At 38.9% G+C, this 144,179-nt stretch overlaps 3 protein-coding genes across 16 annotated transcripts in view; 2 read left to right on the top strand and 1 right to left on the bottom strand.

The window, feature by feature from the left end:
* Positions 1-41,323: 41,323 nt before the first annotated feature.
* Positions 41,324-89,744, top strand: LOC308177636 (uncharacterized protein). The gene is made up of 3 exons (XM_080555247.1): positions 41,324-41,843; positions 50,974-51,079; positions 85,727-89,744. The coding sequence occupies exons 1-3, from the start codon at positions 41,746-41,748 to the stop codon at positions 85,931-85,933; spliced, it is 411 nt and encodes a 136-aa protein (XP_080411373.1). The 5' UTR covers positions 41,324-41,745; the 3' UTR covers positions 85,934-89,744.
* Positions 47,984-105,363, bottom strand: PPP1R3A (protein phosphatase 1 regulatory subunit 3A). 4 transcript variants are annotated; one of them, XM_080555065.1, is made up of 7 exons: positions 103,993-105,363; positions 99,757-99,959; positions 98,242-98,362; positions 78,526-79,185; positions 57,154-57,212; positions 56,907-57,043; positions 47,984-54,672 (listed from the first exon to the last, which is right to left on the bottom strand). In XM_080555065.1, the coding sequence occupies exons 3-7, from the start codon at positions 98,259-98,261 to the stop codon at positions 52,120-52,122; spliced, it is 3,429 nt and encodes a 1,142-aa protein (XP_080411191.1). In that variant the 5' UTR covers positions 98,262-98,362; positions 99,757-99,959; positions 103,993-105,363; the 3' UTR covers positions 47,984-52,119. The 4 variants fall into 4 exon arrangements, with proteins under 4 accessions (XP_080411191.1, XP_080411192.1, XP_080411190.1 ...); XM_080555066.1 differs by lacking the exon at positions 99,757-99,959 and having other exon boundaries at positions 94,842-98,362; XM_080555064.1 differs by lacking the exon at positions 99,757-99,959.
* Positions 105,364-125,271: 19,908 nt separating this feature from the next.
* Positions 125,272-144,179, top strand: part of FOXP2 (forkhead box P2) — a 439,933-nt gene continuing 421,025 nt past the window's right edge. For 2 of the 11 annotated variants that reach the window (XM_080555100.1, XM_080555109.1), the window contains exon 1: positions 125,278-126,000. The gene's annotated coding sequence lies outside the window, so the exon portion shown is untranslated. Of the gene's footprint in view, positions 126,001-144,179 lie in introns of all 11 variants that reach the window. The other 9 variants (XM_080555114.1, XM_080555101.1, XM_080555102.1 and 6 more) reach the window with 6 other exon arrangements.

Here is a 144,179-nt window from a genome sequence, read left to right as displayed (position 1 = left end):
TAATAATAATAATAATAATAATAATAATAATAATAATGTAACTCTGGAATCCCACACAGCATTTAAAATGAAATAGAAAAGAAAAAAATATCAACTTTAGATAGGAAGGAAGAAATACATATTTAGATTCCTGTCAGGCAAGCATAGGTAGATACCAGAAAAAGAAAGAGAAACATCTCACCTAAGTTTTGGCAGAAGTTTAAGAGTTTGCAAGTTATTTCCTCTTTTCATAACAAAATGGGCAATCATAAGTACAACCCAAAACATCTCATGTTACTCCAGGAAGTGTATCTGAATGAGACGAGCCAACTTTTGAAGGTGCCTCTTGCAGAGACTAGAGGACAGTCTGATGGCCACCTTGTACTAGATTTCTAGGAATAGATGGCTCAAGCTGGCTGAGAAGAGTTCCATGCCAAGAAAAGAATAATGGGAATAGAAAGCAAAGGATAAAAACTACATTAAAATCCTTAAACAACGTCTTCTTCAGTGATGTGCACACTAATGATTACCTAGAGAGCAATCAGACTGCTGTTTTCAACGTCCCTGTCCTTATATCATTTTCCTCCTCCACCAGCATTCTCTTTAAGTGTTTTCTTTCATATTTACTTAATTATTTATTCCTTTAGGTGTTTGTATGTTTTTATCATTAAGACATCAGATACTTAAGTCACTAGGAACACATCCTACTCTCTGGAGTGTTCCTTCAGAACACTTGTCCTTTATCTTATACTTACAAAATGCCTAGTGACACTTGTGGAATAAAGCACATGAATGTTTCATTAAATGAAAACACTTGAAGTGCCAGTGCAATTTCATTTTAGGAAAAAAAAAAAAAAAATGTGTTCCAAATAGATGCAAGCCAGTACTCACTAAAATCAGAGGAAAGATAGACACTGGAGTCATCGGAGTGTTTCAGATATATATATATATATTTTTTTTTTTTTTCAGAAAATACATGTTCAAGAATAAAATTCTGGAAAAAGACATGCCAGCGTGTGGGGGGGTTAATTAGTGGTCCCCATTGCTGTTGATCAATATTGTCTTTGCTGCTGCTTCCGTCCTTATCAGATATGTCTTAGAGATCAATAAATGAGCACCCAGATTTCAAGAATCTCAGTGCTAGTAGGGTTGCAGGGAAGAGCTCTTATCACCAGGCTTGTTTGGAAGAATGATCACAGACTCAAGTCTGTGGTAAAGGTTTAGTCAGGTTTTTCTGCACTTGAACATGACCCTAACACAATTTGAGCAGTAATGATCAGGGTAAGAATTAAAGTCAAACCTGGTCCAAAAAAAAAAAAAAAAAAGTCCTCAACCCTAGAGGAATTCTGTAGGATCCTCTCTTTCATCCTACACATAGTACAACTTTTTTTCTCCATCTTGGTACGGCTTCACAGTTACTAACATGTTAGTAATCATGTTAGTTGTCATGTTAGATGCAGCTTTTCAGCATGTTATTTAATAATTTCACATATCAGTCAGGTTTACCAGCTATACCTTCTGAGCCTTATTATGAGCAATTTGCATGGATCAGCATTCCACTGAGGCTGGCATAGAGTGCACCTGTGTGCATGGGTGGGCTGGTACAAAATCCTTCAGCCAGCAGGTGCACCAGCAAAAAATAGAACTTAACAGTGACCTGCTTTCACTGGTATGAAACTCATTTGGTGTTCATGAAAGTCATGAGGATGTTGTTTGCACTGCTGTAAACACTTAGCTACACAAAACATTTTTTCTAACATTGAGTCCCATGAGATTGCCAGAAGGGAAGAAATATATGAGTCTATACAATAACTGTTTTATACCTTTGTCTACTGTTTACAAACCCTTGTCTGTTATTTACAATGTCCTCCATATATTATCTTTCTCGTTCGAAGAGTGAATCAGGATCTATGTGTGAACACAGACACCTATGTACATTGTAGGCTATCAGCTTATTGATATGTAGCTAAATTCTACCATTTTTACTTACAATGCATAACATTTTACTGCAGAGAGGGTTACACAGGTAGTCAGAGGTATATCCATGCAGTCCTCCTCTCCTCTGCTCATTTCTGTATTTGCTCTGTGTCTCTCTAGAAATCTCAATTTTTGCTTTTAGTTAAGAATTTCAGAGAGGAAAGTAGTTTCAGATACTTAATTTGGTAGATTCTTTTTGCTTAGCTGAAAATTTGGGGAAAATATCAGCTACTAAACATACATTTTAAAAATAATAACTAACTGATTGATTCATCCAGCCCTCAGCCACAAACATGTTTTAGGTCTCTTTCTGATCTTTTCTGTAAAACAACTGCTGCTGAAGGTAAACCTGTCAGAAACACTGTCTAAACACTGAGAGGAGATGTGAGGGACGTGGGGAAAACAAATAACTGAGAGTCATCTCACAGAAGTCAAGGACTTTTCATATGAGTAAAGTTACTCACAAATAGCAAGTGTTTGCAGTCAGCCTTTCATGCTGTAATTCAATCTAACCTCAGAGAAAAAAGATTAAAACTCATTATGTTTTCCTTTGTTCAAGGATGCTTTATATAAAGCTTTCTCCTTGTTCTCTGTTTCTTTCTCTGATAATTACAGCACATATCAAACTCCATAGGTGAGAAGTTTTCAAACACTTTCATAGGGGAGGCCACAACTTAACAGTTGCGGCTTTGCAAGCTGCTTTTCTTCCCACTTGACATTTTGTGGACAAGCTCCCTTCCCTTTACTGAGGGAATAACATCCCAGTGGCAATTGCAGCAGTGGCTCACATGGAAAAGTAATACGAGGAAAGTATTTAATGTATGTGCAGCTGTCTGCAGTGTCACTCTAGCTGGTGGAAACAAGTTGAAGAGATCAACCAGTTATTTGGGAAACACCACTGGCTGATAGGCCACAGTTAGCTCTTATCTACATGTTTATGCAGCTTATCAAGAATTTAAATGTCAAAAAGAAAACCCTTCAGAGAGTCTTTCCAGTTCCCCAGTGTACATCTTCACCCACAAATATCTCATATACTCAGTTCATGTTTCGATTCAAGGGTATTTCCACTAGCTTTGGCCAAAACTCCTGCCAAATGCATGAGTTTTTAAAGAGTTTGGTGATTCTTTTGTTATTTTTGTATATTCTTATGATATTTTTATGGGATTTGTATATTCTGTGAGGCATTTCCTCTTTCCTACTAGCAAAATAATTGGAAGAGCCACTCCACATGATTCATAAAAAGGAAGAAAAATCTGTTCCAAAACTCCAATCCAATTGATAAAACAGATTATAGCATGACAGAAGATGAGGAAAAGACAAATCAGAAGGAAAGGAATGCAGATAACTGAAGAAGGAAGCTAGAGGTAATAGCAAAAAATTGTATGGAGAATTTCTTAAGAGCAATAAATAGGAATAACCGTGTTAAGAACAAAAGGCATAGTTTCACTAGCAAATCATCATCATATAGAATAATAAAGAATTATTAATACATATTTCTCCTCTGTTTTGAAAGAAGGAGGTTAATGAATTCATAATTTATTTCATTTTATATGTCATGGTTTTTATTCATTCAGTCACTGGGGAGCATGTTAAACAACACAATGTCTCCATATCTTCAGGGCCATATAGCTGCAGTCAGGAATGTTAAAAGAAATGGTTTTAGAAAGAAGTGTAAACCCATGTCTTCACTGCACAATGCAGAGAGGGACTGGGCTGCTCAAGTTAGCTGGGGTATCAAAATAGCTGCAACAACCTTCTGGTAGATCTGTTAACCTAGCTGAGAAACAGCCAAATACTGTGCCACAGATAATCAACATCACATTGCACAGAAGAAATCCCAGAAGACTCAAAACATGAATGTCAAACTGATACTTTAAGAACTGGGTGATCCAAGTAGCTATATGGTTAACACATCCAAGATCATAGATAAAGTCCGGATGCAACTGGGGATTACTCAGGTATAGTATCAACATCCCCATTTGTTTGCAAAGCAAAAGACTTATGATATTACCCATTTGATAAAGATGGCTGTAAAATCCTCCAAGCACATCTATGCTAGCAGGTGCAGACTGTCCCCAAGTTTCTTCTACCCAGCTAGGTGCAAACTGCTTTGGCCTGGAAGCCACATAAGTATGTTAGTACACATGCCTGAGCTAGGACAGCAATGGCAGTGTTCATGCATGCACTTTTATGTATATATTCCCCAAGATTTTTTGTGAAAATATTTGTCTCCGGGTAAGAGCCAAAAGAGAAGTTGGGAACCTACAAAGTAGTAGGCGTTGCAACAGCTCCTAAATGTTATGCTTAATTTCCAGAATACATTCAAAACGTAACATGTACTTCCCTCTATTTCCTTTAGAATATATTGAAAACAGGGTTGCATAAGGAAGCTCTGAAATAATCTGTACAGGAAGCACCCTGGGTATAACCAGGAAAGGACTTTAAGCAGGGGGGCAACTGAATGTCATCTCTTGGTCACCAGCATTTGAATGAGAGATGCAAGAGAGCCTTCTGCTGGCTGATGTTGGACTGCCATGGAGCAAAGAAGCCATGAGCCATGGAGTCAGGAGCAGAACCGAGGAAAGGGAGACTGACTATGTTGTGGTGATGAAGGCATGTATATTGGAAAATGTGTCCTGGAATTTAGAACCTGTGATTCATTTTATTTTTCTCCCAAAATCTGTACCTCCAATCTGACTCCTAGATAACAATGATGTGGTTATTTACTGGTTCATTTTTTTAGCAGTCAACTGTATCATTCTGCAGGCTGTGAGAATCCATGTAGTGGGAGTGTATGACTGGATCACTGGGTCAAGAGTAAGCCTGTGGTCGATTTTATGCGATGAGGAAGAACACAAGTGCTGACTTGGAACTAGATATCATCCCTTTAAATGGAGTCCTCTGAGTTGCTAGTCCACCCGAAGAAGTACATACTTTGCATTTTGTGGCCACTTACTTGCATCATGATCCCACCATTACATGTGAGCAGCTCTCTCTACATGAAAGGCATCTGCAATAGAGGTAGTGCTCTGCTTCAGACATGAGAGTTGAATGACCAAAAAGTGCATCTCAGAAAAATTGTGCTGGTCTCTACAACTGCCAACATGACGGAAACAAGCCATGAACTCTCCAATGTAGCTATGTCCCTGAATTTTATTAAATGTTATTGAATAGCTGCATTTTATTAAACCAAACCCTTCAGATGGTTACCCACATAGGAGCCATGGGGTCTGTCCCACAGCCAGCTGTGCATGACCTAAACCCAGGTGGCAGGGGCAGGAAAGATGAATGAAGATTTGGGCAAACTTTTATACCTATGGGAAGAAAGTTTCCTAGCACATGCTTGGGGCAATCTAATGACTTCTCTGTCTTAGGGCTAGAGCTTAGCATCACATTTTTAATCAGAAAGACCCAGCAGAAGCCAGTCTAAGCTCACAGAAACCCAAGAGATAAGTAACATCGAACAGTCTGCAAAGCAATTCCCAAACACCCTTAAATGCCAGTGGCAAATTTGAGTCAGTTAACATGGTGCCAGACCCAAGAAAACCTCATGGCCTGCTGACCTCAGGAGTAAACCCTGCATGTCCAGAACAGTCCTGGGGTCCGGGTCTGCAAGTGACAGTCGTTGGAGGTATCTCAGCCATCGTGGGGCAGTGCTGAGCATGGCAAGACCAGTGCAAGGGACAGCAGCCCAGGACCTATTGCCAGAGCAATGGTGGTGTCTCTCTGAAAGAAGTTTGCTGAGCAAATTTCACTGTGTCCCAGACTAGACAGCTACAGTTTATACATTAACCACTAGATGGCACCTGGTATTTGGCAACAACGTGCCTTTTTAGGCTTTTTTTATTATTATTTTTTTTTTCCTCTCGAGTTGAAGCTAGTACAGCCATGGGAAGGTCTGACAGAACAAACATAAAACTGGCCCCTCATCCGTGAGATCTCCACTGCCACGGGTTTACATTTAAAATTAGTGAGCATCGGATTAGAAAAATACCCTTCAAAACTGACATAATCTCTCAGGTGCCCTGCAAGGAGCCAGCACAGGCCTGGCCTTTCTGCAGCCCTGCTGGCCTGGCTATGCCTGCAGGCACAGGCTGGGGACTCATCTTCAGAGTAGCTGAACGCCTACTGTAGGCAACTATGTGTTTGCATATATTAAATTTTGGGCTACTTGGACTGCTATTTTTTATAATGTTATAAATATATATGTATATTCCAAATGTTGTTTCCTGCCGCTGTTTCCACAAAATCCTGTTCAGTGCAGTGTCGTTATCATGTTTACAGTAGTACCTGAGTTCTCTATTATGCTGAAATTATACCCATTGCTGTGGGTGAATTTCTGGGTTTATTGAAAGACTTTCCTTTTTGCTCCAAGAAATAAAATGTAGTTTCTTGATTGCAAAGGGTCACAGCACTGGAATTTACTTCTCCTCTGCTTTTGGCAACAACAGCCTCTGTGCAAATCTGATAATATGGCTGGCAAATACATGTTAGGTTAGAACACGGTACAGCAGCTGCTGTGCTACTGGTAGTAACTTAGTCAAATAGCTTCAGTAATGTCCAATATTTAGACATGTACTCTTGCAAATACAGTGGGCCTTTGGGGTTCAGGAAACCTGATAAAACAAAAGCAGCTCTCTGATTTTGGACACTTAATATGATAAGGCTAATCATAATAACACTTTTGGAAGGGAAATTCCCAACCCTTCCTGTTATATTAGGACCTAGAAAATGTAAAATAATACTTAAGGCTAAAAGCTTATCAAAGCTGCCTTTTTTCTTTTTTTTTTTTTTTTCCTTAAAATTAAAATTCTGTAGTATTTTCATTCCCTGTTTGCAAGGTGGCTTTCTCTTGTGAAACATCTAGGAGATGTCCAGCTGCCCCAGTAGTGGAAAACTCTGAAGCAAAAGTTCATAAATACCATTAGGAGAGCAATACACTGGGTTGGGTACTGTCTTGGAACTAATATGAAATGTGAGTGCTGAAACTCCTCTCCTGCAATTTGATTCTGATTTCTGATCTGGTTAAAACACTTAGTATTGGTGTTGTTAATGTTTATTACAGTAATGTTTATAAGCCAAATATTGCAAGAGACCCCATTGTGCTAGGCACCGAGAGAGCAGGCACATCCTCTCAGCTGCTGTTTCCCCATCTGTCAAGTGAGGACAATGTGCTTGCTTTATACAAGTACATGAGCACTAATTAATTAATATTTGTAAAAGGGTATGTAAATGCTAAGTATTATTTATGAACAGTATTATAAATGAAGATTGGTGGAGAGCCATGGAGAGAACACCAAGATGACACTGACGGCAGAGAGAGCAGTGCAGGGTGCAAGGATCAGCCTGGAAACAGTAGAAAGGAAGCAAAGTGAAGTAAATGGTTACCAAAGAAGAGACATTTTTGATTAACAAAAAGAAAAAGAGAATGCAGGGGATGTTAACAGTAAACTAGTGAGTTAAAAAAAAAGACACAACAACAACAGCGATCTGGAACTGGATGGAACATGATGGAAATGGTAATAAATAAATAAATAAAGTGAAAAAAGGTGAAAAAATAGACAAGAAGAGCCTCATATTGTATATAATACTGTGACCTATATATACTCTTTATTTTAAAGTAGCTTCTGTACCAGTAGAACCTTAAAGCCTTGTTCAGCATAGCAGAGTATAGATGCTTCAGTGAAGTGATTAGAAATGCTGCACTGTCAAGGTGAGCAAGCGTGTGAGTGTTCATAAGTTTGGACCTCAACATAAACTACAAGGTAATTGACAAAAATGTTATAGACACATAATACTGTGTGATACTACGCCGTATGAGCTGTTCTGAACTTTGTAAATAACTCCATCAAAGGATATTCAAATAAATAGGGAAGGTGGCTCTGGATAGAGCAAACAGTTCATTTTTTGATCACATCCAAAGCCCAAGAAAACATCTGTGGGTACGTCAGTTTTCTTCTATATAGTCTAGGTCAAACGTCTGCTTAACCTTCCTGGTTAGAGAATTGTATTTTAGCAGCACAACAGAACACTGTGGCAGCACATTTTATTACAAATACTGGGAAAATAAATATATGTATTTGTAAATATTCATATTTGATTTTTAAATGTAAAGTTTAGTTTGATTCATTCTCATCAATCAGTTGTTTCCTTGCCAGGAATGTTCTAGCACGCAGCTTTTATTACCATGAATATTCATGAAGTTCAGGCTTTGGAGGTAAAACACTCAGCTAATTCAAGAAAATTGCATTGTGACTTGTAACTTTTACAATTTGCTATTTGAGTTACAGCTGAAAAAGTCAAACAGTGTAATGTCACCTACGCAGGAGACCAAAGCGATGTACGCTGCTTATTGCAAGAACACGCAGTAAAGTGTCTGTGAATGGTCCTACACAAAGACTTATGCAATGAGGAAATAGCCAAATATTTGGAAGGAATGGACAAACAGAATTTTATGATCTGCTCAGACAACTCACAGACAGGCCCAACAGGCAACATTTTCCCAGGAGATTGTTCGTGGAAATTATTTGCTTCATTTCAGTTGTTAACAAGCATGAGCAGCTGAGCTCCACCTCCTCTGCTGCAGAGGAGTGATCTCTGAGATTTTTCTTACCAGCATTACTAGAAAATGAATGAATTAGGTTTGGACAGTTCTCCCTCAGTTATTTCACTGACCCTCAAAACCAGAAGGGTGCTTTGAGTAAATGTAGAGAAAAACATGAAAAATTATATATCCTGACTTGACTTTGATCTTTAAAAATGAGGAGAATTTTATTTTAAGTATATAATAATATTGCTAACCTCTGTTCACTAGGCAATCCTTCCTTTTCACTTGGCTCTCAGTTTGACATATCTCCAGCATGAAATGGACTAAGATTGCCATGAAACTGAAAGCTGTGAGTGTGAAAATTGGGGAATGCATAGACAAATTCTTCTTTCCTTTTTATACATATGCCAGTGAATAGGTCCTCTTTTTTTCTCATTGGTTTTCTGTATTTTTTGGTAAATATTATTATAAACCTAGACTAGAAAGCCCAAAGCAATTTTCTTTAGAGGAATTCCATTAGAGATGCAGAATATCAGACACCAAGAACCAGGCACAGACTCAGCACAGAAATGGTATATTGGGCCTAATTGAAAATTTCCAGAATGATCAGGCCATTTTTTCTACCTACGTTTAGCCAGTGGGGAAACAAGAGAAAATGAGAGATCACTGCAGAGCACTAAAAAACCAGGAAGTATCTGCAAAAGTATTGATTCTGACGTAACTGTTTGGCCACCATGGTGTGTTTAAGGAAGCAAACAGGTGCAGAGGTAAATCTCAGAAAGGATTGGCATGTTGATCTGTAGTTGTTAGGTGTATTGCCTGATCAAAGTAGTGTGAAAAGTCCACCACATTTCTGAAATGTTGTTCAGAAAATAAAATCTAACCGACGAACATAAAGTACAAACATTAAATCCTTTCATTCATAAAGTTTCTAGTGTGAATCTGTTTCTTTGATGCACAATAAACCACTGTAGCTTTGCTACCTGAGACAGACAGGGCATAAAGATGTCTTCTAGAAAAAGTCAATTGCTCATACATTGACAGAATATTCTTGGTAGTTTATATGGCATATTTGCTGCATGTGATGTCTGGACAGAGCGACATCTGAGATGGGTAAGAATAATATTCCTGGATAATTTTGGAGAGCTAAATCCCTCCTTACTTGAGCAAACAATCCCAAGCAAGATGGGCAGGTTTTGATGGGAAAGCAAGGAGCTTTTCGTGATCAGTTTCTGCAGGCTGTAAAAGTATGTGCCAATGCCTACATATTGGCTTCTTTAACAGCCAACTGTCCATTAAATATATCATACTAACCGTGTATATTTTGCCAAGAAACAGAAAAGCTGAATGTCACAGAATCTACTGCTAGTTTATTGCGCACTCAAGTCCTAACTCTTGAGACATGTACAATGTCAGGACTCCTGGGAAGATCTGTGATATATTTACTTCAGTTCAGTTTGTAAGTAGAAAGCAGTAACTGTTACAAATATGTCTGTATACATGGGGTTTAATTAATGGAGGAGGCAATCAAAAGCAAAATAAGTATTGAAGGTCAACAGATGTTTCTTTGCAGCCAAAGCCAGCCCTAGCAATTGCTAATCAAATGCTGCCCAGTGTCTAAAAATATAAATAAATAAATAAATAGATAGATAGATAGATAAATAAAGAGTTATTTGCATTGTATTTGTTGATATTACTGAAAAACAAAGTCTTTCAAATTGCACATTTTGCTAGGTATAATTGAAGAATTTTGAAGATAAGTAAATGCCACAGATTTTACAGAGGTTTTATTGCCAGTGACAGAGAAATGTATTGTTAAATGTAGTTACGTTCAACAAATGAAGAGGAATTAGGAAACTCAGACACTTCTAAAAATATTGATAAGTTACACGGAAAATCAAATAGGAAGGGAATACTTCTGTACTCCTTCGATGATGCTTAACATAAATGAAATTCAGCCTACCTGACTACTCTTTAATGAAATTTTCTGTCAATGTAATTACTCATTACCTAATAATTAAATATCCAAAAAATATAAATAAAGTAAAAAACTAAATACAGAAAAGCTGTATTAGTGTATCACTGACATATCAGTGATCATTAGATCTTAGACTTATTTTTCTATTTTTTCCCGTAATTCATCTACTTATCATAATTTTAATATGTCACCTTTTAAAAATCTTCTTCACTTTGGCCATTTGTAAAGGCAAATGTAAGATAAGAAAGATATTTATATCTGAAGTCTCTAGAAAGCTATTATTCTATTTTGCAACAAAGAATGTCAAACCAAAGGATTTGATTATACTTTTTCACTTTGTAGTCTTTTTTCTGAGTTAAGTATGAAACAAGTGACCATGATTCGGCACATCATTTGTTCATTTATTTTGTATCCACAAGACACAGAGCCATCTACCCACCTCCTTTTATATGTGCTGGTAGGAATATTAGAGACGAATGACATGTTTCTTGCTGCAACATGTGCTTTCCAGGCAGGTTTAGTTGAATCATTTAATGCTAGATCCACCGAGACATCCAGACCCAAAGCCAACCTACTTCATTTCAGATTTGAATATAAAATGAAGTGAGTGTCCCTAGAAAGGACTTTGATAATCAAATAGTAAGTATTTCCCTAAAAGGTAGGAGAATGTATATCTGATTTCCTTGAGGTAGAAAAAGGAGCTGAGCCCTGCTCTGCCTTAAATGATAGGCCTTTTTTTTTTTTTTTATTTTTCTTTAATAAGATGGATGCACATCACAAGTTAGGGATGTTTTTAGAAGAGTTCAATCCTGTAAGTGTGCTTGAGGGATGTTGGGATGTCCTGAGCACATTGTATTGAACTGCTCCCAATATATGAGGAAATACCTTATCTGAGGATTTCAACAACACTTAGGCAAGGTAGAAACCAATCTAGACAGACCTTTTAACACATTCAAAGCCCTCCTTTTTGTAGTGCTTTTTTCTAAGGACTTCAAAACACTTAATAAAATAAAACAAGTAGCATTTCTTCATTTCACTAACAGAGAACCCACAGATGCAGTATTTACCCAGGGCACTTTACCACGTCTTCACACAGCCATGAGGCAATTTCACTCCTAATCCTTCTTTCCCAGCATACTCTAGGTTGTAGTAATCTTACTGTGTTCAGAATTGCTAGCTCAAACACCTTAACTTGTAGAAGCTATTAAAACCAAAAATTAATGTAATGCTTAAATTAGTCATGACCAAAACCTTTGAGATCCTAAAGTTTCTTTTCTATATATATTTTCTTAGGCAAAAACAGAGATATTTTTCTTTGTAGGCTTGGTCGAAGATTTTTTAGATTGCTAGTTTTAAAACTTTTTGAGAAAATAGCAGGAAATCATTGCCTTCCTTTAGAAGAGCAGTTAGGTGAGACAATCATTGCTTCCAAATCTGAAACACAACTTATATATGTACATCCAACTCTACATAGAGATGATGAGGTGCTGTTGAGTAGTGTTGTAATGAAAAATGGCTGAGATGGAAAACTTTGACAGAAAAACAACAACAACAAAATTAGGTGTACTAGCAGTCAGATATCAAATAGTGTAGCAAAGAACCCAACCACTGCTGTTCTATCATAACTCCTAAAATAACCCATAGGAACCCAAGTCTAACTTAATAAGTGACTGGCTTAGCAGATAAACAGGAAATTGATCATAAGTGTCCATATCAAAGTGTGGTGGAAATTATTTGTTTTTGTCAACCTAAGCACAGCCTTGACTTGTGTCAGAAGCAAACTCTCTGGAGAAGCTTTAAGCTCCTATGTTCATGGCAAACACTAATGCAAGCAGTGAAAAACACCAAGAACCTAATATTTTCTGGTTCAATAGAAGTGTTCATCTGAATAATACAGATTTTTATTCTTATATTAAGAAGTTGGAGTCCACAGAAATCCTGGGAATAGCTCTCTCTAAAAAGCTCTTTAAATGTGGCTGGACTGCCAAGTCCTGGCTGGAGGACAAGAAAAAAAGGATTTTTGAAAATCACGCTCAGAAGCCAGTATTTGCAGACTCCTCATTTCACCTGCTGCAGAACTGCTGAGAAGCACTAGCTCTAGCCTGTGCTCAGCTTCTGCATTTGGCACTCCAAAAGCCAAGGCTGAGACAGAAGCTGAGGGCAAGGGGAGCTTTTACATTTCCTTGGAAATACTGAAATGCCTGGCAGAATAATGTTCATAGACTTTTTTTTTCAGAAATCTTTGAATTTATTTATTGATTTATTTATTTTTCTGCCTTCTGGTCACTCTGGATCATGGTGAAATCTGTCTTCTAAATCTGATAACAGTTTGAAAAATGAGATTGAAAAGAGCCCACAGAGGGTGAATTTTGTGGAGCTTTATGGGGATCATTATAGCTGAGCTGAAATAAACAAGCCTGGAGAAATGCCTGCTTTCAATAATGTTGTTCTAAACTATAATGGGAAATCACAACCAGTTTCTACCAAAATCAGCATTTGTGGGGAAGCAATTTTCACCTCTCCTGCTCCCCACTGCACAGTGCTTTCCTGGGTACTGTAGTTGCAGCAGGAGCAAGGGAGCACCAGCCTTGCATCTGGGCCAGCAGCAAGCTCTCCTCAAGCACATGGCCTACACCACAAGAGGGTACAGCCATGCCCCGTTGGGACTGTCCCCTGGGGGACATGTAGCCTCTGCAGGACTGCTGGGAATGGGGCTAGGGTGGGATAGTTGGAACGCTCCTCCTTGGTTCTTACACCCAATTGCTTTTGTTTAATTAGGACCATTTCTGTACCTTTTCCTGTACATGCACATGCACAGAGTTGGTTTTTGGGTTGTCTGCAGCACAAAAATAGCAGCTGGAAGAGATGATCAACCATGGTATGGTCAAAGAGATGTACGAAGAGGCAGCCCAGGGAAAGAGGTAACTAAAGGTGTTGGGAATAGCTGAGGAGGAAATCTCCAATGGTTGTGTCTAGGTGATTATTTGCTGGGATTAAAGTTTTTTTACAACTGGCTAGTTTGGAGCAGGAAACAGAGGTGTGGTTTAGCTGTGCTCAGTCTCATTCTCTTCCCTCCATTTATTCAGAATCTGCTTAGGTTTGGTCTGTGGTGGTGTTGAATTTTCAACCACATTTGCAGCTCTATTTTCCATACATTTGTAGAAAACTAGGATAAGAAATATGCATAAGAATGATTCATAGGCACTAGCACGTAAAGAGACAGGGACAGCTGCAGGCCATAGCTGGAGTGCAGTATGAGCTAAGCATGAAGGCAACAAATAGTGGACATAAAGGAGGCCTGGGACTTCACTCGGGTGGCTGCAAGAGAATGTGTCTTTACAGACCTAAGGCATACCTTGTGTATCCCCACCTGCCCTACATAGAGTAAAATGGGGAGATCTGCAAGATATTCACTAGGGAAAATGGCAACTTGGCTTGTTAGTTAAAATGCTTTATTACCCTTATTAGATATTTAGTACATGGATGAATGAATAAACAAGGCTAAGTGAATAAATGAGTGGCTTGCTCCTGGTGACTGTCATGCATTCTGGATTGTCCTGATCAAAATGAGTAAAGATAAATGCAGGAGACAGACACATGATAACAAATAAGATAAAGAAGTCTAACTTCGTTACATTGTGCCATACAATGGCACAAAAAAAAAAAAAAAAAAAAAGAGGAAAGAAAGAAAGAAAAGAAAGAAAGAAAGGAAAGGAAAGAAGGGAAAGAAGGAAAGAAAGAAAGACAGAAGGACAGAAAGAGAGAAAGAGAGAGAGAAAGAAAGAAAGAGAGAGAAAGAAAGAGAGAGAGAGAGAAAAAAAGAAAGAGAAAGAAAGAAAGAAAGAAAGAAAGAAAGAAAGAAAGAAAGAAAGAAAGAAAGAAAGACAAAGAAAGAGAGAAAAGAAAGAAAGAAAGAAAGAAAAAGAAAAAACACTCCTACTCTGTGTTTGTAGCAATGAATGTACAGCTGAATGCTGGAGGTGGAGAAAATACCATTTTGGAAAGATTCTTAGAGGATGACAGATTTAAATATCAGAAGAGAAAGGACATTCAGAAAACTACCAGTGCTTGCTGCTTGAGGAAGGCTAGGTGTAATATGGGATTTTCTCTCTTCCTTGGAAACAAGCAGACCATTGTCAGAAACTGAATACCATTCTAACTATAATACTGGATTTAGTTTGCACTCTTTTGTTGTTTTTTAATAACAAAATAATTATATTCATATATTGAAGTGTCACAGCAAAAAGAAACTTGAAGCACAAATTTAAATATGATTAGCTTGTTAGTGGTGGGTTTTAGGAGTCTTTTTTTTTTTTTTTCCCTCAGCTCCCATCCTATTTTTTAAAAATTTCTCCAGGGCATGTCATATATAGTGAAAAATTTCAATGGAGGCCCACAGGTATCATTGCTGTTTAGTCAGACATCACATTGGGCTTTAATGGTTTTAGATAGAAGAGCAGATGGAGTGGGTTTGTTCACTAGTCGGTGCCCTTGCCTCAGAGTTCACCTCAAGTTGTTTTCAGAAATTCTCACTTCATGCGCATTACTTATTTATATCATCACTTTTTTTCCCACTTCATAGATAATTGCTACTTAATTGATACTGCCTTTATACAAGCTTCCACAATAGCAAGCAACAAGACACACTGCTAAATAGAGGAATCATTAATCTGTGTATATATTCTGGATTTCCTTTAAAGATGGGCTGGAAATAAGCAAAGTCATTAGTAGTTTGTTTGCAACAGTGTATTTATGAAAGCTCTGTGGAGAATGTGTCAACAGTCAGTATGTAACAGAGCAATTAACACAGTACTTTTGTACTTTTGACTGTTAGCATGGGAGTAAACAGAAGCAGATGTGAAGTGTTTGTGCCGTTAGTATTCACAGACTGTTCTGACATATGCAAATACAACTAATGCTTACAGAGCTTGCAACCCTTATTGTACCATGACCTTACTTACGAAACCCTGGGACAGGACTGCTGCATTTGCACACTTTCCTACTAATTATTAACAATACCAAGATACAACCTTTTTGTTCTTAAAGCATTACAGACGACAATGGTAAAGCTTCATCGATAAATGTACTGATAATGTTATGCATATGCGTTTTGTTTTAAATACTGTTGTGGGTTTTTGTGTGTGTGTGGTTTTTTTTTGGTTGGTTGGTTGGGTTTTTTTGTTTTTCCAATGTAAATAGAGAACAAATGAGGAAGAAGTAATGCAAAATATGTAACAAGAGAGATTCTGAACAGGTATCATCTCTGAAATACTGGGTTAGATCTGATTATATGATCCCAATGAAGTTCTATAGTTAATACATATATCTGATTCTGTGTATTTAGGACAGAACGAAACCTTTCATTGTCACAGTCTTAAAATACATATCTTTCTAAAGCATCTCCAGTCAGGCTGTTAAAATAGGATGCTAACTGAAATTATCTTCTGCCCCATAAGGAAAAAAGGAGAAAAAAAAAAAAAAAGAAAAAAACCCACATATATCATGGACTTGACCTAGTAAAATCACCTGAATTCTGGGAAAAAAAAAAAAAAAGGCTTTGTGTGTTATGTGTTCAGTTATCTTTTCATATGAACTATATATATCTAATATACTTGTAGTTAGTACAGTGATTTTCATTTTCAGATACTTAAACCTAGCTATGATACACAAACAAAGGTCAGAGGAGATTTAATTTTGAAGTTTTATTACAGATATGGGTTTCCGAATTAGGAATTAAACAAAGCTGAATGATAGTACAGAACTTAAAGTAATGTTTGGTATTATGTACTAAATGGAAAATGTTTTGGTTAGAAATAAAACAATTCATGTAAAAACACTGAAAAGAATATTGAAAGGCTATCTTTTCTACCCCCATCTAAAGGCAGAAAGTACATGCAGCTAACCCGAACCATACTGTCTTTTTTCTTATCTTTAAAAACTTACGGGCTCATGAAATTAAAACCCTCTTTTACAAGTACATACATGCTTGTTTCCATTTCTTTTTCCCTCTAGCAAATCAGTTTAATTTCTGTGCTACGGGAATATGTTTTCTCCCTTTTTCTCTCTTTTTTATTTTTTTATTTTTTTGAGGTACCTGGAAAGGTAACCTTTTGAGGAGGTTGAAGTTAATTTTTCAGATTTTGTTTGATTCAGGTTTTTTTTGTAGTTTTGACATCTGAAAAACACAGGTGTTACAGTTAATTGCAGACATTTATTTTCTCATTCAGAAAGCTATATGAAATAATTGTTTTCATAGCTTTCTATTTTTCTTGGCTACCTTTCTTTTCTATTTTATTTATCTATTTAATTATTTAATTTAAAACATATCACTTGCTAAATAAACAGCAGGCTGTGAAGAAATGAAGACCAGGAGTGTGATAGTTAGTAAAGTTGGTTAAAATAAATGCCATTCAGTATCACTTTGCTATTGTACTGCCTAAAATTGGACAGCTGTCTAAATCACAGAAACATTTGGAAGTAAATATTTGTACTGAGAGTAGTCAAGGAGATTGTATACTGTTGTGGGCTGATGCCAAAACAAATACAGTAGATGCGTTTATCTGGGCCCTTTAGTCCAAATGTGCCCTAGGGGTTCGAGCTGTTCTACCATGCACCAAGACTGAGAATGACTTTCTTCCAAGTTTCTGGTTCATATCATCAACTGGCTTGCGTATCTAAATAATCGTTTGTCCACAGCTGCAGGCAATCAGCATTTTGTGCATACAGTATAGATTCCCAAGCCAAATTATGAGATAATGAAAATGCATGTAATTACATGTTGCCATGCTAGTCTAAATATAATTTACACTTGAAAGAAGGGAAAGAAGAAAAGACAGTAACAGGTGAATGAAGAAACAAAAAAATGCATTCTAGAAATCTTTCCTGAACTTGTTTTCCAGCAAAGTAGGTATACTTATTTATGCACTGTTTACTTAAATGATTGTTTGTTAATTAGAAAGTTCAGCTCAGTGGAGAGGTTATGATTTCTATGGTGTTCAGCTGAACATTTGGGGAGAAAAGTCAAACTCGAACTTTGTGATGGCTGACATATTTTCATGTCAATGTGCGATTCTGAAGAATTTCCTTTGAACTTTAATATAAAAAGCCACACTGAAATACTTTTTTCTGTGAAATACAGTGGTTTTTTTTCTGTGAAATACAGTTTTCTGCGTCCTACTACTTATTCCCTTGAAAAGATTTGAATCACTTTTGCTTTGCAGGTGTGAGACATCCGCCTTTTTTTTTTTTTATGCATGATTTCTCACCTTATAGGCAGTCAAGTCATGGCCAAGTCACCATGAAAAATAGAACAGGGACAGACCCATGTTCCCTGCTGCAGAGTGTTCTTACACCTTTTAGATACGTCTGACTTTTAAGACCCTCACTTTTCATTGATGTGCAGTGTATAATCACATGCTTCTTTCATTAGGAGTGCCTATGCAGTGCTGTCTAGAATAGCCGTGCCCAAATTCCTACCTGGGAAAGTTACTCAGGCTGGATACCCAAGGGACTTGTGCTGTGAACTGCCTGCGTCATACAGTAGATCATGCATCAGTTATTTGACCACCTGGCAACCATGGCTTACCACAGGATGTGGCTTATCTCATGGATGATGTGTACTTACCTCCTATCCACTCACACTGCACGTAGGCTTTGGATGAGAAGCAACCTGCTAGGCTTAGAGAGTCTGTTGGGTCTGTGAATGTTATTTGATGTAACTTCTTCTTTAATTTCTTACACAATTTTTAAATGCAGTGCTATTTTAAGCTTTCAGTAATTATTTTTATTGCAGAAAACAAATTGCATTTTCTGAAAGAAGTATTATAATATGAAATGCATAGTCATTCCCAATAACTTGATCTTTCAACACTTCTATGACTAACCTCAAATTATTCTATCTTGTAAATTCTGTTGTTAAAAACTGAAATGCAGAGTTTGGAATGCTTGACCCTGAAAAGTGATTTGTTGCCATAAAGAATAATTAGTGAAAACTTTTCCCAAAGGAACCTTTTTTATGTCATAATATAGATGAATTTGAGGGTCAAATACATGTGCACTGATTTTAGGAATTATTTTACACAGACCTATATGTGCAGTGGACACAATGAAATACTGTTCTTTTGGTTTTGGTTCACTTTTTATGTTCATTTAATATTTTGTTTTCTTGTACATTTTCTTCCACATTTTTGAAAAGGAAATTCAAGAAATTTAATTTCTAGTCATGTTTCCTATAGGAGATATATTTATATACTTCAGTTTATGTATTATTTATTTAATATTGCTTTTGAGTTTTGTTATAACTGCACTATGAAATCAATTTAAATATATTTTCGTGCATTATTATGTTTTGAGCCTGTTCATTATGTAGCTTGAAGGATTCAAATGTACTTTAATTGCTCTTAAGTTTGCAATTATTTTTATATTTCAAAAGTTAGTTACCTATATTTTAGAGTAATGCATGGTATTTCTTGCTAACTTTTGCATTTTCATCATTAAAGGCGTTTTCAGTGACTAACATGATAACAGGATAAAGGTTTTTGAGTTAAAGAGAAATCAAACTTACTATAATTTATTATTTTGAATTGTGTGAATAAACCATGAGATTCTGTCCCTGCCTTTATTTATTACATAAAGTATCTGGAGCAGCATTAAAAGTCCTCATCACACTCGTTGCCCTGCAGCATACAGGCACAAAACAGATGTCTGGAGGCATATTTGCAAAGATGAAGGTAGGGAAAAGGATGAGACCAGAGAGAATTACAGAGTTTAGAACTTCCATGAGAGGTTGCTAGAATGTAGACACTTCCTGTTTGTTACCAGGAATCTTGAGCACATCAGAAATGGTGGTCTTAAAAGCACCTGCCTTTCACCTCTTACAAAGGAAAAGAATTTACGAAGCAAAATCTCCACCACTGGGTATTTTTAGCAGGATTGGATATTCCTGAGTCATTAGCTGAGGTTACACCACAGCTGGTAGATTTGCAAGAAGAATTAGTTCCTCATTAAGCTGTGTTGTTCAATGATCCTGTAGCATCTTCTGAAAACAGAGAAAATAGGAAAGGAAAACTGTTTCTTTGTGGAAACTCCTTCAAATGGTCAGAGCCTGTTCAGAGTCTTCAGGCTGACTCTGAAAAGCCATTAACATTCAATAAAAGATGTGCAGATAGTGAACAACCATGAGCTTCATGGAGGAATTTTGGGAGATATTTTAAGCTTAGACTTCAGCCGTTAGGCTGAGTAATCAACATGGACCCTTTGGCCTTTTTTTGGGGGGGGGGGGGACTTTTTTTTTTTTTTTTGGCATCAATATGCATGTAGCTGCAGAGATCCACGTTGCACATGCCCAAAGAGGACAAAACTAGTCAGAGACCAGGCTCTGTACTACAGCTCAAACATAAGAGCATCGTCTTTGCTCAGTTTCTGTGGATGTGTTCCTGGGCCTGCTGTGGCTGGACTTCATCAGGGAGCTGTGTGTCCACCAAGTATCATTCTCTCATTTGTCTGATGAGCACTTAGCTGTTCCATACAAAGCATAACAGTTTCTCTTACTGTGAGGATGAAAGGATGCCAGTTAACTCTTTTACTCCATTGCCACTCCTGATAACTACAAAGTTCAATGTCAAGAAATGTTCAATGCTCTTTCAGAAATTATTTTTTCTTTTAATTCTCAAATCTCCTCAGATTTAAATATTTAAGAAAATATTTGTTTTTTTTTTTTCTTGCTTGTTCATCTTTTATGCTCAACTAGCCATTTTCATGTTAGTATGCTCAATTTGTGACTGCATTGCAGGTAAAAGGTATGGATATATAGGTTTACAATATAAATTTGTTTAAATGTACTTATAAAGAACGGCAAGGTTCAGGACTTCTGAATGTTAAACCAAGATAGTAATACACTAAAATCAGAGGGATCAGCTGAGTCTCAGGCAATCATACAAGATAGAGATCCAACAGAAGAGCAAAATAAGCTTCTAGCCAAATAGTCTGCACAGACTTGTCTTATATGATAATTTTATCTGTAGATCTTAGACATTAAAAGGAGGCGAAGTATCAGTACCTTCACTTTGCAGCTGGGGAACTGAAGTACAAAAGGACAATGAAACTTGCACTAGTTCAGAGCATAGACTCTGAGTTTCCTGAATTTGGATTTCCTAGTTCAAACACAGTTTTTCAGCCAGCAGTTCTGAGGCAGAGCCTGGGACAGGTCCATGCCAACAACTGCAGCCTCTATAATTCTGCAGGCTCACTGACATGAGCATGCATACAAAAACGCCAAATACCACAATACAGGAGAAATATTAGAAAAAAATAATTTAAAAAAGTTCTCTTTTTTTTAGAGTTTGCAACAGAAAAACAAACCTGCTGAACTACATCTTCTAGTTCACCTGGTCACTTGAAGCCTGCAGTTCTGCTTTGTGACATCATTCTGCCCCAAGCACTGAAGGAAGCAATTGAATATGTTTCTTCCCCCTACTGTCTGCCTACTCTTTTACCAAAATTAACTACCCCATAGTCATTTAGAAAGAAATAGGTGTATGTTCCAAACCTCAGACACTGTAGTTCACTGTCCTGAATGACGACAGCGCAAGCTTACCTTAATTTATGATCTAAACTAATACACTGGACCACATGCTAGACTGTGCAAAATGCGAGCAAATATTCCCCTTTGACATCCCTGTTATGAGGACAGGAAATGCCAAAAGTTAGTGAGAGCTGCAAACTAGGGCAGTGTTGCATTTACTCCTCAAAAGGTGAAGTTAGAGGATATGTGGATATGTTCAGTATTTTCCAACCAGATGAGCCAAATAAAATTCATACACTTGAGAGTACCAGATGAAACAACAGTAGAGCTGTTATTTCTGGAAACTTTCAGAACCCAAGGGAAGTCCCAGAAGACTAGAAGATTACAGCTGTAGTGACCATCTTTAAAAAGAAGGCAAGGAAGTTGTGAAGTTAGAAGATTAGTAAGAAACTATTAGTTTTCCTTTAGGGAATAAAAAAGTTGTAGGCACAAATATGGAACCAAATGATGAGTAAACTTCTGAAAAAAATTAAGGTCAGTAACATCTAGTATGGATTTGTCAAAAGCAAATCAAATCAACCCATCCTAATTGCCCTGTATGACAGCACAAAATAACAGGGTATGGCAGAGAAGAGTGGGTGTCATATATCTTGACTTTAGCACAGCTTTTTGAAACTTACCTCACATAACAATCTTAAAAGACAGACAGGAGAATATTATTTTCTTGGAACTGCTATGTGAAGAGTGAAAAACTATACTCAGAGAGTACTTATTAGTGGTTCACTGTCAGGACTAAGAGGACCCTCAGAGTGGGCTTCCGCAGGGGTCTGTCTTGTTTTGTTACTTTTCAGTATTTTCATAAGTGACCTGGATAATGGAGAAGAAAGGCTGTTTATTAACCTGCAGACTGCATCATGCTGGAAATGCTATAAGGATACCAGAGGACAGGAGCAGGAATTTAAGAGAATTTCCAAAGATTGGAAAAATGATTGTAATGCTGTGTTTTTACAGAGTTCAGTGTCCACTTTTTAAAGTTCATCGTTATTACTATTAAAATCATAATTTTATTCTCATCCAGGCCTTTTATTGGAGTTGTGCATGCTTCCAATACAAAACAGAAACATCCACTATTTCTGTACACTGAAAGAACTGTGGAGTTGTAGACAAAAGCCAGGAGTGTTTTATGAATTGACACTTCAGATAATTTTCTTCATCTTTAATAATTTTACACTCTAAGTCAAAATAAGACTCTCTAGACTATATCTGTAGGAGTATGTGATGCTAAATAGCATAAATTCAGCCTTATGCCTCACTGCCTCAGTGCATACCTTAGGTATAAATACTCTTTCATAAAGGCCTACTGCACAGCATCACTAAATTATATAAACTCGATTAATGTGGAATCAATGGGGGTTCAATTTAGCAACTTGACAAACCTTGGCACCATCCTACATACATTATTTGTACTGCACCATTCTAAGAAACATGCTTTTTCAAAAATAATTTACCTAACTAGCATGAATCACTATCCTGAAAATAAATACAGAGATCCTCTGTGGGTCCTTGATGCCTTCATTTTCATTTGGAACTTTAACATTTATCTCTTCGTTTTATGCCTGTTACATAAAATTATAGTCCCCCCTGGAGACATTAGATTAGGGATTATAAAATCAATGTGGTGTAAAACCATTGTTCCAGCACTTTCGAGCCATCCCCACAGAATGAGAAAAGGGCAGCTGGACCCTGACCCACTATGTGGGACAACATTGTCCTGCAGAACGATCCCTTAAGGAACAGCTAACTTGACAGCCTGAGTAAAGTTAGATAAGGGGTGATATTAGTGTTCACTGAGACATAAATAATTATTCAGCTCACCAAGCAAGGTAGCACTGCACCCTGCAAGACCTAAATCAGACAGCTCAATATGAGCCAAAATGTGCTGGATCCAATGAAGTTTTATCTAGCTTCATTAAGATTCCATACTTTGCAAAGTATAGTTGACTTTCTGTAAAACTAATAATTAGAACTGGCCACATCTGGAAGTATTACATTCTTACAAAGCCTAATATATCTATGTACACAAATACATTATTTTTCTCTGATATAAGCATTAATTTTTTAATCCAGTGACTATTTCTGTATGTATTGTTTTTAAGAGATGACTGAAAAGACTGGCTTGGCATCACTGTTCACCCATGAAATAAGTGTAAGCTGAAATCTTTATTAGGGTAAATAAGAGTATTTCTTTTTAACCCTCCAGATAACACAGCATGACATATATTTTCTATTCAGCTCTGAAAAAGGGCAAAAGTGATAAATTTCCCTACGGAAAACCATACTTTTATAGTTTCTGTCCTAATATACACGACAAAGAAGTTCAGATAATTCAGATGGTTTATACAAACATATGCTTATCCAAACCAGGAGAAAAACTCCAGTTACTCTGAGAGCCATTTGTTTCCTCTCTGGATTTTTATTGACCTGAACATAAATAAAAAACAATTTAAAATTATTTCTTTCTATTAAGTCAACATGAACCCCAGAGCAAAGCTGATTTTTTTCTGACAACCTCAACAGTTTCTGCAACTCATCAACCTCTGCCATACACGTGGCAATGGAAGAACATGAGCATAATGCCACTGCTGCATGTTGTACTGAGAGACAAAAGGTTCAGAGTGTACGGTTTCAATATCAAAATAATTACCTTGTAAAGATGGTTTGATATTGTTTACATAGTGAATTTGGTTGAATTACCGCAACTCAAAATGTTTTTAAACTTAATTTAAAACACCCTTCTGCGTATTTAATTATATAGATGTCATTGTATTAATCAATACAGTGCTTAGGAAGACAGACATCAGCGTTATTTTATAGCTTAAGATTAAGATTGAGAGGTGTTGCTGTGAACAACTAAACATAGCAGACATTTCTTGATAAAAATATTCAGTAAGAGCAGCACAAGAGAGTAGCTATGGTGTGATACCTCTCCTATAACTGATTTCTCATGCTTTCTGGTCTAGTTTAAATCAAAACAAAACTACTGCAAAGGAAACATTTTTTCTATTATTTCATGTTGGCATTTTTTTCTTCAAAAAGCTGTAGGTTCAGAATAGATGTAAAAAAACACATGCTTTCTTTAAGCTTTGACTTCAACAGGGAAAGTCAAGCAGGACAGAACAGTGTCAACTCTCCTGTTGTAAGTCACCAACCAAATCCTAGACAGTGCTTGCCATGGCTCTCTCAGACAGACATTTTCACTTGCAATAGAAATAAAGAGGTTAGGCAGCTGGGATATAGAAATGACTCACCTCATGTTGCCTCTCTTGTCCTCTGCCTAAATCCTGAGCATTTGCTGTGAGGGAGACCCAGTCTCTTGGCTGTCCTAAAGACAATTGCTCATCAAAAGAAAAGGGCTGTAAGGCCTCAAGTGACGGCTAAGTATCTAGCTTCTGACTATACTTTTGAAGTTTGTCCTAATATTTCAATATCACTAAATGATAGCAAAGGTATTTTCTTGCTACCCACAGCCTGCTTCTCTTAAGAGTGGGTTTTCAAGAATTATAGATTTATTGCACCTTGTTACTACCAGAAAAGATGTCCATTTTGCTGAACTTACAATTTATACCCTAAATTCCAGCTTACATCTTCAAAACTTCAACTCAATTAACTCTTAATTTTGTAGGTGTTTGAGTACCCTATCCTGTATGTTAGGGACCAACCCGGGGAGCATGTAAATCAAGAATGAAATACCATGTCTACATATTGTGGGAATATAGGATAGCTCTATACAAAATTCATCACAAGATTTAGACACCAAACTACCTATTCTGACAAAAATACTTTTTTTTTTTCTTTTTTCTTTTTGTCCAAGCAACACAGAAACACAGACTGTAGGGGATGTAGGGTGAAGGGGCTTGGGATTATATTTTGAGATATTGTAGATATCCGTCACTTTCACCAGTGAAGTTCGTATGGTACCAAACTTGAGGAGCTTACCCCAGCATCCTAAATCCACTCAGAAATCCCACAGAAAACATTTCCTAACATTGATAATCAGCCTGGACTCTCTTCTTGTGTTTGGTCCCTATGTCAGCCTTTTATTAAACATAGCTGGGGGAAATGGGAAGAGAAATTTGCTTTCATTAGATTTCACAGTTTCTCCTCAATTCAGCAAATCCTGTGACTGTGCTGGGGGCTGTAGAACAGGAGCTTTTAGCTCATTGTTGAAGAAACTTGTACTGACATCTCTGACTTTCTAGGAGAACACTTCAACACCAGGGCCTAGGGTATTTTATAGTGAAACTTCAACACTTCTCCCAGAATGAACCAACTCCAGAACATAAAAAAGCAAAGCACCCACACTAATATGACCTCCCTTTCAGTTTATTAACATGGGGACAGTGTCACCTTTGCAATAGAGGTTTCAGCCTGGATCTGGCCCCTTTCCAGCAGCATTGAGTAGGGACAGGAGCTCAGCCTGGTCCCACGTCTCATGTGGCTGTGCCCTATGTTACACAAAGCCCACTTTCCTTTGTGAATTTAACTTAGATTTTTAGTTTCAAAAATTACACTTCTAGCTTGTAGTTTTCTCACAAGTGGAGCTGAGAGCAAGGTGGGTAAGCACCAGTAAATTAAGGATACAGCACTGAAGCCATCAGCTCTGTGAAGCAGTTATCTGTGGTTCACATTTCTCCTGTGAACGTGGTGGATGTTGAAATCATTTATATCAAACCTTAATATTTTAGAGAATGAAAAATAAAAAATAAAAAATAAATTTTAGTTAAATAATAGAAATATGTTTTGAATGGATATTTTGTCTAATAAATTGAGTTGCCATAAGGACAGTCTTACAGAGCATCTATTTTTTTTCTCATTTATGACTATATTTCTAAGCAAGGGAATAGATAATACTGAGGATTCCTACTGACATTATTTTATAGTTTTATTAATATTAGCTACACAACGTGTTGAAAAAAAAATCTGAACAGAGAAGTTCACAGTGAAAAATGCTCTTATCCAAAACACTCAGTTCTGAGATTCCAAGAAAAACAAATATTTGGTAGCACATTGAGTCCGTGATACAGCTTACCCTCTAAAAGTGAAGACAAACAGCTGCTGAGAAAGATAAAACAAAATGGTAATTAACAAACAGAGGGACATCAACATAAAATGCAGCTAACAAAAATCATTCTTGGTTACTGAAAATCACACACAGGCTGCTTGACTTTCAAAATATGCATATTTTTTTAAGACCTTTAGCAGACAGTCATTGTGTTTGATGCATTCCTAAGTTTTATATAAAATGTCACATGGGTGTTAGAAATTCAGCCTTCAAAGTGGAAAACTAGTCAATGAAGGATGGGTCCTTCACTGACTGAGGGTCTTCAGTCCCTCAAACTCCTCATGTTGTCTCTGCAAGGTAGAAATTAATGGCACAAATTTACCTAGTGCATAGATCTGAGTGAAACTTTAAAGAGAAATAAAAGGAGGAGCCTGGACAAAATCATGCAGTACAAAAAACTCCAGCTGATTCCACAGTGTCAGCTTTATATCAATGACACCAGTCTTGTTCACTGAAGGACTGCATTGATGTGTAGCTACAGAGAACGTGGACACTGAAATAACCTCACAGGCTATTGGCCAGGAACTTCCAGTGTCATTCATCTTTCATTTCTCCAATAAAACAAGGATTGGTTGCTGAGAGTCCTCCTTTCCATTTGGCATCTTCTGGAAAAATAAAATGGTTCTGAAGCTCAGTGAGGGCTGTGTGGAGCAGCCAGCAGGCAATCACTGACACCATGAGATTTTCCCTAGAGCAACCAGCCCAGAGGTCAGACATGGCACCCCATCCTACAGAAGCGTCAAACTATGACATTTCCCACCTGAAGGAGCACCTACAGTGCATCCTGCCTACAGCAATCCCCTCTGAAGGGCTGAAATCCTCAGCAAAGGGAAATGCTTGCATTCTTGGCATGGTGGTGATCGAGAGAAGGGGCAGGGCGGCTGTACCTTTGTCTGAGAGAGAAAGGCAAGGAAGGCTTTATCAGCCTACCTTTCTGAATGGAGGATGAACACATACTTGTACTTAAAAACTACTTTTAGCAGTAATATGATTATTCCCAGCAGGGGACAGTATATGCTAAAATACAGCAGTATGCACCTAATTATACAATTACACCCACATATTCCCGTCACCCCTTCTTTGCAGTTTTCATCTGAGAAGACAAGCAGAGCTTGAATGCAGCAAGTTTTGGTGCTGGGTACAAAAACTCTCAGTCCGTCTCCTCAAAATCTCAGTTTTCAAGTGTGCAATTGCAGTATAAAGCATCAGCTAAACCCTGCTGAGGGTACACTGCAGTTTTAAGTGAAAACATTAAAAAAAAATACAAATGTTATTACATCAATAGCACATGCGGTATAAATCTTTGAGGCTGGACATGACTATGAGAGCTGAAATATCAAAGACAAACCTGCACTGAGTTTTGTCACTGAAGGATGCACCCTTCATAAGTGGATCAAGGAAAGAGGTGAGCTGTAGATGTAGCCTGACACAATAAGTGCTCAAATGTAATTCTAATACATGGGAAAAAAGAAATGCAAAGGAAAAAAAAATATATACATATATGGCTAATATAAGAGGTTGATAAATATAAGTATCAAGATAAAATTCTATTTATTTTATACTAACTATAAATATAAGCAGTTTGAGTGGAACTAAATATTTTATTAAAATGGGAAGGTTATCTATATATACTTATGTTGCTTCAGTCATATCAATATACTAGCTTTATATGTTGCCTCTATGTTCTAGGATATGTATTTTGGATTTATATATAATCACATAGTCTGGAAAATCAGATGTTCTGCTCTCCAGAGCCTACTTGGGTCATGCATGTTCCTGAATTAATGTGAAGCCCAGTTCCTTTGAACATGTTGACAATATTTATTCATGCAAAGCTACACGGTGAGGTTAAACACTGGTAAACTTGCCAGGGGTGGACAAAAGACTGGATCCAAAACTCAAGACTATGTCAACTGTGAAAATACAAAAGAACAATTTGGTTACTATGCAAACTAGCATTTGAAGTGTCATGAAAGATCTAGTTAGTGAAAAAGTCATGGGGCAGATTGTGCTTTTACTTATGAGGCAGGTTGAGGGGTTGCTTCTGCCACCACTAGGCAAGTAAAGCTTCTGCACCTCTTTCATTTCAAGCACACGACTACACAATTGTGAAAGAACACTCAGGCTATTCCATATGTTCTCCCACTAGTAATTTGACAGGTACTACTTGAAACTCCAACTTCATGGGTGAGAAAGCGGTCTAGTGAATGTTAACAATATTTAGTTTACCTGTACACCTGAACCCAGACTTCTCAGCGTGAAATGGTCAGAGTCTACCAAAAAGGCTGTTCTAAGGACATTCAATAGAAGTTGTATACTTCACAGGTAAAGCAGAAAAAACATTTTGACATCAGGCTCGAATGCCAACAACAGCAAGCTTCACATTTCAAATTTGTGATATGATTTATACGGAGTGATAAACAGGATGGTACAGAATCTTCTCCAATGAAAAATAAAAATGAAAAGACTTCCATATCCCAACCCACAAGCTGAATCTCTCTCCCTCTCTCTGATCTAATGTGTGCTTACTTATTTCTTCATAGTTGAACAGAATGGTAATTGGGTCTTTAATCACTAAAGGTTCATCATCACCACAGAGAATTTTGTGATTGTTCCCTGGACAATATTTAGCTTCTTTTTTTATTTTTTATTTTTTTTGTTGGGGGGGGGGATGTACTGCAACCAGTATTTTTGAAATAAATATAATAGATTCTTCAGATTACTGTTACCTACTTTTTTGTTAAAAAATCTCAGACGAACCATGGATTTTCAGTTGAATACGGTATTTCTACAGGCAAATAAATCTTGATGTTGTAGAAAAGCCATAGATTGCAGACACCATAATCTAACCACACTTTTCCAAAACACCAGAAGTTTAGGATAACTATCCTGATTCTGTGCAGTTAACAGCAGTGGGAACTTTAGCACCAACTCCAATGAGGGGTGGATCAGGCTCTGTGTATGTTGACCTCATCCAAGCACCAGTAAGACTTAGAGCCAACTTTGCATTTCATATCTGAAAGATGATAACCAAAATGAAGATTTCAGGAATATCAATTTGACATGCTACATCAAAGTTGTTCTAGTCTTATATCTTCTTGAGGCTGAAGTAGTAGAAAAAAGCACGGTAAATACAAGCTGCCTTTCTTCCTACACCCCCACCACATGCACACACTTGCTTCGGTTTGAAACTCCAGCAAATAATCTGACAACACAAACATGAACCCTTTAAATGCTGAAAATATCCTGATTACAACAGTATTAAATCTGTGTCCCTTTGCTTGAGAACTCTGGTCTTGACAGGAACTAAAATGGCTCTAAACCTCATCTCTTTTTCAGACAGAATTTCCTAGCTCCTGCTGTGTGGCATCTACCACTAATCTGACATGCCAGAACAGTGGCAGAACAAAGAGAAAACCATTGTAAATGTATTTATTTTCTAAATCTGCATAAAATAAGTATTTCAGGGATGCACTATTCAACCTCTGACTGCAAAGTTTTGTCACCCCTAATCAGTCTTCACCACAGAATTTTATCAGTAAATGCAGAAAGACATAGAAGCATTTCATAACATTAGTCCATATATAGGTAATAAAGTGTGGGTCTGTCTGTATGGGGAAGCTACAACAAAATACAACAGGGAATGAATTTCAAGCACAATAACTGCTGTGTTCTGTCTGTGTAGATGCTCTTCAACACTAAGACATCTTTTTTTTTTTTTCCAGTTTAACTTAATCCATTTTCACAGTGGACTCCTATGGAGGAATTAAGTGTCCACACAGAGAACTATTTCTTAAAGATATTCTGAGATATTTTCCAACTAGACAAGCACTAACTGTTAATATATTTAAAAATATATATTTCCCCACAGTAATAAAATAACAAACCTGAGTACTTTTTCAGAGGAAATTAGAGTTCCTCAGAGACTAAATCACCCCCATCTGCTGTTTTGTAACCCATGTTGTATGGCAGCCTCTCCTACTTAGACATGCTAAAACAGTGCATGAACAAAGAGCAACTCTGGCACATGCATACATTTCCCAAATTTACATAAAATTAGAATTTTCAGAATGCATAATGTGCCAGCCATCTCAAAGTATTGTTAGCCTGACTTGCCTTTGAACTAGGTTGGTACAGTATTGATTATATATGAAAAAGGATGTTACCTTCCCTGTAGTATATGCTGTATTGCAGAAAATGTGCTAAAATTTTAAAAAATGTGCCAGACTGTTCATATAAAGTGGCATTCAGAAAGCAGGTGTGTATTTTTATATTTTTTTTCCACTTCAGAATCAATTTCTTCATCAAGCAAAAAAGCTTTCCATTCCTGGAAAATATGGAATATAAACAGCCAGACATATTCCTTGAAGCTGAGCAATCTTTTTCACTGACCAGAATGGCTTGCACATTGCCCATCAGGATGGGAATCAGCCAGCGAATCACATCGGTTCTTCTAGTGGGACATTTTAGATACAAGTATGATGAGGCTATCGTGAGTGTTACTTAGTGTCAGAATTTTAGATTACTTCATAATATCTAGAAACTCACAGTATGAATTGCTCCAGGTCTGGCCTAATGAGTGTTACCGGCATATCACATCTTTATTGCTGTTATTTTTAAGACAGATATGTGAGAAGAGGGACTGCATGGAGAAAGCATTTGCCTCCATTAAGAGTAGAGTAAGCTAGCACGAACCGTATCCTGCCTGTTGAGGGTGTAATGTGAGATTTATTGTGAAATGTTTCTCTGCATTTCAAGTTTAAACATTATCAAAACACCATAGATTTTTTTAGTATTCACACTCAGGGAAAACAATATATTCATGTAGTGAAAATGGTTTGAGAATATTAATACTATTGGTGCTATTAGTAAAATAAAAACTGTATTTGAAGAAAAATTGTCCCAGCTTATATTCAAAAAAGTACCCTGACATTTTTTAGAAAATCTTAGAACAATGAAATACAGAACATGAACAGTCTTCAAAAACTGAATATTTCCAAAAAGAATTTCACTGTTTGTTGAAGTCTCTTGCTCCGATTTGTACCAAAAATGTTAATTCAGCTCTTGATTCCATTTTGATTCTATTAAAACAGTATGAAGTTTCCACATTTGATTGGTCTCATTTAGTGCTTTTCATGGCACAAAAATGTAATGGAATGAACATATATAGAAAAAAAAACCACAAAACTATGTCCCCTTTTTTGTTGTTTGCAAATATTTCCACTAAACCTAGAGGGAAAAAAATCAACTTCAGATGTTAATCGGATGAGTAAGCTAATGGAGTATCTCTCAGCATCTTGTTAGTTGTCAACTCAACTTTTATGTTAGCTGTACCCAGGAGCCCTTACTCAGCATAGCTGGGGGACAGCTAAGAGGTATTTTCACAGCCCTAACTCTTCCCAGGTATTTCTAGATGTTTGTCCTGTTCTTCATTCCAAAGTAATAATAGATCTAATTATTTATTTGATTTTGTTGATTGGATAATATTTTTAGTACATATATCTATATCTGTATCTATATTTCAGTTTTGCCAAAATACTGATACTGTAGATTCACACCCTAGTCTTAGTGTCATATTTGTCTATCTTTGCAGTTGAAACCTTGATAGTGAAAAAGCTTGCAGAGACATTACACAGACATGTTGCTTTTGTCCTCATCAAATGAGTTTTCCTTACAAAGTGATTTCTACAGTATATTTTCTATTTATCTACCTATTGAGAGGACAATAGGTAAGAAAAAGAAAAAAGAAAAAAGAAAAAAAAATAAAAGAAAAAAGAAAAAAGAAAAAAGAAAAGAAAAGAAAAAAGAAAAAAGAAAAAAAAGAAAAAAGAAAAAAGAAAAAAGAAAAAAGAAAAAAGAAAAAAGAAAAAAAAAAGAAAAAAGAAAAAAGAGAAAAAAGAAAAAAGAAAAAAGAAAAAAGAAAAAAGAAAAAAGAAAAAAGAAAAAAGAAAAAAGAAAAAAGAAAAAAGAAAAAAGAAAAAAGAAAAAAGAAAAAAGAAAAAAGAAAAAAGAAAAAAGAAGGCAGGTTTGCATTAGATATAAGGAAGAAATTCTTCTCTATAAGGTTGGTGAGGCGCTGGAACAGGTTGTCCAGAGAAGTTGTGGATACCCCTTCCCTGGAAGTGTTCAAAGTCAGGTTGGATGGGGCTTCGAGCAACCTGGTCTAGTGGAAAGTGTCCCTGCCCATGTATAAGGGAGTTGGAATAGATGATCTTCAAGGTGCTTCCCAACTCAGACCATTCCATGATTCTATGGTCACTTAAAAATTACAAGGGTTTGGGATTTTGGGATGTTTGTTGGTGTTTGGTTGTTGATGGGGTTCAGTTTTCTTACTTTAGTATCGACAAATTTTCATTATAGTAAGAAGAACTTATACAATCAAAGAAATTTAGGGCAGAGTGTCTGGGGGAAGAGTGGCTGAAAAGTTGTGCAGAGGAAAAGGATGTTGGTCGATGCTCACCTGAACATGAGCTGGCAGTGTGACCAGGTGGCCAAGAAGGCCAACAGCATCCTGGCTTGTATCAGGAATAGTGTAGCCAGCAGGACTGATGTGATCACCCCCTATACTCAGCTCTGGTGAGGCTGCACCTCAAGTACTGTGTTCAGTTTTGGGCTGTGGAGAGAGAGGAGAATTAGTGGAGCAACATGGAATCAGTTCAGGTTCTTCCAGACCAAGGCAAAGAAATCTGTCAGGAGCCAGTTTGATTCCAGGGGTATCAGCTGGGTTTTGCTATGATGTTTCTTATTGTTCCCAGCTCTGAAAATGCCTGAAATATTTGCATGAGCTCATTATCCTTGGACTCAGCTAGGTTTGTTCATTCTACCTCTGAGCCACATGAAAAGGAGTCAAACCCTTCCTGACCCCCCAAGCTAGTGCTGGGAAGGGATGCTCTCACATATCTATCACACCTAACTTGTCATCTGCATCTAGGGCATGGACAAACCACATCCAAAATCCTATCATCATGGATTCAACTATCTCAAAACAATTTATACACCAACATATTTTACTAAGTTGTCCCTTACTGTTTACATCCTGATATGTCCAAAGGACTCAGGTGTGATGGCGTCGCTTGTTTCTATCAGTCTGCTGTAATTTTTCAGGTGGCATTTCTGTGGGGTAGAATATAATCTTCTATCTCTGTGGGCCTTCACCTAGGCAAAAATAGGTGCTTCCTCATCAGGAGGGTAAGTTTCTGACCTTTCAAAACACCCATTGCAATCAATCTTTGACTGCTGGGTATTTGCCTTTATTTACCACCTACTGCCTTTAGAAACTGCAGTAAGCACTCCTTATCTTGGCCTCTCAGACAGAAATGTTAGAGTTTGCAAGCCTCTAAAGGTACATTTGCAGTACTGTGGTCACAATGTGTTTAAATAGTCTTCGATTCTGTAACACAGGTTTCACTTGTATTCAGGAACATTTAACCCAGGAATCAGAGTACTTCAAACGTCTACTTTAAATTGGAAACATGATGCATAGGGTGTGACTTTGAAGGTGATTCCAGTTTTTATCAAGTCAGATGTTTAGTTTAGCACTGTATTACTCTCTGTAAGGGAAACCTAATATGGTACTGTGTAAAACAAATTCAGATACAGTGAAAAAGTATATCAGTGTTCCCAAGATAAGGAAAAGTACAGATTCATGTGCAATATTTGTACTCAGACTTATTTTCTGCCTGTGAAATAGCAGTGGGTCAAAAGACAGATAAAATCACTTGAAGTGGGTAGGTCACATTTCCCTCATGATTGTTATCTTCTGTGCAGAAACACCAACTAAAGTTCATGATATAATGTTACATTGTTATTATGTTTTTGCATGAAAATTTTGTTGTATTAGATGAAGCAAAAAGTACTGAAAAAATCCCTTCCTGAATTTCTTACTGTCTGTAACAAGTACATACTGAGGAATGGAGTCCCAAAAAATAAACTAGAATTGTACGCTACAGAAAATTGCTTGTCTGAAACCAGTATGCAGTGTATTATTTCAACAGAGTTTGCATAGTTGCCATGTCAGAGCATAACACATTCTGGAAAACATCAGACAAGCTGCAGTTTGCATTACATCTCTAGGGGATTTTAGAAAAGCAAAATAAAATTAGATATATGATTTTTTTTTTTCCTTTTGATAGGCCTCTTCACATTAGCTGATAAAAGCATTTGAAAGCAACGGTGAAAAAAATACAATTAAAATAATTACTTTTATTTTTCAGTAATCTTTAAGGGTGTTTAATCAGTAAATTTTAGCCTTATGATGACATATTTTCTGTATCCAAAAGACCTTCAGAATATCTACAATTGTAATGCAACAAAATAAAGAACTGGACCATAAACACAGTAATGTACACATTAAATGCTAATATACATGAATTGAGGATACATTAAATTCACCCTAAAATATGACTAACCTATTTCCAATAAGAGACATTAGTAACTCACAAGTGGTGATCTCATTAGTGAGTTATAGGAGTTTCCATGTGAGTGAGGAAATCACATATAATAGTTGCTCATTCTATGCCCCTTTTATTCATAGAGCACCTTTAGCAAAGGTTTCTTCCCCAGTTAGATTGTGACTAGGAAAGAAAAAATAATAAACAGAAGATTTCCAAGAACTTCAATTTCATAGAGTCATAGAATCATTAAGGTGGGAAAAGACCTCCAAGATCATCTGGTCCAACCATCCCCCTACCACCAATGTCACCCACTAGACCATATCCCTAAGCACCACGTCCAGCCTTTCCTTGAACACCCCCAGGGACGATGACTCCACCATCAACCTTGGCAACACATTCCAATGCCTGACTGCTTTTTTGGGGAAGAAATGTCTCCTCATTTCCAACCTAAACCTCCCCTGGCACAACTTGATGCCATTCCCTCTAGTTCTATCACTAGTTATCTGTGAGAAGAGGCCAACCCCCAGCTCCCCACAACTTCCTTTCAGGTAGCTGTAGAAAGCAAAATGGTCTTCCCTGAGCCCCCTCTTCTCCAGACTAAACAACCCCAGTGCCCTCAACCACCCCTCACAGGACTTGTGCTCCAGGCCCTTCACCAGCTTTGTAGCCCTTCTCTATACATGTTCCAGGTCCTCGGTGTCCTTCTTGTAGTGAGGGGCCCAAAGCTGAACACAGTACTCAAGGTGCGGCCTCACCAGAGCAGAGTACAGGGGGGACGATCACCTCCCTGATACAAGCCAGGATGCTGTTGGCCTTCTTGGCCACTTGGGCATACTGCTGGCTCATGTTCAGGTGAGCATCGACCAACCCCTCCTGATCCTTTTCCTCTGCACAGCTTTCCAGACACTCTGCCCCAAGCCTGTAGCACTGCATGGGGTTGTTATGGCCAAAGTGCAGGATCCGGCACTTAGCCTGTTGAACCTCATCCAATTGGCCTCTGCCCACCAATCCAACCTGTCCAGGTCCCTCTGCAAATCAGAATCAGAAGGCCTAGCTGGACCCAACAGCCTTCTTGCACAGACAGCAGTGTCTATAGTCTCTTCATCTTTGTGATCGGAGTTTTCATACAACACAGCAGCATTAGCTGCCCATTATTTCAAGTATGGAAAGCTGTTTTTTCTCTGATATGCTTTTGTGATGAATTAATGCTACTGTGCTTTTAAAAGGCTGACTGAATTGCCCTGTAATGGCTTAAAAGAGAGAAGGATTCAAGTACAGAAAAACATCCTGGTTTGCCAAGTATTGGCTTGGAGGAGGAGAATTTATGGGATTCCACAAAATAAAAAGGCCAAATGAAGTCTAAGGTGCAATGAAATAAGTACTCTGGTCATGACTGAGCCTACATGTGTGTGTGGTTTCCAAAGAAAATGCTGGGCTCTGTGAGTAGGGGGAGATCTGCAGAATCGGATATCAGACACCTCCTCAGCCAGCAGCCACCATCTGCCAGGAGAAGCAGGATCATCATTACCCTATGATACTTCATTACTGACTGCAAAATTAGGGGAGTTGCAAAGAGCTGGAAATATGACTACCTTCCATGTCAAAGAAAAGGAGTCCCAGAATAACTCAGGGGGTCAAAACATTCAAGGTACCTGAGGTCTGCTCCGTTCAACCACCACAAATGATCCTTCCCTGCTATTTCAGTCCCTATAGGACTTCACCTTTAAAAGACCAATGACTTCTGGCTAGAATCAAAATGCTGAACTGCATAGTGCTTCCTAGCTCTCCATCGTGGGTGCAAATCTATTCTTTTGTCTCAGCAGGGATAAGAGCTGGGGGCATGGCATCTGCCTTGTCCTGCCATGTGGATAGGGAAGCTGGACACCTCCTCAGGAATGCGTCATGCCCCAGTCTGGGGCAGCCAGGGTGTGGAAGTCTAAGACATGTTATTTATGGTTTATTCTTAGACATGGACAGAGTCATTCTTTCAAAACACACTGGATTAAAGCAGCTCATCCCTGATATCGTGTGTAAACATTTTTTATTCTAACTCTACAATAAATGTAGGAAGGATGGTTGTAATATTGACTTGAAATAAGAGCCATCATCCTGAAAAGATAGAGGAACACTGGCCTGGAACACAAAGAGATTATTAATGCTTTTAAAAAATATACCACTTGAGCTTGAGTCAATAGCCAGTGAAGCAATTAATAAAGAGCAAGACTAACAATATGTTGGTACCCTCTTTGTGTACAAAATGTGACTGAATAGACATAAAATCCATCCTGCCATTGTCTTTCTCTTCCTGTGGTTCTGATGGAAAGGAGACGAATGGATTTAAGAGTGGTTTCCTATACTGTGGAATCTTGTACAGTATCCCATTAACATTGCAGAATAAGGTTGGTACTGCAATGAATTACCTAGACAAGAAGCTCTATATATACTTCTCTATCACTCATGCAGGGTATGTGACTAGACTTTTGTACAAATTCACCAACTTTTCACAGAAATAAAATGTAAATTCTTTCTCTAGGAAAGTTAGAATCCAGAACATTTATTAAAAAAAAAAAAAAAAGTAATATAATTTCTCTTTAAGGCCTGTTATGCATTTATTTTTAAAATGTTACAGTTGATTTTAGAGGAAACTACTGCTGGAAAGGTGGGTCACCTTGTCCCCATAGCCCCATCTGCATGTTTTCTTCCTCTCTTCATATTGGAACATCCTTTTGTACAGTGAACTGGGGTTAGTTACATCACTTTTTCTGTCATTCTGGGTAGACACTGATCTGAATGACAATTTATGTCAAGTCTAACCAGATGGATGCAAACCAAATCAAGTTTTCCTTATTCATATTCCAAAGTAGGTTCAGGCATATGTAATTACCCTGTTTCCAAGCCAGAGGTATATTTCAGCACAGATATATATCTGTTTGTACAAACCCTAAATCATTCAGTCCCAAGCAAGTTTTAAAGTTATTTCAGAATAATAAACTTTAACTTAAGGTGTTTTGCCAAAATAAACACAAAATCAAACAGAAGCAGACCTTCCTGATAACCAGTCTGTACAGTACTGTTCAAACAGATGGAGCACCTGCTGCTGTGAGTCCCAACTCAGAAACTCCATGTGGAAAAGTATAAATGCACGGCAATGTGTATTGCAAGGTAAAACATTTTGGATACAGGGATCAAAAGAGAAGAATTGCAGCAGTCACATGCCTTGATGTTTCGAGGACCTTGCTGTATAACCTGAGTGGCAGTCATTCCCTCTTTACTGAAAAGATAGACAAAAGAAGATAAAAATTATAGGGTGTAAAAGTATTGGGATGCATGAGTAAAGCCATTCTGAGCTGTCTGGCAGTTCTAAGCAGCTTTTCATTGAATTTGGTCTCATGCATTGACAGTTTCTTTGTTGACGTTCCAAATTATTATATTGAAAATGTTGTCCAAATGCTGTTTACATTCAAGAACATACTTTCTGAATGTGAAGCAGCACTTGTATATTGGAAAAACGAAAACTAAACAGGGATAGAAAACAGTTTCCAGAGCAAAAATATTACTAAGAAAAAAGAACTACAAGTGACCAAACAGCAGATTGCAAGAAGACCTATTCAATGAACACTGAGTTTTCCCAGTGCAAATTCTTGCTTTATCTTCCATCAAGTTCTTTTCCATATTATTCCCACTTTTCATAAACTTCGTTTTGCATGCTTTAAAGGTGATCACAAAGAAAAGAAAATCATATTTTAGAATCTCTAGGAGGCAGGATTAATGAGTGGCTTAACCTCAGTTCCTTTGAATGCATACTTATTGATCCTCACAATAACATAAAGAAGTGAATGATGGAGAATTCACTTACTCACTTTGTCTAGCTCACTTCTCTGGTGTGGTAGACTAAAAAGGATTGAGACTAATGGTACTGAGATTGTGCACGCTAAGAAACTTGTGCCATTTAACACAGCAGGCATTCGTAGTTTCCTCTTACATTCTTACTTTTAGAGTTTGCAACTATAGGTGTACATATTATATTTTAAAATGCAGAATTTGAATAAATTCAGTTAAAAAAAAAATGTGCTCGCTTTACAAAGTAAAAGCATTTTTTTTCTCAATTGACAGCTCAGCTTTGCCACGTTGGACATTTGAAATTCAATTTGCGTTCTTTCTGCCAAATCTGGTACATAAGCATCAACAGTAACGATTTGGAAACCACATATCTGCACAGTTTTAGCTGTTATTCCTAATGTGACCATAACTATAGCATCTAGGTGGAGTACTGATAGCCTTGTTAAAGATTCATGCACTGCCTGGGACACAGCTCCTTTGTATAGCTACATCAGTGCTGCTGGGCTGCCAAATATAACATTGTTTGTCTCACTGCAGTGTGACTCACAAGCACATCTCACAGTAACAAGATAATACTTTTATAAAATAAATTAAATGAATTTCTGAGCAATGTAGGATGCAACAACATTTTGGGAAATAAAAATAACAATAAATGAAAAAATTAGCATTTAAACTAACCCTCTGTAAATCTCATTCTCATTTAGCCTGGTTTATTACAGATTTAGTTGCAATTACAAATATCTAACATCAAACTTTGAAATCAGTGACACAAACTTCACTTTATGTTTTTATATCTTAATATAAACTATAATTATTGAAGATTTTTATGACAACTATTCAGTACATGATCTTATTTGTCCTAATTTTATGCAAGTCAACATCCTAACTCTAGGAAAGGATCTCACTTGACACAGGTGTAAAAGCAGCAATGGGCCCTTCTGTGCATGTACTGTAGGTGCAAATTCTGTACTGTGTCATGACCCCCAGTGCCCTGTTGAGTACGGTGTTACTACATCATGTGTGAGACATCACAGCTAATATTTCCAAAAGCAGCTCCTGTGCCCATCCAAAGATGCCTGGCCCATATTCTATTTCAACCAAGCACCCAAAATCACAAGGCACCTTCACTAACATGCCAAATGGTATGCCTCTTTCTTGACATTTCACTTGCGACCTCCCTGATCATTTTTTCCTACTGGCCAGCTTAAAGTCACATCTTCACCTGATGGTTTGCTTGAAGAGCTTGCATTTCAGTTTATTTAATCTGCCACAGGAGCTGCTTAGATTCACAAAAGAAATATGTCTGGCCCGGCAGGACATATTGCTTCCCATGTTGCTGGTTCCCTTCTACCTCCTGAACTGCAAGGAAAGAAGTGAGCTATGCAAATCATACTGAGTTAGAACTCTGTGCCTTGTATATCAAGATCTGGTTGTAATCCAGAGAAGAAAATTCTGCTCTTCCCTGGGATGTTACAAACTCTCATTGCTAATAATGTATGTGAAGAAGAGAGGAAATACACACAGATCGTTCACATGAGATTTGCTAGTTATCTATATGAGGACATAAGGCAGAGCTTTGGCAAGAAATGCCATAGTACTAAACAAACACCAAACAGCACACCAAATGTGAGTCTCTCCCCAACCACAACATGCAGGCAGGGGCTAATGCATCCCATGCCACACTGCCGCCAGCAGATGTATTTACTATCACGTGGGCTCACATTACTCTACCTTTGTGCAGGTTCTAGTCTGAACCACCGCCACCATCACCACCAGGTGTGGCTGATCTCCACAACTGCTTCTGATCCTTAGGCAATGTCCCTGTGAATTACCTCTTTTCCCTGTGCCGGATGCAGCCGCATCGTGCTGCAGGCAGTGTGCACGAGCAGGCAGCAGTGCTGCTGCCAAGTGCTTCCAAGAAGAAAGGCAGACTGTGGGGTGGCTGCAGGTGTGCTGGAGGATGTTAGAGGTGGTAGGAGAAAGCAGTATTGTGGGCCATAGGGAGGGGGGTTAGGCACGTGTAGTGACTCTGTTCAGGCAGCGAAATGGGATGCAATGGCCGTGCAACAAGAGCACATGGGTCTTACCCTGTTGTAGCTCCATTTTTTCCCCATTCTTTGAGAAGTGAGGTTCACTTTGGCTCTGAGAATAATTTTGTTTTGGGGTTTGTTCAGAGTTGTTTATCCCACGCTTAATGCAGTCTGACTTTGACTGCAGAAGACAATCCTTATGTTATAGGAGTATTCTTATAAGAGTTAAGATGGTAAAAAACACTAAATCAAAATGTTTCTTTTTTTTTTTCACAACTAAAATTAAAGCTAAATTCATTTTATAGAAATAAAAATGTCTTACATCTTTACCTCCTAATTATAGCTTTAAAGTGCCAAATTCTTTCCAAAATCATTACAAGCCAGTTAGAGGGAGAGGTGAAAAACTGTTTTATCATAATTATACTATTGAAAAGTTTTATAATAAAAAAGCATTTCAGAATTTTCATTTGTCTAAAGTGCCTTGTAGATTTCTCTAGTGTTTTAATTGCACAATAAAACCAAACACCTGTTTGAAATTAGCATACATCCAAACAAGAAAAAAAAAAGACACATGTTTTTGACAGTGAGATTAATTAACCACTGGAACAGATTATCAAAGGACACAATACATTCTCATTCTTCCTCCTTAAATCAAGAATTGGTCCATTTTTAAAAGACACTGTCTCATCCTGGGATCGCTATTTGAAGTGCCATGATCTGTGCTATGCAGGAGATCATAATAATGATGGTCATTTTTTGCCAGAGATGTCAAAGAACATTTTGGCTCCTGGGACACTCACATCCCACATCCCTGAGCTCTGGCTCCTGTCAGCTGCCATCAGCCTGCAATTCCTCTTTCCTGCAGATGAAACAGCCAGCAAGTTTTAGAGATATTTTTCCCCATTTGGCCAGCATCTCTCACATTGCCCCTATTATACACTTCCACCTGGCCTTAAAATCTCTTTACTTGTTAGAATAAAAATAATATAGTAAATGCTCTGAAAATGTTTTACAAAAGAAAAAGGTATCCAATATCTTTTATTAAGAGGTAAGAGACCAATTAAAAGGTGATTTAACCACCTTTCATTGATTTCACTACCTTAATACCTTTAAAAACACAGCTGTTACTCCTTAGACTCAAAAATTTGTTATGCCAAGCATTGTTCAAACACTGAATTAAAAGCTGTCCAAGGCATGAATAGCTTACATACCTGCTGCAAAAGAGTGAGCCAGGTTCCACTCCAGTGCAGACTTTTCCCCATTTCTACCCTCAGTATTCCCCCCTGCAGCTCTGGCTGTAGGTGTCAACTGGATCTTCCTCTGTCTTAAACAACCAGAGGGCCCAGGAGCCCAGGGGATGCCCACACTAAAGGACAGAACCAGCCACCTGAGGATTTGGCCCACAAATCCAACCCACCCTAATCCCATTCTCCAGGCACTGCAGGAGGATAGAACGTAAGTAGAGGAGCTATTGCCAGCCTAATCAGTACTTGCAGGACAGGTAGGGATTGCTGTCTGGAAATTCACCCATGCACAAGGGGATTGTGCTACAATGGTTTCTTTCTGCTTTTCCTCTGCCCTCTCATCTGCTTTTTTCTCATTTCATAGCTCAAAGGAGGTGTCTGTAGCTCCCAGCAAGCAGCCAGGATCCTCAAAAAATGTCCTCGTTGTGTCTGTGATTTTGTTTGGTGTTTTTAATTTCCATTAATTTTAAAGGGATGAACATCCAGCTGTGTTTTTAAGTATCTTGTTATGGGAAAATATTCAGCCCAAAATATGCATAGAGCACCAGTGATAATAACAAGGAGGTGTTGTCAATACTGTGTAATGACATATGTTATCGCTGTAGAATGTAACAAAATCTGTAGCCAAAATTACCCAAAAAGTAATACAGTGTGATTTGTCAGACCTACCAGTCTATGTCGGGCAACATAGACAATCTCCACAGAACACGTCCTAGGCATGTTGTTTTAAGTATTTTTTCATAAGCACTGTCCAATGCATAGATTTTTATGGGAAAGTTGTTCCACTAATACTTTAAGGGAATTAATTAACAATGTGAAATTTTCGTCAACTTCTTGAGCTACAGAATGACACAATGCAACCTATAATTTATACTTTTTTATTATTTATATGAATTCAATAAGATTTTATAAGCAAAACCAAGTGAAGAATTTGTCTAAAGTTGTTTTTATATATATATATATATATATATATTCCAAACTGAGATCAGTGAAATAATTTAGTTTGGATGACTTTAAATCCCTCCAGTGACTTTAAGTCTCTCCAGACATCTTAAGCATTACTCAGTCAATTCATGAACTATTTCTTCCTTCCCTCCAAACAGATGTGGGCTAGTTGTCCCATACGTTGAGACAACCAAAAACCACTTTCCCATCTCAGTAGATCAGAGTAACTCTTCACAGGAAGGGCTCACTAGTCACACTGGCAGTGTTTAACAATTTTTGCTCTGCAGGTGAGCAGCCCCATGCTGACCAAGTCTTCATCTATCAGTAATGCACTATTTAAACATACCTACAGTCACAGCACAGCCTCTGCAGGATTCTTCATGCCAAAATTATAGCAGGAATAATATTCTTTGCCATGGATGCTAACTAAAGTGAAAAATATTGTGAAGACAACATGGTAGACACTTGAAGGATTGTATTTTATTTTTTTTGATGTGGTTAGACAGGTTCTCCCTGAAATCTTGAGCATCTGTAGTACTAGAAGAGCCCCTGTCCTTTTAGAAGAGTAGTTGTTCAATAGAATTGCTGGGCCAGGAGTTCGACTTCACTAGTTTGCAGTCCCTTCTTTTCATATTCTCCATGGCAGAGCTTTATCTGTTTGACTGCCAGCACCAGCCTATTTGGCATCTGTCTGCTTTGGGTCATGATTTGCTTACCAGTAATGTAAAGGTAATAAATTAAATAATCTTTTTATTTTTATTTGCATATGAGTAAAATATTTGTTATATCTTTGAATTAGTATGCCTTTGTGTTCATCAAAAGTATAAAAAGACAAATGCACTAATCGTAAGGTTGAATTGAACGAGAGTACTTGTGGAATATGAATGTTTAAAAGGACGTAAGTATTAAAGAACAGGGCACTTAATAAGAAAGTTCTCTTAATTATAGTTCTGATACCAAACAGGAGGCAAAATATTGTCAGGAAAGAAACAAGGTAGGTATTGAAGGGGAATTGCAACTTTTTATTACTAACTTATTTAAAAGTAACATTCCAAAGCTCTATTCCAAAATACTATGTGTTCTCATGCACTGAAGAGGCTGGATAATGTTAGCCTATATTCTATAAAGGTCTCAAGTGCTTAAAACAAGAACTAGGTGCAATTTAGTTATGTTAATCCAAAATCATTATTTAATGGCTCATGGCGGCTTTTGACTATGAAGCAGGATCCACAGTCTGCCCTGGTCAACCCTGTTAGGAGACCTGATATATACCTGATGTCTCTTCCTCCCTGTGACGTTGGAGAAGGAAATACAGATGTGCAAGGAGTGGTGGGGCAGCCCAGTGCCCCACCTGAAGTTCAGAGCAGGGAGTTCACAGGGGGTAAGACTGCAGAGTATTGATATCTTGGTATCAGTGGGTAAGATATCTTCCCTACTGTGTCCACTCACCTGTGGCTTCTATCTGTTTCAGAATTTGTCTAGACTCACCAGATGACTTTCTTTTCAAAACTAGAAATGAAACTATACTCAGGTTTCTAAGATGTCATTCGGAAGTGCTTAATTTTTCATTGCATTGCATAGAGAACACAAAGGTCTTATACAGACGCCTGGGGTTTCACTCCTGGTTGGTAGCCACCTGAGCCCTTTCCTGGGTCCAGCCCTTTGGCCAGTGAAGAAGACTTGCCCACAAAAATATGACTTAAATATTCCACAAATCAAAGAAATATGAAAATTTTGATGTCTTGTACATAGTAAAATGTGTAGCTTTGCATCCCCAAAATAGAACATGGTTTAGCACTGATTTATTAAAATTAGTATTAACGAGATTACAGTTGTCATTAATTTATAACCTGTGTTTAATGAATTTGTAAGTTCTTTACTTTTGTAGAAGTAAAAGGAAAATACATTTATTACATGGCAAGTCATGCTATTGCTTTATGCAATTTCAGACAACACACTTTTAAAAAAAATCATTATGTTTGCTTCTCACTCGATATATCTATGCTAAAAGATGATGTACAGCTACAGGTGTAAGTCTGTCCAGATCAGCTAGTCTAAAAGGTCGCAGTAGCAGTTCGTAGTGTTGAGTTTCTTGTACTTTATATCTTGCAATGTTTTACAATTTCAAGACAATGAATAGCTTATTTAAACATTTCTTTATATCAAATTATATATCATGTAATGAATAAAACAGTGTATTACTGTACTTGAAATTTACCGTGCAAATTAACATAAGATTGAAAACAAGCATCTGTGCTCCAGGACATAGGTGACTTAAGAGATTGATAATGGTCACATGAGTGGGCGTATGTGAAACATGGAAGCAGAATCCCAGCAAAATGGGCAGTTAGCACGTCCTGGCCACTCCATCCAAATGCTCTGCATTTACGGCAGCCTGTCCCTTTCGCCTGTAAGGCTAACAGAGGCATTGCCTTTAGAGCCAGGATCACAGCCTTCATCAATTAGCTGTCTTTTAATGATGTTTTTGTTATTACTAGTATGCTGGAAGTGAAAATGAAAAGGCATGTGTGGTTTTGTGCCCTTTTCCAAAGTGCAGCATGTCTTTGAGAACAGTGATGTGTTGATTGCAAACTCGAACTCAGAAGATAATTTGCCTATTTCTGAACCTCTTGCCTCCTCTGGAACAGTACAGACAAGCTTGTTTGCTTTCTCTCTGTCTCTCTTCCTTTATTCCCTCTGTCCCTGAACCATTCAACAGCCTAGACTATTCAAAGAGGTAAGAAACGTACACAAGAGGCCTCCTACTCTTGTCATCTGTCAGTCATGGATCTCGGTTGATCCATAATACACAGAGGGACAGAAAAGCATATAGCTTGTATGAAGGAGCTTGACCAGGGCTTTTCCCCAAAGAGATCACTGTTGCTGTATTTAAAGATTTCTGTCTGCTTCTAATTGTCCCTGGTTGTCCTGGAATAAAGGAACTTTAATTAGTAAGATGGCTCCTTCACTATCTATCCTTTGGCAGTTCTCATTCCCCCTTCAGAGTTTTTTGGGAAGTATGGCAGTATGGAGCAGTCTTCTGTCTTGGAGAAGACAGTGCCAGGAACACAAGTAGTTGGCGATCTCAGGCCCAGAGAGATTACACTGGTGGAAAGGAGAAGAAATTTCCACCAAAATACTACCGGTATAGAGGCTCATATGAGACTATACATTCTATGATCTACTTGCTGTCAGAGATAAGAGGATATGCAAGCCATGTTCATGCCCTGTGGTCCCTGGGAATCTGAATATCCTTCTGCAGCCAAAGAACAAAAACAAACAAACAAACAAAAACAAATGAACGAACAAGCAAACAAAAAAAAAGAAAAGAGGGGGAAAAAAAGAAAATCCTAGGTGGCTCGGAACTTTACAAGGCCACACAGGAAGTGCAGAAGCTTAATTATTTAAGACATTTTTGTTTCTTATAGTCTGATGTGTACCATGTGCTCCTTGTTTACTGCTAATACCCATAGGTTCTTGTCATTGGGGACTAAGCTGAGAAAAAGGCTACAAGGTAAGTTTCCCACTCCAGCTCAGCTGGCAGCAGTCCCTTCATGGAGGGCTACAGCATCCTGAGAAGGAGTCTTTTCTTCTGGTCCTCAGAGCCATTTTCTGATCTTAAATCACTGAATATTAACTTCAAGGGCAAGATATACTCCACTGCAATGCTATTAAGTAGTAACTGATAACAGTTACTGAAAGAAGTTAGCATATACTTTCATTTTTAGTACTTTAATCTATATAGCTAATACCATATTTATCTGTCCAACCTACTCAGAACTTATTAAACTCTCATGTTTTTAAAGAGGCTGTTCAGAAACTTTACAGTTATCCATTCTGTTTATTATTTCTTCTTCACTCACCCATGAAATCTAGTTCTCACCTTTCCACCCACTTGTCCTAGTGCCACCTACACATATGCACACACATACCTTGTATGTACCACCAAGTTATACATACCTCACTCATTAAATGACTCAACTCACCTACTTCATGTCTATTCAGAACTCAGAAACTAACAGTTCCCTTCAGCCTACCCACCCTGTTTCACACATATTGTCTTCACTCAGACGTATATCTGAGCTTTTAGTTTTGGTCTGAAATTCCCCCCCTATACCCAAAGACCAGAACTCTGGACTACCTCAATTCTGAACTCTCAGCAGCTTCAAGACCTCTTAGGTCAGCAAAGCATCATGAGTTCCCTCATTGTCTATGTATCTCTATGGTTTGCTTTGCAGACAGTGCTTTCAGAAAAAACTACAAGTTTTAGAAAGCTTAGCAGAGATCCACAAAAGGACATAGTTGCCTGAAGATATAATCCTGTGTTGGGATTTAAGAGGAATCCACAAATTCCACTTATCTTTTGAGGCATTTAAGCATTTTACCAGTCAGTTACTTGGTCCAATCAGAGGCCTAACCTTAGAGTACAGATACCAGCTCAAGGTGTTCAAAAAGCACAATGGGTTCAGCCATTGGTGATGTTACCCCATTTTCTATGATACCTTCATGATTAGAACAATTCTCCAGCACTGATTCATGAGGCACTGGTGTAGGCCTGGAAGAGTGATTTTATAATCTGAGGAAGAAGCGGACCTGGCTGAGGATATGTGAAAGTCTTGGTGTCAGTTTTGTACTTATTGCTTATCTTATTAGAATTTCACATAAAATGCTCGAGTTTTTCTTGGAACAAGGATTGTGTCCATATGTTCCCTCTTAGATGAATGTCCTAGTGCATGCTTTAAAGAGTTAAACTTTTCATATCTCCAGTCCCAAGTCTCTGGGATTGTTTTCTGCAAAGTGTTCTGTCTATGAAAGTAGCGGTTTAGGTACCTCACTGCACAAGAAGGCTGCAGGATATGAAACCTGATCTGATAAAAACATTTCCCTGCAGCCCAGAATTAAGTATCTAAACCCTCTGACAGGGCAAAGATGTAAGACCCAGCCCTGCTATCAGGTTCTCCTATTAGACAACTTTGGCTGCTTCCTTTCCAACACAATATTTATTTTGATTCTCATTCGTAGGTTTGATGACTAGAGAGCTTAGATGTTTACTTCAGCAGTGTATATACAACTCAGGTATCAAAAAATTAGTATAGTGACACAGAAAATTACCATACTAACCTTCCTTTATGGACCTAGTTCATATTTTGTCCACCTTATTGTTCATTTTCAATATTACATTGACCTTTAGAAGCCTATAGCTTGTTTGTGCAGCCTATTTAGTGTCAAGACAAAAATTACTGATGGCTAAGAAGCAGCAAGCAATTAACATCAAATATTTTTGAAATTAATGTAGTTTGTTCTCACTATCTCCTAGCAATGTACGTGGATATAGACATTCTTCCCATTCCTTTCCCTGCTGCCCCATATTTCTATTTATGTAAATTCAATAAATTATAGATGCCACAATATGAAAATGTATTTATTTGTTACATGTACAGTTCAGATAATAGTCATGGGACATAATTCTCATGGTATGGGATGTATATACCTCATATACCTGTAGCAATGAAAGCAAGCAATTTTCCACTATATTGTATCAGGGTTGAACTTTTCATGGCCATGGGCCTGTCACATGGGATCATAACTTCTTCCTGTAGTGTAGCCTGAAGAAATAACTAGAAACTACCAGAAATGAAACTATTGACTATAACTATGTTACTGAGGCCTAGTAGGCAAGCAAAATGAATCACAGCAAAAAAAACTACACATCACTTCCCTGAAATAAGTAAAAGATGAATATTTTGCCAATGTCATAAAGGTGTTGTTTTCATACTACAAACAAAAGTAAGAGGATTTTTAAAAGATAGCTTATCAAATGACAAATAATAAAAAAAAATAAAAATTAAAAAAAAAAGATAAAATTACTTGCTTTGTTGTTTTAAGTACATAAGTACTTAAAAGTTCAGGCACCTGTGTTCACAGATCAGTCTAGAGTCCTGTTTTGCAATCATAAAGTACGATATGCTGACTAAATATCTTAAATATAGAACATAAAAATCCCATTCCAAATCTGAGAAATGCTAACAGTATTCCACTTGTACGTAGGTGAAATATGCTTATTCTAACATTCAAATATTTACCCTAAATTCCAACTCTGTATGACTGTACGTGTTAAAATGGCAGACCCAGACTAACTTGTTGGACACAGGAATACAGCTATTTTGAGCTAGCTTTCTGTAGAAATTGAAGTAACTTAGCTAAACTTTAGCTAATATTTAGCAACTGGTTTAAATGTATTATGACACATTGTTGAAACCCACTAATTTTTAAAGAATTTCTGTACTAATATATCCTCTCTATATATCCTCTCTATTTATCACCTACATTCTTTTCTTCAGGTCATACTGATTTTCCTGGGCTCTCCAGAATATCTTTCTGCTGTTTTCTAGACACTGACTCAATCAAACAACTTTTCTCTACCCATACTCCTGGACCTATCAATTATCCCTGACCTCTTTTATTGCTGTCCAATCAGTTGAGCTGAATCTTTGTCAAACAACCAAATAATTTGGGCTGAAATAAATGAGAAACCACTTTCAACTTCCATACTACAAGCAAAGACTACCACACAAAGGTTCCCGTAGCTCCAGGGTATCTTGGCTCCCAGGTCAAAGTGCACAAGAGTCCCCAAAGTATGTATTCCTTGGATTCCCCAAGATTCAACAAAAATCACAAGCAGGCTTGTCCACTTCCATGATGGCTGGGCTGCTCAGCTCTGCTTGCAATAAGGCCTGTGTCCCAGGTGTTCAAGGTTATTTAAGTCTCTCAGGCATTTGTAGGTCTGATTTAGATTTTTCTAAAAATCATATCTTACATATTACAGATCTCTTTTAGGACCAAAGCTCTGAGAAGAAAACTCTCTCAGAATGTGGGCTGCAAATTCTCTAGCCTCAAATGGAAAGCCAATGGTAGCTATAATTTTGGCCAGGGAACCACTTTGAGCTAATTTATTTGAAAAAGTAAGAGCCCACCTATGCATATGGATACTTCCAAGCCCTGGGGACCAGATTCCTCTTAAAAAAGATAGTAGTCTCATTGTCAAAGTACGTCCTGACGGGTGGAAGGCATAAATTTGGTAAAACTAAAGATATTCAAACATGGGTTTGAATCCTGCAGTTTAGTAGACTACATTTACCTAACAGGACAGGAACCTGGGTTTTGGTCCTCACTCCGAATTTTCTGAAATTTTTTTAAAATGTTATAGGGTCAATTAGTTTGAGAAAGGCTTTGAACTGGGAACTGAAACTAAAGAGTCTTTCTTCTGGTCTGGTTGTTTTAACTATTAGACTGTGATTTTTCTTGTGTTCTTGGTCTCTCAAGCCCCAGGGGTCTGGTACTCGACTGCTAAGTGACAATTTCCGCATGACAGATGCAGGGTGTTTTCTTCAACTTTTTAACCCTCCAACTGAGAACCTTGATCCTGTCAGAATATATTAGGCACTGCCTGAGAGTTCCCAATGTACTGGGAAGTAAAGTAATACCAGAGTTCTCTACCCCAGTGAGGCTTAAATGCTGAACCACTTAGACCAGGGACCTGTCAAACTGCAGAGAGCAACTGCCAAAAGTAAGGGAATGTCATGCTCTTTTAAAAAGTGCCTATGTTCATCATAAAAAGACTAGATTCTTTCAATGTTTGTGGTCTCCAGGTAAAGAAGAGTTTGAGATCATTATTTTGGATTTACACAGATTCAACCTCAATCCTGCTTTAACTCTAAGCCTAAACTTTTTATTGGATCTAGCTCCTAATACTTATTGAATTAATTTCTTTATCTTAATGAGCATTTGGCTTCTATATGCATTTGAAGATCTAGACTAGTATTACAGACTTCTGCGTACCCCCTCAGTGCCTCCAGCCCATCACTAAAACTCATTTATGGATTGCTATCAAAAGTTGTCAAGGCATCCAGCTGTCAGCGTGCACATCAGCAATAGATCACCCACACATTTGCTCACTCCCACTGAATGCATCATTCCCACAATGCTCCAAAATTTTACCTGCCTTGAGAACAAGAATGTCAAGGTCCCTCCTGTATCAGAGTCTCCTAACATCCTGAAACATGTAAATAAGTTTAAACCAACTTTAAAAGATTTGTTTCAGAGCTAACAACTAAATAACTTGATTATTATGGATCTTCAGCCATGTATTACAACCAAGACCTTCGCAGTCAATGTGATATTTCACACTGGCAATAATTTCACACTGGCAGTATTGAGCCAAGGAGAGGAAAAAAAAAAAAAAGCTTAAAACATCCCTTTCCTTCTTAAATTCTAGGGTTCCAGTAACATTATACAGCCTTGGTGCTTGTTTTAATAAGTTTTTAAATGCCTATCATGGCATTTGTGGCCATCATCTGGCTGTAGTGCAAAATAACCTGTCCATCCTTTCCTTCCAGACAAACTTTGGGCATGACTCCGCATGAGAGACCAGTGATGTTGGAGCAGTGGAGCCTCAGGCATATCTGCAGTAAACAGGAGCCTACAGGATGCCTGCTGTGTGAGGTCTGTCTCTCTGGGCTCTTCTTAGGGCAGACACCAGGTTTTTATGTCTCACCTAAATCACACTAAACACCAGGACTGTTCCCTGAATTTTCTCTTGGTGCATGATTTAGGTAACAAGCCATAGAAAAAAGCAATAAGCCTAATTCAGACATGCTCAACACAGTCATAGCACTCCTTTGTAAAATTTATTTAATGCTTTTTAGATATGCTCAAACAACACTGGTGAAAAAAATATCATTCAAAACATTTGCCTGGAATAACACTCAGTTCAGTGAAATTCTCAATTGTGTTACACAATCTTCATTTACAAATAAAACAAAAATGTTTGTGCAAATGCATGAATGGTAAGAGGCCTCTGGCTGTGACCTTCTATCTCTTCAGGGTGGAAATGTGTCCATTCCTCTACACAGGTATATCCAGAAAGTTGCATGATGTAACTAAAGTCTAACTTTACATTTTTCAAACAGGGGTATCACTGTAGCACTAAGTCAAAACAATTAAATAAAAATCTGGGAGAAGAAAATAACCTATCAGCAGATGTCATATTTCTTAGAGTATTGCTTAATTACACTAACAGATTATCAACTGCAATATCAGTACCAAAATACTGAGTTAGTTATTACACCTTTTCCTGTGTTATGTACTACACAAAACCTTAGGAAAAAAAAATCACAGAAAAAATATGAAGCTTTACTGCAAAAGAAATTAATGCAAGAAAATGGTGTTTTTAAGTACTAAAGAGATATGAAGCATTGCCTTTTCATAGCCTGCTAAGGAGCAACAGCTGTACTTCATTTTAACTTGACGTGCTTCAGATCTCATATTCATATAGGTATTTAATGATCCAAACATAATGGTCCTATATAGTATAATTACTTATATGAAGGCTCAACTTCATATGTAATCTTTTTAAAAAGATGCTTCAGTGGAAACCTTGCTTTGGTTCTAACAATGAATAAGCTCTTTAATAGTGAAAATGTTTTGGAGGAGTTGGAGACTATTGACCATGGATCCTGAGCACAGCTGACAATCAAAGAATGTTATTCCTTCTTGACAGACTCCTTGCTTCTTCCTCCTTCCCAGTATAACCAATACAAGGAGAACAGGTAGAGTGCAAGACAAACCATCAAATCATAGTGATAGAGCGTTGCAGCAAACACAAGAAAGAAGAAGAAATAAAAGATTTTGCAACCAATATGTTTTAAACCTGGAGATTCACTAGGCAGCATATGTGCTTCACTTTTCTGGTCAGAAATATCTGCAGAATGAGAAATATGCTGCTTTTCATTCTGTGAGTCATCAAGCCAATTTAGTGTTTTCCCCTCAGTTATTAAACGGTCAGAATCAGAGCCCTTCCTGCCAACTTCTTCGGTAGGCTCACTAATTGAAATTTCTGGCCTCAATGACTTCTCTTGTTTGAATTCTGCTTGATGGAAACATTGACCTATATTCTTCCCTCTTTCTTCCCTAGAAATGGCTGTGTCTGAAGTGGAAGGTACTTCTTTTCTTCCAGCTTCAGGAGAGAGGTTTTTGTTAATACATGTCATTTCATTTGGTAGACTTAAATCACATCCTGACTCAGCAAAAACCTTTTCAATGACTTTGAAATCAGAGTGAATATATGGATGGTCCTTGTCTCCTGCCACAGTGGACCCTTCAGAAGATGCCACTGAAGAGCTTTTATAGTGGTAATTGGGCATAGTGTTTGTACCAGAAGGTGACATTTTTGTTTCAGCTTTAGCGTGCAGATAGGAAGGTGTTCCAAGGTAGCTTTCTTCCCTATAGAACTCTTCCACTTCCTCTCCGTATAGGTGCTTTTGGGTGCTCAAGGAACATTTAGATACTTCTTCTGAATATAAACCCTGCCCCAAGCCATCTTTCTTTCCCATAGCAGAAGCCTTTATGGCTTCTCCTACAGGTAGAATATTGCCAATGTCTGATTTTGCTTTGGCACGTTTTTCCCTGCTATTGCATACAGACATCATTTCTCTTTGCAGTGTTTCATGTACGCGTGCATTATAAATATCTAAAACTGATTCCTTTTCAAATTCGGTGTCATATAATACACCCACTGTGTTGAGTTGACAAAGAGCATAATGTGAACCATCATTTCTCCCTTCATGTGTATCAAACGCTGTTTCCTTTTCCTCTGTGGGCCTGTCACTTAGTGCAGTCTCTTGAGGTAGCTTAGCAATTACTGCTTTTTCACTGGCAGACATTTTTTCTGGAGCACTTTCTGATGTTGTTTTAATTATATAAGCTGTACCTGCCTCTGCTTTCCCTGTAATACCATGCTCAGAGACAGGAGACTTTTCACAACTCTCTGTCTCTTGGCAGGTAAACAGCTCTTTTGTGTAAGCTGTACTCTGAGACCTTGCATCACCCCCCGCTTCCCACCGAACCCCACTATCTGCTCTTTTCCATGCCTGTTCTGTGGCATTTGCTTCACTTTCCTTCCCTATCAGTCTTCCCTTATTTCTGTTGTCTGACTTTCCTCTGTCTTTTAACCTTGTGAATCCTCTGTGTTCCTGAGTGTCTTCAGCTCTGCTTTCATCCCCCGGGGAGCAAGCCCTGGGATCTGCTTGTTCAGGCCCGGGTGCATGCTTGTTGTCTTCAGCAGGCAGGGACGATGTGTTGAAGGTTTTAGTAGTATGTTTTCTCTGTGATTTGAAAAATTTGGGTGCTTCCTCCTCTCCGATTAGTGCTAAGTCTGCTACTTCGATGACTTTCTTCTCCTTCTCTGTATCAGTGCTATAGTTCTTTTCTGACATTTCACCAGCTCCTTTTGTGTGTGTGTATTGGCTTTTTGTGGAATCTATTGAGACATCAGCATTTGCAGAAGTGTCGGCATATAAATCTCCTTTTAAATGTACCCGAACTTTGCTTTCAATCATCTTGATTTTTCCTTCATTTTTGTCAGTGGCTGACAACAATGAATCCAGAGTTTGGTGAGTCGTTTGCAGCGCCTGGTGCTCTGGAGCTGGATTAGCATTGCCATCCAGCGTTTCTGTTATGCACGTATTTAATTGCATGGATTCATCATGCACTGAAGAAATGGTTTCTGGTCTCATTTCACAGGCCTCTTTCGAGGTATCAGCAGCATCCTCACTGATGAATAACCTCTCCATCATCTTACTTCCTGAGGCACTATCTGTTTCACCTCTTGAAATATCTGTGTGGCTCTTTCCTTGTCGGCTTGAGATGGTAGCCACAATATCAATAGCCTCATTCTGCTCTGTTCCAGGAAAATATTTTGCTGATGAAAGGGAATCACTGGTACCAGTATGATCCCAAGACTGCTTGCTGCTGTTTGCCGAGCCAGCAGTGACTTCCTTTCCTAATGGCTGACTATTATAATCTCTTATGGAATACTTGGCATTATCTTTTAATTCTTTTCCTATCTCTTGTGAAGTATTTTCAGATGAGGAACCGATAGGCACAGGGTGCCTCAGCAAGTCACTGCTTCTTTCTCTACAGGTTAGCTTTTTCTCCAATCTTTCAGTTTCACTTGGAAAATTAACTGGTTCTGTTGTGTCTAAATTCCTTTCATCTCTGGTAGAGGTACCTTTAGCTCCTGTGAAGTGCTGATTTAGCTGAAACAATAGAATAGAAAAGAATGATCAAAAAGCGCTTTACAAAAATATGCCAAATGAATGAGGCAGGATTTTATTATTGAAAGTTTTGTTTTCAGTAAAAAAGCTTTTATGGAACATGTTCCAAACCGTTTGCAAAATTTGCATTGTATGTATTTTTTAACATAGGTAATGAGCTTTATGGTGGTGTTGAAAGGAGCAGGAAATAAAATAGAATTCAGAACCCTCTCTCTTTATTCATGAGTTCAGTAAGCTGCTAGTGCATTTTATACAAATTAAATCTGAAGAGAATATTCCCTTAAAGGGAAGCTAATTCATTCTCTGCACATTCGGTTCTAGGTTTGGAGAGAGGGAGGCATTGGAGGGGGGAGGACTGGTGCTTAAATGAGGGCATTGATACAGTACATCAAAGCCTGGTAATGTACGGTATTGTCCAGTAAAACAAAGACATATTTCACACTGACAAATACTGTAAGGATTATCTTTGCTTCATTTCTCTCAGGGACCATTTTATAGGCTTCAACCAGACTGTTTTTAGACAATCTAGTAAGACATGAGTTGGAAATGAGATTAGCAAAGTAAAAGGCCAGAAACTAATCACTCTCCCTCCCAGCTTCCAAATACCATATTGTATTATTCAGCTATGCCTGCTTGTCATTGCACTCTCTCCTCACTTTAGCATAGTCACAGTGATAGCACTAGCTGATCAATTAGAGGCTAGCTTCTTGGGCACCCCTTTATGCATTTGCACTTGCTGTAGATACCCCCATTACAGTTTCTCTTATTAATATGTTTTCTGCAAAGCCTCTGCAAACTATTAATAGTAAAACGTCACTCAAAGAAAAGTGAGGGAGCTAATGTCTCTGCAAATTCTGTTTTAATGACCCTCTGCCAACCGGTGCTCAAGTGTATTTGAGTTCTTCGGTGATGCCAACTGTCAGGATTTAACAGTGAGATGCCTGTGTTTTTTTCCCCTCTTCATAACTGACATTTGCATGATCTCAATAATTATATGCAAATCTTACGATTTCCCCTTCTTCTCACATAAGGCTCATGTTACTTGTCAACTGCACAGCTGTCTTGTGAGCCAATGCCTGTGCGTTTCAAAGATTTGGTTGTATTTCCATCTATTATAAGCCTTCATTGTTTAATTCATTAAAGAGCGCATAGTGCAAATTAACATCTAAATTATAGCTCCCCCTTCATTTATTGTACAGACAATCCTGGCAATTGATAAACAAACGGTTATATTTGATCCTGCTTTTTGTAACAGAGTGGACTGAGAACAACAAGGGATTTTAGAGGTCCTCCTTTTTTATGTTTCATCAGAAAAGAAAAAGAGAGAGAGAGAGAGAGAGAAAGATTGACTTTCAGGCAGTGAAATGTCCCACAATAGGCAACAATTTGGAACTTTTTTTTTGAGAAAAGGCAAGAAAAATATATTCATATAAGACAAATTTATTCTCTATATATCAATAAGGAAAAAAAAAAAGGACGGTTCTCATCTTCCTCTCCTGATTCAACATTCACATTTTCACAGGTGATAGCTATTATAATCTATGATTATGAATCTATGCACCCAAATGATATGAGCTGAGAACAGACACTGAGAATAATAGATTGCTGTATGTCTCATTTATTGCCATTTTTTTCTTTCGTACTGAAAAATGCAAGCCAAACTACACACATGCACACACACAAATCCAAATAGATTGAATGTTCACTGAGTGTGAAATTTATTATAACAAATTTAATGCCAAATACTGATATAGAAAAATCTGTTATATAAAATATATATATATGTATTTTGTTCATATAGCACATTACATAGATATCTGTTGAAAAAAAATAAAAGGCTAACGGTACCATAAATAAAAGAATTATACCAAGTATAAAGCATTTATGTAAGAATATACCCATCCTAGAGACTAGGATGAGAGATCTTTGAAATATTAGTTGTCTAATTCCTTCAAACTGTCACTTAGAGCCTCTGGTAAAGAAGTAAAAGGGAGAAGTCATTAATTTAAGACCAGAAAAAGTTGATGCACTATGCTGAAATCAAAGCACCTTCTATTGTTGAATCAGTTAGAGATTCAATGAAAGTACAGACCAAGGCTTTACATTTGTAAATTAGTACATCAGTCAGCTCTGTTAAAAGGGGGCATTTCACCAGCTTTGAAGAGTAAATGGATTCATATCATTTAAAACTGTAGATATAATTGTATAACACTTACCAGCAACTCTAATTCTTTTTCATCATCTTCATGATCACCCTGGTTGTATTCTGCATTTTTATCTTTTATATTTTCATTAGCTGGTTCAGTCTCTTTGTCTTCTGCTTGCGAATAAACAATCTCTGGGATGTTTTTGTCTGAAGAGTTAACAAAAACATACTTGAATAATTTCCATGGGATTGTTTGTTACAGTACGTTTTTAATTAACAAGAGCAGTAAGGAAAACTAATTAAACCAGGTGTTGTACCTGAAGTCCTTGAATTATTCCATGTGTCATCATCAGATGTTGCCAATATTTCTTCTTTGCTGTTAAACAAAAATAAACTTCTTGTGTTATTCTGTACAAAAAATTTGTTCTAATTCCTCTTAGACTCAGCTATAAAGACAGATGGTTAATTACACAACATTTTGAAAGCTGTTTGAAATTCTGAAGATAACTGCTTTATCAAATGTAGCTTTTTTGAATGACCTGATATTAAGTCTTGGTCAAAGAAAGAATTGGTCAAGAAAATGAAAATGTGTTGACCTTCAGATTACATTGCAAAGCTGATGCGTTTTCCCAGGCCTTTTCTGAGAAAGCAGCACAAAGGTGATTAGATGGGTCAGTGACAGGAGAGAGTACCTTTGGGGTCAGACAAGGGTCTGGAAGGATGTATGTGCTTAGGAGACCAGGCCTCTCTCTTGCTTATATTTTTCAAATATTTGTATACAGAGATTTCTGGAAAAAAAGACATCTTTTTTTACCTGAAATAAATCAAAAGATTCTCCCTGCATGCATGCAGTATAAATCCTGTTGCTAAGCTATGGCTGGCCGATAGGAATGAATTCTGCTTCCCTGCAGCTGGTGCAATTTTTTCTGTTGCTTTGCTGGCTGTGAAAACAAAGGCCAGGTCCAACACGACAAACACCTACAGAGAGATGCTGAGTGCCTGCAGTCCTCATCAATATCAATGCAAAGTGATAGCAGTTGGAATTGTGTGCTTATAGGGATGTAACCTTTAGTATAACGGGGGGAAAATCTAAAAAGAATGTCACTTATGTAAAATGTAAATTATTATATCACTTCTAATGCTTTCTTTACGAGGTAGATTTTTTTTTCCTGTAGGTCTTAATTTATACATTTTTCAACCAGCCGTCCACCTGTGTTACTGAAAATTACTTTCTAATTTTCAAATATTAATCTTTTCCCTTTCTATTTTATTCTAGGTTCTTTCATTCAAATTGATATAACATTAACTCTGCCACCTAAAATGCTTAATTCAGAAGGAGGTTTCTAAATTTATACTTCATTAAAAGAACCTAGACATCAGCTGTCACCAACTTTTTAAAATACAGCCTTTCCAGGGATTGCCAGACAGAAGCAGACAGAAGATCCTTCCAGTTTAGCATCTGATCTCTGATACTGGTCACCATCAGGTACTTCAGGGGAAGATGTAAAGTTCTTGTAGGAAAAGACATGGGATAATCTGCATTGCCCTATTAAATGTCCTCTTGGGTTTTTGTTGTTAGAGGTTGTCCTTGAGGCACAAGATTTAACACTCTTTCAACAGTTTTTCACCATTAATTGCGATAATACTGAATATTCTTGATATTCATATGAATGTCATGTCATTTTTGAGTTCTGCTATATGCATAGCCTCCGCATATTTCTCATTCTCCTACTCACACCAAGTTGTACTTTCCTCTGCCAACAGTTCCTATAATCAGAATAATCTGCATTTCTTCCTGAAAAGGCTGGCAGAGCAAGGCCTTTATTTTCAGGAAATCTGTGGGGTTTTTAAGGTAAAGCATCACTCCTTATTATTTATTCGTCATTATTTTTTGTGATATTCAAATGCTTCTCTTAGTGTTACACCTAGTCCCCAGTTTCATTCTGCCTCTTTGCATCTTTTTCAGCCACCTGTCTCCATAAGCCTAGACAGTGAGCAAGTTGGGGGTTGACCATGAGATAGACTCATACAAGAGCTTAGGTACTAATGGTCTAACTACAAAAGCAAAATTAGGGGCCAAAACTCTGTATAACACGTGAGCTGAGTTAGTCACCCAAAAATAATGATCCTGAACCACATGGACTCAGCAGAGAACCACTTATTACTGTCTGGTGTTAAAAAAAAAAAAAAAAAAAAAAAGGTTTTTCAAAGTCTTTGTTTGAATACAACTGGCCTCATGCGGCTTTCAGCTATGTAGACGTAACTCTCAGGAAGCAGGGATGGCATCTTTTTCTGCTAGAAAGGGCCCTCACTTGTTCCTTAGAGAAATGGAGTTTGACCCACTCTTGTCCTTCAAGAAGCACTCCCAGAAGAAGGGATTCCCCTATCTGATGTAATAGCCTACTGGCAGCTGGAGCTTACATACAAGATGCAGTGGTACATTCAGCTTCTATCACAGCCTGAGGAGATTAAAAAACACACTGCATACACATCCAAAAAGTACCCAAACTACCAGGGTGTAGACCGTTTTGTGAAAAACTGGAGGGCGGATTTGCCAACTGCTCTTGAAGTTGGATGTACTATCCTGACTCCTTAGCTTATTTTTCATTACATGGAAAAAAAAGAAAAAAAAAAAAAAAGGAAACTGGATTGTATTCCTAGCCTCCTGCATTCCTTTTCCAGTGATGTGTTTGGTTTTTTTTTTGTTTGTTTTTGTTTAAAAAAAAAAAATCTGTGTAAATATAGACACGGTCTTTGAATAAGGTTGTTAAAAAGGAGCACCTCTTTTCTGAACATTTAAATGTATAAGAATAAAGCTGCTTGAAGCTGTATGCTTATAGACATGCTAGAATGGGTTTTACCTCATCTAGCCTTCATTTTCTAAGCACCTGTGTTCAGGCAATTGTGTACTTTACCCATATCATCACTGATGAGAGACTAACACTTCTGAGGAGAGATTCTTTCCCTCTATCTTGGACATCACCAGTGAGATTGTGAGAAGTAAAGTTGTGTTTTTGCAATAGAAGGTGTTTTTGCAGTGTAAAATTCCACTAACCTTGCATATTCAAAAGTGATTGTGCAGGCATGACAGTAGCATAGCAGTGGGGAGTATGTTAAGAAGATAAGGGGAAGGTCCCACTGTCCCAAAATAAGGAGGATAGCTAAGAAAAACAGGATGAGCAGTGCAAAATCAGTAAAAATAAAAATCACAGGCCCTCTAGTCACGAGAGAAGAAGGAACAAAAGAGGAAAAGGAGAAAATAACGGTTGGTCAGATAAAATTGTACATATATGGTATGGGTGTTGAGTATGTTGTAAACCTGTAGTACTCAGCCAATGAGGAAACAGGGGAGAAATCAGGTGTCGGGTAATAGGAATATAAGGTTATGATAAACTTTTACCATGTGCTCCTGCTTGCAGGACGCCTGCCATTGCAATCATGAATAAAATAGCTTCACAGAAGACCCTGTCTGAAAAAATTATTGAGATTTTTCTCACAAGATGAAGAGAAATATCCTTTGAAGGAGCTTTTCTGCCTCTGGAAAAGACTACAGTGACTGACTTAGGCTGGAACCATATGTTTTAGGTAACAAAAATTAGCTGAAGTGAATCCCACAATGTGACTTCAAATTCAAACCAGAACATAGCTAATGAGTTTTAGCAGCTGGGGCTGTACCATACCATGTGTGACCTGAGCAACCCAGTTTTTCTTCTGTTGTGACTAGAGCTGTATTTGTCCTTAACTCTTATTCTGATAGCATATAGAGCCCTGGACCACAAGTTTCTTTTCATAGCTGCAATAAAGGTAATAAATATCAACAATAATACAGCCTTACAGCCTGGATCCACAGCAAAAGATGCACCACTTCAGGACTTCTAACATGACTTGTTTCTAACTAACCTGCTTGTTGCATTGAATTTTATAAAGATTGTAAGTTTGTAGCCCATAATTTGTACACCGCTGTCCTGCCACTGCCTGGCTGAAGGGAAATTCAGTGGAGGAAATTCAATATTTTCTTTATTTTACTTCTAGATCAGAAATATCTATCTTCAGGTAATTATTGTAGTGGGAAATCTGAAATTATCCTAAATTGAGGATGTTAACACTACTGTCTTTGAGGATCACAATGCACATAAAACAATAGCAATTTAACAGCACTTCTTTAATGTAAGAAGTTGTATGAAGATGTTGAGTCTACAGGGTGGTATAATCACAGAACAATCTCAGAAATGTATGTACACCTTAAAGAGAGAAATATTTCCCCAAAGCCCATAAATATTAGCCCCTTTAACAAGCAGTGACAGTTAGATGGGATAAAATCTCTACTACCAAATATTTAATCATTTGACAATAATGCTTTTCAAGAGTGTCCTTTCCCCTTGTTTTTTTATGAAAGATGTTTGTTTAGTTACAGTTTTTTCTCTGTATTTTTCAAAATGCACCTAGCTCACTATAAGAATTCCATGAGCAGATTTTTTTTTTCTTAATTGTAATAATTCATCTGTTATTTTCTAAGTTAATTATTTCACTGTGGTTTGGGAGGATCTAAATGTACGTACATTGTGTATTGAGAGACACAAAATTTGTGTTCAGTTTTAAAATCTTTATTTTTATTTTTAAGTGAAACCAGATATTCTGATAAAAATTCAGGCTAGATAAAATAATGATATCAGCCAATGCAGTTCCCCTCCAAAATAAATACCTTTGTACCTGTAGAAGCTCAGTTGCTTTTTCTCCTTCAGGTGAATGGAGTACATCTTCATAAAGTATATCAGGAACTTAAGAATTTCTACCAGCTTCAAAAAATACTTATGCTCATATGATTCATTCTTGATGGAACTACCATTCACTTGGACTGAGTGATAAAAAGAAAGCAGGAATGAGAATAGGTTATCACTATAATTTCGCATTTAGAGAGAACAAATGAAAAGATCAGGGACTAGTTAGTAGGACTGAGAGGACTGAAAAGTTGATGGACATTATGAAAAGTTATGGACATTATGTGGAGTTCAGAAATCTCAAAGTTGCTCTGTTTGCATCCCAAACAGACAAAAATATAAACTTGAACCATAAAGATGATCACCTAAAGATGTGAAGATTAGGTAGAGAATGTATGAGTGAATGGGGGAAAAAAAATAGTTAATAAAAAGCATTGTTTTGACTTCAGAAGGGGTTGGGATACAGTAGGATACATCAAGGCTTTGGAATTGGCCTTTTTGAGTCAAATAGGATTTTTTTTTAGAAGTAAGTTTTGATCAAGATTTCAGATAATCGATGTATAACTCCCCAATCAAAAGACTTCTCTGAAAATTTTCTACCCCACTGCTGCTAATGGGGCAGAACCTCATTCAGAAGAACATGATGATTAGGGTATAATTGATGGGAACACAGACTTAGAAAAATGATATTATTTAATTCAGTCTGGGAGCAGAACTTGTTTAGATATGTTCCAATTAAGAGAAGTAGATAATCCCCAACCCCAAATACTGACAGACCCAAAAGAGGAAAAAACGCAGAAGTTGAAATTCTTTGCTACTCAAATCCATCAGACTGGTACTGATACTATTGTAGCAGTATTGGAAGACTAGGAAAAGTATTAGCTATATTAAGGAAAAAGGAGAGAAGTAGTGTCTGGGCAACTACAGGCCCAGGTATCTCCAAAAAGTTTTCACAATAGACAGAATAAAACTTAAAAGGAGAGAATAAATACAGATAAATGGCAAATGACATAAAAATGACAGACTCACCTGATAATATCTGTCTTTGATAAGATTACTGTATTTCCCTTGTCTAAAAATCAGTTATCTGATCTATCTGGACTTCATTAAAGCATTTGTTATGCAGCCACATGGGAAATTTATTAATTAAACTGGAGAGGAGGGAGATCAGAGCAGGAGCTCAGAGGTGGGAGAGAGGCTTGATGCCAAGCAGGGCCCTGCAAGACAGGCTGTGCCGAGCTGGCAGACATCACCCTGGAATTCGAGAGGACCAGCCGTGTGATCACTCAGTCATTTTATTACAGACCACGGCACAAAAAGTCAAAGTTAAATTAAATCTGTGGCAGATAGGAAGTTGGGAGACGTCACCAACACAGAGGAGGATTGAAAGAAATGGGTGGCCTGGAGGATAAGAATAATAGATATGGGATGCAATTCAAAATTATAAAGTGCTGGGTTATACATTTAGGGACTAGAAAGAGTTTCTGCTACAAAATGAGAGTTCACAAATCGGAAGAAACAGACGAATAAGAAAAATCTGAGATTGTTTTTGTCAGACAACATTTCCAAGCCAACATTTCCAAGTGTGAGCTGGCTGTAGAAACACAGTGAGCAGGGTTCTGCAGTAATATGTCAGAGAGTAATGTGTCCCAGTAACAAAAGATTTCCAGGAAATGCTCATGTCCCAGCACCAGGCACTGGTAAGAACTCCTTACCAGTTCAAGAATTTCAAGAAAGATTATTTCAGACTGGAACAGGTGCAGAAGAGAACTACAAGAAGACGAGCGGGATGAAAATCATAACCAAGGAGGCAAACAGTATTTCTATTTTTAGTTTAGCAAAATATAGAAAGGAGAGGAGAAATAAATGTCCTCTATTTAAATAGCAGAGAGGTAAATACTGAGAGGGCAGAAAAGATATTAAGCAGCAAGACTCTGTTAATATATTAATAGAAAGAGTTGCCAAGAACATTTGTTGTGGAAACTTAAAAGATTTGTAAGCATTAGAAAAGCACATCCTGGACCAATTTTTCAGTGCAAGTACCAGATGCAAGCAATTGAGAAGGTCTCGTCAAGGAAACACACTTTTGTGAATAGGCTTGTACAACAGGTTTCCCAGCGGATAAGACTTCATGGTCCCCCAGTCCCAGTCCAGCCCTATATTATACTCTCCTTCGTAGCTATATGCCCTGAGAGTTAGTGCTCATTTCATCATAACAGCAGGTGCTTTGGTCTAGGCTACACAAGGATTGGGCCTATAGCCAGGAGCTACTAATCTCTTCATAATGGGTGGAGTTCTTATAGCTTGTCAAGGTTTTAATTCACACAAATATTTGGCAGAAATTGTGTCTGTATGTTTGTATAACCTGCCACACAGTTTGCATTGTTCTGTGTTATATCCATTTATGTTGTACCTTTACACTTAAATTACAAGATATTTATTTTACAGAATATGAGAGAAAACTAACATTGTCAGAATATAGAGTATGGAAAGATAAAAGGTTACCTGTCAATTTCTTTAAATTAATGTAACGAATAATTTTATACCATCTTATATTTAAATGTGGAAATATTTTATTCAGTCTGAAATGTAAGGAGGTATGGTGATGTTAAGATATTTAAAAATATATATTTCTCAAATAATTAGTTAAAAATATATATAAGAGAGAAAAATTGGGGATATTATTTTATTTTAAAATCCAGATAAGATTAGACCATCACAGAATCTTTCATGCTTCTGGATTTTACTTCAAGGCGTACTCAAAATCAAAATGATCCTTCTTCTGAAGCTGAGCTGAAGCTAAAATAAGAGGACTTGGCAAGACTTAAGTGTTAACTATACAGTAATTCTGTTTTAATATCAGGTCTAATTTCTAAACCTAAGAGAAGCCCAATGTACTATCAATATTCAATACAATTGGTCCTTTTGTATCTAGTGCTGAAAATAGCCAGGCTTGCTAAAGAATTATTCCACTGTGATGTAAACAACATATGAGATTCTTGAAAAGAAGTAGTTAAATGTGTTGGTAATATTTTATTGAGAACCAGGAGAGGAATAAGCAAATCCATGCAAGTAAGTGGTTAGGTTTGAGATGTCACTGGAGACCAACAGTGATCCTGCAGAACTGTAATCCCTCAGACCTAAGGAGAAGTGGAAGGATTGAGGAGGGAAGATCTGTTGGTTTGGCTTGGTTTGTGTTGTATTAGAAGCAGAATGAAGTAGAAAATGAAACAGCTACATTTATGTTAAAAACAAAAAAAAAATCAAACAGCAATAAAAAATATTTTAAAAATTTTATGTGTGCATAGGAAGCATAAAGACTGCAAAATGCTTGAAGGAGTTAGGTTAAAATAGCAGTTCTGAGAAACCAAATAGTTTCTTTACATCAGGATTTTTCACATATAATTCTGAACATCGGTAGTATCATAGGCAATGTCATTCAAAACCCACAAGCTTATAACAAAAACAAATTTCTAAGGAAGAAGGAATTTTGGAAAGAAGTAGGAAAACTAAGTACGCATGAAGTTCTTAACAGAGCTTTAATATTGTATTAATTTGTTTGTATGACACAGTAGAGTAAAAATCTCCCTCTCTCTCTTTTTTTTTTTTTTTTTTTTTTTTTTTTTTTTTTTTTTTTACTGATATAAACCCTGTAAACTTTTGGCTTACTGGAAAATTACATTTAAAACCTTCCTCTATTACTGGCCTTAAAATACCAGTGCAACAGAGGAGAAAATACTAACAAAACCAAATCATGCAGAGAAGAAAATGCTTTATTTGTAAGTAAAAACATAAGCTTGATTCTGGTCTCATTATGGTGAGACTACCACTGAAGGTACATCCCAACCACCCTTTGGGATCTAGATGAAAATCATGTCCTGGCCTGTCTGTCTATGTACAACTTGTGAAAGGGTTTTAACATCTACCAAGAATCCCAGTACATGGATCTCTGAAGTGTGCACTTTCGAGTGGTGGGCTCTCCATAATTATTTCAATTCTATTTCCCTCACTGACTATATGAAACGAGTATTTAACGAATAAAGATAAACTCATTCCTTGCTTCCATAAGGCTCAGTCCAAAATTCACCATAGGGACAAGTCTCCTACTGCTTAAGATTGATGACCATGTTATCAATTGTTGAAGTTATAGTCTTATAATACAACCTCTTGAGGATTTCTTATCACACGTTTCCAACACCCTATAAATACTAGTCCCAAGCTCTGGTGCTGCCAGAGAATTCACAGCATAGCTCAAGAAGGGGAGGCACCACCTTGGCTTGAAGCCACCTTTGTGCTCCCTGGGGCCTGGCTTCACTGTGCCTGAGCACAAGCGGAGCCTGTCAGATGGCATGGAGATGACAGGGAGGCTGAGGATTACCTTCCCATGCCTGTTGCTACACCAGCGTAAGAGGGTATTTACCTTATTTCTACTCTAGAGAATTTCTATTCCAGGAGGCTGTGCCTGTTGGAGGTCTGCCAAACAGCCTTCCCATAGCACAGTGCTTCACCCGTTATTTCCAGGCACCTGAAAGTCAAGAGGCTACAAAATGCCTGCAGCAGACCTGTATGCAGCAGGGTATCCTCATGTGCAACAACCTCTCTGTGGTGGAGAGGAGTCCTGAAGTGCTCTGCTTCCCAGGAGCATACCATACCGTGCCTGGTAGCTGCACCTGGCAGTGCTGGCCACATTGGAGCCCGCCAGGCTGGTGGGCAGCAGGACCTGGCCTCATTCTCCAGGTCTGCCTGCAAGTTGTACCTACCCAGGAGTTGAGCTCCCTGCAGATAAACAGAAAGAGTCTTGATAAAGCTAAGGAGAGAAATCATTGTTATTGCAGGAACTGGTGCTTATATCTCGTTTGTTTACCTGCACGTTTTGTCTAAATGAAGGCAGAATATTATTTTTATGAACGGTATGCTCTCATTTGGAATTGACACTAATGAATGCAAGGCCCTTTCCCCCTCTTGTTTGTACCATCAAATTAATTAGCTCTATTGTGACATCAGTATTTTTCTCAAGCAGTTCAAGGCTTGAGCATTTTCCTTTCTTTTTCTAAAGGGCATCTTCAGTGCCCTTTATCTACCATAAGAATCATGCATCACTTGTATTTTTCACAACTAATGCTGTTTATTATAAAAACTGATTGTGATGTGAAGATTGTTATACTGTGTGGCAAATTGCCCAAACAATTACTGTAAATGCATGAGCCATAAACTGTACTGCCAAGGACACTGGTAGGTTAGCTCCTATAAAAGAAACAATTAGAGTCTGAGGTGAAAATAATAGAGATGAGATGACAGTTATTGAAAAGGCAGAACATCCAGTTTAATGTTGTAAATATAGGTTTGTGGATTACACTGATGGTTTTAAAGTGTTCATGGCTTACTGAATGGAATAGAATATTACATACTTTAGAATGGGACTGTAATTATTATTCCTTTTTAATTGTGATGTCTGATGCATTTGCGAGTAGTTGTTGAGAACATCCTCACATTAGACTGATCCCAGTTCTAAATTATCATCCTGCTCCAAGGGTTTTCTTTTTTTTTTCTTTTTTTTTTTTAACTTTCTTTTACTTTTTTAGCATTTTGTTGTTCAGGGTCTATTCTGAACAAAGTATTTTCTCTTGAGGAACTTAGAGTGCTTAGAGGGTTACAGCAATAATTATTTCAGTTTCAGCCTACACACTTCACTGCTTTAAATCATCATTAGAAGTTTCATCCCTCAGCAACTCCTGCTGAGACTGTCTCAAACTCCTAAAAACCGTTAGATAAGAATAGCTTATCTTTGTAACAATTTGTATATAAAGGTATTGATAAGAATTTGCTAGAAATTAAGGGAATACATTTTTCCTGAGGAATCATCTAAATACAGAATAAGACGCTTTTTTTTTTTTCCTACGATTACTAAAGAATTTCAATCATTCAAACAAGATTTGCATCAAATAAATATTAGGGTGCAGTAAAAAAGATGTGCGCTGTATGAGAAAACACATTGCGATAGACATTGGTAGATGTGAAAAAAATATAAGAAAAGAAACATTACTACCTGAGATAATTAAAGGGTCCTCTGCTTTTTTAAGAGATGACATAGGGATAAAATTCAAATATTGTTCCCTATGGAGAGTGCTAGCCAACTGGACAATTATGATTGACCAAGAAGGCAGAGAACCTGGGCATGCACGATCAAAACTGGACAGAGTGTCTGTCCCTGGTTTGCGAGGAGAGGACAAAGTGAGCAGCAGAACAAAGACAGCAAACAGCAAAAGGCAGTCAGTGTCAACACTGCAGCATATATGATCTCTGAAGTACCAAATCCATTAGTAGGGGAAAAAAAAATCAGTTAAAGTGGCTCTGAAAGAAAGTTGCAAGAAACTAAGTGCTCAGCTGTACCACCTTTCAGGGAAATGTTCTAAGTAATTTTAAGGCTTTTACTTATAAGGCTTTACTTAAGAAGGGCTGTCCTTAGTGGTTGTGCTCAAGTTAGGAGCATCACAGCCATGTCATATAGTGATCAAATGATACTGAAGCTCAGCTAACACCATTTCTTATTTCTGGTCTTTTAGTTTACACTCCTAACACACATCTGAATTTCTACTTATATGACTACTCCACTTGAAAATATGGCTGATTCCTACCTAAGAGTTTTCAGCTTCAGATGATTCCACGTTGTAGAGATGCTGTGTGTGCCAGAACCACAAAGTTTCTGTTTCATGTCAGTGCAATGTGCATGTGCCACCTGTGGCAGTACCATTGCTTTTTATTTGTGTTTACATTTTTTAAGAAGGTATTTGAAAAACACAAACACAACAGGAAAATAATTTAAACAATGTGGAAAACAATTGTTTAAATTACATTGTTAGATTCTAAATAATTGAGACCACACAGAAAAAGTTACAGAAATTAAAGCAAAAACTGGAAAAAAAAATTATCAACAGATATAAATGAATGGCCATGTGAACATTAAGTAGAAAATACTGAATAGTTTTTAAAAAATATTATGCTGTTACAAGTGATCCTATTAGAATGAAGCTGTATGTAAAATCAGAACCTTTATTACAAATCTAGGCGGCATTGATTTTCTTATATGACCTTCAACTACCAGAAATGTTAGAGAAGGCTCCATCTAGTCCTTAGTAAATAGGTGTCACCAAACAAATGGGACTGACACTAATTAGCTCCCTTGTTGATAGTCAGGACACAGAGGATAGAAGCATGGAGACAGTGACCCGCTCATCGTTAGAGTGGTAGGTGAGGATATTTGCACACTGGCACAGAAATGGAGGTCTGCACCGAAGCTACCATTTTGAAACTATGCTGTGAAGAGAAGACTGCGTTATCAGGAGAATCAGTTTAGCAACATTCACAAGCAGTTTGCACAAAAATAGAGTCTAAAAGAACCTCTCTTTAAGCGTTTGAAATCTGAGAAAGAGAATATTAACTTGTGGTATTCCCCTACCTGGAAAATACAGGAAATACCTGTTAGTTTGGGTCATCTCATGACCCAGAAAGGGGCTGAAACCAGAAAAGAGCAAAAGGTGGGCCTGCAAAAGGACAAATAAAAGACTGTCAGTAGCTTCTAAACAAGGAGAAATTGGAAAGGAAGTTTGGAAAGTGGAGTGGAAAAAGATGCTAAGAATAAGCAGTATATAGTATGATGATTAATAGTATCGAGGGGAACAATTGATCAAGAGAGCAGCTGTGAGGGAATTTGAGTGTTTTTTTCTGAAAAGATAATTCCCAGAAGGGTTCAGGCAATGTTTGTAATAAACCTATTTTTATTAAGATTATTGGATTGGTGCTATCCAGGGGATTATATTTTCCAATTACTAATATTTTCATTTTTCAGTCCTAGTTTATGATTGAAGCAGGGACATAGGTGGCACAGAACAAAATGCATTGGCCTGGTTTGGGATGAGAATAATCACTGCCTCAAAGCAAACAGAGTCCCAAGAAATTAGTCTTTATTTTCTAGCTCATTAAAAAAGACCTTGAGTTTTAATGCCAAAACATTCATACATTTATTTATTTTTTTTAATACAGATGCATATCTGTCCTTTTGAAGATTTTAGTGCCTGTGTGTCTGAAAAGGGAGCACAATCCAATTTGGTGCCAGGTTCTAACCTTTAACATAGCCTTGTCTATCCCCAAATCTCATTATTATAGATATAAAGAACACACACACGCACACACACAGAAAAAAAAAAAAAGAAAAAAAAAGTCTCAAATCAATCTGAAACTATGAACTATGAACTAAGTAACTATGAAAAGGCAGACTGCAACTTTTGTCAGGCTTTCTTATAACCTGTCATGACTGTGGTACCTTGTTATGATAACTACATAAAAATGTTGACAAGAAAACAGGTCAGAAGTCTTGTTACACCACTGTTTTGTACATGGAAGTGTCAGAAATCTGCTTAAGTCCCTTGACAGATTGGGCTAGCTACTTCAGCAACAAGGAAGTTTTTTAGGGAAAGTTTCCCTTGGAAAAAGCTAGAAGGTCTATCAACAACTCCATTGTCAATTAGGGGTGCAACATCTTACTGCTGGGGTGCCTATCTCCAGGAGTCAAGTTTCCTAAGCAATAAGCTCAGTCTGAGGTCAGAGGAGAACTTTCTCTGGTTGCTATTTTGTCTGGAAGGGACATGGTAAAATATCAAAATGATGTAGAAAGGAGTTGGGGGTGGAGGGCTTTTGTTTTTCTCTTGCTTTTTTCTCCCATTGTTTTAAAAGACGTAGGAGAGAAAAGCAAGTACCATCAACAGGTCTTGCAATTCCTCCAAGCTGGACATATTTTGGGTAGATCTGAGAAGAAAAAGTCCTTAGGCTGTGTGGCACCTGGTCTTTCCTTGGAACTTAGCTGGAGGAAAAAAAAAAAAAAAAAAAAAAAAAGGAACAGTCCTCTACCAGCATGTCAGGGGACAGTCATTTCCTAGAGGCTGACTGCAGTATGCTGAGGCACGTACACAGGAAGATGACAGATGCCTTAGAGATAGACGGATGGCAGTCAGGTGAGACTAAAGCACAGATACCAGAAGAACAGAATGGGTGACCACAAAAATCCCTAGGCAGTCATTCTCAAGAGAGGACAAATCTAGTCTAAAATTTGGAAGGCACTTCTAAACTCAGTAAATATCTTAACATCTGAAATTTCCAGGTGTTATCACCATGAGAAGAGACATTTATAACTTTTTCCCCCATACACTACCTTACTCTTACATAGCAAGAAGGTCACTGTGATAAATATCAATATTTCTCACTTGGTTTGTCAATGTTCAAAATGGTTGCACCTATGATTAAGCAATTTGAACACTGTGAATAACATCTGACTATGTAAATGAATATTTCTATGAAGAAAATCTAACCTAAAAAATAACCTCAGGGATACTGGTGCAAATTTACTGAAGTAACTGGGGAGAGAGAAAGACTGACAAACTCCACAACTATCACAACATGAAAGGCTTGAACATCTTACACTACTAGAAGCCATAAATGTTATTGTAGGAACAACTACTATGTGTCAATTAAAAATTTAAAGGCAAGTTCACTTGGTGCACCCAAGTGCAAGATAAGAAAAAAACTGCCAGCTTTACCAAGTTCACATGGACTCCTCACAGTAGCACTACATTCAATTGCATATTTCAGTGCTCTTCAGTGCTCTTTAGGGCTGTTATTAGTAACCAGCAGTAATAAATCTTTGGGTTTAGTGTCAGAGTATCAGCTGGCTCTACAGATCAGGAGAAGGAGACTGGAGAGACAGCCAGAAAACCAAGCCCCCCATTATGCCTTGGCATATCAACTAATATTTTTGTGTGTGTCACTGAAGGCCTAGGGATCAAATAGCCACTTCTAACATATTCCCTCAGTGTTTAAAAGGTCTTAGCTCTTCCTTTGCCCTGAGGTAGGGACTGTATTTAGCTTGAAAAATATTTGTTTGGACATATTTTTCTATTTTATGTAACTGAGAAAATAAACCATCAACAGTTTATGTTAAAAATATGATAGACGATCGGTTCTCTGGAGTTACACTGTCATTGAGTCAATTGCTTCAATTTTCAGAGCTGCAGAGCTATGGCTGGATCATAGCTTGAAGTTCCTAATCAGAATAAACAGCTCAGATGACACAGGTAGTGAATGCATTGATTAAAAATGCCTCTAGTGCTCTCAGTTAACGTCTCACTGACTTTAAATATCTTTTCAGGACTAACATTTAGCCAAGTCAAGATGAATGTAATAGAACATTTTTTTCTAAATGAACATTTAGAAACTGCAATAACTGGACAGTGGACAGGAGACAGAATATTGAAATATTCCTTACCAGCTCGGGTCAACTTGCTAAACAGGTATCTAACTAAACAGAAGAGTCATTAAACAATAGAATACAGGAGCAATGTATTTCTATTTGTCCAAAGGTATGTCACGAGTATGGTTAGCAAGTGTCTATTTGATATGTGTATGCCATTCTCATCCATAAATTCCACCTGTTTTTTTGGCATTTCTGTGATAGCTTTCAAAGCCTTATGCCATTAGCTTAGATATCCATCCTTAGGGTCTTTAAGATATTTCATATTTAAAATATTAAGTGTGTCTGGATTTTGAAATATTGTGATTAGATAAATAGAAAAAAGACAAATTAAACCACTGAGTGTAGTACCTGTCCAAGTAGGATTGTTCCCTGCAGAATATTTTAAGTGGTTTATCTTAGCTTATTTTAATTGACTTTGGAGACTAAGGCTATAGCAATTTCCTCAGAAGATAATTCTACCGTCACTATTAAGAAACACTTCCTAACATTCAGCCTTAGTTCCACAGCTTGTTTTTACCCCACTTGTCTGAAAATTATATTTTAGACCACCTTAAATTGTCTCCCCAATAATCACACTCTTGAAGTACCTGGAGAAGTGTTATTTTGATGCCTACCTACTTCTACAACTGGCAAAGACTGGCATTGACCAGGAGGCAGGAGAAGGGCTGGGAATACCAGGTTAGAGTCAGCAGCAGAGGAGTGCTGCTTTTAGCTGGCTCCCTGTGAATGGATAGCTTCTCTAGCAGCTGCTCTGCTGGTAAAAACAGTGACTGCAGTCACTTGCTAATAATAGTAATAAACTTTAGTCAAATCCCATATCTGTATGCTGATCAAGGTGTAACTTGTGACTTGAGATGCCAGAAACAACCTTGAGATTAAATAGTAGTACACAAAGAAGATGTATATTTTAACACCTTTTCAGCTCTCCTTTTCCCTTTCTGATTATGATGTGAAATAATCAAAAGAACAAGGATTAAAAGGGAATATAATTTAAATGTCGTATTTTAGATGAACCGGCTGGGAATAATACAGTTTTTCCTCCTAGCAAAGTATATGCAAAACTAAACATCTTCCTCAGAAGTCCTCGTTTTTTAAATGGTTTGTGGGAAAGACCAAGAGGAGGTGATGCAGAACTGCATTTATCAGCACAACTAGGCTCAGGTTTGCCATCCACCTGTGGAAGACTGAGCACACTGCAGTCCTGCCAGAACATAACACAGAATCACAGAACAACTGAAGTTGGAAGGGACCTCTGGAGGTCATCTGGTCCAACACTCCTTCTCAGTCAGGGCCACCTAGAGCAGGTTGCCCAGAACAGCTTGTGAAGATCTCCAAGGGTGGAGACTCCGTAACCTCTCTGGACAACCTGTGCAGTGCTCAGTGACCCACAGAGGAAAGAAGCTCTTCCTGATGCTCAAAGGGAACATTCTGTGTTCCAGTTTGTGCCCATTGCCTCTTGTTCTTTCACTGGGCACTACTGAAAAGAGCCTGGCTCCATTCTCTTTGCTTTCTACTTTCAGGTAATTGTACACACAGATATGATCCCCCTGAGCCACGTCTTCTTCAGGATGAACCAGCCTTTCCCAGCCTCTCCCAGCCTTTCCTTATTGGGAGAAATGCTCCAAGCCCTTTATCATCTTCATAGACCTTCTTTGGTCTCTCCGTTATGTTCATGTCATTCTTGTACTGGGGAGCCCAGAACTGGACACAGGTGTGGCCTCACTAGGGCTGAGTAAAGAGAAGGAACACCTCCCTCAACCTGTTGGCAATACTTTGCTTAACACAGCCCAGAATATCATTGGCCTTCTTTGTGGCAAGGGGACATTTTTGGTTCACGTGTCTTCAGCAACGTACTTACTTTGCCTTCCATCAGAAAGTGGATGAGACTGGAGCTGAAGACAGGAGAGTACTCATGCACAGAAGAAATTCACTGACAGTTGCATTAAGATTATTCAGTATTTATGCTGATGAAAATTGGCATTGGTGACCCACAGACCAGATTTTTTTTAATCTCTTCCTTCTCATCACACATTTTACATAGAGCAGCTCTTGTATCAGACATCACCTATTTTGTGTTCTTTTTTAGAGACATCATGGAGGGAAATAAATTGATGTACTGCCATTCAGAGAAAAGAACGTCCAGCAATTACCAGAAAAACACAGGATCAACATCATTTCAGAGTGATACATTTGTGGGCTTAGAGAGTTAAGAGTGGGATAACTAACAGTTATGACAAACATATTAGCTTCCCTTTCCTTGTCAGAGGACAGGAGTCCAAATACATTTTAGCCTTTTGAGAAACATTTCTCATTCTTATCAGCCATTTTCCTCTTGTTGCTGTTCCAATTGCTCTCTTGACAGATGGCAAATCAGGACCAAGCACAGAAATAAGGTACAGCCTCACCAGTGACTGGCCACAGGGGGGGGAAAGGTTTGCAGGTCGTTATCACTGCGCCGTGCACCATGATCTACGGGATTTTGCCTCATGCAACACACAACCAGTCCCTGTCTCATCAGACCGATGCAGGTGCCTGGGGTCCACAACAAAATCACGTGGTCCAAACCTGAGGACCAGGAGAAATTTGTGTTCAGAATCATTATCCATGTCCCAAAATCAAAAGCCAAACAAAAAGAGGAAAAACTGGAGCTGATACAATTCAATTACATTTTTCTTGATGTTTAGATGTTTGTATATATGATAGAAATGAGGACTGTTTTCTGACAGGAGCTCTCTTTTTTTCTTTCTTTTTTTTTTCTTTTTTTTTTTCTTTTTTTTTCTTTTTTTTTTCTTTTTTTTTTCTTTTTTCCAGTGGCAACCTTCACATTTTTAGGAGTCATTTTTTCCCCAAAAATATGAGTATGTACAAGTTAAATGCACACTTTCAGATAGACTTAAAGTAATTAATTCAGACACTATTGTTTCAAATTATACTTTGTTCCTATGAATCTTCAAGTTTTTCGAAAAACAATAAAAATTGTTAAAATTTATATTGGAGAGAATTTTTGCATGGAAAAATACAGTTGGAAGCGAATATTTTATGAAAGTTTGGGAGAAGACTATTTTTTCTTGTCTAGGCATAGAAGCAAAAGCATGTAAAACATGGAATGAATAGGCATGTGGTTTTGATCATCCGAATCCAGATAGTTTTCAACATTAATTATTCCATGCAGCTTTGCCTTTTGCTACTATATTTTTCAGGTGTGATTTTTGAGGGTTGAGTCCATTTTGATTTTATTTTTTAATAATGATGTCGGTAGCCATCTCATTGGCCTTATTCACACAACTTTGTCCTGGTTCATATTCTTAAGGGTAACATGATACAGTCATATTGTGTTTCCTCAGTAACTTCCTCTGAAAGTGCATATTATTACTTTCACTTAACTAACGCAAATAATCCTCGCTAATGACATTTAATGAGCCACACAAGTATGCCCTAGAGTGGATCAGACTATCTGCTTAAAAAACATAATTCTTTAACAGTCTTATTTTTTAACTGGAAAGGTAAATTGCACATTTTAAGAGAAAGTATAAATATCTTAGAGCCAAGATTTAAAAAATAAAATGATAACAGTTTTCTGAATTTGAACTAGGGGCTTAAATAAGTGCCCTTTTTAAATATCATTATATTTAGGTTGCTATAAAGAAATCATCAATTTAAGATGTCCAGTTTGTGGACATAGATAACAATATTACTTACCTGTGTGATCCATAGGTAAAATTGTTACTAATTCTCTGTATATCTGTTTGCATTTCTGCAGCTTCTAGGACAACCTAGTTATGGTCCAGGACCCCACTTTGCTAAATACTCTGTATACATACAGCACGGCACATATATGTAGAGTTTATAATTTATATGTAGAGTTTATAATTTGAGCATAAAACAAGAGGAGAAAGAGAGAAAAAGAAGGGGGGGTGCTTGTCAAGGAGAGCAGGGAAACAGACGGCACTGCTCAACATGATATGAAGTAGTCACAGCACATCATCAGCCTCACTTTGCCAATTTTGGGGGGTTTGTTTTTCTTGAGATTTTTTATAGACATCAAAGCAAAAGAGTTTTAATGAGGGTCTGAAGGAGAATAATGAGGTACTCTTGCAGATGTCTGCAGGGTGTTCCTCCTCACTCAAAGGGGCAACATGTACAAAGACACTTTGAAAAACAAGTGAGCAATGGAGGTTGGCATCTTAGTTCTTTTGAAACGAAAGGCCCTGATGGTGACCTCATTTACACTGGTGAAAGCTGTAACTCCTGTGAAGTCAATGAAGTCCCTGTAGCATAAAATTGGTCCTGGATTACAATCTGCCAGCACTGTCTTTCAGCAGCCATAGAGACCACTGAAACGGTATTCCAGAAATACTTGTAGCACATTTTTTTCACTTAATGTAAGGACTCTTTACATCCTTCTGCCACTAAAAAGTGTCTTGAAAGTGCATGTAGGTAACTGTTTGCCAAAAATGTGTAACAGATCTTAATGTAAACAAGAACCTGATCACTTTGTTTTTAATGTCAGAAATTGTTATGTGTGTACATGTGTATACATGAACAAATATGTATGTGTGTGCATAAATATGTATGCTTACATATGTATATATATATATACACATTTATATGTGCACACAGACACACACACATATACATATATGCATTCTGGTACGTACTGATATGGAGGGATACAACTTCACATCTCCGATAAGGGACAAGGTAATTTGGTGTTAGGAAGTAGACATGTTATCTTCTTTCCACTTTCTAATATATGTTTGTGGCTGAGGTATCTATAATATATTCAGCATATACATGCAAAAGAGCATTCCCCAGATTAAATGTTTCTACAATTTATACCAGCACCAGATATATCACTGCAGGGTTTTCAGGGAATTAAACTGTTTTTTGTCACTTAACCTCAACTGCCCAATTGTATCTAAATTTGCAGGTCAGTCCCAAACACAGCTGGAAGCCCAGGGCTCCCTAAATTAAGACTCAGCTCTCCGTGTCCATCTCCTCCATGCAGGCTACCTGAACTCAGCCTGAAATCACACTGCCTGCATATGCCTGTGCTATCTGATATCAAGGCCCTTCTACAGAATACCTCAGGCTATCTTATTTACCCAGAATGAGTCATGTGACACTTCTTGAAGGACAGATACAACGTACAGAACCAGGCACAAATGTCAGGATCTGACCACACAGCAGACAAATGCGTTGAACCCTCTGCTCTTACGTACAAGAACATTCCCTGTGGAAGCACCAGTGAGCTGACCCAGGGCTGGCCCTAGAGATGCTTGCCAGGAGAGCTCTCTGGACTGTCTATGAACTGGACCTTGGGTTATCCCTGGGGACTGCTCTTACACCATGTTGGTGGTGCAGGCACTAAGTTGTATTTCACACATCCCCTCACAGGACTCATGCACTTAGAGCTGCCAGAGGTTCTCAGCACAGTGAGCCTGGGCTACAGGAGGAGACAGAACAGAGAGGCTCTGCTAGGGGAAGCCTTGGAGGATTCCCTTCTCTTTCAGCTCCAGCCACTGCCACAGGTTTGTTCCTGCTTCTCCACCAGTTCTGTTCAGTGGAAGAGTGCAGGCAGTTAAAACCTGGGAAATCAAACAACACCATCTTACTTGGCAAGAAAACAGGAAGTTTCTTGGAAACTTTCTTTTCTTGGAAGAAAACAGTTCAGAGATCTAAGTATTGCAGAGGATGCTGCAGGTAAAATATAGATTTGGTTCTGCAGAATTTCTATGGATTTAGAGGAATTTTACTAAACAAAAACCTGAGAATTAGATTTACATGGGCAACATTGTTTTACTTACAGAAACAAGGGGAGTTAAAAACAGAGTAGGAAGCTAAAAGTTACTGTTCCTGCGTTTCTCTCTTCATATAGGGTTAAGCTATAAGTTAACTACTGCCACTTTATAATCAACAGAATACTTGCCTACATTTAATCAGAACAATGTATATTGAATACATTTTATTGTTTTTATTATGATACCAATTCTGCCTTATAAATCATTACTCATTTCACCGGTTGTGAAACAAAACATCAACCAATGGCAGGGAGAAGGATTTGTTACTCTAAGATGCACCTTGCAGAACAGCCCAGCCAATTGCAGAAAAGTTTGTACCAGCTATTCTAATTGCAACAGGACCCTTCCCTGAGTTACCAGCTTCCTGACCCACTGTTGCCATTTCTGTTTTAGTAGCTGCACATAGAGAATGAAATATGAAATATGAAATAAATTATGTGAAAATCCAGGATTTTTTTATCTTTTTAATTCTTGTTGATTTACCAAGGAACTGAATGTGAAGTGCTTTAAGCGTACAGCTACTTCAGTCTAGAGCAAAGTAGGCTCACCAGACCACTGATGTCAGCTCAGTTTATATGCTACAGAGATCAAAATCAGTACACAGCACATAATTTGTAGATCCTCACATTACTTTTCATATGAGTGGCATGCATGCCATATATTAAAACTACGATGTTTGATTCCAACCGTCTGCAGAAAACTACTGTCTGATATATGCAAGAGCTTTATTGAAAACAAGTTTTGGTCTGATTTATTATTTAAACAACAACAACAACAGTCAACATGGGAATATTGGCTTCAGCAAGTTAGAAAGTTAGAATTAGCCAGCTATTTTGTAAGTTAACAAAAGGGAAGATGTAACCTCACCTGCTTGGTGTTGTCTTTAAGCAGCCTTTAAGATGTCTATCAGTAGCTTCTCTGTGTGGTTTATTATCCAGCTTGGACACATTTTCTTTCTTGTGACAAATCAGAGTGTAGTTTTTGTCATCGTTGTTTGCCCAGAAAGTACCAATTGATGTCTCATATCGTATACAGAACTCCACTTTGGCTCCATCTCTCTGATAAGGAGGCACTAAAGAAATCTTAAAGCAGAATTGGTCAGTTTCACTGCCACAAGAATTAGGCATGAATTCTGCTAGGATATCGTAATAACTGACCCAGTCATCCAGTGTCATTCGAACATATACCTGCTTTTCAAAAGATACATTGAGGACTCTTATAATACCGTTCATACAGGTAATCCCAGGCAGGAACACAATTGACTCCAGCAGTACTTTCTGCTCTCGCACTTTTTGCAAAAGTTCTTCTTGGGAAGCAGGTAACGTAAACAGCTGAGATAAAAAAAATTCCTCCTGAGGGAACACTTCATCTTCTAAGTCATTATTTTGTGCTGTATTTGGAACTTCCCATGTATCAAACTCTTTAACAGACACAAGATCAAACCCAAATGCATCAGCAAACGAAACTTTTCTTGCAATGGTGGTGGGGGTATCTGCCTCCTCTTCCTCTGAAGAAGCAGAATTCCGCCTTCGGGGAAGTGGAGAGAAACGATGTTTAATGTCAGGTTTAACATCTTCATCTTCAGAAGAGAAATCATTCACAGTAGGGACTTCTAATAAGTTAGCCTTGCTAACCCTACTAGGTCCTTCAAATGACTCCATTGGGCTCTCTGATATAAACTGAAAGAGAACTGTACAACTAGTAACAGCTGATATTTGAGACACTGTGATTTAAAACAAGGATTAATGTTACAGTTGACATTGCAAAAGGGAGTCAGACCTATTAATAGATGCTGTGGTGTGTTAGCTATGTTCTTCTGTCCTCCATCTGATAGTATTAGGTGTTATAATTTCAATTATACATTTCAAATATTGCATTCCCTATTTTTATATGGCTCTGTGTGCTATGAAGAAAAATAATACTTAAAATCTAACTGCACAAACAGCTATCTTTAGGTGATTGATCATCTTATGCTGCACGATAAATTGATCATGTTCCACAAATAAGGAGCTATTAATCTCTGATTAGTATGTATCAGGCAAATAGTTTCTATATTTTCAATTATTCCTGTATATGTTTTCAAGGCCTCCTTTTTTACAATGTTTAAAGGCATATAAGTACAATGCCACATCCTTCCTTGACCTCCAACCATGCTAAATCAGTGGGCCAGATCCTAGGACTATATCAGATATTTCTAGCTAAGGATTAGACATCAAAACTTAAATGAACCAGGAATGCTATAAAACATTGAAGTGAGTACACTGGAGATGAACTTGTAATACACCATTGTAAATATGACTGAATTTGCGACTAATTATATTATGAAATTATCTAGTGCTAGACTGCATATAGCATCATCCAGCCAAATGGAGAGAAAAGCACGTCACAAAATTAACTTGTGCAGCCAACCCTGAAATGCAAACCCTGTGCACAACAGCTATAAACAGGAGGAAGAAACACACTTCACTGTTTAAACGGTTTTCAACCTTTGTACAGGGTACCTTCCCACGATATTAAATGAAACTCTCAATCAACTTAATCAGTTAACATTTAGCTTCTACTTTTATGGCATACCATGCATGGAAAAATGCAGTGTTTGTGGGACAAAGATCATGAAATCAAAATGACACATTTTTGCTTCATATTACTTAATCTGTTTTCCTTGAGTTTCTCTCAAAGGGCAAACCTACACTATAATCTAATGGTGTAGTACAAGCTAATAAATATGACAGGGCTTGCTTTGAATTAACCGATTCAGAGACTGACAGCATTAGTGGCATCATCATGGATCTTGGAACAGGCCGGAAACCTAACTCATCATTTGCACTTTCAAATGGCTCAGGTCTTGCTGGCTGTCTTGAATCCTTTCTCCTGTTGTTATAGGTAATTTTAATCCTACACCATGAGAGCATCTCCAGCTCTTTCTAATGCTCCTCCACCTTAATCTCTGGACAGCTGTTCCACAAGACACAAAGGAGAGAGTCACAAAATAGCTTTCTATAAACTAAATAACTCCTACCACAGCCTGTAAATTTCTGGAATATTATTGATATTGAACCAGCACTGTACAATGCTGTATTTTTCAACAAGGGCTAACAGTGAAAGCATTGAAGACTTATTTTTTAAAGACAGATGGTAGTGCTATCCAGCCATGTATTCATGAGGGCCTAAGAAGGGAGTGAGATCTCCAGAGCTCCTTTCATGAAAGAGTCCAGACTTTCACTCACTGAAATCCCAGAAGCATCACTTCTACATGCTCCTGTGTACTGCCTTGCACATAGCTGCACAGCTGACTTGATGTATGCATATTTTGCCTTTGCACCATGCAAATAAGGTGCATTTTGGAAAATGAGGCTTCTTGCTCTAATGGCAACTCTATTTCTTAAGTCAATGTAATCTAAGAAAATACTACCGTGTAATTATGCAAACAAGGAGAACTTATTTATTACTCCTAATAGATACACCTGTTTCTGTTTCAAGAACACCAAGCTGAGTGGTCCAGCTGATGTGACAGAAGAAAGTGATGCCATCCAAAGGGACTTGGACAAGCTTGAGAAGTGGGCCCACATGAACCTAATGAGGTTCAACAGGTCGAAGTCTAAGGTGTTGCACCTAGGTCAGGGCAGTCCCAGGCAGGAGTACAAACTGGGAGAAGAACTCATTGAGAGCAGCCCTGCAGAGAAGGACTTGGAGGTTCTGGTGGACACAAAGGTTGACATGAGCTGTCAGTGTGCACTTGCAGCCCAGAAGGACAACTGCATCCTGGGCTGCGTCAACAGAGGTATGGCCAGCAGGGCAAGGGAGGTGATTGTGCCCCTCTGCTCTGCCCTTGTGAGGCCCCACTTGGAGTGCTGCTTCCAGGTCTGGGGCCCCCAGCACAAGAATGATGTGGGGCTGTTAGATCCTGTCCAGAGGAGGGCCACAAAGACGATCAGAGGCTGGAGCACCCGTCCTGTGAAGACAGGCAGAGAGGGCTGGGGTTGCTCAGCCTGAAGAAGAGAAGGCTCTGTAGAGACTTCATTGCAGCCTTTCAGTACTTAAAGGGGGCTTATAAAATAGAAGAGTGACTTTTTACACAGGCAAATAGTGATATGAAAAGGTGAACAGTTTTAAACTAAAAGAGGGGAGATTTAGATTAGATTTTAGGAGGAAATTCTTCACTCAGAGGGTGGTGAGGTACTAGAACACGTTGCCCAGAGAAATTGTGGATGTCCTATCCACAAGCCTCATCTTCTTCAGTGCAGAGGGATGGAGATTTATGCCTCTTCCTCCACCTGATCTAGCATATGCCTGGACAGTTTGTGCTGTGTTAGACTTTTTATGAGGGTTTCAACCAGTCTTATGAGGAGCGGCTGAGGGAGCTGGGCTTGTTCAGCCTGGAGAAGAGGAGGCTCAGGGGAGACCTTATCGCTCTCTACAGTTACCTTAAAGGAGGCTGTAAAGAGGTGGGGGTTGGTCTGTTCTCCTACGTGCCTGGTGACAGGACGAGGGGGAATGGGCGAAAGTTGCGACAGGGGAGTTTTAGGTTGGATGTTAGGAAGTACTTCTTTACCGAAAGGGTTATTAAGCATTGGAATGGGCTGCCCAGGGAGGTGGTTGAGTCACCATCCCTGGAGGTCTTTAAAAGACGTTTAGATGTAGAGCTTAGTGATATGGTTTAGTGGAGTACTTAGTGTTAGGTCGGAGGTTGGACTCGATGATCTTGAGGTCTCTTCCAACCTAGAAATCTGTGATACTGTAACCACATACAGGTTGCATGGTTTCAACCAGGTACACAAAAGCAAGTATAATTACACATATAGGAATTGCATTAACATGCTGAAAATAATTGTAATGAAAAATAATATCTTTTTTGTTCTCTGCATCTTACAATACAGTGCCCAAAAACCCCTTAATCAGACAACAGAGTATTTCCTTTCATACTATACTACCAATAGGTAAATTCAAAATGTCTTCATGGGGTAACTTCCCTAATCACTTCTTTTTTAAAGCCTCATCTTCCTTACTGTTTTTCTACACACCAAATTTAAATGTTGAATCAAAACAAGTGTTTTCCAGGTGTTGTTAAATACTGTTTAAGTAACAATGGAAACAGCAAATAGAATAGAGTAAGAATCTGTAGAAAATAACATGGCTTAATATTAAACACTTAAACAGGGGTAACTTCTTTAGTTAACAGCATAGTAAATGTTATAGGGGAGAACATCACAGAGGCAGCAGGCTTGGGACTTAATTAAACAAACAGCAGAGCACAAAAAGCAATAGCTAAATAGACCTTTAATTAAAAAATAGTTGCTCTGGCCTATGTTTTTGGCATGTCTATTATTAGCACTGGCCAGCTGATCTTTCTTGGCCTTTTCTGGAAGGAGAGAGAATATACCTTTCTGTGTCAACTGAAAAACAATTATGTCTTAAGCATCAGCTAAAGATGAGCAGCAAAAAATCTGGTTCCACTTGGCTTCCTAACAGTGTATTCCCTAGTGCCCTAGGAAACTGCACTTCTTCAGCTGAGAGTATGAGATGTTCTTACTTCTCTTCTATTAAATAAATCTATTAGGTTGAGGCATAAAAACATTTTCTCCTTGCAGAGAACACTATTCCAGCTGACTGTTGAATGGTCAAAAGTGCTGAACAAGAGGTAGAAGAGGTAGAAGAAGAAAAGAAAGATTTAAAAGGTTATATCCTTTAGGTTAAAAAAAAAAAAAAAAAAAAAGGACAACAAAAAAACATTGCTGGCATATTGTGAGAGGCATTTTGAAACAGCAATTCATTCTCAAAGTATGTAGAACTAAGGAAGAAAGAACATCGCATTTAAGAAAGGTATTCTGTCTAAATTCCACAATTGAAGCTAAATATCAGTAATAAAGGCTGCGTGAGGACAAATGCTGCCCTCAATTGTTTTCTGATCTTTGCTATGGATTGTATGGACTTTCAGAATATTTTTACAAAACTTTGTCCTATGACTTTGAACTGACTGCAGCTGGTATCAACTTTATTAATTTGTGGCCCAGAGAAGAAACCAGCTCACTCTTAAAAATTTGTGATATTTTCACAGTGTCAAGTGGAAAATTGCAGTCTTTGTAAGAATATAAATATATATATATATATATATTTATGAAGAATATTAGTATTATTTTAAGGGGATAGCCTCCATTCATACAATTACAGCTAAATCCCTGACAAAACTCTTGTTAACCTAGACTGATGACAGAGAACAAAACACCGACAGAGGAAAAGACAATCAAGACAAACTTTGCACAGTGAAAATTCAGAACAGATTATATTACTGTAACAGAATTTCCAGATATACTGGTTTCCAGGTTCATCTTTTCAAGAACGTTTAATTTATGACAAATCATAATGAAAAGCAATTTGATAAAGCAATTTGATATTTTTATATTGTTTTTCAGGAAATCTCAGATTTCTAAGAATGCAATGCTTTATTAACATTGTAAAGAATGCAGTAACAAAAATGGTGCTTTAATAAGGTATGTGTCAATATTTGAAGAAGAATCTGCTTCCCCAGGTTGGAGAAAGTCTGTATAGGAAGAGTAGACGGTATGTTTTCTCTGTCTTTGATTCTTCTTTTCAGATAAAACTGGATATTGAGCAAGTGACGGTAGTTCTCACTCTAATGTCAAAGCTTTGCAGACATTTCAGGCAGTGACAAGACTCCCACAAAGGATAAGGATAAAACAGGGAATTTGCCTTACATTTTGTGTAAGAAACCTTGATTTTGGGAAAGAGAGAGATTTTCACCCTTTCACTTTTAAAGAGAGAACTCAGAGGAAAACAAAAATAATTCCAGAAATAACATGGAGAAAGGAGAAACAAACAATATGCCCAGAAGTATGGGATGAATATTTTCTTTGCAGGCATATACGAAAAAATAAAATAAAATTTTTACATTGGAGATCAGGGCTTTCAGCCCCTCAAAATGTCTCTCTTTTGTTCACCTTTTTATCTTTCATTCCCTATAGAATTGTTCTTTCCTTACATTATCTACTGAAAGGACTGTTCATCTGTTCGTGTACGGAGCCCTTTCCTACATATTTTTTCTTCTTGCTTAGGATTGAGTTCAACTTCTGTGCTTTTGATTTTTGAGTCTTTACTGCTTGAATTTTTGAGTCTTTACTGTTGAATTCCTGAACACTTCAGTCTGGCTCCCTTTAATAACCTCAGTTTCCTCAGTTTCTGAAAGCTTGTCTTTAGATCTGAAAACCTTAATAAGATAGTTTTGCTTATTCTTGATGTAATTAGAGTATTTGTAGGCCCTCAATGTCTGGTCTCCATGTCTAATCCTTCTCTAAAATTCTCTCCATTTACAAAGTGGGTACTAAATTAGCAGAACATGTGTTTGATTTTGTGCTTCTTTGTTAGAAATGTAGGGGAAGCAATATGTAGTCCTTGTCACAGTGAGGCATTTGTTCTTCAGCCTGCAACTGTTCCATAAAGACCCATATCTCAGCAGAAATCACAAAATAATCTATAGGAAATCCAGTATTTTGAATTGAATGAAATCAAACATTTGATGTTATTATTGTAGGAACCCCTTCGGGCCTAATCTGATTACAGTTGCAGCAACAGAAATGGGGTGATCAAACAGCCAAAAGTGCCAGGTCACACGCTCTGGAGCTAATTAGCCTCAACAGCTTCTGCCATGACCTGGCAACTGTTCAGCTGCAAATAAGAGAGGAGGAGAACAAAATGGATAAAAAACATACAAGAAGGTTATGAAAAGCCACCAGTATGATGGAAAGATGTTGGCATCTTAGGGATGTGCCAGGCAGAAAATTTCTAGCAGGGACAGAACGAGGCAAATGAATGCCTTCAGAAGAAGGCATTACTGAGACCAGTATGAACAATAGCATTACATTTTGAGTCTTGTTTCCTGATCTAAAAAAAATTATGGCTACCAACTGTATCATAGGCTGGTGGATTTGAGAACCTCAGAAAAAGCTTGCAAGTGTACAATCAAGATAGTCAACTAAAATGTGAACGCTGAGGTCTAAGGGAATAGGATTGGTTTAATGTGTGGTCTAATCCCTCACTGTCTCCTTTTTGCCAGAATAAGCACTTTAAGGAAGCAACCAAGTGTTGCTTCCTTCAGACTCTGATGGATGTTCCCCAGGGGTCGGTGCTGGGTCCAGTCCTGTTCAACATCTTCATCGAAGACCTTGACAGGGGAATAGTGTCTGCCCTCAGCAAGTACGCCAATGACACAAAGCTGGGAGAAGTGGCTGACATGCCAGAAGGCTGTGCTGCCATTCAGTGAGACCTGGACAGGCTGGAGAGATGGGCAGGAAGAAACCAAACGAGGTTTAATAAGAGCAAGTGTAGAGTCCTGCACCTGGGAAGGAACAACCGCACGTATCAGTACAAGACGGGGGACAACCTGCTGGAGAGGATCTCTGAGGAGAAGGACCTGGGGGTCCTGGTGGATGACACGTTGACCATGAGCCAGCAGTGTGCCCTCGTGGCCAAGAGGGCCAATGGGATCCTGGCGTGCATTAAAAGGAGCGTGGCCAGCAGGTCAAGGGAGGTGATCCTCCCCCTCTAGTCTGCCCTGGTCAGGCCTCACCTGGAGTACTGTGTCCAGTTCTGGGCTCCCCGGTACAAAAAAGACAGGGATCTCCTGGAAAGAGTCCAGCGGAGGGCCACAAAGTTGATACGGGGCCTGGAGCATCTTCCCTATGAGAGACCTGGGTCTGTTCAGCCTGGAGAAAAGAAGACTGAGAGAGGATCTTATCAATGTGTATAAATACCTGAGGTGTGGGAGACAGAGGGATTTGGCCAACCTCTTTTCAGTGGTTTGTGGGGAGAGGACAAGGAGTAATGGCCCCAAGATGGAGCACAGGAAGTTCCACACCAACATGAGAAAGAACTTCACGGTGAGGGTGACAGAGCACTGGAACAGGCTGCCCAGGGAGGTTTTGGAGTCTCCTTCTCTGGAGATATTCAAGGCCCATCTGGGAGCCTACCTGGGCAGCCTGCTCTAAGGGGGTTGGACCGGATGATCTCTTGAGGTCCCTTCCAACCCCTACAATTCTGTGATTCTGTGATTCTGTGATTCTGTGATTCTGAATAACATCAACTTCATCTTCATAAGATTGAATCTTCATGGCTGCTGTTGATACCTTGAAACTCTGATCTCGTTTGGGAATACATATCTTGTACATCAAAAGTGACCCAAAAGAATACAATACCAGAGAGAAAAATTCCCTTGAGGAGCAAATTTTTCTTTCAAAGGTTCTACCATTTTGTTTTGTTTTGCTTCAGAACATATTTAAACATGTTTAATTAATTTCCTTGACTAATCACATGACATGATTATCTTGTCCTTGATAGTGTCAGAGCTCAGGACTCTGAGGGCTATGTCAAAGTTCAAGTAATAGTTCAAGCGTTGGGAGTCCCAGTGCACAGTACTCACTTGCTCTGAGTGGTACTTGCTCCCTCAAGTGGTTTCTTGGGTCAGTAGGACCAGTCACATGCATACTCAGCTTGAAAACTAGTTGCACAATTGGGACCAGAGAGTTAAGAAAATAAATGGGGAGTAATTTGGTTTTGTGTGTGTGTGTGTCTATTTAATTCAATTTCACCAAGAATAGGTAACCTGCAGCTACCAAATTTGATAGCAAGTGTCACGCGGTACTTTCTCTTAGGGCGTAAAGCAAATGTTTATTGTACTAAATACAACATGCTTGACTAGGTGTACAACACAGGAACCAACATGCTGATTTCAATTTGTTCTGCATATCAGTGGAGGGTCTAATCCTTTCACAACGCTATCTAGCCACAACCATTTTTTCATTAATCATTACGTTTCAATGGAGAACACTGAAGGGTGTTTTCTCAGATTATACTGAAGTAAAAGGCTAACGTCATGGTCTGTTTATCTTCATACTTAACATAGTATAATTATTTTCTATTTTTTTCATTCAGCTAGGACTCGTACCTTGACTTTTGTAAACATTGGCAGTTCTGTTTTCATTGTTAAGAATGTTGACTTAACAAAGTATAAAATAGGAATCTGGGTACGTGAGAGCAGCATATTTAAAGTCCTGCTTCCTTTTCTCCTGCTGCTCATATTCAGCAGACCAATATTCAACTGACTACTTGCAGTAAATTATCAGAACATTTGAAATAAAATAAATGCTATACTTCATGCTGCTATAATGACTGAAGACCTTTCTCAAAACAATGAAGGAAGTCCATCCATCCATACTGTAGGAGGAGAAGAAAGAAAAGTGTTTCAGAGGATTCCACCACGAATTTCCAGCTCTCATATATGCACCAAAAATGGTCTTTCTGTGCATGTGGATGAAGGAAGATTTCTGGAAAAACCACCCCTATCTTACATAGCCTTGATTGCAAAGGCAATTCTTTCTTCCCCTACAAATAAATTGAATTTAGCTGCTATCTACAAATATATTGAAGATAACTTTCCTTTCTACAGGAACAAAAGTCGAGGCTGGAGAAACAGTGTAAGGCACAACCTTTCACTAAATGATTGTTTCGTCAAAGTGGGGAGATGTGAGGATGGCAAGGGGAACTACTGGAGTATCCACCCATCAAACTTAGATGACTTTGTTCATGGGGACTTCAGGCAACATCGACGGTCACGAAAGCGAGGACGTCAAAAGGAGCTAGAGCATTGCCTTACTGTGAATAATTTCATGCCATGGGGACACTATCCCTCCTACCCAGCACCAAGTTTGTTTTACCATACACATTGTTTTCTGGATCCTCTGTGGAAAATATTGTATGCTGACAGACTGCAATTTATGCCTGAATACCAAAAATGGAATGCAAACAGTGATTTAATCATGGGGAAGTTTTTACCTCCACTACAGCCTAATAAACTACAGAGCATTTCTGTGGACTGGTTTTATGTATCTCCTGCTCCTTCAGCAATGCAGCAGAATATTTTCTTAAATTTCCAACAGGCATTGCCTAATTCTCTTTTCTTCTCTTCTTAGAAGCTGCAGCGAAGTTAAGCATTCAGACACATCTGTAAGTACTAGAAAGTACTTGAAGTGCAGTAACTTCATGGGCAGCTCTGTTTGGGACCCTGTCAATATACAATATATTAATATATATTGCACAGTTTTGAATGTTCGTATATGTTTAAAGACAGCAAATGAGCTTACTTAGTCATGTAAGCCAGTGATTACCAATGATTGCTACCTAAGAGTATTAGCTTTGAAATGATAACAATTAATACTAGTTTTAATAATTCTACTAGTCAATGACAGCACATAGATTATGAAGTGTGAGTAAATCCATTAGCACTAATTGCCCAATAAAATTATTTTTAAATTGTCCTGTATTAATCATATTGTTGTATACTGCAGCTCTATTAGTTTCAAATTAGATTGTATGCATGCATATGTATAACAATATACTCAAACATACACACCCATACATTACATTCATATCGAATAGGAAGCATTAATACATTTTTCCTTTGTCAGTTGTGAATGTCTTGGAAATGCTACCTGTCACCTATCACACTGTTGGAAATACTAAGTGAGTTATTCTTCTAATCTTTTAATTTTATACATTGGTTGGGACTCACTTGGCACTATTATTTCCAACATATTGTATTGATCCAAGAATCATTGTACATTTATGTATTTTTATCAATTAAATGTATACTTGCTTCTGTTTGAATAAATGTTCAGATCAATAAATATTTCAAATGAAATAATATTGCAATATTATTTTAAATATGTATTTAAGTTCAAGTCTGGTTCTCAAATGCATGGTCACATGTCAATTAACCTGCTTAAATGAATAGTTAATGACAGCATGACTAATTACTACTTTGCCCATTAGTTGGGTACAATCCATTTAAGAAATTTTCACTCTTCAGATAATGTCAGCTATGCGAAATTGCTCAAGCTTATATCTATGCTTTTAGTTTACATAGTCATATATATTGACATGGGTGCTTACATAGTTGTAGAGTATATGATGATATAAAGTACTTACTCAAATATATATTCGTTTAATGTATATATCTACCCAGCAACCTCATTGTAACAGGAAAATTATAATAAACTGGACATTTTAAAGCACAGAAAGTAGTTTTATACTTAAGGCTGCTTGAGATGCATGTTGAAAGGACTTATCCTATATTATATGGGAGTTCACTTTGATTAAAGGTGCTTCTGGTTTTATGGATGGTTATTTTATTTTCAGTTGCTTGACATATGGCTGTACTTTAAAATATTTGCCTTCTGCTGATTTTATTTCTGTTTCCTTTCTTCTTTATTTTCTTTTCTTAATTTCATCTGAAATGTTTCAACTCTTTGAGAACCACATGGGCAATGAGAGTGGAAATGAGCATACTCATGGGCATGTATTATAGGAGCAGCACACAAAAATTGCTAATGAAGAACTTTTTAATCAGAAAAGTGTAGCAATCATTCCAGTGAAAATATCCAGCTTTTTCTAAGTTATAAACTTTCAGAAAATCTTGCTTTGAAATATTTGTTCACTGAAAATGTGAAATTGAGTAGTAAAGCTCTAAAAACTCTGCTGTGAGGAAGTCATAAAGAGCCCTAACATGTGTACAAAACTTGAGACTTGGAAAATGATGGGGGAAGGTGGAGTTCAGGGATGGCCAGCTAGCGAGACTGGACTGAGGAAAGGAAGGAGATAACTAGTGTTGAGACATTGAGCCTAGACTCACTGTGCAGGGAGGCAGGACCTCTGAGAAGTTTGAGGAATACAAACTGTGAATACCAGGCAATTTTAATCAGATGAAAATGAAAGCCAGGGATAAGAAAAGTCGGGGCAGGTTTAAGGAGTAGCAGGTGAAAAGTCTCTGCCTACTAGTTCATATGCTAGGATGCCTGGGATGGAACGTAATACTCAATTCTTAAGCTGTCAGAAAATGACTTTAAAATTACACAAGACAACAAGCTACTCCTGTCCTCACTTGCTCCATTAACTCACTTGGCAAAAGCTTGTGAAGTGCACCTGAGGATATTCCTAGAAGGACACAATGCCATTTAACTTCATTTTCCATGCTAAACAAGAGTTGGAGGTGAGGAATGAGCATATAAAATAGTAATTTGCTTGAGCTAATGTGACCTGTTGCTTAACAGGACATCCTTTAAGCTTAGAATAACTTTATTATTTTGCTTTGGAAAGAGAACTGCATTTTACCACGTTAGTGATGGTGGTGGAACTGAAGCATGCATTAAACCATACACATGCTTCTAGATCTATGCCCCAGTTTCCTGTGGAAATGTAATACAAGGAATTTATGTGCAGGAGGAGACATTCTTCTGCCTAGACGCTCAGATCTTATTTGAAAATCACTTTGAAATAGTTTTCGTACCACTAGTAGTACACATACCGTAGCCTGGGAACTCCCATCTTAGATATTTCCAGTCTGATTATCTAGCTGTCAGTATACTTTCTTATGTTTTTTTCCAATACGTTTTAACTTTTGCTTGTTTGTATAGCACCTGCACACCCCAGTGGAGGAGGATTCTACTCATGTAATGAACAACTATTTTTTTTCTCCTCATCATTTAATGTGTATCTGTGGCTTACATACTGTGCATAGTTTAAACACTGACCCAGGGACAAAATACCCATTGACTATTTTTTTATTATCTTTCAAAGCCATAACACAATCTACTTTTAAATATCCTGAGAGATGAGGAGTGTCTTGGAACATAGACTTAAAAAGACTGAGGTCAAATGTACATGCTCACTTTGGACATCACATTTGTGAAATCATTGTATAGCACTTTATGTGCTCAAAGCCCAGCTCCCAGTGCCCTGATTTTTAGCTCTGAGTGTTCAGAACATTTGCAATGAACTCAAGCAACAAGGAAAACAGTGACCATCTGTGAAAAGTTTGATTTAACTTGTCCAGAAATATTGTAACAGATGAAAGAGAGGAATTCATCTCTTCAAGGTAAACTTCGACTGCTATAATATAGAAAATCATTTTTCTTCCTGGAATCCCTAACCCAGCTTGCTAAATACCTTCCAAATTCCTCAGCAAAACCCAGTATTTTTTCATTATGCAATTCTAATTCATCTACAAAATAGATCTACTTTGGATATTAAATAAGGCAAGAAAAAAATAGACTTATCATATAATTAAAGACCATATTGTAATGCCTTCAACTGAGGTAAGGGCCAAGTTAGGAAAGCACAATTTAGACAAGATGCCAATTTCTTTCCCTAGCCTGTGAAAGCCTGACATTGCGATCTTAATAATGTTTTTCATCACAGCTGAAGGGGTAGGGTTAGTATGTCATTTTGTGATGAAAATGTCAAAGTACTAATTTGCAAACAACCTGAATTCAAAATTTAAAAGCAATGAGAAACAAATCAAGTTATATATTTTACATGAATTCCAAAACCCAAAATCCACTTAGCATATAAAAATACATAATTTTCTGATTTTGATCACCCTACAATTAGAGAGGACATTAAATTTCTGATACAGGAAATTACCATTTAATGAGAAGACAGAAATGTTCTTGAAAATTAAACGGATGAATTATATGCTTGTGCAGGAATGTCTGAGGCAGTACATGTGGTGTAAAAGACTCCCTTAGAAGTGAAAACAACGGTTACAAATGCTGCATTACAGAAAATATGATATTAACACAGTATCCAAAAATTACATATTGTCAACTTCAGCATTTTCCAGCTGAAATGCATTACCGAGGTTGATAAAAATGTCAGGAAATCATAATCTCAGCATTTTGACCATTGTCACCCCTGTTCTGCCCATAAATAAGACAGAGGTCATCTTTTTAAAGCTGATCTACTTTGAGAGTACACAGATGAAATGCCAGTATACGACATAAATAGCTGGAATAGAGGTCACATACGCCCTCATAAATAAATAGTGCAATTGCTCTCTTCTTTTTTTGCACTAAAGAAAATGACTTCTACATAATGGAGGTATGTTTGAATCATACATTTCCTAACATTTTCAATAAACTGTATGTTAAGTGGTAAGTGTATCTTAAGTATCTTAAGTGGTGTATCTGAGTGGTAAGAAAACTAGGTCTGAGCACAAGAACGTTTTATTAACAACAGTTTATGGGTAATCATATCAAGGCAAATAATAACATTCATTTTGCAGTTGATCTTCACCAGTTAATACAAATATTTATTTTAAAAGTTCAGTGATATATCTAAGCCTATAAAGCCCGGAAAGTTAGCATACAGTTTAATTTCTGATACATTTGCTGTGCAGCACAACTTCTGACTCTTAGACTTATCTTCTTTCATATGGAAAATAACCATAACCTGCCCAGAGGCACAAACAAAAGCTCTGTAGAAAAAGAAGCCTCTAAACTGTATAGCCACTCACACCTATGCACAGTAATTTATGCTCACCCAGCAGTTATCCATTTCTTGCACTCCCTGACACAGTTCATGGAAGACAATTCCCCTTTGGAGGTTGCAAAGCACAAACACTTCTTCCAGCCTGGTGGGACTTGGATACATTTCCATGATATATATATGATATATATCCATATATGTCAGGTTTGGCCTACAGGGACACCATGAGAAGAAAAAAAAAAAAGGAAATATTGAAAGTCTCTTGGAGAGTCAATGTAAGCTCAAATTGTGAGAATACCCCAACCCCAACCACAATTAACTAGATGGTATCACACTATAGGACACAGCTGTGGTTGATTTGTAGAATCATAGAATCATAGAATCATTAAGGTTGGAAAAGACTTTCAAGATCATCTGGTCCAACCATCACCCTACTACCAATGTCACCCACTAAATCATGTCCTTAAGCAACATGTCCAACATTTCCTTAAACACTCCCAGGGACGGTGACTCCACCACCTCCCTGGGTAACCTGTTCCAATGCCTGACTATTCTTTCTGAGAAGAAATGTCTCCTAATTTCCAACCTGAATCTCCCCTGGAGCAACTTGAGGCCATTCTCTCTAGTCCTGTCACTAGTTACCTGTGAGAAGAGGCCAATCCCCATCTCCCCACAGCTTCCTTGATGGAGAGAGCAATAAGGTCTCCCCTGAGCCTCCTCTTCTCCAGACTAAACAACCCCAGTGCCCTCAGTCAGTCCTCACAGGACTTGTGTTCCAGGCCCTTCACCAGCTTCATAACTCTTCTCTGGACACGTTCCAGGGTCTCGATGTCCTTCTTGTAGTGAGGGGCCCAAAGCTGAACACAGTACTCTAGATGAGGCCTCACCAGTTCAGAGTACAGGGGGACGATCTCCTCCCTGGTCCTGCTGGCTACACTATTCCTGATACAAACCAGGATGCCATTGGCGTCTTGGCCACCTGGGTACACTGTCAGCTCATGTTCAAGCAAGCATTGGTTAGCACCCCCAGATCCTCTTCCTCTGCACAGCTTTCAAGACACTCTCCCCCCAAGCCTGTAGCGCTGCATGGAGCTGTTGTGGCCAAAGTGCAGGACCTGGCACTTAGCCATATTGAACTTCATCCCATTGTCGTCTGCCAATCAACCCATCCTGTCCAGGCCCCTCTGCAGGGCCTTCCTACCCTCCGTCAGATCGACACTTCCTCCCAGCTTGGTGTCATTTAAATGTGCTCTTCTGTACCTAAATCATTGAATTTCTCTGAAGTGTAACTTTAACTAGAACCTTCCTGAGCTTATGTTATCTGGCCTGGGTATGTTACCAATATGCAACAATTGTAACATCCTTTATTTTATATGCCATATATTATATGCCAAACAGTCATAATTGCTTACAAATGTAATTCCATCCATGTTATTAAGGTATGGGTTTGTGCCAAATGGGTCATGTGGACATGGCTTAAAATGCATAATTTTTGTACCATAAACCGAGCTTTGAACCTTTTTGCCAACATGGACTTGCTTGGACCAGGTGCATCCAAGCTCCAGAGGAATGCTTGCAGACTTTATTTCTGTCGTAAGACCATACCATACCAGTTTTCCTGTGTGCCTAACAGACTTCTCGGCAGAGTATGTAGTAGACGTGAGTCAACCTGATAGCTCAGCAAACAAAGCCTCAGTTAAAGGACTTGCTCCTGGGAAGTTCTGTTAAATCTTATCTTCAGATAGAGCTGTCAGCTCTTCAAAAAACCTCTTGGAGCTTTCAACAGTTTCAGCAGCATTTTAGGCAGTTTTGACATTTGATTTAATATTGTGCTTTCAGCACATAGAGCTTACCTACTTGGGTTCTTTGAAGACAGTGCGTGGTTTATACTACACTTGTGACGTATTAGTCCTTCTAAGGTCTGGCATGTCTGGAGCTGAGAAGGACCATCTTAACAGGTAGGAACAAGCCAAAGTTCCTGGCCAGCTTTTTGTTTTGTTTTGTTTTGTTTTTAAAATGGCTGCCTCCCTGTAAGTGAAAGAATAGAAAGGGAATGGGGGCATCCTCAGCATCAGGAAAAAACATCCAATAAGTCTGAAGTTATAGTGAAAAATATCCTGGTAACTGTGCTTCAGACTGAGGCTGGAAACCCATCAACAGACAGTTGAATGAGCTTCTTTTACAGAGTACTAGGTTCATTTTAGAGAAGGAGACATTTGCTCTTTTAGGCAGTGAATGGCAACAGAACACCTTCCCCATTTTCATTAGTAAGACAAAAGGCATTAATCTGCCTGCTGGGAAAGTGTTTTCGTGCTTCCACACAGTCCAAGTGTGTGCAAGAGAAAGCTTTAGTAAAGATACAACTCTTAACAAAGTCACAATTACATGAAGAAATAAATCCCTAGGTATCAGCTTGTATATATTTGATTTTACAGCTTGAGGGAAGGAAGGGACCCCCAAGGCCACCCAACTTGTAACAGAAGCTGCAGATCTTGAATGTTGTGCAGTACTATGAAATTAAAGACTCCTGACGCCCAAGAGCTTTCCCCACGCTGGCTTAGGGAAGTCCAGGTCTCTATGCGCAGGAAAGCATGGTTCCTCTTTCACAGAATTACTCTACTGACACACCAGAATTTTGGACATGAGAAATAGAAATAGCAACTGAATTTCACCCTAAATAAAGTGATTTAACATGTAATTCAAGCAGTTTACAATTTGCTGTTGTAGAAGCCAATTCCACAGCAAGCCTAAAAGGGAATAATTAGTGCTACAGCATTCTACTCCGAGCAATACTCTAGTCTTCTAGTGTTGATGTTGACAGATATGTATGCATTTTTGTAGTGTAAACAGATTAGAATTAACTACATGTGCTCAGACAAGAATTATTAAAAATAAAATATGGTTCAGTCTTTTTAAGCATGCATATTAAAAATCAAAATATACAACTAGTATACCCTATTATGCTTTAAAAAATTATAAAAAGTCTATATATCAATTAAAATAAAATAATAACTCTGTAGGCTGGTATATACTGTTCCACTATGGGAGAAAATTTTATCATCCTTCTTGGTTCCTTTTCCATAAAATACCAAATCTGTGGATCACAATCCAGTCTGTTCAAGACTTTTAGAATTATTTAGTAATTCTAATACAGAATGCTAGGATTCCTGGTATAATGGTACATGTAAATACCAAGTACAGTAAAAGTATCTAAATAAGCAGCCATTACATACAAACAAGCAGCATATACTCCAGTCTTCCCATCTTAGATATGGCTCCCCAAATTAAACTAATTTTCTTTCTAACTTTCTAATAATATTTCCATGGCTATAGTTATTTGTACCACCAGTAAGATAAATTACTGAAATTAGAAGAAGTCGCAAAAGGAAACCATTGTAAGCAGAGATTGTTCTAAATCTGGAGACTGTAGAAGGAGTTTGAGAAAAGCCTGCAGATGTTTGGAAATGGGTTTTGTCTGACAATAGTTTCTAAAAAAGATCATGAAAGTATTTTCACAAAAAAACACACACAATCTGAACTTCATAGCCCAGAAGTGCTTACAGTGTTAAGAAAACAGCATGACACATCAACCGAACTATTAGTATACTTGTATACTTGTGTATTTGTATACTTGTGTACTTGTATACTATATACTATACTGTTAGTATACTTGTACTTTTTTCAGAACAAGAGGCTTCTTAAAGAGTGTAGTAGTGAGTTATTGAAATTGTTTAATATAGAAACACTAACAGACATTTGTGGTATATATGTATGTTTGTGTGCACACAAGCATGTTTCCATATTTACAAATGCTCAAAATCTTGTAATTGTTAAGTGGTTTATAATTTTGCAACAAGTTGAATAACTTTGTATAAGTATGGTTGGAGTAAAAATCAAATCAATGATGCTCCAGTATTAATAGCTGGTATGTTTGCTGCCTCCACTGTTCCTCATATTCATGAAAGAGAAGCTAGACATGTGGAGATAATTATCCCATTATGTTAGTAGTACCATCTCAAAGATGAGATTAAAAACTATAATTCTATTTAATCCCTGTAGCCTGTGACACAATCAAAGAAAGAAGGTAATGAGAATACATCTCACAAAGCAAGAGTAAAAACAATGTCATAAAGGATGCTCCATCAGTTAAAACCTTTACATGTACATCTGATTGCTGCAGACTAGAAAATCACTGTAAAAACCGTCAAGCACTGGGTTCACAGAACAGTTCTGAAATGCAAAGCAACAAATTAAACAGCACACAGTAAGTCAGAATCAATCAGTACAAAATTTATGTCATGCTTGAAAGCCTTACTAGAATTCATGTAGCAGTGCTTCAGTTAGTAGATCTTTTGTTAATTGAGATACAACAATACATACCAAAATTTAGTAAGAAATGGCAGATGTGCTACTAGCTGATAATTACTTTGCAAATCTGAATCAAATAATAGCTTTCTAACAATTAGAGTAATCATAGTAATTTTAAGGGTGGAGAGAACAAGGATGATATCAAGTTTGTGATATAAAAAACTGGAATTAATACTTGAATATCTCCATCATTAATCAAGAAATAAATCCATCTTGCAAGTGGATTTCTTGAGAGCAGTTAATAACTGCCATCACACTTTCCTGAGCCTGCAATCCAAATATAGATAGCAGAATGACTGATATTAGTTGTCTGAAAGTGACAATTCCCTTCTGAATATCACCAGAACATGTGACCTGTATAGTATGAAGTTTTGAAGTTAAATGATCTTATAAGGAAATAATTCAGCAGCCAGCTTGATGACTACTCTGCATAAGAAGCATAGAGACTTAGGTAAACCTGATGTATCTTAAAGCTGGGAAAACAGTGTAATTTTTAGTGTATATTTATTTAAATGTGAAGTCAAAATTCGGGTTCTACTGATTTCAAAGCCTTTAACTGCATTCCTCCTATTTCTAGAAGATTTGAACCTCAGTTTAGAGTAACATGCACTACCCAACAGGTAATGGGATATTCCTCAGGTATGCTGATCTCCCTTCTGAAGCTGTTCCTTCTCCCATTGCCAAGCTATGCAACAAAGAGCTCAACCAGATATTGTATGTTCTTACAGTCCAGAGGCAAGGAGCAGCTTCCTGCATGGACAGAAATTTGAAATGCAGTCTCTGCTGCAGCATGTCCTTCACTGTTAACTCTGAACACACAGTAGATCAGGGACTGGAGAAGAGATCGTCCTCTGCCTCTCAGAGGAGTTTCACAAATGTACTCACAAAGCCAGATGCTCACTCATTCTTGTCCATTTTCTGATTCTCTTCCCTCTTCGATTGTTTCAGACTGCCATCAAAACAGACCACTTTGAAGACAATCTTCTAATCTTCCAGGGACCTAAATCTAAGCAAAAGAAAATTAAAACCCCACCACCACCAACCTTCATCCCTCCCCACTCCTCACCTTTCCCCCCCCCAAAAAAAAAAAAAAAAAATCATGGTAAGTCTGAAAATACAAACTGGAATTCCATTTGTCAAATTATAATTAATTTTTTTTTCTTTTGTAGCATGATCTTTAACAGATTGATCTTTAACTTTTGGAAGTCAGTTCAGATTTTTGTGCCAATGTGAATGACTATGAAGGGCAGTAGAGTTCAGGCCCAACTATATGCAGTGTCAATACATTCTTTTATGGATTCAATACATGTCCAAGTGCATTTTTTAAATCCATCACCAATGTGCAGCCCAACAAACTCCACAGAGGCCAATGACTGTTTGTACATCTGGGGTGTCAAACATTTCAAATAATTAGCCAGGGGAAAATGTATGAATGTGAAAGCAAAGTCCTATCTCTCAGTGACCGGAAGAAATCTATTCATATAGAACAAGAACAGATGAATGAAATTCTGTTGGAAAAACAAGGTGCTTGCTAAAGCTTTGGAATTAACAAAGTAATCTGTTAGCAAACAAAAGCAGAGACAAGTTTCCAAGATCCAACAAGCCAGGCCAATGAATTGTTCCCTAGAATGGCAGTTTGATGTATACATGTGAAAAGCAACTGGAAAGGTTAATTTTTCTAACTGTGCTTCAATAGAATCCTCTCACTTGAAAGATCAAAGAAGAAATATTGCCTAGCACGGCCAGTGGATGTTGCTGTGAATTTATGCTGTTCTTTAAATAGTAGATTACAGGGGACAAATACCGAAAGAAGAAACAAGATTTTAATTCTATCCCAAAAAAAATAAAAGAACATTGCTTTTTAAAAGTAAATTATTTTTCCCTGAAAACTGCTATTACATCAGATACTATGAAAAGCAAAATTACCCATTTGACTGCAGGATGGCAAACTTCTCCATAGTATCTTAAAAAATACCTAAGACGTGTTTACATTAGGGATTGACTCTTCCAAGCAAAGTGCATATGCAAATCTTCATTCTTTGCAAAATAGCAGTGTCCAAGATTTTACTGAAGGGTTTATGTCAATGATGACACGAAGTCTGGTTCTTGGTGGCTATGTGAGTGAAGACATTTATTTCAAATATTCTTTTATGAATTTTTATGTTCTGTGACTCATAGGAGAAGCAGACTAAATAAAGGGTTTGAAGTACCCACTGTGTAGAACTGTATACTTTCTTAACAGTATGGAAGAGACTTATTCAACATACTTGACTTTTTGGCAGAATATATGATCTGACACTTGAAACAACCCGTCTCCATTTTCCTAAAAGTGCCAACACAATTACTTTGAATAAAAGGATTCAAAATGCTTTAGCCTTGGTTCAGTGAAGATCAGCTCACAGTTGTTTGTTGTCCCAGCATCGTGGAGATGTTTCGGATCTGGACAGAATCTTGAAATGACACCAAATGATACTGATTGCTCCTCTGAAGTTTTGTCATTACTTTGGGTCCATCATGTCAATGGTGTGAGTTGGGAAACTGGAGACAGAGCTCAGAAAAAGTACTAATTCACAAAACAGTGATCTGCAGCTCTGAAAGAAAAGCTATATATTAGATAACGTCACAGCCTGTCAGACTCAAGACCTTTAATTAAAGCATGTGCAATCATGCTCTTCAGACCTCTCAGCAGTTACATTCATCTCAAAATGAGATATTTTCAGAGGCAGAAGGCTGGTTGGCAACAGTTTTAAAGGAAGGGGATGCTAGGTCAATCTTTTTGAGGTCCTGGTTGGGTCTGGGTGAATAAATAGTATTCTGGTATCCAAAATTGTGCCTGATACTGGTGTCCATGATGGAGGCAAGTGATACAAGACCAACAGAAAAGACTGAAGCAGAGGACACAATCCTTTTGTGTATTGACTGTCTGAAACAAGATACTGGATGATGCTGCCATTCTGTGTCAACAGCAGTCTAACTGCTCAGACATGACGAGTCCTTAGCTTTCTCTCAGAACATCTTTTCACTCTTTTTTTCAATGCAGCTGAAAAAGTAATTATATACTATCATAGAGCTGTATGACACTGCAGTGAAGACTACGCACTGATATTTTCTTAGCCTCTTCCTCCAAAATGTTTGGCTTCTGAACTGAATGACATCTTTATCTTTACTTTTACAAAGTAAATGAGGAGCTGCAAGATGCCCAAAGAGCTCTCACTGGAAGCATAAATAGAGATGTGATACACAGATATGAGCCATCACTTAATGAGATCTTCTAGCTACCATGATGGTGGAGTAGTGAAGATCATTCAGGTAAACTGGTTAAGATAGGCTAGTAGTTTATGTCGAATACATGACCTCAAAAGTCATCAGTACTAGTTAACTTACTCAAGATGAAATTTCTGATTACTCCAATGGAGTAAAAATATCAGACTTATCTGCCAGCTACAACACTGCAATTACACTGGGTGAATGCAAGTCTGCTTAAAAAGATGCAATCTATACTGCACTGGTAAAGTACACATGTGGATAACCTTCTTTCCCCCAGACTTGCATCTTGTCATTGTTCTCATTCCTTCAAATCTTAGTCACTACAATCCGCCAACAAAGTCTACCAACATTGCAGTTTGCAGTAGGTTTCTTTGGTAGTTGTTAAGCTTTGGAAACAGCTGAACCTCCCACCCCACTGGAAGTTCACTAAATAGGTACTGAAGTGTTATTCTAACCTGCAGATAAGAACCAATGGGTTCTGCTAACACCAAGAAATCATGCAGCCTCTGGATTTTTTTTTCACATATTACTTTAAGAATTAGCTTGCAAATAATGCTCATGTTAAAGACAATGCTGTTGTGAGGGAATTTGAGAAGAGTACTACCAACATCTTTACCAAAAGCGATGTGTCTTCCTGAAAAATGTAGTACATCTTAAAATGCTTCCCTGGTGTTCCTGTTTGTCAATGAGTTAAGTACATGCTGATTTAGGGATACATTTTCTACGTACTTACCTCCCATTTTTGTCATTTGCATGTCTAATCTATGTGCAATGCACTGTTAATTTACCCTGTAGTGTTCCCTTGGAATATAATTTGTATGCACATAAAATATCAATGTAATATCTAGAGATGAAATCCAATGGAAACAGTTTACTGTGAAATCCAGTCTTTGTTCCCTCATTTTTCCACTTCATTGACTGTTGCTTTTTTAAAGTTCTCCTAGAGCTCTCTCTTGCACAGCCTTTCATTATGTTGCATTATTTCTTTATTTGGGAAATAAAACTAAAAAGCTTTTTTATACAACCTAATTTCCTGTAAATTTTGGGATGATCTTAAGACAGTTCTTCAGGAGAGAAAATGCTAATCAATTTTATTTCAAACACACATTGAAATTCCACATAAATTGGTGCCAGAGTGCAAATGCTACTCAACTGGGAATGGAGAGGGGAGGGAAGAGAAATATATGCCAACTCTCACTTCAGTACAAAGGGTGTGAGATATATTTTATTTGAATCAAATGCTATTTAACAACTTAAGCATCTGGGGCACATCTGATAACTTGGGTAAAATGTATTGATTTCTCTATTGATTTTTCTAATATACCTTCTCTGTGAGGGAGCTGTAACTGAAAGTAGCAAGTGACTCAGCTAATGCCAACTCTAAGTACCGTGGAGATGTACTGATATACAAGATGGGTCATCACTGAATTTCAAAATACTATGGATCCTCAATTTTCACTTGAAGGAAATACTTGGTATCAGTGTCTTTCTTGCTTGGCTTGCAGTGTTTGCATTTTGTTTTCAATACGAATCTTTTAATGCATTTTTCTATTGATATATATATATAAGTGGCTTTGTTCATAAACTAGAAATGTACACATGGATTGAGAAGATATAATCTTTATACTACCATATATTTTAACCTTAGGATGATGCAGAGGCCTTTTCTTTAATCTCAAAAGTGATTTGTATGTTGAAATTATACACAGGAACATACTAAACATATGTAACACCTGTGAATTTCTGGTCAATTTAGTTCCAGAAGTAACTTTGAAATGCTATAATATTTATCACCCTCTCTGAGCAGTTTTGTATAAACAAAGGATAGAGAGGAACTCTTACACTCTTGAAAACACTAGAACTTTTGCCATTGAGTTCAATGCAATTGGAATTTCCTGGCCACAAATGGAATTTGCCACTGAACTCACTGCAAGTTTTTCTAGGCACTGTTGGATTTAGCCTTAAGAATTCTGCTCCCCACCCTCCCACCCCCACCCTTACCCCCCCCCCCCAAAAAAAAAAAAAAAAGAGCCAAAAAGAGTCTAATAAATCACTAGGAAAGGCAGCAAGGCAGCCTGGAGTCACAGGTAGCATTGTAAATATTTGCACACACTAAGCAACACTTGAAGTATCTTTTCAGCTGCAGGAACCCAGATGTTATATTTCAGCTCTGAAGGTCCAAGAATAAATTCTGTAAGAAAGAGTATTCAGGGCCCCCATAGCCCTTTAACCATTTGTCCACAGGATTTTCTGCAAACCCTAACCATGAAGAGATGGTTAGTGCTGCTCCTTGACATTAATTGCCAGGAAGGACAGGAAAGATCTAGGCCAAATAGGTAAATGACTGCACTATGAGAAGCTTTTGCTACTATTTGTAGAAAGACTTCATAAAATCAGTGGTCACTCTTCCTTCCCCAGCATTGTTTGCTCCTAGTTTCTCCATTGAACTTCATTTGGACATTTTTTATTGAAATCGTAGATTTCCTTGGAATGGAGAGAAAGAGTCCAAAATACACCACTTTTAACATGCTCTCCAAATTTGGCTCGAGGCTTCCATATGAAGCACTTATGAGGTGTCACACACCTGATTAACCTCAAGACTCTTCCAATTCCAGAAGTCAAAAAGTTTACCCTGAATTTGTTCTGGGTTCTCCGGTTGTGTAAGATGCCTATTATGTCTGTGAAAGCGTTATGAGAAATGCAGCACCCAATGATTCTGGGAAGTGCACCCTGCGAATATCTGGTCTGCAAAAAAGAAGCGGATGGATTTTGGAATAGGAGGGGTGGGAGGGGAACAGAGAGGAGGAGGGAGACGAAGAAGACTTCAACGTGCTGCGTTCCAGGGATCGTGAACCACCCCAAACTCCACTCGAAACTGTGACTGCTGGTAGTGGCTCATCTGCGTGCGAATAGAGAGAGGCACGTTATCTGCGGGCTGCACAATGACCCAATCTGCACTTCAGCTACAGCTGAAGTAAAGCTGAAATCCAATTACCGGCAGCCAGCGCATCTCCTCCTCTGGCATTATCAAGCCCAGCTCTTCAAAGGTTTATGTAATTCTACACGAAAAACAAAGAATCTTCTTGTTAAGTGCTATTGAATCCTGGAAACTCTCCCCGTGCGTCTCGCACAGCCTCATCCTGGAAACAACACGGCCTCGCTCCGCTGCCTTAATACAGCGAGGAGTAATTAAACACCGGGAATGGGCCGGGGGGGGCGGGGGGGGGCGGCCCCCCCTCCGCCCTGCTCCTCCGTGAGCCACGCGGTGGCACCAAAGCGCCGCTCTTCTCCCGCTGCGCGCCCCGCTGCGCGCCCCGCTGCGCGCCCCGCTGCGCGCCCCGCTGCGCGCTGCCAGGGCGCGGCTCGCACCTGGTCGGCTCTTGCCTGCCCCGGTAATAGTTGTTGTTCCCGGAACGTGGAAATACGACGGCAAGTCTTCTGCGTCCACCGAAAAGTCACCGGAACCCTCCGTCTCTTGAGCGCTGCTCCATTTGTGCCACAACTGCTATGAAAATAGACATAGATGCTTTTAAGAAATGCTTTTAAGCTGCCTTCCCATCTTTCTTTCTTTCTTTTTTTTTTTTTAGTTATTATTATTATTATTTTTACACTGCCTTCACTGATCATAACAATTTCTAAGACCTGAAACCTCCGACTGGGTCTATCTGGGCACAACTTCGTGTCTGCACAGTCCCAATATAAGAAAAAAATATTCAAGAACTGCCCTATCTAAGTGCAGTGCCCACGTAGATCTTGAGAGATGGTTGCTTTGTATTACATATATAACTAAGTCCCAGTCGGGCCCTGACACCTCTGCACTAAATGCTGGACAAACAAAGCCTTACCCAGTGCCCACTGAAGCCAGTGGTGGTTGGTCGGGCCCCATGGTGAGTGCTCCTAGCCTGAAGAGCTTACAAGTCCAAAAAGACAAAACAAACAATGGCAGACATAACAGGCATGCAGGCAGCTGCCTTGGCCCTGACCCTACAATTTTTTCTGGTCTGGTTTAACCCTGTCTGAGAGGGTTCACGATCTGGACTCTTATTTTAAATGCAAATCTTGCCTGCTTACTAATCCGAGAAAGCTGAATATTCTTTCTTTAATATATTCTACGTTGAGCTTTTAAGAGCAATATCAATATTCAATGTGTTTTCATACATCTAAACCATCAACAGAAAATAATTAATAAAGTATCAAATAGTTCTCTTCTGCTTTCTTTTCAAAAAAATATTTACCCTTCTCTCCACTCTTTTTTTTTTTTTCTTTTTTTCTCAGCACTTGCCAGTCTGTATTAATTATTCCTGGTTTTATGCACCATTTCGTATTTCAGGTTTCTATCTTGTGTGTTTATCTTTACTCATGTGTATTCCCTCTAGGTATCAATGAAACTATTCACATGCTTAATTAAACACAGACAAAATTTGGTAAGATTATGACTGCTTTTTATGCAACACTTAATCCCTGGGTATTATTTTACTTAGCTCTTCCCATTTTACCTGCCTTTTAACATAGTCTCTCAGGCAGCAGTTCCAAGCTATTTAAGTTCTGCCTTCTATCTTTTCTGTGGGATTTGAGGTCCCCAACCTCCAGCCATGTCAACCATCCCAAGTACAAGTGTCTGTACTGCTTATTTCTCCTCACCAAAACTCCATTCCAAGATACAGGTAACCTGCCCCAGTCCCTGAGTTCCCCCAGATCCTGCCACCAACCTTCCAGCAGAAGCCCCCTGGACTCCTTTACTGCTTTGCTCACCAAGCAAGCTTTAGCCAGACCACCTTGCTCCTGGCAGGTTCCTGACTTCCACTGGCCACCAAATCTTCACAGCATCCCCCAAAGACTGTTCTTCCCCCAGCACAAAGCCGGTAAAAGGGATGTAGGGCATGTCCTATGAGGAGAGGCTGAGGACACTTGGGTTGTCTAGTCTGGAGATAAGAAGGCTCAGAGGTGAACCCGTTACTCTCTGCAATGTCCTGAGGAAGACAAGTGGAGAGGGAGGTGCTGGTCTCTGCTCCCTGGTAATGGATGACAGGATGCACAGGAACTGTACAAAGCTGTGCCAGGGGAGGTTCAGACTGGTTATTCGGAAAATTTTCTTTACTGTGAGGGCAGTCAAACACTGGAACAGGCTTCCTAGAAAGGTGGTTGATGCCCCATTCTTATCAGCGTTCAAGAGGAATTTGGATAACACCCTCAATAATAAACTTTAACTTTTGGTTAGCCCTGAAGTGGTCAGGCAGTTGTACCAGATGATCTTTGAAGGTCCCTTCCACCTGAACTATTCTATAAAGATCCGTTCCCAGCCCAGAGCTTTTACAAAAAACTTAATTCCCTGCCAAGCAGCTAGCTCCTGCCTAGATGCAAGTTCCATGCAAACACTACTTACCTCCTTGTCCTCAGTGATCCCCACCAACTGTGGCAGTCTTACAGTAAAGAAATTTCGTCTAATATGAGAGGAGAGCAAGGCAGAAAAGGGACACAGAGAGGGAAAAGAAATGGGGAAGACAGGATAAGAAATCGCCCTCAGCTCCCCTTCACGTTGTGGCATCCCTCCCAGCTTGAGATCAAAACAGAGATGAATTTATTTGATTGTAAAAATGTAAACCATAAAACTTCTCCCTTTTTATTCAGTGAAATTCTAAATGTCAATAAATTGCTGAGCTTCATTTCTGAAAATCATTCTGTTTACCCTCCATTCCTGTTCAACAATTCTACATTCATTTCTCCTCTGTCATGCAATCGAATGTCACAGGGAGGAAACTGTTAGGTTAGTCCTCATATTCTGAGCACCTGAGGTCTTGTTTTTTTAACTCTCTGATCCGACTGTCTCCAGAAGGAACTCTAGTGTCTGTTGGTTTCTTGGGAGTAGCATTTTGTGGATCATTAGTAGGCATCACACACATCCTAACTGAGCAAAGTAATTCCTTTATGAGTTATTTTAAGAAAATATCAAGTAGTCAGTAAGACCCCTTTTTGTACTTAGGTATTTGACTTTTTTTTTTTTTTTAATATGCTGCTAAACTGAGAGTATCAACACAGTTTGGAGGAGGTATTTGGTAAACCTCTGTGCTTTTCTTCAAAAATCTACCAGCAGATTAAGATTTCACATGAACTTACTGCTGCTTACAATGAAGCTGTCTTTCTCCAGATCTTGATAATTTCTTTGCAGATGAAAGGACGGTAGGACTTGTTAAGTTTCCCTATCCCCTCTCCTCAAGAAAATTCTTTACTTTATGGAGCACCAGGCTGTTTTTTTTCAAATGTTCCTTGGGAGGTATTTAGGATCCCCACCTTCAAACTTGAACTTCAAAGTCAAGCACTGTCTAGTGCCCATCTTCTCAGCATATTTTTCAAGAACAAATTATAAACATTTCGAGCAAAGTGCACTTATTACAAGTTTGTTTGCCAAGTACTTCTGCCTCCCTTCTAAGTTCCAGCTACGTCAAAGCATCTGGTTTACAAACATGTTCCTCCCCTCGACTGGTACATGTATGCCAGGGTGTAGAGGCTTATCACTAATAAAGGAGTTTCCCAGATGAAAGCAGAAAATGCTGTGGGAGTCACTTAATAGACTCTCACTTGTCACAGAGTGTGTAGGCATGTTGTAGTCACCGAGCAGATGAATGAAGTGATGTGCAGGAGGAGTGATTTACCCAACTTCTTCAAGAGTCTGGTCTAAAATTCCACAAAGTCAATAGATTCCTGTTGATTTCTATGGACCTTACACTGTGCTTTCAGGTAATTATTTATTCTAATCGTGAGACAGTGACTGCCCTGGGTTTATCTTCTTTAGAAGAGCATGCAGTGATTTGAAATTCCTGCATATTTGCAACTTAGTTTACACAATATAAATATATATATATATTTACTGAGTAGGTAGATAAGAGTCTAAACTATTTTCTTCAGAAAGCAATGCAGTTCTCAGTCTCATTTTTACTCACAGCTATACCAAATGCGACTTACATAAAGGATAAGTTATTTTGACTTGAAGCTCAGGTCAACCCCAATTTCAAGAGAACATAAATCTGGCATAAAGCCATGTGCTTCTCATGCATCACACTCCACAGTGAGATCTATCATTACACAGACTCTAATACACAGTGCCTAAGCATTTTTTTTCTATCATAGACTGCATAGCAAAATTAAGAACTTTCAAACAACCCTGTGAAGATTTGTGGGAACTTAGGAAGATGTTACACCAATAAATGTTAGCCTGATTGGAACATTTAATAGGTATGGCAAAATGGCTATTACCACATTCTCTCATGGCTCTACTCCTAAATAGGATTTTCCTATCTTTTACAGAAGATTTTAAGGATCTTTCTCCTGATTTCAGGGGATTTCACCCTAATTTATAGTGATATGTCAAATGTGGACTTAGCTCAAAAGAGCTAAGTCTTGTCTAGACAATGGTGCTGGTAGGATTTTTCAAAAATCTTTTCGTTCATTCCTGCTAAAAGATTTCAGTATTTTTGTGAGTCCATTTAAGTACTAGTTATAATAAACTATATAGTATGGTATAATTTGTACAGTTTGTCTTTATATAACTTTATCCTCAAAGAAATAGCTCTGTATAGGATTGATGCCTGATCCGATGTCATACTGCACCTTGGCTTGCCCTTCCTTTGTTAGGAGGAAGGAGCACTGAGTCAGGAAGTAGCGAAGATTCCAAATTTCATTTCAGAACTATCTTTTTAAATCAGTGTAAAAAAAAAAAATGCTTTCAATAGCATGGAAAATCTCCAAACCTTTTGCTATCTCTGTTATCAAAATACTGAACTGTGCCCGCTCACTTGCGCAAGTCTTTGTTTGCACATACACTAGACAAGTAATCAGATGTATTATTCTTACACAATGCCTTGCAGTCCGGATGCTTTGCAAACTGAATGTGTCTGTCCCTATCTTTTGCATGTGTATGCAGGACAAAAGGGCAAAAGGAGCCTTCCTCAAATCTTACAAGTCCCTTGCAATGACAAATACGGTATTTGCAGAAAAGGTTTTTTTCAGGCCTTGACTGCAAAGCACCTCAGATTCTGGTTATACCTATACTGAAATATTAAGTCAAGGCTTTTGTCCCTGTGGGAGCTCAGTCTGCACAGCTTACGTGTCGGTTTGGGTTGTTTGTAGCATCTGACCGGACAGAAGCCCAGGGAGCCTATCATTTTCAAGATGGCTGTATCTGCATAAAATCCCGGCTAAGTACTCAGAAATTTGAACAGTCATCTTTATTACCATAAGTCCAAAATTAAAAAGAATAGAGAAATAATAATGATGCGCCATAAATGCATAGTGAAAAGCAAACATTTTCCTTGGAGCGGAGCAAAGAAGTGGGTGGCCACACTTGATAGTAACATTGGTTAAATCTTTCAAGAAGCCACTGATATAGTGAAAGCGGCATGTTACAAGAAAAAAAAAAAAAAAAAAAACAGACTGATTCTCAAATTTGCACTTTTCATTTCAGCAGTGGGGAATCCAGTGCAAGAGCAGCCTGAAAACAGGACCTGCCATCTGGCTGAGCCAAAGCGATACATAACTGTTTTTCAAGTACATCATTTTATGGGCTACCTAATCCAGTGCAATTCCTGTGAGGATGTGCATGTAACTCAGCCCACCTCCCTTTCAGCTCCAAGTGTTGCTACTAAAAGATTCTTCTCTGTTTATTCTGCTATGTTTTTCATTATGAAGCTTACATATTGTCTTCTTTTCTTCTTCTGGTACTCGAAATGCTGAATTATTGCTCATGGTTCTGTGTGACCTGGTTCTGATGTTATTAGTCTAGCTGCTGTATTTTTGTTATAAAGTATTTCAGGTATATCGCTCCTTTGGAACAGTACATTTCTTTTGTGAAAGACCTTCTATTGTGTGCCTGTTTTTCACAATATATATGTGTGGTACCTACTGCAAATGATTATCTGCTGTATACATAAAAATAAGGTGTTTTAATCATAATATGCCCATCATTCCTGCTGGCCAATTTACAGATTAAAAAAAAAAAAAGTTTAAAAAAAAAAGTTTAAAAGAAGAAAAGAAGTACTGGTGTTCCTGGAAATTTTCTATTACAGGAGGAAAAAATAAAATAAAATAAAATAACAACAACAAAAAAATCCCTAATCTCATTCAATACTGCCAACTGGAAAGAAAATCCAAATGTATACTATTCATTGCTATGTTTTCTGAGGCTAGTCAAATGCAGGCTGTTTCATATCAATGGCAGGAATGAAATGTCAGAATTAAAGGCCTTTTGTATTTTCCTGGATCTTAGCAGCCAGAACATAGAGGCATCTTGAGCTGACCTCTCCTGATGAAGACGAGTAGAAGGAAAGAGGAAGTCTACAATTAAAAGAAGCCAGAACCCAAGTGATGATGTGATTTACAAATCAGAGATGCAGCTTTCAGAAACAAATAGGACATGTCTATGATCCAGTGACTTTCAGTGTGATATTTTCCGTCTCTGTCCCCCTAAAGTTTTCAAAAGTCCAGATTAGACTAAAATGGGAGGAAAGGGACTTGTTTCCCCCAGTAACATCACTTATTCCACACAAGCAGACTTTGACTTGCGTTGAGGTCTCTCATTGCCTCAGGAATGTAAGAGGTTAATTCAAGCTGTCTTGATATCAGATAATAATTACATGATTTATGACCTCTGTCATAAAGCATCCAAGAGATCAAAGACCAAAATAATGTTGCCTCATTTTATGCTGATTTTGTTCAATGCTGGTAACAGATGGAACTTTTTTTTTTTTTTGCTAGAAGTCCATTTTTTTCTTGCTTTAAGTCCAGTAAACTAATTGTTGCTTAATATGTACCATTTTCACCATTTTTCTTTGAACTTCATCATGTCTTCCACCCGTAACATATCCAAATAATGGGCATTTGCTATTATTAAGGTAATTCCTAAACTTTCTAAAAACAGTTTTTTTTTGTTTGCTTGTTTGTTTGTTTTTTAAAGTCTTAGTTTTAGAACAAAGGAGAGTTCTGCATTAAGATTCTTTTTTTATTTTATTTTATTTTATTTTATTTTATTTTATTTTATTTTATTTTATTTTATTTTATTTTATTTTATTTTATTTTATTTTATTTTATTTTATTTTATTAAGTTTATTTATACCCTTTTAAAATTATTGTGCACCCCTAACTGGTTTTACTGCAGAATCCTTTACAAAAATTTCATAAAGTGGCAGACATGCTATATTGTTCTTTGGTTTGGTTCATTTAATACTGCAAACTTTTCTGTTCCAATAGTACAGGCACTCTTTTCTGCGGGGAGGCATATGAAAAGTACCATCTATACAGAAAATCAAGGAGTTTAGATAAGAATAAACTAATTACCCAAGTTGGAATTTTGACAAGACACTAAAATCAATATCACCACTTCCTTATACCAATGCAATGAAGAATAAGTCACAGGGTAAGACTTAACTTTCTATATGTCATTGGAGAGAGACAATGCTTTCAGCATCAGTGTCTTTTGGCACTGGACACAGGGCTGGATCAATACTGACACCAGAACAGGAATGTCACCTGCCAGGATTTTTCCAGCGTGCCTGGTTTAAAATAAATAAATAAATAAATAAATAGATTAAAGCACAGGAACAGCTCTCTGAAGGCTTTTCTTTTATTCCCAGACAACTCATAGAATTCCTCTGTGAACTTGGGCACTCCCTGTCTCTCAATTTGTCTTCTGTTTAAAGGAAATAATAACACTGACTTCACAGGATTTTTGAGTGATTCTACTTATTAATTTTTGTAAAAAGCTACAAGTCTTTTTGCTGGAAAGCAATATAAAAGTGCCAAGTTTTATTCATGCACTTATTAGTATCCTATATACTAGTGTACACTTAACAAACTAGTTGTGTTTGTAAAACAACTTCCGATGGTATACCTATGGTTTCTTCAGAATTTTATTTAATACATTATCTCCTACAAGCCTGGTTCAGAGAAAGATACACCGTTACTAAGGTCTCTTTTGATTACTCAGGATCATAATGTTTTGTACTGATGCATTTGGAGTCTTTTGCTTAGATGGCTGCAAGGTACCTAAAGCTCAGTGTTTCAGCCTGGTCATTTCAGAGCTTTGCAAAATATAAAACCAGAAGTACCACCACAATCATATGGTCCGGCTTCTTGTATGGAGCAGACTGTTAGAGTTGCCTACACTAATTCTTTGAGCTACAAACTGTCTTTTAGAAAAGCATGTTACAATTGCTATTAAGGATGTTAGGAAGTAGCTCACTCCAACTGGCAGAAATATGTATCCTCATTTCCGGCATGAATTTGCCCAGATTTTCCTATTTCATCATATTATTGTTAATTTAATATATTTGCTAGATTTAAGAGTCCATAACAGAACCTTTAAAATTCCCCATGGTAACAGCTTAGAAGTTGTTTCAAATCAATCTGTGATACTCTAAACTGATAAAATAAACGGATTGAGCTCTTTGAGTCTTTTACCCTGAGGCATGATTAACAGTCCCCATGTCATGCTTGTGACTTTTCTCTGAACTTCTTCAACAATATTCTTGAACCATGGACCCCAGGACTGGTCAAAATATTTCAATAATGATTTCATCAGCGCTAAATACAACAACAGTGTAATAACTCTCGACACCTATCTTCATTCATTATTCCTCTGATGCCTATTTATTAAACTCATATTAGACATTTGGTGCACTGTGTCATATTGGGAAATTATATGCAGATGACTATGAACTCTGATCCCCAACTCTTTCGAGAAGTATTGCTTTCGAGAACAGAGGATACAATATCTAATTACAGGCTGAAATGCTACTTCTTAGATTTTTAGTTATTTAAATATATTTCACCATACTAATATTTATACTGTTTGGAAGAGATTTGATTACTCTCTGTTGGTGATGAGCCTCTGTGTTGACAGAGTCCTCCAGTCATTTTTATGTTTACAAACATAGGCTCTGATGGTTCATCTCTGGCGATCCAGCTGGAGCAATTGTCAATGATTAAAGTTCCAGTTGATGGAGGAAGACTCTTTCAAAATGTGATCCTGTGAGAACTGTATAATTCTCCACTGGGACTTGCTAAGATGCTTTTCTGAATTCAACAGAGATAAGCAAGGAAGATGATCTCCTTTCATCCACCAGATATAAACGTGCAAGTTACTGTTGAACAGAGACTATCCAGACCTTTTAAAATAAAGGTGCTCAGTACCATCTTTTGGTATAGAACACCACCACAGTTGAAGACCTTGTTGAGTGAAGATGAATTGTCATTCCTTTGTTTTACATTAGCCTGGCACTGATACTGTGTTAACATTTTTCTTGTATTATGAGAACATATGCAAAGAATGGGTAAAGTATTTTTACATTATCTCTGTAATGCTAAAAATTTCAGTTAAATCTCCCTAAACTATTTTTTTTTTTTTTTGGCAAAGTAGACTATATAATATCGGTGCCAGTGAAAACACTAGCCTTCCCCCTGCTACTGGTTAGAACATCCTTTCTTACCTCTTAACTAAAGAAATTCATAATATGGCATAATATGGTGAGTCTTAATTGAAAACTACCTCTAAAATTTACAGCTCTGGCACAAAAAAACAAAAACAAAACAAAACAAAAAGCTATAAGGTTTGGTTGAAAGAAACAAATATTTAGCCAAAGATGCTATTTAAACAAGTCTTACAAAGAATTACAGATTTTACAGAATCAGTAGGTATTTATTATTATTTAAAGTAAGGAGACTTTAGATAATCTAGATAATCTCAAGATTTCACTGACTCATTGTCCCTCCAGCTCTTCTCAAGTAATAAATAGTTAGCAAAAACCATTAAGTAATGAGAAGAGAGAGGAATTTTCAGTGGAATTTTCCCTTTCAGAAAAGGATAGGTCAATTTCACTTCTTATTAGAAATGTTACATATATGATAAGTGCTTCTTTAATTCCATTTTGCAGTCCTCGTTTTTCTATGTATTATTCAGAGATTAGATTGATTATTGTAGATATTTAGGACAAACAATTCTGGTTTTGCACAAAGCTTAATAGGACGTATTTGTCCCTCCTCTGAAATGTGCTCAGAGGAATTGTTGTCAGAACTAGTTACAGCTTCTTCTTTCTCAGCCTGCCCTGTCCTGTCTTGCTTTGCTCCTCAGCTGAAGTTAGAACATAAAATAAGTTTGTGAACTCTATATGGTTCTAATTTATGAAGCTGGCTTTGGTCCCTAAGGGACCATATGCTGGCCAGAAATCATCACAATAAAGACACAGTTCATCTTCCCTCTGAATTTCCCAATCTTTCTTTTGCTTAACATGCTTTTTTGGACAAGACAGAAAGCAGTGGGAACCAGCTCCTCTGGTTGTATACCATTCAACAGTTCACTTCAGCCAGGGGAATTTCTACACTGGCATCTGTGACCAGATTCCAAGTTTCTTTACTGTTCAAAGACTGCAAAACAGCTGGGTCAAGGGGCAAAGAGCCTATCTGAATTTATTTTGCTTAAGCTTGAGGTCTGGTCTTGCTTAGCTAACAAGATCTCATTACATCATAGTCCATGCAGCTATGCCTTACAACGTGTGCTTTGGACAAGATGGTGAAAAGCCATTAAGCGAACACAGAGATTGCTCAGATTTCTTCATACTGAGATTTTTGCACCAAGTACTCAAGTTTTCAATCAAAAATTGATCAAAGAAGAACAGGAAAAAGAAGAGATGTACATTTCTTTAATACTAATACTTTTCGCTTGTGGGGAAGGTAATTTCCTTTACAAAAGAGGCTAGACTCTGTTTCATGGTGAAATTTTCCTCTCATATATGATGTTATGGAGAACTCAAATAAGAAAACAACAGATTTCTATCTGCTACGCAGATATTTTGTGGGCAACCAAATTGTACATTTTTCATCTTAGAGTATTTTTTAGCTAAACAAAACACAATGTACTTGAAAATGTGCTGTCAGTGCTTTCATACTTGTGTTTCACACTTGCTTCAGCACATTGATAAAAGAGGAACAATATTTACAAGACAGAAGCCAGTTAAGCTTTGAACCCAGATTTTTTCCATGCTATAATAAAGTGGTGCATCCAGCATGAATTAGTCAGTGCTTCAGAGTAATAGGATGCATACTGTCAACAGCTATGGCTATGCTTGTTCCCTGGCTACAAATTACTGTTGTCCTCAAATTGGGCTGCAAGATCCATTGCAAACTAACTGAAATAGATTTTTTTTTTTTTTACAATGCATGGTACAACACTGTCCTCAATGTGCAGGTGTTAACTACAATTGAAACTGAAATCTTAAATATTAATAATTATAAGACATTTCCTTTAGTGACATTTCCTTTCTGTTTATGAATACATCCTCCCACATGCCATCCCATACAGTGGTGTTCCCGAATTTTTAAACTGCCTGAAACAGAAGCTTGTAAGGAATGGTGTGGTTGGTCCCATTTGTCTTCGTGGGGTGTTAAAAGCCTCGTGATTACAATTCTGACCTCAACAGGGCTCATAGCCAGACCTGGCTGTTGTGATCATGGAACCTTAACTCGTATACAGCACATGCTATGAATTTTTCCTGAGTTAATTTTTATCTTAATGATAGTATATACATAGGAAAATATTCACTCCTGTGATGAGGAACCCATGACAGTATGTAAGAAATTATTCGAGAATGGTCTTATTGTTAAAAATGTTCCTCTGCATTGTAGTCTGAATTTGTCTCATTGCAAATGCCATCCTCTGGAATCTGTTATACTTTGTCTGTAACAGTGAGGACCCCTCTATTATCAAAATATACTGCTTTGTGGGTATTGTGATACATGCTTTAAAATGTGTTTGAATTCTTGTTACTCTCCCATTAACCTTTTCCAAGTTTTAATCATCTCTCTTGAACTGTAGACATACATTTCTTCTGATCATTGCACTGAGAACTAAGCAAAGATTTTGCTCAGTTGATTGTCATGATCCCTGTGGGTTTTTAGAAGATATTTTTTTTTTTCCAACACAGGCCCTTTGTCTCACTCTCAGCTCCTCCCAGCACAAGTATCCAGTGCACGTTTTGCATTCCCTTTTCCCATGTATCATTTTAGCATCTATTTCATTCATTGTTTGGGATTGATATCAGATTGACAAGCCCATCCACACTGTCTTGTTTACCACTTAGAAATACAGTTAAAGCATTTGCATTCTTCCATTCTTTTTGGAACTTGCTTTGTTTTCCAAGATTTATTGGAAATCCATATTAATGGTAAAGCAAGAAGTGCATCCCACTCTTTTAAGACTCTTGAATGTCAATTATCTGTCTATTTATTTTAAAAACTCTAGCTTTTGTAACTGCTGCTTATTGTCCTCTTTTGTTGCTCTAAAATTCAAAACTATTTATTCACTATGTCTATGATCAAAAAATTCTGCTTTATCTTTATAATTTTTAATTCTGCTGTCAGGTTTTCCTTATATGATATTGCCACCTAATTCCATTTTTTGGTGGATGCAACTCTTTGAGTTAGGAAATGACAATATTAAATACCCATTTTATTAAGTTTGGGTTGAGTTTCCTCATTTTAACACAATTTTCCTTCCTCTGTCATTTCAGATAGGTAGTTAAGGTATTGCCAAATGATACAGTTCAATATTCTGCTCTGGACACCCCCTATTCCTCCATGAGGGCATTCATGCATGAGTGTTTGTTTGCAAAGTGTTGTGACGTGGAAACAGATGATGTAATTCTTCTAGTCAGTGGGGGTATTTATAGCACATATTATCCAAAATAAGTCTTTAATTTAGAAGGCTATTTTCTCTTATTCCCTGTGCTCAGTTGAAAGATACCAAGGGGATTCAATGTATCCATGTGAATCTCCCGTCTCTTCTAAGATGGGAGAAGCCTAAAGAAACCATGTCATTCATAAAATGTGTGTAAGGAGGTGTCTAAAATTCAGTTGTTTGGTTACCTCTCTCCTTCTTACTTCTGCTTCTCTCTGCCCTTTCCTGGGCAGATTAGAACACTCATTTTAATAATCCAATCACACATACACATTCCCATCAGATTTCAGCCCAGCTAAGGCAAACTCAGCTCATAAATAAACAGTATCAATTTCTGTTCTTTAGCAGGCTACCAACACTGATGTACAGACACTTACAGATGTTGGTCTTTTGCTTTACTTTCAATACCTGAATTTCATACAAACTCAGTGTTTCTGTTCCGATATGAGGGTTAATTCACTGATGAAGTTTCATAGTATAGTTGTTCACATATCCGTTGGTACCAGTGTAGACAGAGGGAGATGCTACCAATGGACAATGCACAAACGGTTCAGGGTTGTTTTGGTGGTTAACCAGGATTCTAAGGTTTCTCCACAATATTCTAAAGTGCTTTCAGACCTGTCTGGCCCAAAGGAATCTAAATCTTAATTCAGAATAACAACAACAACAACAAAATCCTTGATGTTTTTACATTTTTGAAGCACCAAACTATTTCTCCATTTCTAGACTGTAGCTACACCTTGTAAATGGTCAGCGATACACGGATTAACATATAGCAGTGTAACATTAATTTAATTTCACATATAAAGAATACAAGATGTATCTTGCTGATTTATTGCTCTTATTTATTAAAGACCTTGATATTTATTTATTTAGTCTCCATATACTTTGTAGTTAGCTGGTCAGAGTCACGGTGCAACCAGCAGTCTTTCTGTAGATTTTAGGTAATACTTGCGTCTGGTAAGCTTTCAGGTAATGCTTATGTTAGGACCAGAGCAGGCCCTATTAAAATCCACGGATAAACTAGCAGATCATCTCCTAGAATAATCCCTCTTAAACCTTTATTACAGCAAGTAGTGCCAGTTCACCTGTTATATTAAATTTAATAAATTACAGTAAGAAGAATGCAGACATATGGGCAGTACAGGTAATTCTTCAAAAAGACGATTATTGTTTTTGCCTTCTTCAGCATGGATATATATGGGCCCAAAATCAAGTGTGTTATTTTGTTGGTTTTATTTATTTATTTATTTATTTATTTATTTATTTTTTCAACAAACTAAAAATACCAGAATTTATGTGTGTAGTACCTATAATTCTATAACTGGAACAATTTTTTAAGAAGTCAACATTGATTTAAGTACTCTTAAAGACAAAATTGTCAGATTTCCAAGATTATTGTCAAGATTATTTTCAATAATCTGATGCCTTTAAAAGGTGATTTTTCTGGTGACTTCTGAAAATCTAACACAGAGGGCACTCATGAGTAGAAGAGCCATTTGTTTAATGAGATGTCCAAGCCTAAGATTCTCACCACCAACAAAGCACTCCAGAGAATGTACACGAAACTGCTGGATGGTTGGGCTGAGGTAAGAAGATGCATATGGTTTGAGCAGATGACTCTGGAACATGCTTTCCACATGTCCAAGTAAGCTTCGGCTAGAGCCGCATCTTTGGAAATGTGGAACATCGGAGCTAGTGTCGTTCCTGCCTTGAACTGGAATCAGGATCCATGAGTTACTGAAATGATTTAGGAGTAGTTGCAGTTTGAGAACATGAAAAGACGTTGTCTAATATTGGAAAAGAAAAAAAAAAAAAAGACCATGTAAATAAAAAGAATTCCTTTTAAAAGATTTTTTTTTTGTAATTATTAAGTGATTGGGTATAAAATTGCTAAACCTCTTGCCTCGATACAAATGTCCAAGGCTACAGATAACACTTCATTTCTTCACAAATCATTTGTTCTAAAAAGTGCTGTTTTTTCTGAGTCACTTATCCTTGCCTACTGCTTTGCTTCTTACACAATGAGTAAAATAACTGACAGACTAAAGTGCAGTGCTGTGATATCCAATTGTGTTGACTGTGCGTGATTCTACATTTCTCTGATTCTCCTTCTAGCTCTACTGGCTGTGCAGCTGTAGCAATAAAAAGTGTGTTTTGCTGTTTAAGGAAAGTGACAAGTAGGATGCCGAGGGAGAAAGTAGTATTTTGTCACTTATCTGATTATAGTTTTGTACAAATTTGGAAAACAAGTTACTTTACTGCTTCTATATCACAGAACTCTATAATTCACATCTACAAGACAGTAACTCTATTGCTTTAGAATATATATTCTAAGGTTGTGTCCCTGCAATCTCCTTAAATAAACCTAAAAAATGGGCTTGTTTATTTAGTGTTCGACTAGCGTAAAACTCCTGTATCTAACCATATTGTTAACATCCACAGTCTGCTTTCAATTTGCTTCACAAACCCGTGAATTCTACACAAGTGCTTGTGGGTGGAAAGATGACTACTTAATACATGTTAATTTGTGTGCATGACATAGAAACGGTTTCTAAAAAGACAGCTCTGTCCCCTACCCCTAAATACTGACAAAATTTTCAGAATGCCAGGAATGTTGTTACAGATGTGTAAATGCCATGAAACTGAATGCAATTTTGCATCTTTAATGTGGTCCTTGTGCCTCTGGTACCAAAGTAAAGCAGTTTCCTGATACAGCTGTAATTGCTGTTTGGTTACTAAATATATTTCCTTAAACATAAGAATGTTTGCTTTTTTTTTTTTTTTTTCTTAAAGAACTAGAAACTTTGTGCTCTTTTGGTATTATGAAATCATAGTTTAATATCAGTGCTGAAAACCATATTTGGGGCTGGGAGCAAACAAAATCAATCCTGTTTTCTTCTGTGAAGCTGAACCTAGTGTGTTCCCTCCACAAACTTCAGGTTCTGACAGATGGATTTCCACCCTGTGAAAGCAAGTCATAGTCCATGGGCAACAAATACATGCTACACGAAGACATCATGGGACAAGTGTAAGAGGCCTAGTGCTGCCTTACCGCTCATTTACTTCTACCAGCCCACGCACTTTGTTTTGAGTGAGGCTGAAGCAGTTCATCTGGAGGTGACACTTCCCGCAGCCCTGTAGCTTGGGGCAGGGACACTTTTGCATGCTGGAAGAGGAGAGTGGAAGCAACACAACAAATAGAAGCAGAAAATCTTCCTGTTAGGAAGACTTCTGTCAGCTTTAATGAAAAATTCCTGCAAGTCTCTGTGTTATGATTTGCTCTGAGGAAACCAAGAAGGGAAAAAAATGCAGATAAACGATCACAAGATAGAAAAGGAAAGGCCAGACCACAGATCTTGGTGGAACTTGTGAAGACCCAGTGCTTTACAGCCAGCACTGTATTGTCACTGCTGAGACTGCTTTTGCTGACTTTGTTTACCTGACTCCTAAAAGCAATCCCACGTAATCTATACCTCGAGCGAGGTGCCTGGGCTGCCTGCCCGTCATGGCGAGGAAGTCAGGGATCTCACGGGGAAATCTGCAGCTGTCACTTTTCTGAGAGACAGAATAGACAGTATTGTCTCAACTGCTGACCTTCTTGGGATTGCCATACCCTGTTACGTTGTGACTCAGATGTTGTTATGTTGTGTTCTTTTGGACATGGTGCTCATGGGGTCTGTTTTATAAAAGCAGCAGGTGTTCTCACCTGTTTTAAAACTTCCAGTTTTGCAATATCTTTGCAGTAGCTGCAATATATATATCTTAATAGAATAAATAAGTTATGTTATTCTAATTGTTTCCTAGACCTTCCTCAGGCATAAACCATCAGTCAGCTCCCGTGACCTAAGCACTTGCTTTCAGCTGGCCCAAAGTGGGGATGCAGTGTCACTTTGCAGAAAAAAAAAAAAGGCTGAAGATGGACAGGAGCAGTGAGAGAAGTGTGATTACACAGCCCAGTGGGTAGGACACTTACAGAGGAAAGGGGAGGCTAGGGTCAGGCAAGGCTCTAAGGACTGGTTGGGCATTTTACCTAATTAAAAATTAATGCTCAGCTGCACAGAGGATGCCTAGTTTTAGGAGGTTGGTTTGGTTTAGGAAACATGCCAAGCTTTTCAACCCTACTGTGACAGTTATTTCGAGCAGAAGTGGCATCTTAGGAGCCAAAGGGATTTTAGTGTCACCTTAGCAATGCTAACTCATCAGAGGGCTAAAGAAGGATTTTGAAGATTGCAGCTTGGATTTAGGAGCCTACATTTTAGCAGCACCTTTTACAATATCTAAACTTTACAGGTCAGATGCTAAATTTTCCAGAAGCCATGAGCTGTTTGTGGGACACACTGAGAACTATTGCTTATGCTTGTTTGTGATACTGCTCCAAGGGTTGTCCTTTGGAAACTTGTCTCTGTCTTAAAACTTTCCTCACCTTTGACTGAATAATACTTTTGTATACACGCTTAAATTTTGGGGACTGGGACCTTTACCTGAAAGGTCAGTGTGGCACATTTCTCCTCCATGCCTGGCCACACAAAACAGGAAAAGAAACCACAAAGTTCTGTAGGTCAAGCTTTTATATATAGATGTGAAATATAAGGTAAAAAAAAAAAAAAAATCAGCCATGTTTTTCCAATACATGAAATGGTTGAAGATTTGCACAGCTTATTGTTATTATGATTCTTCTGTATCAAAGAATCCAGGGAAGACTATCACAGTGCAACCCCCTCCTTTTGGGGCAGCACTGTTAAGACAGCATACATAAGGCAGCATCCTGCTTTGTTTTTCTTTTCTCCAACAACTCTAATTATTTTATTTTTAATTTTGGTTGTTGCTCTAATGCTTATTGAGTAACTTTAAAATGAAATTGTAATAAAACACACTTAAAGCTGTAGGCAGTGCAAACACTGAAATGATCTGCGAATTTTTGGACACAAGTTTTTTACCAAACATTCCTAAATCAGTAATTGGTAGCAGTGGCCCAGCCATTTCCCAAACCAGAGAACATTTCACAGGATTTATTTCTGCCAGAGGAATGTTAAACACTTCTCTCACCAATTCAGAAACCTTAGCCTTTAATGTTGACTCAAAGAGCTTAGTTGCTTATGAGAGCTTAGTTTACTACGGAGAAGGTGGAAAGTATTTTTTTCGGAATAATGTGAAAATAGCTTTTAGACAAAGGAATACTGAAAGTGTTTATTGCCTGCAGGGTAATCCCACGTTTCATGATAGCCTAGAAAGTGGACATATAGCCTTAGAGGAAAAGGGTTTTTGCTCTTTTAACACGTCAAGAAGCTAAAGGGGAGACCCTCATCCTGAGCATCAACAGCTACTGGTAGGACAGAGGAAATTTGAGTTTCACTGTGATGAGGAATCAGACAGGGAAACAAGATTTGTAAGAGCGTGTTAAACTGCCATCGCCCCCTAACAATAGCCACAGCACTGGAAAATGCCGACCGCTAATTACAGGATAAAACCGGTGAGCACTTGCAAAATGTCAGGCTGAAGACGGGCAAAAAGCCGCGAATTTCCACAGCTGAAGAACAACCTGGAAGCTGACTTTTAATGATAAAGCACTCCATACCGAAACCCACCTGGATCAATCCTTACCAAATGCCACATGCTTTAAAATAGGAGCTGTGGTAAAATAATGATAAGCCTGATGGTTTTCATCGCAGGGGTCTGTGACCACCCACTTGCATGTCCCTTCCTACCCCACTCTGAGTAACAACTGACCTCTGAAACTCAAGGAATACCTGGAAAATCCTAAAGGAAGCACATCTTTCTTGGTTCTTCACTACTGATGGCAAATGAGCACTCTGTAGGCCTGTTAGCTGAAGAGTTGAGAAAGGGCTGAAGTGTGAGGGCAGCTCTCACCTGGTCAGCCACACAAAGCAGGTACAGTGCTTACACCGGGTAATGCAAAAGCATTTTGTGATTCCTCTGAGGATCTGTTTACAGCTCTTGACATTGTAGGAGGACTGAGAGGTAGCATTAGGACACACCAGCCTCATCCGTTATGTTATTCTATGTGCGTTTTCTTTGTGTTCCTTCTCAGGACCCAGCATCGCAGGATGGGTGCGCAGAACGGAACTGGAATCCCACAGCCGGCAACCTAGCTACAAGAACTCTTCATTTTTACTTAATTTAACCTTTTTGGCTTGCATTAGCTTTCTGATGAACTTTCTCCTGAAAACTGGAAGCCGTGTGGGTGCCGGGCCGCTTCGGAAGGGCCACCATCCTTGGGCTGCCGGGGGCCAGGCCGAGCAGCAGAGGCCGGACACCACGGTGAAGGGCTTCCAGCTCCAGCCCCGCCGGGAAAGCGAGAGCTGTAGGGAAAGGGGGAAAATATATATATAAAAAAAGTTGCCAGCTCCCATTAAGATTTATTGTACGTCTGAACTTTTGTAGTCCCGACGCTTAACGACAGATGGTGGTGTAACTCCACCAATTTTGTAACGTCTCCCTTCGCTTTGATGTTGTAATACAGATTCTCCTCGATTGGACTTCGGTTAAAACCAACATTTTCTGCTCCTTCCAAACCGTCTCGGGAGCCGTGCACGGGGAGGAAGGGGAACAAACCTATTTAGAAGAGGAGCCTGTTTTCTCGGTCGCTTTATAAACAATCCTAATTGAAAATGGCAATCTGATAGACACCTAACGCTGCCAGCTGCACAGAGAAAATACATTAAATTAATTAAAGGAAGACGGTTTCAAAGCGGTTTATTTGAAGCGAGAAATACAATACAACTGTGCAGATGAAATCTCGAACCGTAAACAGGAACAAATAAAACGCACCAGCCTTTTTCATTACAAAGCCAAGTTGTGTTTTTTTTTTCCGCCGTAACCACCGCCGTAAAAATAAAAGAGTCGGCGAAGTGTTTGTTTGTTGAGCCCTCCTTTTTCGTGGCACTTGCGAGCCGCTCAGACCCGAGCAACGCCGACTAATTTAAGCAGCCAAGCGTCGTATTGTTCCCCGCGTGTTATTACCCGCTAGGCAGAGAGGCTGTCAGCGGCGGCCGTGTGAACGAGGGGGGATTTTTTACCTCGCCTTGAAACAAAGCGGAGAGCTGCCGGGGGCTGCGGAGCTACCGCGGCTCGCGGGAGAGGAGGGAGCCCGGCTCGACGGCGGCGGCCCGGGACCGGGCAGGGCAGAGCAAAGCAAGGCAGGGCCGGGCAGAGCAGGGCACAACAGGGCATCCCGACCTGGGGCAGGCCAACCCGGGGCAGCCCCGGCGCCGCCGTGCACCTCCTCTCCCGTCCGGCCCTCCGCAGCCGCGGCGCGGGGGCGCCCGACGGAGCCGTCGGTGCCCGGCTGCGGGGCCGCGCCGCCGCCCGCGGGTTCCCCTCCGCCAAGCGCTGTGCCCGCCGCCCCTTTTCTCCGGCCGCAGCCTTGGGACGCCCCCCGCAGCCGGTTCTGCGGGGAAACCCGCCCGGCTCCCCACGGGGACCGCAAGGCGCCCGCCCGCCGCCTCAGGGAAGGGGGTGTCGGCTTTGGGCCCGCGCAACTTGCGCCTCCGCGGAGCCCCGCGGCCGAGCCGGTTCATCCCACCGGCAAGCGGAGCCCGCGGGGGGCGATTTCGTTTGCAGGCGCAGGGGAGCGCGGCGGAGCGCCCCGCACGGGTCCCCCCCGCCCCGCACCGTCCCGGGGCCGCGGAGGGATGCTGCCCGCGACCACCCCGCTCCGCAGCCCCCAGCTCCTCGGGGGGCACGGCGGGCGCCCCCCCGCAACCGTTGCGCTGGCAAACTGGCGAGAAATAAAAGCGGCCGGGGTTTAGCGGCAACGGCGGCGGGCGAGGTGTGCGTGAGATAGGGCTGAGGGCGGTGGGGGGGGGGGGTAAGGGAGAGTGGGAAGCGGGAGGTGGGGGGGGAGACAAAAGAGTTGCAAGTAGCAAATAAATATATTTTACGACCACCCATCGGCAGCGCCGCGCCCCCGCGGCAGCCTGCCCCGGCGGTGAACTTTCACCTCCCGAACCCGAGCTCGCCCCATTGGCCGGCCCCGCCGCCGCCCCGCACGGGCCCCCCCGCAGCCGCCCCGGCCCCCTCCCGGCGGCGGGGCCGGGGCCGGGAGGGAGCCGGGGCGGCCCCGTTCGCGGGGGGCCCCCGCGGAGTTGCCGAAGTTGCGGCGGCTCCGCCCCCGCGGTAGCGGCCGTGCGGGAGCCCGGGGGTGGGGGGGCGCAGTGCCCCCGGTGGGGCCGGCCGGGAGCGAGCAGCCGAAGCGAAGTTATTATGATAATTATTTTTTTTTAATTCGTCCCGCGGTTAACGCCGAGCGGCGGTGCACGCAGGAGAGCTTTTCGAATGCGAAAAGTGCCGGGCGGAGGTTAGGGCGCTGGGAGCGGGAAGATGCTTGAATTACAGCGCAGCCCGCTTTGTTAATTTGCTGATGTACCTGCGGGCCGGCAGCGGGATTAAGTGCCCGGCATCGAGTGCCCGGCAATCGCGGGGGCCCGCAGCACTCCTCCCGCTTCTGGCCACGCTGCCAACTGGTGTCCCCCCCCAAACCCCATCCTCGCCCAAAGCGCGGGGACGCCCTTGGGATCCCGGGGGCGGCCGGTTCCCTCGGGGGGGGGTGGGGGTGGGGGGCTCTTGCACCTTGCCGCGGCCCGTCGGGAGGGGAGAGAAAGTTTCGGGAAGCGGAGGGGCGAGGATGCGGGGGGGATGCGGCGGCAATGGGGGGGACCCCCGCCCGCATCCTCATCCCTCCTCCCCTCCACGGCGCCTCCCACGCGGATCCCTACCCCCGTGCTCGGCCCGCGGCACGTCGAGGGCTGCCAGCAGGCTGCAGCCACTCGGCACTGCCAGCACAACACCCGGCTTTGTTTTCTCCCCGTCTGCTAAACTCGTTGTGTCTAACGGAGCAAAAAAGAGGGGGGGGGGGGGGGGGAGGGGGGGGAGAGGAGAAGGAGGAGGGAGGGAGAGAGGGAGGGAGGGGGTGAGAGGGGGGCGGGGAGGGGAGAGCAAACAACTTCCCCGACGGTTTGTTTACACAGCAGGTGGACCCGACGGCGGAGGGCGGCTCGCAGCGACCGCGCCGCCGGGGCCCGGCCGGGGGAGGCGCGGAGCGGAGCGGGGCGCGGCGGCCGGGGCAGGGCAGGGCAGGGCAGGGCAGGGCGCAGCGCGTCCCGTCCCGTCTCGTCCCGCCGCACTTTTGGCTGTTGCCATCTCCCCCCCCCCCCCCCCCCCTTTCCTCCCACCACCACCCCGCGCATTATTAGCACTCCTGTGCAGGCCACTTCGCGATCATGTGAGGGCTCCCTCTTCACTCCTCTTTTTCTCTCCGAAGGAGTCGGTGTGTGTGTGCGGCGGTTTTTTTTTTTTTTTTCCTTTCCCTTTTTTTTTTTTTTTTTTTTTTGCATTCCCAACAAAACACATACACACAGGCGGCACACTCCGCACACAGCCAGACCCCCGCACGCCGGGGGAGGGAGGGAGCGAGGCAGCGGCAGGCAGCGCCAGCCTGCGGGAGGGGCGCCAGGCACCGCACCCGCGGAGGGGCCCCCCCGGCCGCCCCCCCACCTCCCGGCCCGCTCGGCCCGGCGGCGGCAGCGGCGGCTCCGCCCGCAGAGACTTTGCATGTGCGCGCCCGTGTGCGCGGCTCCGCTCGCCCTTTTTCTCTCGGTGTCAGCTCGTCGGGACGCCCTGCACGGTGTCTCCTCCCGGTAAGTATTCCCCCCCCCACCCCCCGCCAACCCCCCGCACACACCCGTCCCCTCCTCCCCCCGCAATCCGGTGTGACTCGCTGCTTCCCCCCGCTCTCTCTCCCCCCCCCCACCCCCAGGCTCCGTTGCTCACTCACTTGCCGCGGGAAAGTTTGGCCGGTGACATGTGTCAGCTCCCCCGGCGCCCGGGGGCACCGCTCCCGAAAACGCACCGCATGCGGGGGGGGGGGCGCTGAGCCGCGGGGGGGGGGGGGGGGTTGCCGCTGCCCCGGCCGGAGTTTGGGCTGAGCCGGAGTTTGGGCTGCGCCCGGGTCCCTTTCTCTGCACCCCCCCTCCGGTCTCAGCCCCACTTTCCCCAAATCTCCCGGGGCTGCGGGGCCGAGCACCGCCGCTGCTCCGCACCCGCGCCCCCCCGGCCGCCCCCCCCGCGTAATTAAAACCAAACAACCTGTAGCCTTCCCGTGCGGGGCCAGAAGTGCAAAGCAGGGAGGGCTCGGGGCCGGGCTTCCCAGGGAGCGTTTCCAGGGGAGGCTCGGCCGTCCTCGCCTCGCTTCCCCGTTTGTGTTGTTTTTCTTTTTTTTTTTTTTTTTTTTCTCTTTCCCCCCCTTTTTTTTTTTTAAAAGACCTCCCCAGCAGACAGCCGGGGTGAAGAAACGTGTCACGTTTCTCCTTTGTGTGCTGCCTGCCTGCCGGAGGGAGAAGCGAACAGCCTCCCCCCCACCGCTCCGCCGCCTCCCTCCCGTCCTCTGAGCGCGGAGGGGAGGCCGGGGCCCCCCTCCCGGAGCCGGCCGCCCCCTCGGGGCTACCCCGGGGCGCCCCCGCTGGCTCGGGTGGGGAACCGCGGGGCCTCCTGCGCCTGCCGACGGCTTTCGCCCCCTCCCCTTATACACCCCCCCCAAAAAAAAGACAAAAAAAAAAAAAAGCCTAAAACCAAGGATTAATAAATAATGCTCCTGGAGCTGCGGAGTTCCGCAGGCGGCCTCCGTGGCTGGTGGGTGGGGGCCTTGCCTTGAAATTGGCTCTTGAAATTCAAGAGGTCCGCGGGACCTGGAAAGTTTTGAAAGTTTAATTTTTTATTTTATTTATTTATTTATTTATTTATTTCGGAGAAGGGAGACCGCGGCGGTGAGGCATGCCCTGAGGTGTTTGCTTTTCAAGTCGGGAGCGCCGGGGTAAGGACGAGGAGGGGAGGGAGAGGCGAGCGCCGTGCCCGCCCCGCCGCCTGCCCCTGCCCCGCAGCGCGCTGCTTGCGCGCCCCGCGGAGCGCTCGGCCTCTGCCCGCAAAGCCGCTGCCACCCAGCTGCTCTTGCATGGCAAAGGTAAAGACAGCCCGCTAGGCGACTTTTTTTTTTTTTTTTTTTTTTTTCACCCCGCAGATGTCAGGTTCAGGAGGCTGCGGGCCCGTTTCCCAGCGCAGCCCCTGGCTGGGCGCTGGTGAGGTCCCAGGATGGGGTTGCTGGCATGGGGTGCAGGCTGGGTTGTGTGCGGGCAGGGTTTGTTGGCAGGAGAGCGTTCATTCAGACCTCGCAAGAGCAGTCCGGAGAGAAGGCGCGCTGCTGCTCTATTCCCAGGGGAAAAATAATCTCAAAAGTCCCTAAATTTATTCTATCATCGTCTGTACGTACATAGTGCAGAGCCGCAGATGGAAGCACACACAGTAATCGCTACCTGGGAATCGCTTCTATTTTGACAAAGCCTCATTTGTTTATATACTTTCTTAAAGAGAAAAAACACAGAAGGTCCCCTTCCAAAGAGGATTTCCCCTGGTCTTTTCCCTGCATGAAAGCCCCTATCCAAAACTCCCTCGAGTCAGCAGGAAGCTTTCTGTTGACATCAGTGGGAATCACTCCGTTGACTCGATGCCCTTGGATCAGGCCCTTGCAAATTTCGTTACCAATGTGGGACTAGGAACTTGTGCGCTCTGTCTGTGCTCCCTTGTTAATTTGTGGGGGGGGAAAAAGAAGTCAGATAAAGTTTAAGAGATTTTGACACATTTTTTTTTTTCCTGTGCTAGGTAATTTAAAACCATTAAGGAAAAACATTACTGCTAGTAATATTACTCTAAAGAAAATATGATTAATTATTAAATCCGCTTCTCTAATGCTACACTAAACCCTTTCGAGTGAGATATAGATTTTAATGTTCAAATTAGTATTTATTTTTAATTTAAGGCTTTCCCTGACTATAATTTGTTCATATTTAGTATAGATATAGAAAATATGCCTATTTTGCACTTAAGCACTGTTTTAATGTTATTCTTTGAAAACAGTAGTGTTCTGTAGCATTTTTGTATACTTAAATCATTTGTTTAACTGTTTGGCATAGTAAATTACTAAATAGTTGAGGGAAAGGAAACAGTGTTTCAAACAGAGCATTCCCAAAATACATAAAGTAACCTTCATGCCAATTCATAGGTCACTTAGTGACATACAAAGTGATGCATAATTAGCTATTCTGATTTATTTTAATACCTAGGACCTGAAATAGGCTGCTTCATGTGCGGCCTTACTAGTGTAGGCTGTAAGATGTAACAGGAACGTTAACCTGCAAGCTTGAGCAGAATCAATTGTATAAATATTTGGGTATTTCTTTGTTTTTAGTTTAACCTCAGGGATTCTTAGGTTTTGTCACAAGACCTATGTTTGAGTAAAGTGTTGGTAACATTTGGGAGAGGAGAAAAATTAAATGTTTTGTAGCTTTCTCTTTAGTGTAAATTTGTGTAAAATTACCAAAGGTTCTGTAAGGAGCAACCTAATTAGTGTTTACAGAGTGTGAGGAAGAGTAAAGCAAGTATGTTGAGCTTGGGCTATTTTAATTAATCAATCCATGGCACTATTTTTAAACCTCAGTAGGGTCTGTACCATAGCTAGGTGTTGAGTTATAGAGATTTTTGAAGTGACTGCTTTTTTTTTTTAGTAATCATCTGTTGCTTAATACATTTTTAAGATTTCTGTAATAAGATGCACCAAAACTATCATTTTAAGATTAAGGCTATATTTTCTCAGAAATGTTCTTCATGGACTTTAATGTATTTTAAAATATTACTGTAGCATAGGCTTTGTTTTCTGGACTGGTTTACATGAACTAGAATAAGCTTTTTATATTCTGAATATACCTGATTCAGCATTGCATGCACAGGAGTTATTCAAGGCTAGTGGGCTGAAAACAATAGAAAACTTCTGAGATCTGATCCGTGCTGTGGCAGTGTTTTGCTATGTGTCATTGAAAATGTCACTTAGCCTCTTTGTTTTTCATCGTCAAAATGTGAGGACTGGTATTTATCTATCTTTCTGATAGTGTGATTAAATAATATTTCTTGAATTCTGAGGGCCCTTTTGTTCCATTTCTTTTTTTGCCAGGTTTATTTTGGAGAAATTTAGTTCCGATAGTGGTTTAAAAAAGAATGGTTGGTGGGAGTCACCATGTTTTTTCTTTGTGAGTCAGATCATGAAGAGGTCACTTGCTTGTAGGGATTGAAAATGATTTAGGACATAGGTCACTGAGAAGTACTTATGGAGTGATTTTGGCTGGAGAAAACTGCAAATCACCCTGAAACTCAAAAATGCTATCAACATGGTTATGAAATACTAATTTTTGGTACAGTTCAAGTGATTACTCTTTTTAAACTTCGTGGCAGCTAGTGGGTTTAGAAGTAATGCGAATTATCTATTTTTTCGCTGCCACTGTAGCATACCTCTCAACTAATCCTCATTAAAAGGAATGCTTGTCATTTAGATTCCCGTTATCCATCCTATTTTGATCTGAAATCTTTCTTGTTTGCATGTGTAAATTAGTGGCACCAGAAAAACTGAGTAAAAAAAAAATGAAATTATAGAACAGGTTAGCTACAGTAAAGTAACCTCAGTATCATAGTTCAGCGTTATTTGTTTGGAGGTTTGCTTCCACATTCGCTCTGTCACAGAATGAACATACTTACCTTAGTGCGAGTGTTTCCAAGGCTAGTTTTAAACTCAAATTTCAAAACTGCTAGATTGGCATAAAAACAAGGAGCAGTCCCACAAGTATCATTTAACACTGATAATCTTTTCTTCTCCTTTTTGAGGCTCTCACTAGTTTAATGACACTTACTACCTTTTTAAATCTTCCAAGATGTATACTTCAAATTATAAGAGGCATCTGTATCCTTTGATGCAAGATTTGCATCTGTTTTGGCTTTTCTGCTTGCTATTTTTTTTTCTTTCCATTTCTGCTATATTTGCATTTTAAGGGCAAGACAATGTTTTGTGTCAGGAAGCTGGATTTAAAAGTGCCAGCAATAGCTCGTCTGTGCTGTCATCAGTGAAGTAGCTGAAAATAATCTTTTTAATGAACAGTTGCTTCAACGTTCACCGGTGCACCAAAATGTAGTTTGGGGTAATGCTAGAAAGTAAAGTTTGAGCTCCGAAGAGTGAGTTATGCGTGGAATGGCATTTAATATCATGTTTTCAGTTCCCATTCTAAGGCAAATTAAATTGAAATGTTAAGCACGTTGTATTATACTACCGACTATATTAAGCATTTTTAGTGAATTGTAAAGGTTGTTCAGAAGGGGGAACGAGAGCGTTGTAGGCTTAACTTTTTATCCATTCACTTAGCTATATCGTCTTCCTGCAAATAGTAATCACACGTCCTCCTCCTTACAGCTGCAGCTGGAAAGGGTTTCGCTGCAGTTGGTTTCACATTGAAATATGTGCGCTAGTCAGGCTTGCTGCTGCGGGCTGAGCCGAGCCCTTGGATGCCGTGAGCAGCACGCTCGACGGGCCCGAAGTTTGGATGCCTGTCACCGACGGCGGCAGAGGGCTTTGCTGGGGCTGTAGATAACAGAGGTGACTTTCTGACTGATGGGGCTGTGCGTGGGAACGGGCAGGTAGGTTGAAGTGACGGGCAGCCACTTCATTCAGCAGGCGGGACGGGTGTTTGCTTCCCCGTCCCCCCACCCACCCCCTGTAGTGAGAGAGAAGTTTCTGGTCCACTGGTGGCCGCAGACCCTTTGCTCAGCGTGCCCTTGGACCTTTGCATGCCCCAGACCATGGCTGCAAATTGCATCAAATTAAGCATTTCGACAAATTGCTCAGTTCAGCCCCGTTTAAGCTAGTTTGCCTGCAGGATGTTGTGAGGAAGGCGCAACTGCAGCAGGCCCGTGCCAGCTCCGTCCCCCTGGGAGGTAGCCTGTCCTCTCTGCTGTTGGGCCCCAAACTGGAAATGCGTTTGAAGAGTGACATTTTGAGGCTAGATGATATATCATTATATATAACTAGGAAGTTTTTTTTCTAAGCACGTTGCTTCTTCGGGTAAGTATTTACATTTTTATGAAAAATTGCCTGTACCTCATAAGACTGATGTTTTGCTGAAGGAATATGAACAGTCCTATTGAAAGTCACTTGTTTTTGCTCTCACAACGTGATGCGTATTTTGCAACTTTGATCAGAATTTCTCAAAAATTTAAATACCGATTTATTCAATTATCCAGCTTCTGGGTTTCAGCCTAAAACAGCATGGTGCATATTTTAAAAATGTGGATTATGTATTTGAGGTAGTTTGAATTTGTGTGTTTGAGATAATTTGACAAATTATGTATCTGACACATGCAGGCGTTAAAACATTGTGATCTTAACAGAAGTAACCACTATTATTTTGGTGGTCTGTCCTCTGGGGGAAGGAAGGTGAATGGCTGTACGAGCTCCGTGTGCTGCACCGCTTCTCCCACAAGGCCAAGTTGGATAACTCTTGTCTGCAAACTAAGGAACCTGTGTTCATAGGGGTAGTCTCCGAGCTGCTGAGTTATTTCAAGCATAATATTGTGCTAAGGATCTATCAGATGTTGAATTTTAATTTGCCCAGGAACGGCTGAGAAAAGCTAAAAGGTGAATATATCCCTAAACACCATTTAAACCCCAGCATTCAATCAAAGCTAAATCTTGTTGTAAAAAAAAGTTGCTGTCAATTATTTTGTCGATTTCTCTTTCTGTAACTCTTACTGTTAATATTTAGGAGGCTCGATGTTCTTCTGGCATTGTAACCCACCTGGTTAAAAAAAAAAAAGCTGTGGGTAATCGTATGCAGTAAAACCTGCAGTTGACGTTTATCTGCTTGGAAATTAGATCAGAAACTGTCAAGTTTTACCACTTACAAATAATGTAAAGGAAATTTTAAGGGGTAGCTGTGGGAAGCCACGAAGGGCTTTGGAAAGGAGAGTGACAACACAAAAACAATGAAGATTTGGGAGTGCTGTGGAAAGCGGCCAGAGAAAACATGTGATTGGGACAGAGCCAGCCAGAGTGGTGAGGGGGGAGCCGCTAGGAAAGTGTGGTTTTGCAGGAGAAAAGGCAGCGTGATTTTTATCTGATGGCCAATATCTGAAATGCATTTTTCACCATAACTACATCTAAGAGAAGGAGCAACCAGCTTTCTCCATAGCAGCGTTCTGCATGCAGTCAGGCGCAGTTTTAGCAGGCACAGAGGAGTTATGTCAGTTGACGCTGGTCAAAGCTTGGGCCTTAAGAGTGCTGTAAGCTATTTCAAAAAATACTTAGGTTTTGTCATTTACAGTGTGTGTCACAGTGTGTGTCTTTGAAAACTTATTTATTAGTTGTTGTGCTGGAAGTTGATGTTTAATTAGTGCAGTGCTAAGCATCAGTTTCCCGGTGTGGCAGAGCTCTTCTGAAGATAAAGGGGAAGAAAAGTATATAGAAAACAGAGGCTAGTATCTTTTGGAGTCTAAAACACAGTAATTGAAATATTTATGATTCAAGGCACTACTCAGTGAGAGAACACAGACGGAATTGTGGTTTCATTACAGTACTTACAGTATTCTCATGACCTAAAAATGAAAACACAAAAACCTAATGCAGTCAGGTGTGCACAGACTGCAGAGATGCGCATAGCTGATGAACTGTTATGTTTTCCACTTGTGTCAATATGTTTTCGTCTTAGTGTAAGCAGATACTTAATTCAGATAAGGAATAAACTATTATCCTATGTACAGCACAGTAAACATAAGAGACAGAGTGCTGAAGACTCCCAGGTATGTGGTAAAAATGATTCTTCAATTGAAAATGAATTTGTGGAATATATGGGTGCTAAAGCTGTGTAAATATTAGGATGTTGTTTTGCTAAAGATCATGTAATGTTTTGCCCAGAAATTCACTCAGACTCATTTGTTACCAGTCTTGAATGCATTTAAATTACTTTTAATGTTGTGATGATGCCTGTAAATTGTTTTCAGTACACAGTAACTGTCAGTGTACATTGAAGAATATATGTGGTCAGTAGTTCATAAGATAACTATGTTGAATATGCAGAAGAAGTTTCACACAATGTCATAAATCCTTGCACATTCTTGTGCTTAATAAGAAGGAATTAAAGCGTATTGTGACAGAAACTTGGACATATTTGGTATTTAATTCTATTTTAAGTGAATGATGTCTTGTGGAAGAGTTTTGTGGAAGATGTGTTTAACCTTGGAAGTGTTGACCAGTCTGTTCCTGGGCCTCTGTTTATGATTGATCTGGAAGGGGTGTGAAGTGTACCAGAGCAACTGGAATTTTATATCTTTTGAACTTTCACATGGCAAGTTTTAAAAAAAAGTAAGTTCGTTCGTTCTTTCTTTCTTTCTTTTCTTTCTTTCTTTTTCTTTCTTTCGTTCGTTCGTTCATTCGTTCGTTCATTCATCTGGGATCTTCAAGTGATCACTGAGTAGCCAGGAGAATGGTAACATAGCCAAAATACTCGTGTATTCTTGTAGGACACTGGTGGGGAAATTGATGATGGTTGAAAAGTGTCTGCGGTGGGTGTGCATCTTTGGGAGTGGCGTGTGTCTGCATCTGCACCCACATCCATCAACAGCTTCCCAGGAAGAAAGCTACAGGCTTCAAAGGGAAAATCCATTGGGTAGATTTATTGAATCTCAGTTTATGGGACAGAAACATTCTAAAGAAGCATGCATCCAAAATTTTCTGAAGTTGATATGAAGACTGCCTGTGTTTACTCAGAGTTTCAGCTTAGACATGGAGATTTGTTGATACTTCAGATGTATTTGTATGTTCATGTGCAAAACAAGTGTCTGAGGTTTTTCTGAGGCTACTTGGTTGCTCTTCAGAACTGCCTAGGCTGAGACTGGTGACAGATTACTTATGTGTGGCTAAGCCATCCCAGTGCAAAGGAAAGCAAGATTCCACAAATTAGCAAGGAAGACTTTTTTCTTTCCTGAGGGAGTATTATTTTTAATCCCATAGTTTTTCCACAACTGAATATTTAATTATGAATTCAACTTCCTGTCCCCTATCCCTTTTTGTCTGGACTCCAATGACAGGTCTCAAGAAACAGATAACAGTGACTCCTTAGACTGCTCCTTGTCAGTTGCCTGTTTATCCAAAAGACTGTGTGTCTTGCTGGCTTCTTTTTTTTTTTTTCTTAATTTTTGCAGTATCAAAAATCCTGGTGACACTTACCAAAATAGTGTTGTCTCCACTACTCCCGCGAAAGAGAGGGACAAATCGTGATGACAAAGCAAGTTTCAAAACACAACCCAGAGATGATCTTTATGTTACCAGTGAAAATTGCGAAGTCCAAGTGTTTTTGGTTTTTCTTTAAATACAAGTTCTTGGACCTATATGCTCTGATCAAGTTACCACTAAGATGAAAATCACCTATTCAAAGTGATTTTTTTATATTTAAACACTTTCAAGGGTTCACTTCCATTTGTTCATTAAATGAATCCGAAAAAGTGCAGCAGTTAGGTACATCATTGGTGAAGATCCAGACATATGAGGAAGATGCTCCTTAAAAAATGAACACATATGCTTCTTTTAAATCAATGGTGTCCATCCTTTTCAGTGAAGCGTGGTAGCCCTGCATGGTGCTGCTGTGTTGTGTGCTGCGTGATCTGTGCTACTATGGGATCTGTTCAGTAAGTTCCCAGAAGCTATGTCCATGCTTCTCGAGCAATGTAGTGGTTGAACAACTGTAATTCCCTAGGTATTTATCTAGGAAGGGTATTGCTATAGGTTGGTTGGACTGCCTATACATTTTGTTTCATCCTCTCCAAGAGGCACCTTGTTCTTTCAGGCTTCTCCAGAGCAGAAAAGGAGCAGGCAGTGGGGCAGTGTTCTGGTGGTACCTCCTTACTGCCATTTGTTGCGAGTTCCCCTACTTGCCATTTGCTTGTTGTGTGAGTGGAGAGCTGCTGTAAGGTCTGAGAAAAGTGGTGGGTGGTGCAAACTGCATGATGATTGACTGGGCCTCCCAGGTTGCAGACTGGGCACTCATACTTTAAATCTTCATGTGTGACTCAGTAAAAGAATACAATTATAATTATGTGATTGTGTGTAAAAATGGAACCTACTGTCCTGGACTTAACTGGAGTGCTGTTTTAACCTCTTACTCAGTACATGTCTTCAGTAGCTAGAATAAAACTTTAAACTTTAACTACTAACTGTTTTATATGTAGATGCCTGTTCATTTTGTGAATCAATGGTGCTTATATAAAAACCTCTAATTATACCTATGTATCATTTAAATACAGTTTTATAAATATTTTTTCTATACCCAGTGACTGCTCTTTAGTTCTTTGTCGTTATGACTAAATTATTACCAGAATGGGGAAGCTGCTGGTTTTTCAAGTCAATGCTAGGCGTACACTTTTATCTAAATTCAGCTACTAACAACAGTTTCTCCAGCTGAATTTCTCTTCATCTAAGTCATAGATGACTGGGAGCAGAATATGACCACAGACTATAAAAAATATCTTTCTCGTTGTCACCTGCAATATTACCATAATTGGAACTAACGAGTCTGCAGTTGCACAATATTTATGTTGCAATCCAAACTGACACAGACTGGAATGCTTCGGTAGCAAAACAAAACACAGACCCAAGCCTTGGGTGGCATAGCTGGGAGGGAGGAAGCTGCTCCTCGTAGGGACCTCTTTCAGCGGGGAAGTCCCCGACACACACGATGTATGTCCTCTAGGTTTCCCTGCTCTGTTGTGGGCCAGGGGGACTTTCCTGGAAAAGCGGGGAGACGAGGCAAGGTGAGTGCTTAGAGCATGGCTGCAGAGAGTGGTGGTTTGTGGTTTTTGTAGGTGATGCCTTGGGTTAGGCTGCAAAGGCTACTGTTTTGCTACACTGAGGCGATGCGGTAACAGATTGCTTCTCCTCTGAGGTCTTCTGCTGGGGATGGGCTCTTTTGTCCTGTGTTTTGTTTCTTTTTACTCCTGACACTGAGAGGGTCTTTGCCAGGATGTACTATTTGGGAGAAACTCTTAATACATTTACTTTCATTTGACAGATGGAAATAATGAGTCACCATCCAGTGTCACCTTTACTGTTCAGATGGCTGTAGGCTCAGTGAAACTAATGTTTCGCCCTGCTGCTGCTCTGGTAGGCTCCGCAGCAGCTGATGAACTTGATCTATTACTTCTGGCCTTCACTCGTGACCAGAGCACAGTACACTTGCCTGTGACTGACATGCTTAGATCTATGGCCACGAGCTACCTGGTCAACTCTTCAAGCCTAGCTTTAGCATTAGCTTTAACCCCTCAGGGCTCAGCTGCTTGCAGCATTTAAAACACGTCAAGCTTTGCTTTATAGCAGAGATTTGACTCAGCAAGACTTGTGCTAACTCTTGCTGAAGATATGAAATACAATTTGTAGCTTATAATTGCTGCCTAATATGATCTTGGACCCTTACTTAAAATCCATTTAACTGATACCGTACTTTCTTTATAAGGTTATTATTGGGAACTAACCTTTTCTTGTGTTGTGGTTAAATGTACAGTGTAATAAGGGTGTTTTTTAATGTGTTTAAGAGTTGGAAGATGTGTTAGAGGTAACCTTTATGCAGAGAGTTTTATATAGTTGTAGTGAGGAGAGCGATATTAAAATCCTGAACACTGGTACCATCTGAATGTAATTTGTTCTCATTGTGTTTTGTATGTGCCTGCTAACAGAAGATGGTAGAGTATATTGAGAGAATCGGATTTGTTCTCCACTACCTTTCCTACCAGTATTTATTAACCTCATGCAAATCATTGACTCCAGAAGGTTTTTGTACTTCTGATGTATACAAAAATACAAACAAAAAAAAAGTATCAGAAGTATCAGGTACAGCAGATAGACTACAATTCTTTCTTTTTTACACTTCAATTAGAGCTAACTAAACGGAAGACTTTAGGCACAAACTTAAAAGCCCACCAGAAATCTTTACTTTCTTGTTTAGCTCTTGATATACAGGGATGAGCCATGCCTATTGGGGATCTGTAGGGGATCACTGGACTATATCAGATTTAAAGATTAAATTTTCTAAACAACAAAAGTTAGTACTTTTTCTTATACCTATGGCTATTCACTTCCCTGCATTTGTTTGCCGTATAGAAATGTGTGTTTAATTAGAGTTAAGTTAAAATAAAGTATTTCTCCAATTATTTTTACCAGATACCTAAGTGTGCATGTAGCATTTAGGGCACGTGAAAAGGATTTTGGAACTGCAACCTTCTTTAAACTGCTCTAAACAGTAGTGAAGAGGATGAAGTTTCACACCAGAAAAGAGGTCATGAAAAAAAAAAAAAAGGCTGCTTAAGCAGAGGAAGATAAGATGAGTGTCATAAGTGTGGACAGCCTTTGTGGTTTTCAATTTTCTTTTTCCCCGGTTTGCTCTTTTACTGCAGTTCAGCTTTTTTTTTTTTTCAATTTATTTATTTTTTAAAAAATAACTTTTTCATTTCCCTTCCCTTTTGCCTCAAGGGGGCATTGTGGGTTGGAGAGGGGGAGCAAGTTTTGCACATCAGGCTATCAGCCTATAACTGAGAAATACTTGCTTTTCTTAGGTTCAATGAACTGTTGTCGGGGTGAGCACAGCAGTAGGGATGGAGTGGGCAAGAATGGCCCTAAGAGAAACAAACATTATTTTTTATCTTAAGTAGGTGGGGGAGGGGGGCAGCAGTCACGGCTCATGAGGCTGAAATTAACTGCTTTTAGCATTGGGAAGAATGATGGTGATATAGACAAAGTGCTATCCTAAAATTTATAAGTGTAATTCTTGGCTCAGATATAGACTTCTCGTGGAACTTTAGGGTAGAGTTGCTTAATCTCAGTGCAGTAAAGATAAATTCATTAATGGTTATGAGGTGTTGAGATAATTAAATAGAGAATGCCAGTAAATTGCTTTCTGAAGCTCAATGACTGTAAACTCTGATCTTCTAATTTAATCTATCTACCGCTTCCCATTCCATTGCTGAAAGGCTTTCAAGACTGAGAAATTAGTCCTACTCTAGGCATAGCAACTGTGTGAACTGAGTCATGTTCTTAGAAGGGAAAAAATATCCTCAATGCAAGTTAAGACTGTATGGACAAAGGATAGCAGAAGCAGGTTTTTGTGTTGCCTCTCATGTTCAGAGATAATTTTGTTTCTTACTAACTGCCTGGATTCTGTACCGGCTTGTGGTGGCCCTTACACTTAGGCAGAAGAAAAATGAAGAAACTAATGACCTAATGAAAGAGATCCTGTCCAAATGAGAAGAATTAACCAAAACCATCTCTTTTGGTGGTGGTGCAGTATTGCTCAAACCTGGCTTTAGCTGGTCTAAGCCAACGTTATAATTCTCTCACTAGACAGTGATTTTTTCTTATGAATTATTTAAATATGTGCAGAAACTATTTCTGAGAGAAATTAGATACCTCTGAAATTAGCCTTTTCTAAAAAAGGGTATTTTAACTGTATGAGGAAAGTGTTCATTTTACACTCTTAACCTGAGCTCTTAAGAATGGAAATACATGTGAAAATATATTCTGACTTACTTTAAGGTTACGTCAGTATTTTTTCTCAGTAGGTTATTTCTTTGTGTAGGGTATTCTTTATCTAAAGCACTGCATTCTGTTAATTTGCTTAATACTATCTCAACTGTAGTGTAATCCTGTGAGCTGTAAAATGGACTCGAGTCACGATGGAGGTGGACAAGAAATACAGTAACGTAACTGGAGAAGCTTTGTGACAGGCAGAGGTCTTGGATTCAGTCTGTCTCTCCTGGTCTGGTGCTGTTTCATACACTCTGTCCGTGGACATGAGTATGTTGTGCCAGTGATCTCTGGAGAAAGGCTCAGGGCCTCTCCCTGACCTCTGCCAGTGCTTAGGTACAGGTGAGCTCCATACTCAGCTTCCTGATGGGTGTTCCCTGTGCTTCTCTTGCTGTGGCCCAGCTGCAGCCAAGGGAGCAGCTAGAAGCATCCTCCCCGGCCTCTCCAACTGGCTGGTAGGGACTCTCTTGGGGTAAGAGAGCATGAGCTCCTCTTCTTCCTCCTTGTGAAGCATTGAAGTCAGGTGCTGAGTGAGCCTCTTTCCTGCTCTTGCGTTACTGTTTTGGGTTTTAGTTCAAGGTGAAATTACCATGCATATCCAGCAAAAGAAAATCCTGAATGAAAAAAAATGAGTGATTATGAGTATTCAGAAAACAGTTCTTGTTGAATTAGCCCCCAAATCACTTTTTGCATCAGTTACGGAAAGGTGAGAATGGGCCTCTTAAAACCTCCTGTAAGAGACTTGTCTTCTCGATATTTTTTACCCTGCATCTAGAGGCTTAATATGAATGTGATATTTACAAGATGAAGTCTTACCATTGCTGAAGTGGATCAACTAGATTCCATTATTGCAAAGCGTTCTGGACATTTTGGGTACAGCGGCAGTAGTTTGTACTGTTCAGTTTGTCATAGAAGATCTGAGAGAAAGTGAATTAGCTATTAGATAAGTATTCATAATTCATACTGGAGTTTTATAATGCTCTAGAGAAAATTCTGTAAGTTAAATTTATTTCACACACACACGTGTGTGTGCATCTTGTAATAAGGCCTGTGTAAAATAGCTAGTGATTGTGCTTAAACTACTTCCAGCTCTACCATCCGTTTCCCACATAACATGTTTTGCAGAAATTAAAACCATACCTTTTGATTTCCACTTGGCAAATCTCTAGTACTGGCAGTAAATACAGTTTTAGTGAACTTTACAAAAGTAAAAACAAACAAAAAATGGCTAATTGGTAGCTGTACCACAAATCAACATTTTCTGAAATGTTTTCTTGACTTGACCAATTTGTTTATTGCAGTATGACATCAAAGGCATTTTTTCTTCCAGAACTTCAAACTTCATTTAAGGCCTGCATTTTTGTTGTTAGTGAGAAGAAGTTAAAAAATAATCTAGCAATATGTATATATATAGTGACTACAGAAGCAAAGTTTCTGTCTTTGGTTTGCAATTTAAACAGTTTGAAGCCTCCTAAAAGTTTGATATACTTGATATAAAAAAGACCATTTCTGTGACCATTTGCAAAGTTTTAATTTGTTTTAAGCACTATTGTTGATCTAGGGCTTTTGCTCGCTTAAGGTTGATTAATTGCTTTTGCCACTGTTTGCAGTTCAGTATAATCTCATGCAGACTCTTTTTTTTTAGTTTAATCTTCTGTTGATGGTTGCATGTTTGTATGGGATGGTAGATTTGACCACTAATAACTTAAGTATTTTTATAAACAAATAAATAAGATTCAAAACAATAACAAACCACTGCAAACTGAGACAAAGGCTAAGTAGTGCAAATTTATTTCGTGAAGCATGATTTCTGCACCTCCTGTAGACTCTGCTGTGGAAGCTCTTGCTTTTATGTGGTTTTATTTATTTAGAAAAAGAAGATGATCATCTTGTTTTCATTTAAGTATTTTTTTTATTTAAGGCAGATTTAGATAGAAACAAGAATAGGCCTATCTGTTATATCGGGTATTGTTAAAGTGAGTATGCCTTCTCTGATAATTACTATTCATTAAGGCTAACTACTCTTTCTTTAGTGGAGATAACTCTCAGTTATCTTATATGGAAATTGAATGGATGAATGTTGGCACTAAAGTCACTTCATAAAAAAACTGAAATTTGGATCCGTAGTCTAGGAGACGTATGGGTCATCTGCTTTGCCACATTGTGTTTCAGAAAGCATACACCCCTCTGAGTGGTTGGGTAAGTCACATTAATGCAATGTGACCCTCTCTACAAGGGATTAGTGTTTTAATGATAATTGACTTGGTTAACTTGGCCAAAGTAGGAGCCCATGATTTCCATGTGCAGGGTGGAACCCAGTCATTGCAGATGATGCCAAGGAAGATGCTGCTTTCGTTCATCTTTGGAAGTGTGTGACTCTTAGAAATAGAAACTAGGAGTCCTAGTGCCTTGCATTCCTCTACTTTCTCACAAATAGTTAAGTGGTTGACTGAAAAAGCGTGTGCTGCCGCTATGTGTGAATTTGTCCATATAAAGGAAAACGTATCAGTTGCCTGCTGTGGATGGCAGAGTACTAATTTTCACGTGCATGCATAATGGACAGACAGAAGAGTTCTGAAATCTTCAGACAAATAAAAAATACGTACAAATTAAAAAACAAACAAAAAAGGAAATAATGCTGCTGATAGTGAAGAGATGAAGAGAGGAGGAAAACTTCCATTCCTCCCCATTTTTAAAGGAGACTAGTTATGGTTTTTGAGCTTCTGGGATTACAGTGTATTCTCTTTGCTACAGAACTCTCAGAAAATACAAAGGTTATATCTATTCAGACAGCATAACTTGCTTCCTAGCTTTCCAAAATGCTTTAACTCATCTCGTGTTCAGCTGTAAATATTAGGGTCTTGGAGAAACAAGAGCATTAGGGTTCTGTCTGTAGCTCTCTGGATGGCAGGGACAGAGCTCTGGACAAGAGCTGCGGCCACGGCGTGTCAGGGCTGAGGTGCTAAGCGAGCGTGCCCCTGTGATTGTGCTGAGATGCTTACTTCTGGAGGCCAGAATATGGGACAGAGAAAACTTTCCTCCACCATAATCCTCCGTTCTAATCTTTCCTTTTGGAAGTTTTCAACAGCACCACTAATTCTGGAGACCGTAGCTCTGAAATTGTTCTGGTTGCTTTTGCTTGCAAAATAGTATGATTTTTTTTTTCAGTTTTCTTTCCTCTCATGCCTATTTAAAGTTGATCCTAGCGATGGAGGAGATGATTCTAAGAAAAAATGATTTCATCGAAGAAGAAGGATCCTAAAACTTGTATCTAACTAGAGGCATACTGCAAGGTGAAGAAGCTGCATAAAATACAGTGGTGGCACAAGAAACCATCACATTTTTACCGAAATCGTTGTATGGAAAGTGCTTCATGTCAGCTGAAATGTCAGATGTATCAGGAGAAAGTTAAAGTGGAACCTGATTTCTGTGAGGCTAAAGATTCAAGTAATTTGCTTAGGGATGCAGTAGAAAATCAATCTTATGCTTGAAAGAGGGAATAGTAGCCTTCAAGTCTCATCTCATGTTTTGTAGCTGATTGCCTGTTTTTATTATCTCCCCTCCTTTTCCTTCAGTACTTACTAATGCCCTTTGGTTAACTCCATTATACCTTTGAAAAACTTCTTGCAGAGCTCAGCTGCTTTGGCTTGTTTGCTGGGTAAGCCTCACTGATATTATTATAATTAATAGGATGTGTAAAAACTTCCTGAACTGAGTGTTGCAGAATCAGGCTATTAAAACTTGGTACCCCATATGTTCTGCAGCGTGCAAGATTTCCATCCTCCACAGCTGGGGCTCATCAGGGAAGACGCTAGAGCCGCACTGATCTTGCGTGCTGTGCGGGAAGCTGGTTTGGTAGCAACACAATTCTGCTTGTGAACGAGCGAGAGGGACAGAAAGCAAGCTCAGTTTATAGTTTGGAGATGTGTCTTTAATTTGCCTTTATTTTTATTTTTATATCAAAGGGATAAAAATACAAGAGAAGCATGTACTGTATTTTCAGGTATTGGAAATCTCTGAAGATCTGATTCATAAGTGAGAGTTGAATAGTTGTGTGTTACATGATAACAGTTTTCTTGCTTTGTCTTTTACTTCTGTTGAGTGTTACTGCTTTATTTCCTCCAACAACTTTGATTTTAGGAAAATATTTTTTAAAATTATAAGAAAGTAATACAGAATAATGAGAGGTGGAAAGAATGGTCTGATATTTCTGAGGAATTTTTTTTTTGATAACTTGGAGGTGTCATGAATATTTGTAATTTGCTAGTTCTGTGAAATTAAAAAAAAATAAAGGAGAGTAAATATATCAATTTAAGAGGACAGAGAATGATACTTAGCAATGTGATCAGCATATGAGCCCAGATCAAATATAGTAAGAGAGTATCTAAGTACACGCAAATACAAGGTCATACAATTAGAGACAATGTTACAGGCTTTGCTTTCAATATTGGGGTCTGTATCCAGAGAGGAGAGTTGTGACTCTGGAAAAGACATGGACATTTATGCTGGCTGATCAGATGAGTATGGATGTTTTAAATTTAAATTGGGAATTTATACTCTGGGGTGTATAAACAAATAAATCTTAAATGGGAATAACAAAGCTAGATGTTTCTGCCTAAATTCCTTCCTTCTTTTTTTGGCATCAGGAAAAGAAAAAAGTTTCTGGATAGAAAAAAAAAAAGAAAAGTTTCTGGATACTTTCTGAAAAAAAAAAAGGAAAATAGGACTACATATAGAGGAGAAACTTGATAATAGAGAGTTTCCAGTTTACTTTATAAAGGCATAACAAAGTCCAGTAGGAGAAGAGCAGTTTTTAACACTGAGAGTAGTTGTTCACAAAAAGACATTATTAAGGACTTCAAAGTAGCTTTCACTGGGAAACTTTAAATTATGATTTAAGGGCTTTTCTAACACATGCTCAAGTTTGGTGAAGGAATTATGCCAGCAATCCCTTACAACCATGATATATATGAATGTTAGTTTGACCACTGATTTTTCCTTTGAAGGAAGCAGGAGGGTGCTTAGTGTGCTTATTGGCATATCAGTATTCATTAGTTCCATATTTGTCCTTTGACACTCCTTTAGAGTCTCAGGGATGGACCGTAACACCACTACTAGGTACTGTACAAACACAGAACAACTGTGAATCCCACCCCAGAAACTGGACAATTTAAATATTTAAGTGGACACGGCAGGTAGAATCAGACAAGGAAGAACAAGAAAACAAGGAGTTATTGTAGCATATCAGCAAATAATCTGTTTTAAAATTTTCCATAGGTCTCCTGCCAAAGCAATTTGGAAGACGCTAATCAGTTAGTCTTGTGGACATTCACAGATCTGTGAGGTGTCAGCCTGGATAAAAAGCCTAAAGCCTAAAGACACTTAATT

This window comes from Anser brachyrhynchus (assembly GCF_964034855.1).
Source record: "Anser brachyrhynchus genome assembly, chromosome: 1".
Classification (NCBI taxonomy): Eukaryota; Metazoa; Chordata; class Aves; order Anseriformes; family Anatidae; genus Anser; species Anser brachyrhynchus.
Note: the sequence above shows the minus strand (reverse complement) of the source record. Positions and strands in the feature narration are given on the sequence as shown.

Excerpts from the sequence above, each read along its gene's own strand:
- PPP1R3A (XM_080555063.1), bottom strand. The coding sequence starts at position 79,319 with ATGGAGTCATTTGAAGGACCTAGTAGGGTTAGCAAGGCTAACTTATTA. Across the intron at positions 57,213-78,525 it reads TTAAAGACAACACCAAGCAG|CAAAGAAGAAATATTGGCAA; the intron begins GTGAGGTTACAT and ends TTTGTTTAACAG. Across the intron at positions 57,044-57,153 it reads GAATAATTCAAGGACTTCAG|ACAAAAACATCCCAGAGATT; the intron begins GTACAACACCTG and ends TTAACTCTTCAG.
- LOC308177636 (XM_080555247.1), top strand. The coding sequence starts at position 41,746 with ATGCCCACACTAAAGGACAGAACCAGCCACCTGAGGATTTGGCCCACA. Across the intron at positions 41,844-50,973 it reads GCACTGCAGGAGGATAGAAC|ACAAACTTTGGGCATGACTC; the intron begins GTAAGTAGAGGA and ends CTTTCCTTCCAG. Across the intron at positions 51,080-85,726 it reads CAGGATGCCTGCTGTGTGAG|AATAAGCACTTTAAGGAAGC; the intron begins GTCTGTCTCTCT and ends CCTTTTTGCCAG.